Consider the following 133599-nt stretch of genomic DNA (forward strand, 5'->3'; position numbering starts at 1 on the left):
AGTGTTGTGGACCAATATCAGCTAATTTTTTAAAGTGAATACATGTAATGCCAGACTTCACTTATATGTGCATGTTAAATTTATAACAAAAATTGATGTTTAAAAAAAATACTTGCTTCAAAGAATTGTTGTTTTACATATTTAATTCACCTATCTGTGTATTATTGTGTCTGCTCTGCCATTTAAACTTACTGCTATTTGAAAGAAAAATAAAACTTGGAGGGAAAGCCTAAAATTACCCATGGTTTTTAACTATAGAATTGAGCACATACATTCAGATTCCAAATCTTATGTCACTTTCCTAGTACCAGGTGTTTCATTGAACTGGTAGCAAGAACTCTATTGAGGTTGCGCTTTTTCTTGTATTTTCTAATTGCATTAAAACACAGATTGATTTCATCATTGTATCAAAGTTTGTTTTGTTACTTCTATCATTTTTGTTCTGACTTCATTTACATAAATTATTTTATTAAACCCTCTCTTTGATTAATTGCCATGTCATTCTTCCCATGGCATTCTTTAAATTAAAAAAAAAAATGTTTTGGGGGTTTTCCCAATCTATTTGTTAACATTATTTAAACAAAATTATATACATATTTAAAAGCAATTTACTGTTAGAGCAGCTAAAATATGTGGAGTTCATTAGACTAAGTGGTTTAAGTGCCTTAATTTATTATGTTGTGACTTTTATTTCCAATGTATAGGGTTCAACCTAAATTCTGCTTTCTCTGATATTTCATATGATTAGTTTCTGTTTTCTCTGCTTTTAATCTGTGCAATAATTCTATGAAAATGTTTTCTCCTGGTATTGACAATTCTTCTAGGTAATCCTGACTTTGTCTTTCCCAAAAGATTGTTAGTATGTGCTTTATTCTATATTTCTAATACAAATGGTTCCCTTTCTCACTGATGGGCTCATGTTAATATATTAAAACTGGAGCTTCACTTGAATTATTAATTAAAATAATGTACAAAACATTTTAGCAGATTATGTGCCCTTAAAACTGACTCAAATTTTATATGGGTGGATATAAAAATTAACTAAATGATTATGATAACTAATTTGAATAAAATGTATCCTCCAACTAGTGTTATATTATGGGCTAATAATGAAACTTTCAATTCAGATTCTGGGTTCTGGTATCACTTTTATTCATAATTTAAATAACCGTTGGGCCATGCAGGAAAGATTTTTTTTATAACTTATGATTTATTGCTGTTTATTTACTCTTAAATATTAAGCTTTTTATGTGCAATGATTATATCTTGCTGTTGTTATATTTTTAATTACTGAGTTTTATGAGCTTAATTGCTACTTTTACCTGATTGTTATTTCACTGAATCCAAAATCAACAATATATAATGAATCAGGTGTAACAATCTGAAAGAAAAATTATAGCTCTTATAGTTTCTTATTCTCTCTCTTTTACTATAGAATTTAAAGAGTTTGGTAAAACATATATTATCAAGAACTTAGAGTCCCAAAAATAACACAAATGACCAAATATTTGCCAAAAAAGGAACAATATGATGTTGAACATCTGAAAATCAAATTGAATGAAACACAAACTATCATGCTATTTTATATTAAATTATAATCCATGTTCTTAAAAAATCTTGGTTATTTTTATTTAATAACCTAATAAATTTAGAAAATTTTTAGAGAGATTAACTCATAAAATATTATAATTCATTAAGCTGTTAGTGTGTCAAACACACCTAATTCAACACATTCTATATTTTAAAGTTATTTTAAATATTTAAGTTTACTAATATGTTTACCCTTCAAAATTTATTTTTTCTTGAGATGAAATTTTATGTCATAATTATATAGGAAAATGGTTTTCAGCTATTTACTTGTGTTTTAATGTTACTTAGTAAGAAAACGATTAATATAATTGATTGGTAAATTAACCATTTGATTCAAGGTTTTGTAAATAACATGAGTTGAGCTTGTGTGTTAAAACCCAAATTGTTTGATTCTGTAGGGAGTGGCATCAACCTTTGACCCTTGACCATGATCTGGTCCCTGAACTGCAGCTGAGGAATTATTCATTGAAAAGAAATAATTATGAAGACCTAGATCACTTTGAGTCACATTATTGCTCATTTGGTCAGAGCAATATCAATTATAAATTTTTGAATATCTTCCAATTTGTTTCATGAAGGTCAACATGAAGAATGTCACTGGAGTTACTACATTTGTACTGAAGGGCTTCACAGAGAATCTTGAGCTGCAAATTTTCTTATTCTTCCTGTTCCTAGCAATTTACCTGTTTACTCTGATGGGAAATTTAGGGCTGGTTGTATTGGTCATTGGGGATTCCCGGCTTCACAACCCCATGTACTATTTTCTGAGTGTGTTATCATCTGTAGATGCCTGCTTTTCCTCAGTAATTACTCCAAATATGTTAGGAGATTTTCTGTCAAAGAATAAAGTCATTTCATTCATTGGATGTGCATCACAGATGTTTCTTGCTGTTACTTTTGGGACCACGGAATGCTTCCTCTTGACTGCAATGGCATACGATCGCTATGTGGCAATCTATAACCCTCTCCTCTATGCACTTAGCATGTCGCCCAGAGTCTATGTGCCACTCATCATTGCTTCCTATGTTGGAGGCATCTTGCATGCTTCTATACACACAGTGGCCACATTTAGCCTGTCTTTCTGTGCCTCCAATGAAATTAGACATGTCTTCTGTGACATCCCTCCTCTCCTTGCTATTTCCTGTTCGGACACTCACACTAACCAGCTTCTGCTCTTCTACTTCGTGGGCTCCATTGAGATGGCCACTATCCTGATTGTCCTGGTCTCCTACGGCTTCATTCTGCTGGCCATTCTGAGGATGCGTTCCAGGGAGGGGAGGAGAAAAGTCTTCTCCACATGTGGCTCTCACCTAACTGGAGTGTCAGTTTATCATGGAACCATCCTCTTCATGTATGTGAGACCAACTTCCAGCTATGCTTTGGACCATGACATGATAGTGTGGATATTTTACAGCATCGTGATTCCCATGCTGAATCCCATCAGCTACAGTTTGAGGAACAAAGATGTGAAAGAGGCAACGAAAATGGTGTTTGGGAAAAACGTGTGCATGAATAAAGTACATTTTCACCCTAACCATTAAATTTAAATAAATTAACAGTGGTATTTGTTGTCTTTATATCAAAAATTATAATAAAAATGTTTTAAATAGTGTATTAATGTGTCCCTATTCTTCTTAGACCTTTTTATGTAAAGAACAGAGTCATACCTCCCCCTGTGCAGTTTCCCTCACATGCAGGAAAACTTAATTCATTTTCAGATACACACACCCAGACAGAAATATATATTTACATACATGCTGATAGTGATTTATCAGTCTTTCAGGACTGTTATAACAAAGTGAAATGGAGTAGTTGGCGGCTTATACAACAAAAATTTATTTTTCAGTGTTCTATAATTCATTTCAGCCCTGGCTGGTTTGGCTCAGTGGATTGAGCGTCGGCCTGCGAGCTAAGTGTCGCTGGTTCGATCTTCCAGTCAGGGCACATCAGAGAAGGAAAACTCTGACTCCAAAAAACCTCCGCTGCCTTGCGGCATACCTCTTCAGGGGAAAGGCTAGAGGAGTAAACCCCGACAGAAAATCTGGAGCCGGAGTCCCTAAGGCGGTTTGACGTTGTAGTCAACACCGGCAACTCCTGCGGCGCACCTGAAGCCAAGCTGTATTGACTCCGTCTTTCCCTTGGACCCTTCAGCTACGAAGAGAGGGGGGTCTGCTGCATGGGCAACAGCAGACCCTCCATATCACCCTGCCCAGGCTCTGTAGCTTCAGCTTCACTGGAGAGGACACTCCAGCGTCATCGCAAGATGTCGATTCAACACGGGAGGAGACAGATACCGTGTCACTCCCGAGTCGGACTGCACAGCCATTCTCGACGGTGCAGATAGACTCTTAAGAAGCTACACCATCGTCTCTCGAGACAGACGGCTGCCGCCGCCGCCGACGATAATTCATTTCTCAGTCTGAGATCAAGTTAATGGCAGGGCTGGTTTCTTCTGCTGCCCCTCTTCTTGGCTTGTAGATAGCCATCATCCCCCTGTGTCCTCAACCTGTTCTGTTCTCTCTGTGTGTCTGTGTCCTAATGTCCTCATCTTATAAAGGTACCAGTCACATTGGATGAGGGGCCGCCCCAAAGACCTCATTTTAACTTAGTAACCTTCACGAAGGCCTCATTGCCAAACACATGCAGTCACATTCTACAGTACACATGTTAGGATTTCAATATATGAATACTGATATGTGTGTGTGTGTGTACATATATATGTATACATAGTCACACATACATGTAATCTTTTCTTTAAAATGAATAATATCCACTTTCATGTCAATATGACTCAAACAGAAATCCAGATTCCAATTATAAGTAACTTTATGATTACATCTGACAAGCTTGAGCAAAGATCCCCTAGTTGATACCAGAACTATAGCTCACCTATTCTTATACCACTGTCCATGGAATCATTGGTATCTGACTCCAGATCAAAGCACTCTGCTCCTTCCTTAGGTCTATACATTGACAGCAGTCTAAGTACGGCCTGAGGCTTGGAGACCACAGATACTGTTTGAGAATTCCTGGTGTCATTACCATGCTGTGTGTGAGGGTGCATTTCATTCCCTTTTATTATTTCATTCAGAAAACAATATGAAATTCATTCTTTCGCTTCACACAATAGACAAAGGTGGGCAGGCACATTTATAAAGATCATATTTAAACATTAGTATGACAAAGGACGAGCACAATTTGGAGAGTAAGACACACCTGGCTTGCAGTCAGAACTCTTCAGCTGGGCCCCAGCACATCTTTATGTGTTTCCCTGGAGGCCTGGTCTTGACCCAGGTTTGTTTGGTCTTGTTTTACTTTGATCCCTCTCACCCTGGGATGCCCGTGCAGATACAACCACACCTCAGTCCCCAGGCCCAAGAACCAAGATACAGAAAAGCATCCCTTCTCTGCTCATGGTTAGCCCTGCTTCCAACAGACCTCATTTTCATTGCCAGTGAATGTGTTTTTCAACAATAAGTTTAAGTGGTTGTGGTCCTTCCTTCTTCTGTTTTTTCCTTCCTTTTTCCTTCCTTCAATTATTATTAATTTACTTTTATTTTGCGAAAACATTTTTATTTCCAACCAAAAAAACCTCCTGAGAACATAAAGTACTAAGAATATTTCTTAAAAGTGGGATTATAAAATCTGAATAACACCTCAACAGTATAAACACAGAATATCTCTTATCACAACATATTCCCCCCAACAATTTTTCTGCAACTCTTACTCATATTTAGAATTCTCTGAACATGCTATTCACCCAATTCCCTCCTTTAAATGTCTCTTCTTAATGAGGTCTCACATGCTAATTATAATTTTTCTCCTCACTTGCTTTTTAAAAAAATTTTTTATTTTTCGATTACGGTTTACATTCCATATTATTTTTCAGTAGTTTCAGATGTACAGTAAAGTGTTTCGCTGCTTCAAGTGCCTGCCTAGCGCATACATGTTTATCACAATATTATCGACTTTATTCCCTGTGCTATAATCAACACCTTGTTACTGTTCTGTAACAACCCATTTGTACTTTTCAATCTGTTCACCTTTTTCACCGAGCTTTCAACCGCCTTCCCCTCTAAAAACTCTCCATCTGGTCTATTTATCTATGAGTCTATATCTACCACAATTCTTTGTTGAATTTAAGCAACGCATTTCATGAAATCTCATTTTTACACATACTCTTGTTCATATTTTCTATATCCTATATATGTGTTACCGATACATGTAGACTTTTATTAGTGTGTGCGTCCTTGTGTTTGCTTATGATGTATTTTCCTGATATGTTTTTATTACCAATAAATATTTAAAACACACTTTATCTTTTCACATAATATTTTTGAATAGGGAGTACTTCTTTGGAGCCCTCTTCTCTCCTTCATATTTAAATGAAGTAAATATAAATACACTGGGCAGTATTTTTTTCATGGGGGGGTGAGAGTTGTTCCAGTGCATCTTTCTTAGCTTTACACCTCGAGGTCTTCACGCTCTGTGGTCAATAAAATTTGTGTTGCTGGTGCTGATTTTGTTGTTGTCTTTGTACATTTTTAAGGCCATTCTTTCATCAAATGCACATGCACTGAAATAGTTTCTGGCCAGCAGACTTGTAGGAAACAGGGGTCCAAACAAAACAAATAAATAATACCAAAAATAGAAAAATTAAGATAAATACAGCAAGCGTTGAAGCTTTCATTTTAATTGCTTTAATAAAAGACTCTGGTAAAATTATGCTGATACATTACAGGTTCAAACCGTACATAAAAGTAGACTTTATGACAAACGTAGCACAAAGTATAAGAGGGAAGAATTTGGTCTTTACTGTTATAAGTTTCTTGCATTAAAATTTATGATGTATATTATTTTCAGTTGACAATGTTATATTAAACGTGAATATTATAATTTCTATGGTTAGCACGGAATAGAGAAAATACACATTACAGATATTAAGAATGAAAAAAAGGAAATCACTTGGTCCCACAAACAGTAGAGGATAATAATAGAATATTATAAACAACTTTTTAATACAAATTTTGGCAATGAAATGAAATATGCAATTGTTTAAAAATGCCCACTTCAGAGAAACATGGATCGCCTGAATAGTCCTTTATCTCGTAAATAAATTAATTTATTTCTTAAAAGCCATACAAAAAGTCTTTCCCCAGTGTATGCACAAAAATTTGAAAACTGTTTTTCCAATGTGAACATGACACCTTTGTCTCAGAATGAAATGCGCACAGTACTGAAGGAACCCTATTCAATGATGCAGAACAGGACAACATCTGGGAGACAGCAAGCCAAAACCAGAGAGGAAGCCTAGTTTCCGGAATGACTTCGTGGAAAAGAGTCGTCTGCAAACCCCAGTCAGCTAAGCTCTGCAAGGTTATAACCAAGGACGCTTTTTCCCTTGGGGAGCTACTCTGTCCGTGAATCCCTTTGTACCACCAGGGTAACCTGTACCCTGACTAATACAGACTCCCTTTTCGACACCATCCCATCATCACTGCTTTTTCTTTTACAGAATTGCTCTTTCTGTAAGTAAGACTGTACCTGTGTGCTTGAGGAGACTGAGCTCATATTGCCCAGGTCACACTGTCTTCTATCAGCAGCTCGGAGAATGTTTACCAGCAACATACACCTTTCAACGGTCCCTGGTGTTTTATTTATGCTTTCTGTAATATAATAATCAGTTCTGATTTTTTCACCTCTGATAATAGTGGTATTCTTATCATGGAGTGGTGATGAAGAACGTAAACTCTCAAGTCAGACTGTCTGGGTTCAGATACGAGCTAGTTCTTCAGTGGAGTGACTATGAACCAGGTGTTTTCTCCCTCGTTCTTCATTTCATCATCTGTAAAATTTGGCTTTTCGAGACATCCACTGAGGCATCGCTCTAAGCGATGGCCATTCAACATTGAATAAAGTAAGAAAAGGCCTGTGCTCACTGAGCTTACGTGGTAGGTGGGGGTGGGGGACCGAGGCAGAACAAAAGGCACAAGCTACATATGTAAAATGTCACATGGAGACAACTGTTATGGAAAACAGATGAAGCATGAACATGTGCAATTTTAAATATGATCATATAGGATGTTCTTATCAAAAGGAGACTTAAGAAAAATATTATGCAGTTATCAATGAGCAGGGAGTTTCAGGATAGAGAAGAGAATAGAAAAATTCCAGGCAGTGACCGGACTCGCGTGTACAGGAAGACATAGGACATCATGTGGCCAAAACAAATAGAGCATGAGGACTAGAATAATAAGGAAGGAGTTTTTGGAGGTAAGGAGTAGGGGCAAGATCATTTTGCACCAGTGGCCTCTTGTAAAGGTTTTGGTTTTTTACTTTTAGTGTAAGATTTGAAGTCTCAAGTCTTCTTGCAGGAGAAAGTGATATGAACCAACTTACTGTTTAACAGTATCACTCTGGCTCTCACACTGAGAATCAACTCAAGGAGGATAAGGCCAGAACACAGGGACAAGCTAGAAGGCTGCAACAATGATCCTAAAACCGAGATGTTTCATCATTGGGGGTGGGGAAGGTTGACAGCAGAGAAAGTGTTGAGAAGTAGTCAGACTCCAAATCCATTTTGTAATTAGAATCAGTGTATAATAATATGCCGATGATTTGGATAGAAGGTGTAGGAGACAAATAGAAAATCCCAGAAACATTCTTAAACCTGCTGGAATAAGTATCGAGATGGCTTTCCTTAGGTGAGATAAATATATGGGTATTGCTAGCACCTAACTGAAAGTTTTCTTGTGGAGATAAACTATGTTAATTTTATATCTAAAAGCTATTAGATATTGTCTGGCACATGGTAGATGCTCAGCAAAATATACCTCCTGCACATGATCCAATGACCAGGGCAACACAAACTATTTTAGTCATAGCCATTGTGTAAAGTAAAGGGTTCACAGTGGCCATGTAGCGGTCATATGCCATCGCTGCCAGCAAGAAGCCCTCAGTGGTAAGGAGTGACATGAATAAAAAGTATTGCACAATGCACGCAAAAAAAGACATTGTCTCCCGTTCAACAAAGAAGTTCATTAGCATTTGGGGTGCAAAGACTGAGGAAAAGCAGGCATCAACAAAGGACAGGCAGCTTAGGAAATAATACATAGGTGTTTGGAGTTTGGGAGTTATGTGGATTAGAAAGAACATTCCTAGATCCCCCCCCCCCCAAACGAATGGTATAGATGAGCAGAAAGAGCACAAAGAGGAACACTTTCAGTTCAGCACGATCTGTCAGCCCCAAAAGGATAAACTCGGTAACCGATGTAAAATTAACATCAACCATGTGTTTGTTTGTTTTCCTTGGAACCTGTTAATGAGAAGAAGATGGGAATGAATGGAGAATAATCATTCTGCACTATTCAGACCACTTATAATCCCTAACTAACTGTGTGGCTTGTGTTATTGACTGCTCTGCTCTGATTGCTTTATCTATAAATTTAGAAAATTTTAACTAGAAAGTCTCTAGATTTTCCAAGCAATATTTATTAATATGTACTTTTACAAGGAAATTCCATGGTGTAAAATGAAAACATTAGCCTTTTAGCTTCAGGGTGCATTCAAAATGCTGGTTTTAATGTGAAGGGGAAAACAATGAGTTCATTTTATTCTAAAATATGTAAAGAAATCCAGTTTAGAAAACATAATAAGGTTGAAATTTTAATCTATGGTACCATGAAACTCTTTTGAACTCCCCATTTTGGATTTTAAAGTACTTGATGTCAAATATATCAGATGTAAGAATAAACTTTACTGTGGCACTTAAAGCAAGATATTCCACTTATGCCTTTCTGTTTTGTTGATACTCCACATTTTTTTTAACTTGGATATTATGAAAGGCAAGGCCCTGACTTCCACAATCTCTGGAGCTATCCTTAGAAAATAGCCAGAGCTACTGGCTTTGGAGAAGATTGCCCACTGGGAACAGGAGAGGGCACTCTGAGCTGGGATATGAAGCATAGTCAATAACAACATTTTATAATTGGTCTTTGATATCCGATAGGAATATCTTACTCTGGAAACCCAGGAAACAGAGTCTAAACTTTTTCTGAGAAAAAACAGAGCAAAGCTATAAAATAAAACAAACCTAAAAAAAAATACAGACATTTCTTCACAATATATATATATATTTTTTGGCTTTTCAATTACAGTTGTCCCATTTTTCCCCCACTCAGCCCACCCCTTCTCCCACAATCATATGCTGCAACACATTTCTTAGAATAGGCAATGTCTTTTCTACTAAATCAATGCAAAATTGTTGATTTTTATTTCACTTTATCTGAAAAATTTAACAATATTTTCACAATTATATTAAAAATAAATATTTAAAACAGTTTAAAGTATGGTAGCTTTAGCTCCAAGGAAAAAAGAATGATATTTTTGGTGGTTTCATCTTTCACTTATGAGACAGAGACATTATATTTTGAGAACAGTACGTAAGACTCAGGAAAGAATGGCATTGCCAGATTACCATAATAAGAAGAAATAAAGAGTTAACTGTGTTAGATCTAGTTGCTGACAGGTAAGTAATCCCCGTGAAAATATGTAGTTATGACGGATTGCAATTAATCCTTTAGGAAAGAATACTTAAAATGGAATTAAAACATTGATTTTTCATAGTTCCGTTAGAGTTGTGTAACAATTTTGATGTTAATGTAGAAAGTGAAATAGTGTAGGATAAAGAGTAGGAATACGTAGCCAAATTGCAAATTGTTCCCACCCCTGTAATTTGAAGTGTTTATCAGATTAAAATCTGAACATCATTTTTTTTCTTTCCCATCCTGATTTGCAGGAGGTATGTATATTCAAATAAGTGAATTTAACTTACCAATGGGAAAAAAAGTATCCAACACCTTAGCTCATGGAGGAACCTCATGACCATTGATCTCCATGGTTTATTTCTCTAAATTACCCACCAAACAAAAACGAAAACAAAATACAAAAATAGTAGTGTTTATAGTCACTCATAAATTAGGTAAATGATAGAAGAGATAGGTAGCAGAATTGAAATTCCAACTTCTTCCTTAATATATAAGAACTAAAGATATAACCTGCAGGGTGTGAAAGCAAGAACAAGATGATCAAAACATAATCATCTCAGAAGATAAATTTGGATAAAACATTCAGTTCTGCGTTTACCTTAGTCTAACGGGAGTCGGGTCCCTGGTGTTAATCTTCTGTGCTTCTTGGGGGATTTAAGAAACTCTTAAGAATATAATGACTCCCTTAAGACATTTACTTTTGAATGTTATGATCCATAGAAGAAACTATGGGACAAGAATAGGTAAAAAAAAAAAAAAGAAAAGAAAAGGAAAGAAAACAGACTATAAGATTTCTGAAAAAAGAATGCAGTAGAATTAGCAGTGATGCCTGCCTGGTGCTTTTGCCAAGGGAAACTTTTCAGAACACACAATGTGGGCCTCATCGTCAAACACACACACATACGTACATGCGTGCGTGCAAAATCAAAACTCAAACATAAGTAGGATTTCAGGTGCTAGAACCTGATAAAAATTCTATTCCTCTATTTCCTTGAATTACGAGAATGGCATAAAAGAAAATTAAAACTATTGTTTCTTCAAAGGCTGCCTTGAAATGGGCCCACCTGCCCATCTCTTGAATGTTTTCTTTTCAGTCTAGCATGTGTTCACTGACAGAACATTTTGGTACTTTTGCCTTTTCCTTAAAATGACATATGAGGGATTCTGGTAGCAATATTTTGCACTGTTCTGTTACATATGGAACTAAATAAGAAATGTTCTTTATTCCTTATTCTAAAAGCAATTAATTTTTTTCTTCGTAAATGCAAATTTCCTAAATCCCTAAGTTAAAAGCTAATAGGGCAGGGGATAGGAGTAGGAATTAGGTGACATTCTAAGCATATATTAGGGCAAATGGAAATTATTATTTTAGAAGGCCTACAGCATTTCAAATATCTGATACATTTTGTTTCTTTTAAAACATATAATTCATTCCCAGTCTATATAAAAAGAATTATATAAGAAATATACAGAATGAATATGAAGAGATTAAATCTCAGACCAATATTAATTTTCTTCTAGAAAATTGTAAATTAAGTACAGTAAGTTGTATAAAAACATTATAAATGTATGTAGAAAAACTGCAAATAATTGCATTCAGAAAGTACCTCTCAGGCTCTTCATCTTCTATAGGGTCTATCATTCATTTGAAGTTACATGCAATACCATGTTTAAAAGCACATATTTATAAAAAATGTACTCATCTCAATCATTAGCTACCCAAATGTATCCCCACTAAGACCTAATGACTTTATTAGCATTGACACTGATATTAAATAAAAATAATATTTAGAATACATATAGTGTTGCAATTATTTTAAAGAATTGACATATATTTGTTAGTATGCACCCCTCACCTTGCAGAATTATTTACAATCGCCAAGATTTGGAAGCAGCTCAGGTGCCCTTCAGTAGATGAGTGGATCAAAAAGCTGTGTTACATTTACACAATGGAATACTACACAGCTGTACGAAAGAAGGAATTCTTACCAGTATTTTGAACTCTGCATCTGATAGATTGCTTATCTCCATTTTGTTTAGTTATTTTTCTGGAGTTTTGATCTGTTCTTTCATTTGGGCTGTGTTTCTTTGTCTCCTCATTTTGGCAGCCTCCCTGTGTTTGTTAGAGGTGCTTTGACTCCATGTCTTGGTAGTGTGGCCTAATGTAGTAGGTGTTCTATAGGGTACATTGGCACAGCCTCCCCTGTCACCCAAGCTGGGTACTCATGGTTTTCCCTTTGTATGGGCTGAATACACCCTCTTCTTGTAGTTGGGCCTTGAGTGCTGTTGGAAGGTCAATGGGCCAGTCAGTGGCAAGGATTGTCTGTGACCACTGACCACCAACCTCTGTCCTCCCTGGATGATCAGCTGTGCAGGGGCAGGGTGATGGTGCCCACTGGGTGCACTGGCATTGGGGTTTTCCAGATGGCACAGGCCAATTTCAGCCTCCACTTGTGTTTTCCTGGGGTCACCCTGCCTGAGCTATAAAGCAATCTGAGATGACTGCTTCTTGTTCTAGGCGAGATTCCCAGGCAAAGCCAAGCAGTGAATCTAGGCTGGCTGCTGTTAGTGTCATGTCTGGGGCCACTTAGCAAGAGGTACAGGGGTTGGGGGCTCACTGCAGCCAGCTGTTACTTATTAGAAAGAATTTAGGAAGTTGTGAAGCATGAGCCATTCATAAGGAAAAGCCATCTTAACAGGTGTAAGTTGGGTGGGATTGTGCCTCAGGCGATCTCCAGGGAGGAGCAAACAGTGTTGGCCAGGGTGATGGAGTCTCAGATATGGCACCTGGCTACCAGCTTTGTTGCTCTATGGCTCTGTTGGGAAGGGTTCAGAAAGGGACAATGTCTTCTCACTGCTTTTCTATCTTGGAGAAAGCTCTCCCCCAGATCTTGTCTTGATGCCAGATTCTTCAGTTCCTCCCTACATGCCACTGATGCCTTTCAAGCTGCTACCCTTGTGCTGGAGCTCTGAGGGAGTGAGTCTGAGTAAGTTTGTGTGTGGGTTCCTTAAGATGAACTGCTTGGGATTCCATCGGTTTCTTCCACTGACTCAATCCCTGCTGATTTTTTCAGCCTGAAGTATGGGGACTTATCTTCCTGGCACTGGAAACCTGGGCTGGGGGGCCTGGTGTGGGGCTGGGACTCCTTTCTCCCAGGATATCCTTCCCAAATTTTTATACACCACACATGGATGTGGGAGCAGCCCATTCCACATCTGATTTCCTCAAATCTGTAGTTGCCAGACTTCCAGTCAACTCAATTTCTAAAGGTTCTGAGTGATGGTTGTTCTATAATTTAGTTGTAATTTTGATGTGGTTGTGCAAAGAGGTGAACCATGTTTACCTATGTCACCATCTTGACCAGAAGCTCCTAGAATCTTTTTTAAAGGGATCCAAGATGGAAGCAGAGTAAGTGAAGGATACACTCACCTCCTCCCAGGACAAATCTGGAATTAAACTAACATATAGAAAAGTCATCGTAATAACCAACTGAAGACTAGCTGAAGAGAATCTTTTTAAAATTAATAATTTACCACACTTAACCCATGGAAAAATTTTCAACAGTTTAATTACTTTTTCTATTATTTATGCCATTTTCATCCTATATTTTGCTTTGCATTAAAATTACCTTAGAATATCACTTCTGGTGTGGCTTTGATCAGTAGATTTGTTAAAATTTATTTTTCATTACATTTGACATACAGTAGTATTACATTAGTGTTAAGTCTACAACATAGTGCTTAGACATTTATATACCACAATGACTAGTACCCACTGAAAACATGTACAGTTTTTATGATATTACTGACTCTATTCACTAATCTGTACTTTATGTCCATGGGTATATTATGACTTAAAGTTTGTACTTTTTTATTTATTGTTTTTCTATTACAGTTGTCCCATTTTTTCCCCTCATTGCTCTCTCCTACCCCACCCACCTACCCTCCCATATTCAGTCCCTATTCTGTTGTCCATGTCTGTGGATCATTCATACTAGTTCCTTGTGAAAGAAGGGGAAGGGTCTAATCAAGTTTGTACTTTTTGATCAGTCAATATTCTTTAACATTTTTGCATATTTACCTTTTGGGTGTTTTTCTTCATTATGTCCTAATTTAATGTTGGGATAATTTTTGTATGCTTAAAACTTGTTTTACTATTTCCTATTATATAGCCTAAAATATTTCTCAGCTTTTGCTTGTTGATACCTTAAAAAATGTCTATTCAGTTGCCTCGCATTTTATAATTTCTCTGAAAAGTTAACCCTGAATCTTACTGTTGTTTCTTTGACTATGAAGTGTCTGTGTGGGGGTTTTCCTGCATTTTTTGGTTTTGGATAATCTGCCCTTCTTGAATATGCCTGTTGAAGACTTTATCAGTTTTGAAAAAAAGATTAGTCCCTTTATCTAATAATATTTATTGTATCTATTCTTTCTTCTTTTTCTAGAATATTAACTACATGTGTGTTTAAGCTTCTATATAATCCAGTTTCTCTTTGAGCCTAAATAACTGCTTACACACAGTTCCACTGTTTTCTCTGTCCCCAAGAGCAGTCACAGGGCACAGGTTCAGAATCAGAATCGGTCCTCCTTTTCGTAGATCAAAATACTTAATATTTGTATTGTTTGGGACACCACCCAAAGTCCCTCCTAATTTCAGAAGTTCTCCATTAAAGTCTGTCCATCTACTATCTATTGTCTATCTATTTATCTTTCTATCTATTGACTATTTATCCATCCACCTATCCACCCCTCTATCTATCACTTATCATCCATTGTTTGCCTGTTCCCATGTCTGTTTATGTGTTTGATCCAGCTGTGCTCAGGCCCAGAATATGGTTAATGCCCTGAAAGGAAATACAGCCATATATGATGAAACCTGCGAAATATCTGCCAAAAGCTCTCCTGGTCTCTGAAGAGCTTGCAGAGCTCTCCATGTGTTGCAGGCCTGCCTTTTCAAGAGTGCCCTTTCACAGTGAGATAGAAGTCAGCCCACTTCTCCATGTCTGTAACTCCCAGGTTCAAAACCACCCCAGTTCTCCTTTTCTATAATAGCTACTTCATTTCATCAACAGATAAAATCTGTATCTTCTCTTGCTTTTCTTGTTATTTTTGCACAAATGTAATTTTAATCACAAGCTACTCCATCCCTCTAGAAGTAAAACTATTCTATCATTTTATAAGCATTTTCCCCCATGTTCCTAACTTTTTATTTGAAACATTTTTACTGTTTATTCTATCACAGTTGCCCCAACTTTTCCTCTTTGCCCCCCCCCCCCACTCAGCCCACCCCTCACTCCCTCAGCCAATCACCACTCTGTTGTCCACGTCCATGGGTCATTCATACATGCTCTTTGACTAATCCCTTCTCATTCCTTTCACCATTCCATCCCCTACCTCCCCTCTTACAGCTGTCCGTCTGTTCCATGTTTCCATGTCTCTGGTTCTATTTTACTTGTTAGTTTATTTTGTTCATTAGATTCCAGTTATAAGTGAGATCATATGGTGTTTGTCTTTCACCAACTGGCTTATTTCACTTAGCATAACAGTTTCATTCCATCTGTGCTATCACAAAACATTTTAAACTTATAGAAGAGATTTAAGAATAATGCAGATTTCAAGAATAAGTAATTATCATTCATGTCTTCTTATATTTCATGTGGATTTCTTGATTGTAGTTCTGTTTTGATCCTATGTCTGTGACATGAATTTAAAGAAATGATCTATTTGCAGGTTAATGCTATGGCTGAAGAAGCCATAGACAAAATGGAGTTGAGTTGGAGTCCTTTTCTACATATTGACCTTTTTGCTGCATCCTTCACATCCTTATTCCTTAGGCTATAAATCAGTGGGTTTAGCATGGGGATCACAAAAGTATAAAACACAGCAGAGACCTTCTCCTGTTCCTGGGAATACTGAGAGCTTGGCTGGATGTAACTAAAGCTTCCAGACCCATAGAATAAGGTCAGAGAAGTCACGTGGGAGACACAAGTGGAGAAGGCTTTGCACCTCCCCTCAGCTGAGTGAATTCTCTGGACGGCAATGATGATGCGGATATAGGAGACCATGATGATAATGGAAGTGAGCACTGCAACGATCCCAGAAAATATCAAAACCAACATCTCATTGTTCTGTGCATCAGAACAAGAGAGCTTCAGAAGAGGGGCGATGTCACAGAAATAATGATTCACAATGTTAGGACCACAGAAGTCTAGTTTGAGCAGACCTATTGTGTGTGTCAGTGAGTTGATGAGCCCACTCAAGTAAGATGCAAGGACCATCTGAATACAAACTTTTTGGGTCATAATGACTGTATACAACAAGGGATTGGCTATTGCTACATAGCGGTCATAAGCCATCATAGACAGGAGGAAGGCTTCTGTGGTTATATAGAACATAAAAAAGAAACTCTGTAGAACACAGCCAGAAAATGTGCTTGACTTGTGCTTTGATAAGAAATTTACCAGCATTTTAGGAGCAAAGACAGTAGAGTAGCAGATATCACAAAAAGAGAGGTTGCTAAGAAAGAAGTACATTGGTGTATGAAGCTGGGTATTTAACCAGATCAAGAAAATCATCCCCCAATTACCTACCAGAGTAATGAAATAAATAAAGGTGAAAATCAAAAAGAGAGGAATCTGCAAATTAGGATTTTCAGTTAAACCTACTAGAAGGAATTCTTTCACACCTGTGTGATTCCAACCTTCCATACCTGCAGGTTTATATAGCTCGTTAGCTGCAGGACAAAATGATGTCACTCAGATGAAAAATAAATGATGATTTCTTCCATGATCCAGTATCCATAATAGTAAGGAGCATTTAGGTTTACCCTGTAGTTAGATGAAGAAGAGAAATTAACTTCAAACAGTGGACCTTATGTGTACTAGATAATCCATCTATAGTGATTCACCCTACTGGAACTAGAGATTATTTTATCCTTGCTTCTCAGTTTGCACAAGATAAAATTGGGATAACGAAATTCTTAGATCATGAAACTATTAATTGTTGAAACTGACATTCATACCTAGATCTGCGTTGTGCCAGTCCTTTGACTCATTGTATGGTATTTTCAAGTCCTCTGATTATATGAACTACAAACTGAATGACATTCTTTTTTTATTGCTGTTGTTATTCTGTGCCTAAATGTCCCTATTTTTCACACCCAGTTTACTCATGAAACAGACTTTCATAGTATTCAACCCACTTCCTTTCCAAATCTCAAGCATCAAAACTTTTTTGCTTCACCTTCTGCTTGGAGGATCAACGACTGTGCTCTCTAAAGAGTTGAGTCAGGAATAGGAGGTAGAAAAACGTTTTCATTTGCTATTTAATATTAAGGCCAATCAAAACATAGCAGTGCGATTTAATTTGAAAACCCTTCCCTTTTGTATTTGTATAATTTCACTCTCACATCTTTGGTTTTCATCAGCATTAAAACAACAAACCCAGAAAACCAATGAAGAGAGGCAAAGCATTGCTATGAGTTACCAAAACTATCTATCATGACATAACTATATCAGATATGTTCTGCTTTCAAAAACATAGGCTTCCACTTAGCTTCACTTGTTTTTTGATGTAATACTAATGCAACAATATTTATGTTAAATATTAATAAATCAATTTATTCATGTATACTTTCATGCATTCAGTCAACATATATTATTTAGTACCGTGTGCCAAGAAATGTTATATTTGCTAGAGATGAAGCAATGAATAAGAAGAATATCATTCTTTCAAGGAGTTTATATTTTATAAAGGAAATAGACAGTGATATATTGTATACAATGATGATAAGTACTGTGAAGAAGAGTAAAGAACGGAGAGTGGACAGTAAGAAATGGTAGGTACTCTACTATAAAGTATATTACTTTCTTATTCCTACTATAACAAGTCAGTTAAAATTAGTGGCTTAAAATAAAAACCATGATTTTTATTCAAGGCACTGTGTTAGGCAGTAGAGATATCAAGAAGGATATATGAGTTGTACTCTTATGGAACTTGAAGTCCACTGAGGTCAGGATTTGGGTAAGCTTGGGATGTAATATTCAGGGTATTTCTAAATCACAACCAAAATCTTTATTCCGTAAGTATACAAGTTCACCCCTCACAAACTGAGACTTTAAATTAGATCCTATTTATATTTTAGATCAGTGAATTTGAGAAGCACAACAAATCCAAATCTAACTGTATCCAATTAAAAGAGGGAATAGTTGGTTGAAAGTGGCAAGAATTTTTTTGTTTTTTAATGAAACATTTTAATGCCACAAAAAAACTTGTTAATAAAACCAGATTATAAAATACAGAATCATAGTTTCATAACTTGGAAATAATCTCAATTTTTAAAAAACAGAGGTCAAGGGACATTTGCGTGTTTCTTAATGGCACACTTTTTCTTCTGCAAGGCCCCTTAGTGTGACAGGAACATCACATCACTGGAGTATGTGAGAACTGAGAAGGATTGAGTTCCCATATAATTCGGCCCTTGACCTGCTGTATATTTTGCCTCTCTACAACAGATCACTTAAAATATGAAGACAACAGAGTTTGTATAATTTTCCCATTGATCTTTCAGAGGAAAACTTGGAGTTCCTGTCAATTTAACTACCATAGATTTCACATAGTAGACGTGAACTGACCTGATATTGATGGACAAGACTCAATAACACCAAGACCCAAGAGAAACAAATGTGACTTAAGAAAGCTGGCAGTCAGATTTCTAGTAACAGCTTTATCTATCAAACTCATAATAGAAAACTATAAACAGCAAAAAGTCTTACCAAGGTTCAAGGTAGAATTTTCTCCTGTGCTGTTGGAATTACAACGAGAACGCAGATCCCTTCTGTCACCGAATGCTGGGCTTTTGCTACCCCTCAGTGTCATCTTCTTGCTAAAAGAAGAGGCAGTTTTAGAATACTAATAATCATGAGAATTCTCTTCAGGAAACAAACACCTGAATAACATTTTAATAATGTAATAGTATGTTCAAATGCAATTTTTCTGAATTTCAGATTAATATCTTGACAAGTCAAGATGAAAAAAAAAGGTGTCTTTTTAAAAACATATGAAATTCCTCCATAGTAATTTATTTTTATTTATGACTCCAAAGAGACATTAGAAAATATATAATAATTGCTGATCAAGGACACAATTACTGATAAAGATGTTGGTGAGAGAAATCATAAAGTTTATTTATCATTGTAGTGAAAAGTGAACACAGCCAAATACTTATAAAAAATGTTAATAATTTTCAAAATAATGATCTTGCCATACTGCAAGTGCATAATTGTTAACCACACCTGAACTCAGTATATGCCCTCATGCAATTTTGCCCACAAAATATAGTTATGTTGACATAATATTGGTTTGGCAAAAAAAGTCCTTTTAGGGTTGTTGTTTTGTTTTTTGTTTTGTAAAATAAAAGACGCATTTTTTTATTTTCATGAATAATTTTATTGATTTGGATATTTTGAGTATTTTGGCTATCTGCCACTATTGGCTTCTAGTGGATAGAGGCCAGAGGTGCTGCTAAACTTCTTCCAATGTATAGACAGCACCACAGCAAAGAATTATTTGGTCAAAATGTCAACAGTACCAAGAAACTTCGTAAACCACTTTTGATGCGTTTGATCAGTCACGGCAGCTTCTCAATATACTGCACACATCTTTTTTGTGTTTCAATTGCAGTTTTACTTTTATTGAAATAATAAAGCATAATACACTGAAAATGTTGGGTATTTTCTTCCATCATCAATATTAAAATGGCTCCACAAAAATTCAATTTTGATAAATTTTTTAAAGGCATGCTGCTATCAGAGCTGTCACAATACAATCTAACAAAATTGTTTTGAATGAAATTAAAGACAACTAAGTGTTACTAAAGCCATCATATGAGAAAAACTAAATGCACTTTTTGACCAATCCAATATTTATAACTGAATTTATTATAGTATATGTTATATATACTTTATTGTTCATAGTATTGCCCATGTTATTTTAGAGTATTATATACAAATAAATATATATATCTGATCAAGTGTTATATGAACTTTGTTATATATATATATATATATATATATAAACTTATACTTTAAAATAATGTGTACTGAATGGTTTATGATTAAAATTGCCTACAAGATGAAAAAACAAATCACACACACACACACACACACACACAGAAAACTTAACAAACAAGAATCACAGTTAAAAATTTAAAACCCACTATCAACAACAACTTTGACATACTGAAAAACCTGAAACTATGTAGCTTAGATAATCTAATTTAAAAGCAAAACATGCTGATTTGAAGACTATTTTCTTCAGGCACACTAGAGTTGTAGTGTGAAGAAGAAGCAGCATGTTGTAGCAAAAAGTCTTGTGCTCAGGGAATCAGTGTCTGTGTGCACACCCAGGTTTGTTACAAGTATGATGTAGTGACAGACTAAGGGGGAATTGAAAATAATTCTTAAAATATCACTAGTGGAATCATAAAATAAAACTAGATCTAAAAGATTTTCAAAAACTATCATTATATAGGATTGGAAAGAAATTAATTTCCCTATAATATAGCTAAAATACATTACAGTTCTCAGATATCCCATTTTCCATAGAATATCTGAAATTTTCCATAAATACACAAGGAGCTTTAGATTTTGTATAAACCAAATATTAAATACCATAAAAATACACACACTCTCTCACACACAAATATTAAATACAGATATTATATAAATATTGCCCTTTTCACAAAATAAGGACATTTGAAAGAAAAATAAACCACAGGTTAGGAAATTTTCTGGCTGTTTGGGAACAGTACTGAAATCATAACAGCGGGTAACAGATTCATTTAGTGGGAAGATAACAGAAAATATCAAAAGCTTAAATAAACCCATGTTATTACTTCCTAAACATACTCACAACCCAGAAAAGTAGAGAGTAAGCAGAGTATTTAGAGAAGACCACATTATCATGATTCTCTAAAGGACTTATTGCTGACAGTAGAGACCTTTTATGTCTGCTTTCTTTTCTTTTGGGGACACAAACTGTGTCTCTTGTGTAGATGGAATCTCAGATGTCCACAGGCTGGATCATGAGCATGTTCTCAGGTGTCTTGGGACTGGGACTAATTGAGTAGCATCTCTCAATAGTTATTCAGTAGATGCTTCTGATTTCACTTTAATAACAGGTACTGTACCCCCTTTATAAATAAAACAATCTTAAAAATGAATATGTTATCTAAAATGGAAACATCTTGGGGTAAAAGCACAATACAGAGAATACATGCCATTGCAAGAACAAAATAAACTAACGAACAAAAAAGAACCACAGGCATGGAAACATACAATAGACTGACAGTGACCAGTGGGGAGGCGAGAGGGGAATAATGGTGGAAAGAAGGGGAAGGCACTAAACAAAGAACAATGTAGGAATGACTCATGGACACAGACAACGGTGTGGAAATTGACTGTGGTAGTCGGGGGTGGGATTGGCAGAGGAGAGCAAAGGGAGAAAAATTAGGACAACTGTAATAAAATAACAATAAAAATGTGAAATAAAAAAAGAACTAAAGAGATGTGTTGGACAACTGTAATAAAATAACAATAAAATGATTTAATAAAAAATATGAAATAAAAAAAGAACTAAAGAGATGTGTTCCATTACATATATGCTACTCAGACAACTGTTGAAATATTCTAATGATGAAAAGAGTGAAGTGTTGTTCTTTGCTTTAAAATGGTAACATTCATACATGCTCTATCTACCTCACTGATTCATTACAAAATTGATATGAATTATGCACGACATCATACTACAAATATTTTAACAATTGTTCATATTAAAGTGTTATGATTACACACACACATAGAATTAATTGAATTGTACGCTCTCCTTTGGGAGAATTTATATAAAATGTATGCTTTCTTTCTGTCTAAAATTCGAGAGGCATCATTGATCTGTGGACAGTGTGAAAATTTTGCATGTATTTCATTAGCTTTTATGTAATTTTATATTTAGCTTTTTATGTAATTTATATTTAGCTCTCTTGAATAATACAAATAATATAAACATTATCTGTGTGTTTGGAAGGAATTGTAGATGGTTTTGTACAGTTATGCTGTTAATTCATTAACATGTCTTAGGTATTTTAGCGTAAAAGTAGAGTAAGTTATAATATGTGCAGATAAATAAAGTAATGAAATCTTGGGTCAATCCAAATATTGCACAAAATTTAAAGGATTATGACATTATTATACAGTTGTGAAGATACTAATAAAACAGCATGTCTTTAGATACAAAATGGAAGATATTACCATATGATAAGAGAAAAAATTTAATTAGAACTAATAGCAAAGCATTAGTTACAAATTATGGTATGACTCTTCCACCATACTTAACAATGTTTGCAACCAAAAGAAAGTTGGGTTCTCAATTAATATTTACTCCCTGTCTTTCTCTTTATGCCATCAATGAGGCAAACATCTCATTTGTGTCAAGAAAATATTTTTATTTCTGAAAAAATATTTATGAATGTATTCCTCTGAAGATAAATATTATTTAAGTATGACCTGAAAATTATTTTGTCTGATCTCACCAGAAAAATTGGCATTATTCAACTCATTCCATAGAACTCATTTGCCCCTATCCTCCAATGCTCAATGTAAATAAAATAAAGATAGAGAGTTAATACATAGACTTTATTTATGACCTGAATTAAATGTACATACTTTTACAAAAGAAATACAAGGTTTAGTATTTTAAGTTTGTGTATTACTTTTATGACTGAAATGTAATATACAGAGTGTCCAAAAAAATGTATATACACTTTAAATAATTAAGTCGCTGTTTATTAAAATACATTTTATTTTCAAAATCTAATAGGATCTACAGATATTATTTACTTGTTTTGTCAACCCCTGTTTTCAAACTGACATCCATTCTGGTCCAGGCACTGCTGACAACGTGAAGCAATGGAATCGCAAACATCACGAAACAGCAAGATAGGCATCCCCCCTCCCCACTACCATCACGATGTTAGATCCTACCTTGATGAGATCTTGCCAAAGAGGTGGATTGGATGAAGGGGGTTCATAGAATACCCTGCGCGTTCACCAGACCTCATACCACTGGACTTTTTTTAAATGGGGGTACATACTTAAAAGACAAAGTCTACGCTCTGAAACCTGCAACAGTCGCTGAATTGAGAGCAGCCATGGAACGAGAATGCACACAAATACCAAACAAAATGTTTCTTGATGTTTGCGACTCCATTGCTTCGCATTGTCAGCAGTGCCTGGACGTCAGTTTGAAAACAGGTGTCGACAAAACAATTAAATAACGTCTGTAGATTCTATAACATTTTGGAAATGAAATGTATTTTAATAAACGCCGACTTTACAATTACATAAAGTGTGTATACATTTTTGGGGGACACCTTGTAGGTTCTGAGATTTCTCTCTCCTTATAGACAGAAGCAGAAAAGTAAGTTTAATTACTTGTAATTGTCACAAGCATCCTACTTTACTCTAATTTCTTCTCAACTGTGGTTTATTTTATAAAACATATATTCAACTTTAATTTTACATATTTTTATTTTTTATTATTTTATTTTATTGTTTTTCAAATAGTTGTCCCAATTTCCCCCATTGCTCTCCCTGCCCCTCCCACTACCACCTCCACTCTCAATTTTCTCTGTTTATGGGTATTATCAGAATAGATCTTAGAAATGAAATGGAATTAGGGAAATAATGCAAAACAAAATTAATAAAAATCACATCTGAGATGTTCTCACCAAATTATTATGCTGAAGTATGTTCAGGCAGTGACTTCACTCTAATGGTGAAGTCATAGACAGTGACTTCACTCTAATGGTGAAGCCATTTCTTTGACCATTTGCTTTATGGTCAAGGAAATAGTCTTGAACAAGTTTAGTGATTGCATCCTAGGGAAAATTTTGCCTCTGAGATGTTTGGCAATGTTTGGACACATTTTGGTTATCATAAATAGGTGGTCTCCTACTAGCATCTACTGAGTAAAGACCCGAGATACTGCTAAACAGCCTACAATGTACAAGGTAGGCTTCTCTTCACCATTACCTGCACTCCCCCCAAAATAAGGATTGACCCAAAATGTTAATAGTGCTGCTATTACAAACTTCAAGCTAGATAAACTCATAGTAATTTATAGTTTACAAATACATCATAGTTTACTTATTTTAAACTAATTTATCTTGGAAAATGAAAAATTACTCTTAGGTTAAATAGGTCCCTATTAAAGTGGCTGATATGCTTCTTCATGCATCCTATGTCCTTTAACATAATGGAAGAATGATTAGAAGTTAGCTCATTTGACATTATTCTTTTCAATGTTTTTTTAAACATAGAGTGCACTAAAATTAAAAGGCTGATTCAGAATAAAACATATACCAGGTGCTATATAGGTATTGATAAATAAACCAAAATATATATTCCTTGCTGCCAAGGAGCTTTAAATATAAGTGAGTTGACAGACAAGTCAGTGTATACATTCAATGCAACATGATAAAGAACAGTATAATAAATCAATGTACAAACTAATTGGAGAGTAAACATTACTATTTATTTTAGTTCAGGAATGTTTCAGAGTAGAATAACTTTAGAGGGAAGATTTCCATAAGAGAGGCCAAAAGTATTTCAAAAGAGTGAGGAGGCAAAGTTATCTTTATTGTTGGAAATAAATTCAAAATAGTTGACACACATGGCATAGTACTGATTGATGATGAGATTGGAAGAGCAGGCTATGCTTTGCATTTTTTCAGTGATTTAAATCCAGTTTTTTTCTAATAGTTTTTTTGAGGGCATTTTTTACATCCTTGTTTCTGAAGCTGTAGATTATTGGGTTAAACATGGGGAAAACAACGGTATAAAACACCGCCACTACTTTATCCGTATTTGGGGAATAGCTAGTGGTGGGACGTAAGTACATAAATAGGAGTGACCCGTAGAATAAGGTGACTGCCATGAGATGGGAAGCACAGGTGGAGAATGTTCTGCTTCTGCCACCTGAGGGCTTCATGCTCAAAATAGTGATGAGGATGCAAATGTAAGAGATAAATATGACCACGAAAGTGCTGGTCTGGATGAAGCCACATAAGACAAAGAGCAGAAGCTCATTGATACGGGTGTCTGCACATGATAAAGCCAGGAGAGGTGGGATATCACAGAAAAAATGGTTGACAACATTGGAGCCACAAAAGGGCAGCATGAATGTGAGGCAGACGTGTACCGCCGAAGTCACACTTCCACTGAAGTATGCCAGCACAATGAAGCAGATACAGACTCTCCTGGACAGAAGTGTAGGATAGCGCAGTGGTTTACAGATGGCCGCGTAGCGGTCATATGCCATCGCCGCCAGGATAAGGCACTCAGCATCAGCAAAGCAACCGAAGAAAAACATCTGTAGTGCACAGCCAGGGGGAGAGATGCTTTTCCTGGATGCTAAGAAATCCACCAGCATTTTAGGAGTGATTGCTGTAGAATAGCTGATGTCTAAGAAAGACAAGTTGCCAAGAAAATAATACATGGGGGTTTGCAGGCTTGAATTGATGTTAACTAGGATTACTAAGCCCATATTTCCTACCACAGTTAGTGTATATATTATGAGAAATAGCAAGAATAAAGTGACTCTGAGAGGTAGGTAATCCGTGAACCCAACAAGTAGGAACTCAGTTGGCATTGTATAATTACTTTCCAGCATCTTCTTTGTTTTCTTGGTTTTCTCATACAAAATAGATGGTGTAAGAATATGTGAGTTCAATTGAGTGACCAATAAACCAAGAATATTTTTATTCTCCCTGCTAAAGAAATAAATAGAAGGATAATAAAACCACAGTCATGGCATTTTCTATGACATATTTGGTTTGCTTTAATTTTCATCATTTTCTTTAAAAGAGGTAATTAGAAATTATCATTGATACCAGAGGATGTTATTCAGAGGTGGTGTTTTGAGACGTGGTAAGTCTTCAAAAGCTGCACACGTTAGGAAGTGGAGTTAGTTCCTTACAAGCTGAAAGGGAATGAATGTAGCTCAGTTAAAAATACCTGCTAGAATTAAGAAAATTGGAAAAATTATTAAAGGCAAACTTCTAGGATTTCAATCCTAAAGTCATATTCTTCCGTGTAAAAGAATGTAGAGTTGAGAAAAATAGTAGAAAAAAGAGCTCACCCATAAACTAGATTAATTCGACAGAAGAATATCTGTGATTTGGGGAGAGAGCTTAACATAACAGTTAAGAGTTCAGTAGTTATGGAAGAGTTCACTGGTTCAAATCTTAGCTTTGCTGCTTACTGGTTATGTGAGCTTTATAAAGTTATTTAACAATCCTTTGATGACCAGAGGAACAAATGAGCAGAGAATTGTAAAACATTTATGTAACTGGTACATAATAAACACTAATGTGAATATTTGTTAAATAAAATTTATTTAAACAAATAAATTGACTTTGTGTTTCTTTTTAATTATTTATCCAATAGCTTGACATATTAATATTTTTGTCTCAAAATTTGTCTAACCTTTGGCATTGTGGATACCCAATCTGACTCTCTTACAAAGAAAACCCACTGTGGTTTTGCTTGTGTGCTGTGTCCAAGTGCATTGTTTAGCAGCAATATATTTTTTAAACATACTTTGTATTTCCTCTTCTCTGTAGTTTATGTCTCTTTCTTATCTCCAAGATATGACAATGTCTAGTGAGATGTCCCAGAAACATTAAGTATTTTGAAAAACAACTGTATCTGCAGTTGTTAATAAACTGCTAAACTGGATTTATATAGGAAAATATATATTATATAGCCAGAAAGAAAAATAATCAAGAAAAAACATAATGAATGCAAATAAGAAATGTTATGAGGGAATGGAATATTCACCAAATATTCTAAGATTTTTAATGTTAGAAATAATTTAATTGAGAAACACTGTAGTGAATAATAATGCAATGAATGATGGAGCTCTATTCTATTGGCCATGCCTGGTAACCTCAGAATTCCCCCAAAATGACCTGCAGTCTTCTAGATGCATTGAGAAGTCAGTCTTTGAGAACCAGATCTTAACAGAAAGAAGTTGACTTGGAAAAGATGAAAAGTGGATGTCTGAAACTATAGTGAAAGAGGGGGGAAAATTCATGTATCTCTCCCTTGCAAATGTAATTTCCAAGATTTATATAAAATCTCACTTTTGTATCTTTATGTTCTTTTTTTCAGAAACAGTGGTTAAAAATTAATTCAGTGGTTAAAAACCTGTAATTAACTTGCTGTATATGTCGTCGGCAGCCGTCCGTCTCGAGAGACGATGGTGTAGCTTCCCAAGAGTCTATCTGCACCGCCGAGAATGGTTGTGCAGTCCGACTCGGGAGTGACACGGTATCTGTCTCCTCCCGTGTTGAATCGACATCTTGCGATGACGCTGGAGTGTCCTCTCCAGTGAAGCTGAAGCTACAGAGCCTGGGCAGGGTGATATGGAGGGTCTGCTGTTGCCCATGCAGCAGACCCCCCCTCTCTTCGCAGCTGAAGGGTCCAAGGGAAAGACGGAGTCAATACAGCTTGGCTTCAGGTGCGCCGCAGGAGTTGCCGGTGTTGACTACAACGTCAAACCGCCTTAGGGACTCCGGCTCCGGATTTTCTGTCGGGGTTTACTCCCTTAGCCTTTCCCCTGAAGAGGTATGCCGCAAGGCAGCGGAGTTGCTGTATATGTATTCTATATTAAACTTATGTAAGGAATTTTCACATATTTAATGTTTAGAGAATACAACGATTATAAGATTTTCCTCTAAGAATCAGTAAATAACAAAAACAGGCCAAATTTAGGAGATTCTATATGGTTGGTTCCCAAAGATTTGATCTAAGAAGGTATTGCTATCATCATTGGCTTTTGATTGCAAGAGGAACAACACTTGACACTGAGACCTCCAGGTCACCCGATTTGCCTGCTTGTGAGGCTTGATTTGGTATCGCTGGTACAGAAGAGACCATAGCAAGCAAGAATATGAACCAAGTAAGTAAGTGTCTGGAGACCTGGGCTCTAATTCTGCTTCTACTATTAAAAATCATGCCATCACATCCACATTTCCACCATCAGACCTACTCTATTTATTGTGTGGAGCCATCTATTGTGGGCAAATGAGACTGTGCATATTCAAGAGCTCCATAGTTGTTTAGTAAAGTTTTATATTTCTTTGTTGGAAACAACAAACTAAATAGACCTAAAAACTTAAAACTACACAAACTCTCACCAAAAAGAAATGAATTATAACCATCAGCACTATCACAACAAAGACAAACTATGCTTTTTTCTTTGAATAGTTTTCACTCAAGGTTTCTATAAACTAAAGCCCTTTTATGTTCTGCTATAATACCTAGTTATCTGAATTGTGGATGATGATGATGATGATGATGATGATGATGATGATGATGATGAAAGCAATCAATAATAGCTAACATTATGGTGAGTGGGCCACTATATTTTCTAAGCACCCAAAGTGCATCATTTTGTTTAATCCTCATATTGTACCATGAGATGAGTATTATTATTTCTGTCCTCACAAATGATAAAACTGAAGTACAGAGATATAATTAAGTTGCCCAGGTATATATAAACAAAATCCAGGTTTCACTTCAAAACCAAAATAGTATGGTGCCTGTGATGTTGAAATATTTTCTACTGTTACAAAAATGTTATCAGATGTGACTTGAAAATACAATGTTAATGCTAGAAAGGACCTCAGCAATTATCTCACCCACACCCTTATTTTTTAGATTGAGTGACTACGTCTCCTTCACAAGATTAGCCAAGTGACATATTTGTCAACCAGTGATGTTAATCAGCATTATCTTATATCTATAAGTGGGTTATGGGATCAGAGTCTGACTTTCCTTCCTTGAGTACCCAAGAACCTAAAAACTGTGTAGAGGGTTTGTTGAGTAAAAGAATGAAATCCCAGGACTACTTCACTTCTTTTGAAGGATTCATGTCACAGTACTTTGAGCTGAGATCAGAATAATCTCCTAAAATAAGTTGAGCCCCACGGATTTCCAGGGAAATCTCATCTAACAAAGCTGTCATTGGTACCCATGAGTGGATTTTTATTTGCTACTCTATTAGACGTATGAATGTGGAATGTGGTCTCTTTCTCTCCTTTTCCAATGGCATTGTGCTATAGCAGTTAGACACACTGGATTTAGAAATAGGAAAAATTGAGTTAACCTCAGATGCCACATCTAATGTTCTACAAGTCATTGAACTTCTGTATACCTTAATTTCTTTGTTTTGTTTAACTGGCCTGTTGATATACCATGAGGTTGAAACCAGGATTAAACTAGATAACATAACACTATTTACAGAGCTCATTACATTATAGATTCATAAAATATATTGAATATCATCTATTATTACTATTAATGCCATTATGATTATCGATAAGTTAAATCTGATTTCAAAATCACAAGTTCTCTGAGTTGACAGTTATAGAAATGTTGTGTATTGGTTTGTGTTGATTTCAAATACACTTGTTCATAACTTAAGTAAAGTCATTTTGACCTACTTGTTTATGGCTTAAGTGACACCATTTTGATCTACAGTAAGTCCTCACTTAAGATAGGTTCTTGAAACTTTGGGGCAGTGATGTCTAACAGAACTAGTTTTACCCTAGACTAATTGATATAAACAAGGTTAAGTTCCTACAGCATCACATCAAAACTATGATGAAATGGCACTGAACAAAATGGAATTATTAGACCTGCCATACCTGGTTATGGCTTAAGTGAGGTTTTCCGATCTAAAGGTGAATTTGTTTACTTTGGGGAAGCCATCTCAGGCCTCAAAATTTTTAAACCTCAAAACCTCAAATACCAAGAATTTATGAGGACTTATTGAGACTGTTTGGTCTGGGCAAGGCTAATTTTTATTGATCTAAGTAGATTTTCACATACCTTGGGACATTAGCTCCTGTCATTTGAAGGCTAGTCTTTGCTGAAAGTAGAGAAAACCATGCATCAGTCTCATGAAGGAGGTCATCTGGGACATTAGCTCCTGTCATTTGAAGGCTAGTCTTTGCTGAAAGTAGAGAAAACCATGCATCAGTCTCATGAAGGAGGTCATCTTGCTGCCGACATCAGTCTCTGTTCTCATAATTCTCTACCAACAAGGGACTTGAAATTAACGCTGGCAACTGGACATCAGCTCTTGTTTGGCTAAGCAGACCCTTCCAAGAGCCAATTCACACAAAGGTACACCTCAGCAAAAGTAGGACTTTATTTCTTTCATCTCCCTTCTGCCTGGAACAATAGCATAATGAATCTATCATTAGTTTGGAGTAAGTTATTTTGTTGTTGACTCATTAAGAGATGATATCCTATATGCTATTGGCTTGTGAAATATCTTTGTTATAAATTACAATTCCTGTGATTAACCTGTGTTAAATAAATTATTGGCAAAAACAATCTCAATCTCTGAGATTGCCTCATATAAAACATGGAACAAACATAAAATAAGCCCACTCTATGTGACTATGTGTATATGCCCATAACAACTGAGGTCTGTCTTACTGATGAGGCTTAATTTACTTGTTCAATTTAATTAGACCATTGGACTTTCCCAAATTCCAAAATAGATACAGTCATCTTCCCCCTCATAGCAATAAGGAACACAGTGAATCAGACAGTGATTTTTGGAAACTGTCATGGTTAAGGTAAGGTTGGAATCATGCCTCCACCATCTCCTACCCACTCCTCCAGCCCAGAGAGAGTCAGTAAAGAGGCATGATATCTAAGGCAACATTATCGTTGTGATATTCACACAAGACATTTGGTTGATGTTTTAGAGAATCAGTCACTTACCTCACCAGCATCTAGAATTTTGAGTTACAGAAGGTGTTTTGTATGAGACACTGACAACATTTCTCCCCAGTTTTTACAAATAGATCTTACAAGGAATGGGTATTTATTGTGTAGTCTGTGACAAGTGGGACATTACCTCAAGGTAATCCCCAACCCCAGGAGGACTTTGAATAAACAATTACTTCTGTTCCAGGGATGTGGCTTGAATGCTTTATTTTAAATAAGAAAAATGAAAAAGCAACATAATCGACTATAATATAGCCAATGACAATATAACATATGTCTCCTTCACTGGGAGATGTTTGATTAAAACAATAAATCCTTAAATTATACCAAAAATGTTATTTATCTTGCTGATCTAACTAGCTCTCCAAATACCTTGGGACATTAGCTCCTATCAAGATAATTGTTTATCTTGACCTCTATCAGATACTCAAAGACACTTTAAAGTATTTATTTATGTAAGAAAATCTTAAAGCACAAGTTCAACACCATTAAGAATCCCAGGCACCCGAATTTTATTTTTGTTTCTCAATTATCTGAGGGACTGAAATAAGCTATGTCTTGAATGATGAGATACCAAAGTAAGAGCTTATGATTCAGGCAACCTGGATTTGAATGTTATTTTTGTCACTTCGTAACTATGAGCTACTTTTTTATTCTTTTTTTTTCTTTGTTCGTTTTCCTATTACAGTTGTCCCACTTTTTTCCCTTTTGCTTCCCCACACCCTGCCCACTCCCCTCCCACAGTCAGTCCCCACCCAGTTGTCCATGTCCATGGTTCATTTATACCTGTTCTTTGACTAGATTCTTTATATTACCTTTTTATTCCCCCACTAAAAAATTTTGTTTCTTTCTCTATTAGAGTTTTTTCCCTATTTCTTCCCCGCCAGCTGTCCACCCCTTCTCCCAGTCAGTCCCCACCCAGTTGTCCATGTTCATGGGTCATTTATACATGTTCTTTGACTAGACCCTTCCACTTCTTACCCCCTTCTCTCCATCCCCCCTACCCCTCCCCCCTTGTCACTGTTAGTCTACTCCTTGTTAACATACCTCTGATTCAATTTTTCTCATTTCTTTGTGTTGTTCATTAGTCTCCTGTATTAGGTGATATCATATGGTATTTTTCTCTCACCGCTTGGCATAATTCTCTCTAGTTCCATCCATGTTGTTGCAAATGGTAGAAGTTCCTTCTTTCTTTCTGCTGCATAGTACTCCATTGTGTAAATGTACCACAGTTTTTTGATCCACTCATCTACAGATGGGCACTTAGGCTGTTTCCAGCACTTGGCTATTGTAAATAGTGCTGCTATGAACATAAGGGTGCATAGGTTCTTTTGAATTGGTGTTTCAAGATTCTTTGGATGTATTCCTAGCAACGGAATTGCTGGCTCAAAAGGCAGCTCCATTTTTAGTTTTCTGAGGAAATTCCAAACTGTTTTCCATAGTGGCTGCACCAGTCTGCATTCCCACCAGCAATGCACCAGGGTTCCCGTTTCTCCACATCCTCACCAACACTTGTTGTTTGTTGATTTGTTGATGATGGCCATTCTGACTGGTGTGAGGTGGTATCTCATTGTGGTTTCTATTTGCATCTCTCTGATGGCTAGTGATGTTGAGCGTTCTTTCATGTGTCTATGAACCCTCTGTATGTCCTCCTTGGAGAACTGTTTATTCAGGACCTTCGCCCATTTTTTAAATTGGGTTCTCTGTCTTCTTGGTGTTGAGTCATATAAGTTCTTTATATATTTTGGTGTATATATACTTTTTTATTCTTACTTTTACTAATTTGTAAATTGTGAATAATAATTGTCCACCTCACCAGTTTCTTGTGAGGATTGATATAACAAATGTAAATACTTTGCCCTTGTTCAGGAGATTTTACTCACTTGATGACTTGTAGCTTTCTTTTGCAATTACAGCAATGTAATATACACATGCATCATTGCTTTAAACTGAAAACCCACTGAATGGCCATCAGTTGCTGATACATCTATTGATGGGCTACTAGTTAATAATAAAAGGAAAAACTGATAAAAGTAACCCCATAGTGGATCTCAAAATATTGTAATGAGGGACAGAAGCCAGACTCACAAGGCTACACACTCTATGATTCCACACATGGTGGTCACATCCTGGAAAGGGAAAAAGCATGACAGAAGTCACACCAATGTTATCTCAGTGGTTATCAGAGGCCAGGAGGTTGTGTGGAGCTGTCTAATAGGGCATGATGGAATTTGTTAGGTTGGATGAAATATTATGTCTTGATGGTGGTGGTGGTTACAAGACAGTAGGTGTTTGTCAAAAAACTATACACCTAAAAACAGTAATAATTTACTGTAAAACACCAATGGCACAATAAACCTGACTAAAAAACTGAGGTTCCACCTCATTATGTAACCATTTTTTTAAACTGAAATATTTTTTATTTATTATTTTTTTCTGCTTCTTCCTGAAAGAAACCTTTTTCAAGATTTTTAATTATAATATCTTGTTCAGTAAGTTAAATCTCCTTTTTTGGTTTTTGCTTTATTTAAGGTTTAATAATATTAATCTCTTCTTTCTTTATAACAGTCACTGATTCCCCTGATATGATACTCAGCATGCTGATTCTCTTTCCATTTTTCTTCATTCACATTTCTGGTAGCTCAGTTATAAATATTTTTAAGGACTTTCATATTTTAAATTGTTAAATTCCATACTTTAGTAAATAAATGCTATGTATTTGATAGAAGTCAATAAATGGCAGTTTTAAGGCTTGCTGTTGGGAACTTTATGAATCAAGTTCTTAAGCAGCATCGAACACTATGTCAGATTTTTCTTTAGATGCAGAGATACCCTAACTGCTTTGAAGTCTGGAAGATTGTATTTATTAGAAGATATACATACACAAATATATGTATCATATGTACATATATGTGCCTGTGTATAACCTAAGTAATTAAGATAAATGTTACATAAAACTTGACAGAGAAATTAAGTAGCTCGGTATTCATTCTTTTGTATAAGATTGGGTTCAGGTTTACTCTCCCACTTCTTAACTGTTTGCTCATTGGAAAATCATTTAATACATTTATGTCTTGTTTTCCACATCTACAAAATATGTAAAACAATAATGCCAATCTCAAAGACTGGTGTAGAGGCTAATTGCTAATTCAAATGGATAATTGTGATATAGTACCTCATAATTGCATTGTGAGTTCTCTTCATAATTGCATTGTGAGTTCTCTGTGCAAATAAACGCTCCATGCATCTGGGTAAGTGATGTGCTTTATTTCATTTTGTTTTGCTTGTGAATTGGGATCTAAAAAAACTGTAATTTCACTCTCTTGTAGGATAAGAATTTAAGGTAATAATTGAGAAAAACACGATTTTAAAATTATAAAAAAAGAAATTCAGTTTTTATTCAATGTCCTATTTGCTCAGGAAATAGTTTTGCTTTAAATGTTGTACAATGGATATTAGTTTTCTTTTATCATTAATTTCACTCCAGAAGAGAGTTGGATTAGAGGTAAAATTACCAAGAAAAATGGAGGGTCACATACAGACACACACACACACCACATACACTGAAAAGAAAAATAATTTGGTGGTGAGCTATGCCCATTTGGAATAAGCTAAAAATACAAAAAGAGAGGCAATGTAATTGGCAATTAAATTTTTTTCTACTTTGGAGAAGACTTTAGGTAAAATAGTTATCAGGAACCACTTCATAATGTAATGTTTGATTCCATATATATGCATGTGATTATATTTTCTTTTCTTTTGAGACAAAGTTTCTGCCTCTGGAGGTTTGACTCTACAAATAAATGCTATAATATAGTCCCTGTGGTTACCCAATTTTCTTTTAGGAAAGCAAAATAAAAGTGGAGCAACATATATTTACTCAGAAGGTGCCTCAGATTTTTACATATAGGTAATGCAAGTTTTCACTGCATTTAAAAATAAAACTTTTCTTTTTTAAATCTTTTAGTTACAACTCAGAACTGCTGATAAACAAAGAAAATGATAAACTACACTGGTGAGACATTGGGGAGAAAGCTATAAGGATTTGGAGCTGTTATTCACTGAAGTGAACAGGTAACATCTGCTACAACAAGGCATTAATTTGATAGAGTACATTGTAACTAAAACAATAGTTTGATGAAACATGAAAAACGCATTCTTCAGGATATGATGGATGTCAAAATATTGGTCATTTGAAATGGTCACTATTTTTGCTGCAAGGGTACACGAGAGTTATTTTCAGAAGGCAAGGAATGAACTTGGGAGTTGAAGAATAAACAGAGTGATCTTGAGGAGAAAAATTATTTAAGTAAACACTACACACCTGTTTAGAAAACTGGAGATAATTCGGCAAGGATGTTTTTATCTTTCATATTTTGGATGTGGGCTGGTAGAGAAAATGTAGAACAATGTGTGTTGGTTGGGTTTGCAGAAACTTAAGTGGACTATGTACTCTTGACCTGCAAGGTGAGAGGCCCAAACCCAGGTTCAGTACAGACAATTGCTTAATAAAGTCAAATACTTGTCCCTTAGTCCACTAATTTTCCTCTAACTTGAGTAACTATTTATTAGGCCATATTGTCCAAGGTTTACTTCCATTTGTAAATGTCTTCATTACCATTTCTATTTTTCTTGGCAAATTTTGAAAAAGGAAAGTTAACTTAATGCAAGTTTAAACAAATTACCTTTGTAATACATGACCAGAACAAATTATACTTTGGTGACTGAGTTCATCCTGCTGGGATTAGCAGACACAGTGGAGCTACAGATTATCCTCTTCTTGCTCTTTTTTATGATTTACACACTGACAGTTTGGGGGAATGTTGGGATGATCCTCCTAATAAGGACTGATTCTCGACTTCACACACCCATGTATTTCTTCCTGGCTAACCTTTCCTTTGTGGACATTTGTTATTCATCCACCATCACCCCAAAGATGCTGGTGGACTTATTGTCAGAAGAGAAAACCATCTCCTTTGCTGGCTGCTTTCTGCAGATGTACTTCTTCATTGCTTTGGCCACAACAGAATGCATCCTCTTTGGATTGATGGCCTATGACCGTTATGTGGCCATATGCAACCCTCTCCTTTACCCCTTGGTCATGTCCAGGGCAGTCTGCCTGAAAATGGCAGCAGGGGCTTTCACAGCAGGACTGTTGAATTCCATGGTGAACACAAGCTATATGAGCAGCCTGCCATTCTGCAGTTCCAATGTCATCCACCACTTCTTCTGTGACAGCCCTCCACTTTTTAAGCTCTCGTGTTCTGACACACACCTGTATGAAAGCATCATATCCACTTTTGCTGGAGTGAATATGGTCGGAACTCTGCTGATCATCCTCGCATCCTACTCCTACATTCTCCTCTCCGTCTTCCGTATGCATTCAGGGGAGGGGAAGCACAGAGCTTTCTCAACCTGTGCCTCTCACCTGACAGCTATAATTCTGTTCTATTCCACCGCTATCTATACTTATCTGAGACCTACTTCCAGCTACTCCCTGGGTCAGGACAAAGTGGCTTCTGTGTTCTACACAGTAGTGATCCCTATGTTAAATCCTCTGATCTACAGCCTCCGGAATAAGGACGTAAAGAAGGCTTTGCGGAATGTAATTTATACGAGGAAGAGGATGCTTTCATTTATGTGATTGATAGGTTAATTTTCTGAACCTAGCACAGTATTTAACAAACTTTCAAAGGCTGGGTCAAGGGTGAGTACTTTATTAGAATATTTTTAAGTAATCACTTTCTGTAATGGTGAAGTATATATATTGCATGAGGAAAATTACCTTAAATTTACCTAAGTATAAGGTAAATTACCAAACTTATATAAGACCATGGATCCTCCTCTAACAATTCTGTGTGTTCAGTGCATCCCCCCAAATAAGGTCTGTATGTAATAATACCTTCATTAAGAAAAGAAAGGTATAGATTGTTTAGCAACACAAGTTGCAATATCACATGATACTAGCCACAGAAAATATTTGTAATTCCATATCAGTTTTTCCCATATGCATTATTATACACCATTTATGATTTGTGTGAATTGTGACATACTACATATCAAATTTAAATTGTAAAACCATTGTGACTTTAAATTATTAGACTGGTAGAGGTTTTATCATGGTTTCCTTTCTTTAGATGTTGAGAATATTTATTAAACTCTCTCTTGTTAATGTAAAATGTTTTTGCCTTTTTGGTATGCTCTCTATTGCTTTTTCTTTTTCTAATTCTTCCAATACATTTTTTTATTTGAATGAGTAATGTTACCACATTCCCTAAATATACAGATATCAATCAATGTTTTGCTTTATTTAATGTTTTTTGAGTAATTTATTTTATTAAAATTAGTGAAAAATTTGAAATGTATGCCTTTACAATGCATTTTGGTCAATATTTTCATTAGTGGTTAAGAAATACTAAATAGAGTCTAACTTTAAAACCTGTAAATCTCACAAAGTGGGAACAGTCAGCCAACAAGATGAAAGGAATAAAAAAAATCTATATTCAAGAATTGCAGACAATATCAGGGGCATTCAGGGGGAAAGTAGGGACAACGGTAATAGATAGAGCAACAATTTAAAAAATGGAAAAAATAAAATTAAAAAGAGATGAGGCATTTAAAAAAAAAGAATTGCATATATACAAATAAACAACTCATATAATATGATATTATGAATAGCTGGAGTCATGCATTAAATATTTGCATATACTGGCACTGGGCAAGAAAGGGTTTCCTCAATCAGCCTGGTCTGCACAAACTCTGCATTTTCCAAAGGACTTCAGGACTAGACCTTGCCTGGCTCCTGAGAGAAAACCTCTGAAATCGTGGCATGTCCTACTTGATACGAGCACCTTTGGATCCTGGGCCCACACCTAACAGTTTATGCTAATAATGTGACTCATAGTGAATGTCTGGGGCTTTTGGCTAGGCTGCATCTCTTTGAAGTCAGGCTAGGGCACTTGGAGACTAAGTAACCATGGACATTTATGTGATACCTCCATGTCTATGTACTGACCCTGGACTCCAAATCTTGGTGAGCATTTCTGGTTGGTGATACCTTATCCAAGTTGTCAGACAACACGGCTGGGAACATTAAGTGCTGCCATGAGGTGACACATGGAAGTTCATGTCTGGTTTTTCCTAGACACTGCCCTGAATATCTTTTCCCTGGGATAATTTTAATCTATTTCTTTAGCTGTAATAAACCATTGTTACTGCAGATTTAGTGAGAAAAACCACTCAGAGACAATGGATAGGGAAAGCAAAAGGTTTATTGCTGGCGGCCGGGCCGACACTGTGTCTCCAAGATGGCACCGACTCCGAAAGGGGCTTAGGGCAGGGTTTATATAACAGAATTTCAGATGGGGAGCAGGGTGCAGGGTCTGCTATAATCAGGTTACACATCTGCAGGCTGCTAACGGTTACAGGAACTGGGGTTGAGCTTGGATGGAGCATAACTGCCATGAGATGTTAGGCTGCAGGTGCCAGAAGCCCTGCAAAGAGAAGTCTCAAAAAAGCAATTCCTTAATGCTAGCAGCAGATATTGGCAAATATCTTTGCAGGCCTCAGGCAGTGAGGTTCTAGGTGATTGCAACTTTTTACAGGGAATGTATATATAAAAGCTCTTCTGAGGTTTGTTTGTCTTAGTCAATCATTGAGCCTGATAGTGGTGTTGGGAACCTCGGAAACAAGTGTTCAAATCAAAAACTTTACTCAAGGGTTTTTGTTTGTTTATTTTAAGTCTCTATTATTATATTGTGTAATATATAAAATTTCAGTTTGTTCTAAAAATGAAAATGGATATGTAAATTAGGAAACAAAGTAAACGAGCACACATAAACTCACCTCTTACAATAAATAAAATATTAAAAACCAAAAGTTCTCTATAATCACTCCCATTCCCTGCTTCCTTGACAGTGATTTTTCTGAAGGCCTGTTATATTATTAATATTAACCTTTAAAGGCTTGAAATCTAAACATTTTCTGAGTGATGAAGAAATGTAACCATTTTCAGATTAAATATTCATCTTATTATATTTAGCCACCCAGACAAGCTATTTTATTAATTGTCATAAACTTTAATTTCACTTGTGTTCATGAGTTTATTCCTTATACTTTAAATTTTTATTTTTTTCTGTTTTCCTTTGCTCTGCTAGCTGCATCCTCCAAATAATTTTTACGTAATATTGGCAACATTAGACATCATTGCTTTTTACATATCTTAAAGTAAACATCAATAACCCTTTTCAAACTTAAATAGTAATTGGAATTACCTGTGATCCTCCAAATGCAATTTTTCTGCTTTACCCTGCACCATCATCGACACAGAGAAATACAGGAAATAATAACATTTGCAATGATAAATATTTGGAATACAAATTCAAGTAACTTGGCCATAAACCTTAACTATTAACTTGCAAAAGACCTAACTTTGAAGGTGACTGTTCACAATTTTTATTTTACTTTTTCATCCACAAATTTGTAATGCTAAAGCTACCATTTTATGAGACCGGCAGTCCATTGAAAGTGAATACCCAATGAGCTTTATCATTAAAAATCTTTGGTGAACTTTTTTAACTTAAATCAAAAGAGAATACAGAGCAATAATTACTGAAAGGATAAATACCATAAATAATGATTATCTTGAAAGAAAGACAAAATTGATTAATGTGTGACAAAGATATGAGGATTCCTCCCCATATTAGTGAAGCAATTTTCAACTGGTGTGCCACAAGAATTTTTAAAACATGCAGTGCCTGGCTATCTATTCAGGAATGCTGACTTATTTTCCTTTATATTGTCAAATAAAAAAATGACAACAGCCAACACAACAATAGTCACCTGGTAAAAATAAATCTCTATTATACCTATTTTTTATCATATTAACAACAACTAAAATGTATTTTTCGGTGTGCCACAATATTGTAGTAATTCGCTATGTGTCCCATGCAATGAAAAAGCTTGGAAATAGCTGTTTTAGTGTAACAAATCCCTTTGAAGACTGCAAATTCTTATTTTTTTTTCAGATTTAATGTGTTTTATTGATTAAAATATTACATTTGTGCCAATTTCCCTTCCCTCTGCTCCCCTCCACCCGGTGGCCCCCCTCACTCCAGTTGTTCCCCCCTTTTAGATTATGTCCATTAGTTGTGCATACAGTTCCTCCCAACCTCTCTCCGTCTATTCCATTCCCTCCTACCATGATCCCCAATTCCTATATCATCTCCCTCCCTCTCCCCATTTCCCCTCCCTGTTGACCTCCCCCCAATATGCTTCCCGTACCCACAGTTCCTTTTCCACTCTCGTTGCCTATTTAGTTTGCCTTTGTTTCATCTCCCTAGCTTCTGTTTTTTAAACCAGTCCCTTTAACATCTCATATAACAGTGGTTTGGATCTAATGAACTCTTTCAGTTTTATTTTGTCCTGGAAACACTTTCTCTGTCCTTCTATTCTGAATGACAATTTCGCTGGATAGAGTATTCGTGGTTGTAGGTTTTGGATTTTCATTACTTTGAATATTTCTTGCCAGTCTCTTCTTGCCTGTAGGGTCTCCCTTGAGAAGTCAGCTGATAGTCTAATTGGGACCCCTTTGTACATAATTCTTTTCTTCTCTCTTGCTGCTTTTAAGATTCTCTCTTTATCTTTAATTTTTGACATTTTGATTATAATGTGTCTTGGAGTGGTTCTCCCTGGGTCCAGTCTCTTGGGAACTCTCCTTGCTTCCTGGACCTGCAAGTCTATTCCCTTCCCCAAGTCTGGGAAGTTCTCCTTTATTATATTTTCACTCAATTTTTCAAGTTCTAGTTCATCTTCCTCATTCTCTGGCAAACCAATGATTCTTATGTTGGGCCTTTTATAGCTGTCCCAGAGGTTTCTGATCCTCTCATTGTTGCTTCCCATTTCCTCTCGCTACATTGGTTGACTGCTTGTTCCTTCTCCATATTCCAGTTTGTTGAAATGAACTCTGGATTTTTTTTTCTCACCATCTATCTCGTATGTGGTTTTGTTCCTTTCGTTATGAAAGTTTTTCGCTTCTTTCTTATCTTTTTCCTGCTCTTTTGTGAATTCTGTAAGCCACCTGATAACAATGGCCCAGAACTGAGCCTCTGACAGGTTTCTTATCTGTTCATCTGTCAGGTTCTCTATCTGCTGCCTGGTGAGTTGTGTCACCGGGATTTCTATAGTTGTCTGCCTCATTTTGACAGATGCGTTTTGTTTTCTTGGGCCGGCTGTCCGGGGCAGTGCCTGTGTACGCGTCACAATTCAGCGACCGGCGCCTGTCTGAGACCTATTTCGCAGCCCTGTGGTGCTTTCTTTGGGGGCGGGGGTCCAAGATGGATTCACACAGTTATTCAGCTAGGAGACCGGGATCCGTCCTCCCGCCCCCCTGGGCCTCACTGTTCAAGGCGATGCGGCGGCCGCTCTCCCCAGCGCCGGAGTCGCGCACCGCCAGAGGCTTGACCGCAGCCGGGATTCCTCACTGCCCTGCCGCTGTCCAGGTGCGACCGCAAACAGCACTGCCCTCTTTAACTCTTACCTGCCCAAATGGCACCGCTGGTTTATAACTTCATATGTTGGACTTCCGTGTAGTTTTATTTTCTGGAATTTCTAGTTATCCTTTGTTTTGAAGTAGTTGTATTCCTCTCTAGTTGTAGAGGGAGACCTAGCGTGTCCGTCTAAGCCTCCATCTTGGCCGGAAGTCCCTGCAAATTCTTATTTTTATGTTGAGGAATATACAGGACTCAGCATCACATCAGAATATTTCTTAATTATGTTATTTCTTATTGAATCTCAAGAGAAATCAACAGACATTATAACTATTTGATTAATCAACATATTTTTTATTCTTTAGTATAAAAAAGCAACCCATATGTGCATTTTAGCATAATAAATAATAAAATAAAGGAATTACATATCCTACATTCTTATTTACAATTTCTTATGTGCATTTGCTTTATTCACTGGCATAAAATTATTAGAGTAAAATATAAACATGCTGAGGTCAATCCTTAAATGAATGATATACAAAAAAAATTCATAATCTAAGAAGCAATGACTCATAAGGCATTTAAAACTGACAAAGATTTTTATACTTACATTTTAAAATGTAATTGAAAATAAAAATAAAACATATTGGTTTATTCATTTACTTACACACATATATTTATTAAATGCTTACAATATGGCAGGCACTGTTCTATCAATTTGGTCAATATTTGTAAAAGTTTGTGCTCTGAGAGTTTTATTAGTTTATTTTAAAAGGAACAAATACAGGAGGGGACTTCCGGCCAAGATGGAGGCTTAGACGGACACGCTAGGTCTCCCTCTACAACTAGAGAGGAATACAACTACTTCAAAACAAAGGATAACTAGAAATTCCAGAAAATAAAACTACACGGAAGTCCAACATATGAAGTTATAAACCAGCGGTGCCATTTGGGCAGGTAAGAGTTAAAGAGGGCAGTGCTGTTTGCGGTCACACCTGGGACAGCGGCGGGGCGGCGAAAAATCCCGGCTGCAGTCAAGCCCCTGGCAGTCCGCGACCCCAGCGCTGGGGAGAGCGGCCGCCGCATCGCCTTGAACAGTGAGGCCCAGGGGGGCGGGAGGACGGATCCCGGTCTCCTAGCTGAATAACTGTGTGAATCCATCTTGGACCCCCGCCCCCAAAGAAAGCACCACAGGGCTGCGAAATAGGTCTCAGACAGGCGCCGGTCGCTGAATTGTGACGCGTACACAGGCACTGCCCCGGACAGCCGGCCCAAGAAAACAAAACGCATCTGTCAAAATGAGGCAGACAACTACAGAAATCCCGGTGGCACAGCTCACCAGGCAGCAGATAGAGAACCTGACAGATGAACAGATAAGAAACCTGTCAGAGGCTCAGTTCTGGGCCATTGTTATCAGGTGGCTTACAGAATTCACAAAAGAGCAGGAAAAAGATAAGAAAGAAGCGAAAAACTTTCATAACGAAAGGAACAAAACCACATACGAGACAGATGGTGAGGAAAAAAAATCCAGAGTTCATTTCAACAAACTGGAATATGGAGAAGGAACAAGCAGTCAACCAATGTAGCGAGAGGAAATGGGAAGCAACAATGAGAGGATCAGAAACCTCTGGGACAGCTATAAAAGGCCCAACATAAGAATCATTGGTTTGCCAGAGAATGAGGAAGATGAACTAGAACTTGAAAAATTGAGTGAAAATATAATAAAGGAGAACTTCCCAGACTTGGGGAAGGGAATAGACTTGCAGGTCCAGGAAGCAAGGAGAGTTCCCAAGAGACTGGACCCAGGGAGAACCACTCCAAGACACATTATAATCAAAATGTCAAAAATTAAAGATAAAGAGAGAATCTTAAAAGCAGCAAGAGAGAAGAAAAGAATTATGTACAAAGGGGTCCCAATTAGACTATCAGCTGACTTCTCAAGGGAGACCCTACAGGCAAGAAGAGACTGGCAAGAAATATTCAAAGTAATGAAAATCCAAAACCTACAACCACGAATACTCTATCCAGCGAAATTGTCATTCAGAATAGAAGGACAGAGAAAATGTTTCCAGGACAAAATAAAACTGAAAGAGTTCATTAGATCCAAACCACTGTTATATGAGATGTTAAAGGGACTGGTTTAAAAAACAGAAGCTAGGGAGATGAAACAAAGGCAAACTAAATAGGCAACGAGAGTGGAAAAGGAACTGTGGGTATGGGAAGCATATTGGGGGGAGGTCAACAGGGAGGGGAAATGGGGAGAGGGAGGGAGATGATATAGGAATTGGGGATCATGGTAGGAGGGAATGGAATAGACGGAGAGAGGTTGGAAGGAACTGTATGCACAACTAATGGACATAATCTAAAAGGGGGGGACAACTGGAGTGAGGGGGGCCACCGGGTGGAGGGGAGCAGAGGGAAGGGAAATTGGCACAAATGTAATATTTTAAACAATAAAACACATTAAATCTGAAAAAAATAAAATAAAATAAAAGGAACAAATACAAATAAGTAATAAAATGACAAGTTCGTAATATGTCTTATTAATTCTATTGAGTGGATATTTATAATTACATGTTTCATTCTACACTTCGTGTTGTAGTCTTTTAAAAATTTTTTAATTACAGAGTATGCAACAATGTTACCTAATAAAAATCAAGACATGTGGAAATCTGAATCAACAAATGCATGAGTATCTATGTCAGATAAGTCTATTAAGAAATATATTTAGCTCATTTAAAGTTATGCTTTCTAACTCCATTTTACATGGAGTTTCTTTTGGTAATAGTGCAGTAAGTGACATGCAAAAATAGGGAACATCCTCTACATATCATAAACTGTAAAGTCTCTTTGATCAATGCCATATTTATACCCAGTCAAGAGACTATAATTGTCAGAACACTACAGTTTATCTCTTATGCACCTTCTGTGAAAGTCAATATCTGTAATACTTCATAAGTAATCAAAAGAAAATCACAATAAATAAATAAATAAAATAGAAAGAAGTTTGCACAGATATCAGTCAGTGGGTAGTTTTCATTGGCATGATGGCAGCATCTTTACATCAAATTTTAATTGAATTAATTGGGGTGATATTGGTTAATAAATCATATAGGTTTCAGGTGCACAAGTCAATAATAACATCACATGAATATTGTAGTTTGTGTTCACCACACCAAGGCTCCTTCTATCACTGTTTATCCCCCCACCCTCCTCTAACTCCTCCCACCCACCCCAAAAATACCGTTCATGATATTACAGATCTTTTTTCAGGAGCACAAAAGCTCTCCCTGCTCTGATGATTGGAAGATTGGATTTACAAGAAGATACACACATATATGGGTATATGTGCATGTGTATATGTATATATATATGTGTATTATATACATTATATACATAAAATCTTCTAAGGAATTGAGATAAAATTAAACTAGACAGGAAAATTTGGTAGATTGTGGTTAATGCTTTTTGTTAAAATCTGCTCAAGTCAATTCTTCCACTTCCTCAGAATTTGCCCATTGGAAAGTCCTTTATAGCTTGAATTCTTCTTTTATTCAACTGCAAAATATGTAAAATAATAATGCCTCCCTCAAGATTGGTGTAGAAAACTAATTGAGAATTTTAGTGGAAAAGCATAATACAAAACTCGATGCATTATGAGTTCTTTGCAAATAGACTCTGTGCATATGGACACCCAATGTGATTTATTTAACCTTGTTTTACTTGCCTACTTAGGCCTTGAAAATCAGTGCTATCATCCTCTTGTAGCACAAGAATCACAGACAATCATTGCAAGAAGCCAGCACAATTCCATAATCACAAAAACGTTCAATTTCCTTATTCATTGTCCTATTTGATGAAGAATTAATTTCTTAAAAACACTATACAAGGTATTTAGTTAGCTCATCCTTCTCATTAATTTTACATGAGGTCAGAGCTGCATTGAAGTTTACAGTGACTCAGGCAAAGGAGGAAACTATCCTCCCAAAACCAGCCCTACACACATATACACACACATACTTGGATGAAGAGAAGCATGAGAATCTGGTAGTGGGCTATTACCCATTAAAAATAGACTGAAAATACAAAGAGAGAGACGATGTAAACAGCCAATTAATTTTTTCGTTGGCCAAAGTGCTTAGGTAACACAGAAATCAGGAACCACTGTGTGATGCAACGTTTGCCTCCATACAACTGCATGTGATTATATTTTATTTTATTTTGAGACTGGGAGTTTCTGCCCTTAGAGGATTGACTCAACAATTAAACTTTATAGTCTAATCCCCCCAGTTGCTCAATTCTCTTGCAGGAAAACATAATAAAATAGCAACACCTGTATTTATACAGGAGGAGTCTCAAGTTTTTACCAATAGATAATTCAAATATTCATTGTATTGCATTGCATTTATAAAGTGATTTTTTTTTTATTTTTAGGCTCCAACTAAAACCACTAATAAAAAAATGACTGTCTACATGAGTAAGACACTGGGAAGGAAGCACACGAAGATTTGATGCTATTACTTATTGCAGTGAACAGGTATTGTGTGTGTGTGTGTTACCACATAAAATTAATTTGATAGTGTACTATGTATCAAGAACAATTATTTGGTTCTTGTTTAAACACTACAACATAATTCTATAAGATAAGATAAATGTCAAAATATTGATTATTTGAAATGTTTGCTATTTTTGCTGCTTGGGATACATGAGAAATTTCTGGGAGACAATGTATGAATTTGAAGTTGCAGTATAAACAGCAAGGTCTTGAGAAGTAGACAATGGATCTGTGTTAAATTCCCATACCTTTCAGAGACTGCGAAAGACTACAACTAGAATATTTGTATCCTTTGCGTTTTGGGTGTGAGCTGGTAGAGAACAACATATATTGCATTTGCAGAAACTTAAGCGAAGCAGGTGGATTAAGATAAGCAAATTGAGGTGTGTACAACCAGATTTAACAAAGTCAGTTGCTTCATAAATTCAAAGAATTCTCCATTCATCCACTAATACCCCTCTCTCTTCAGCCACTCTATATAAACTATGAAGTGTTAACCTAAGGAGTTTTTTTTTCCCCATGTGTGAATAATCTCATTAACATTCCTACTTTTTTCTGTATCTTTTGGAGAGGCAAATATCTACACCTACTCAAGTTTAAGAAAATTATATTTGTAATAAATGACCAGAACAAATTATACTTTGGTGACTGAGTTCATCCTGCTGGGATTAGCAGACACAGTGGAGCTACAGATTATGCTCTTCCTGCTCTTTTTTATGATTTATACACTGACAGTTTGGGGGAATGTTGGGATGATCCTCCTAATCAGGACTGATTCTCGACTTCACACACCCATGTATTTCTTCCTGGCTAACCTGTCCTTTGTGGACATTTGTTATTCATCCACCGTCACCCCAAAGATGCTGGTGGACTTATTGTCAGAAGAGAAAACCATCTCCTTTGCTGGCTGCTTTCTGCAGATGTACTTCGTCATCACCTTGGGCACAACGGAATCCATTCTCTTTGGGTTGATGGCCTATGACCGTTATGTGGCCATATGCAACCCTCTCCTTTACCCCTTGGTCATGTCCAGGGCAGTCTGCCTGAAAATGGCAGCAGGGGCTTTCACAACTGGACTGTTGAATTCCATGGTGAACACAAGCTATATGAGCAGCCTGCCATTCTGCAGTTCCAATGTCATCCACCACTTCTTCTGTGACATCCCTCCACTTTTTAAGCTCTCGTGTTCTGACACACACCTGTATGAAAGCATCATATCCACTTTTGCAGGAGTGAACACGGTTGGGGCTCTGCTGGTCATCCTCTCGTCCTACTCCTACATTCTCCTCTCCGTCTTCCGTATGCATTCAGGGGAGGGGAAGCACAGAGCTTTCTCAACCTGTGCCTCTCACCTGACAGCTATAATTCTGTTCTATTCCACCGCTATCTATACTTATCTGAGACCTACTTCCAGCTACTCCCTGGGTCAGGACAAAGTGGCTTCTGTGTTCTACACAGTGGTGATCCCCATGTTAAATCCTCTGATCTACAGCCTCCGGAATAAGGACGTAAAGAAGGCTTTGCGGAATGTAATTACTACGAGGAAAAGGATCCTCGTGATTGATTTCTGTGATTGATTGGTTAATTTTCTGAACCTAGTAGAGTATTTAATAAACTTTCAAAGGCTGGTTCAAGGGTACACTACTTTATAGAATATTTTTAAGTAATCATTTTCTGTAATGGTGAAGTATATATATTGTATAAGGAAAATTACCAAACTTGTATAAGACCATGGACCCTCCTCTAACAATTCGGTGTGTTCAGTGCACCCCCCCAAATAAGGTCTGTATGTAATAATACCTTGCTTAAGAAAAGAATGGTATAGAGTGTTTGGCAACAAAAGTCGCAATATCACATGAAACTAGCCATAGAAAATATTTGTAATTACCTATAAGCTTTTCCCATATGCATTATTATTCACCATTTATGATTTGTTTGGATTGTGACATATGACATATCAAATTTAAATTGTAAAACCATTGAGACTTTTAATTATTAGATTGGTAAAGGTTTTATCATGCTTTTCTTTCTTTAGATGTTGAGAATATTTATTAAACCCTCTACTGTGAAGGTAAAATTTTTTTGCCGTTTTGGTATACTCTATTGCTTTTTCTTTTTCTAATTCTTCCAATACATTATTTTACTTGAATGAGTAATGTTAATACATTCCCTAAATATACAGATATCAATCAGTGTCTTGCTTTATTCAATGTTTTTGAGTAATTTATTTTATTAAAATTAGTGAAAGAAATTTAAAATGTATGCCTTTACAATGCATTTTGGTCAATATTTTCATTAGTGGTTAAGAAATACCAAATAGAATCTAACTTTAAAACCTGTAAATGTCACAAAGTGGGAACAGTCAGCCAACAAGATGAAAGGAATAAAAAAAATCTATATTTAAGAATTGCAGACAATATCAGGGGCATTCAGGGGGAATGAAGGGACAACTGTAATAGAGCAACAGTTTAAAAAATGGAAAAAATAAAAATAAAAAGAGATGAGACATTTAAAAAAAAAGAATTGCATAGATACAAATAAACAACTCATACAATATGATATTATGAGTAGCTGGAGTCCTGCATTAAATATTTGCATATACTGGCAATGGAAAAGAAAGGGTTCCCTCAATCAGCCTGGTCTGCACAAACTCTGTATTTTCCAAAGGACTTCAGGACTAGACCTTGCCTGGCTCCTGAGAGAAAACCTCTGAAACCTTGGCATGTCTTACCTGATAGGAGCAACTTTGGATCCTGGGCCCACACCTAACAGTTTATGCTAATAATGTGACTCATAGTGAATGTCTGGGGCTTTTGGCTAGGCTGCATCTCTTTGAAGTCAGGCTAGGGCACTTGGAGACTAAGTAACCATGGACATTTATGTGAGCCCTCCATGTCTGTGTACTGACCATCAGTGAAAGCCTGGACACCAAAAGTTGGTGAGCATTTCTGGTTGGTGATACCTCATCCAAGCTGTCAGACGACACGGCTGGGAACATTAAGTGCTGCCTGTGTGATTCTACCGTGAGGTGACACGTGGAAGCTCGTGCCTGGTTTCTCCTGGACACTGCCCTGAATATCTTTTTCCTGGGATAATTTTAATCTATTGCTTTAGCTGTAATAGACCATAACCATAAGTACAATATAAAAGCTCTTCTGAGTTTGGTGAGTCTTAGTCAATCATTGAACCTGACAGTTGTCTTGGCAACCTCGGAAACAAGTTTTCAATTCAAAAACTTTACTCAAAAGTTTTTGTTTGTTTATTTTAAGTCTCTAGTATTATATTGTGTGAAACATAAAATTTGCGTTTGTTCTAAAAATGAAAATGGATATGTAAATTAAGAAACAAAGTAAATGAGCACACATAAACTCATCTCTTACAATAAATAAAATATTAAAAATCAAAACTTCCCTGTAATCACTCCCATTCCCTGCTTCCTTGACAGTAATTTTCCTGAAGACCTGTTATATGATTAATATTATTAACCTTTAAAGACTTGAATCCTAAATATTTTCTGTTGTGATGAGGAAATGTAACCATTTTCAGATTAAATATTCATCCTATTATATTTAGCCACCCAGACAAACTATTTTATTAATTCTCATAATCTTTCATTTCACTTGTGTACATGAGTTTATTCCTTATACTTTAAATTTTTATTTTGTTTCTGTTTTCCTTTGCTCTGCTAGCTGCATTCTCCAATTAATTTTTACCCACAACTGGCAACATTAGACATCATTGCCTTTTACATATCTTAAAGTAAACATCAATAACCTTTTTCAAACTTAAATAGTAATTGGAATTACCTATGAGCCTCCAAATGCAATTTCTCTGCTTTACCCTGCACCATCATCGACACAGGGAAAGATAGGAAAGAAATAACATTTGCCATGATAAATATTTGGAATACAAATTCAAGCAACTTGGCCATAAACCTTAACTATTAACTTGCAAAAGACCTAACTTTGAAGGTGACTGTTCATTATTTTTTATTTTACTTCTTCATCCACAAATTTGTAATGCTAACGCTACCATTTTATGAGACAGACAGTCCATTGAAAGTGAATACCCAAAGAGCCTTGTTATCAAAAATCTTTGGTGAATTTTTTTTCTTGCAAATAGTTTATTCAAAGCTTATTTGTAACCAAATTACAAACCATGACAATAGGAATATCAATGAGGTCAACATAAGAAAATTTTAAAATAAACTCAACCTTTATGTTCTAATTTGGAACCATGTACAAGATATATTAAGCAAAAGAACATGATGGAACAGTATGTAATTTGCTACTATTTTCCTTAAAAGAGGGGAAAGAATATATGTGCGTTATCTACATTGATAATTATGTATACTCTACACATGTGCATATGCATATATTATATACATGGGCTTATATAATCCTATGCTATTTTTGGAAAGATACAGATGATACTGGTATAATTGGCTTGCCTCTGAGGAGGGGCAGGGGGAATGGGTGGCTGTAGGATAGGAATAAGAAGCAGACTTTTCACAACATAATTCTTAATGCTTTTTAACTTTGAATTATATGCAATTATTATCTATTAAAAATAAATTTTAAAATAAAATTCTAAAATAATCAGCAATAAAACACACATTAAGTTCATCACCATCCAGGGCACATTAGGAAATGTCCATGTGGTATAGGTCACTTACACTGTCATATAATTTAAAAAAAACTTAGGAGTTCCTCTTAATCTCAATTCCCAAACCTCAAATACACATTTCAGAAAGAAACAAAGAAAAGCCAAAGCTAGATGGTCTCTTTAAGTGAAGCCCCAAAGAACCGCTAGGGTCTAACAGTCATCCAGGCAGAGTTTAGCAGCAAAGAGTGATGTGATGAGGTCATCCTCAATTGTCAGAGCTAGGTCACGGGCTGTCTGGCCACTAGTATTCTTCTTTTGGATGCTTGCATTGCATCCCAGTAAAGCAGCGATGCAGTCCCTTCCTGCCAGGCCAAGTAGAGCTGCTTCATGAAGAGCTGTATTTTGGAGGAGTCCCCACTGCTGGTCGATGTCTACTCCTCTTTGCACAAGAACTGGGATTGCCTCATGGTGCTTATTGATCACAGCCACGATAATAGCAGGTCAGTCTTCACTATCACTGCAGTTTGGATCTGCTCCTTCATCAAGCAACTGTTCAATTACAGAGGTTCTTCCTTCCCCTGTGGGTCCCACTTCCTTCAGCAAGAGTCTATTTTCGGTGTAAGCTGCTGCTTCTTTTCTTGAAACATTTTAGTCTTAAAAGTCTTTGTCCTCTTGACTTTTTCAGTGGTATCTGAGGTGCTCTGGTTGCAGTCACTCTCCAAGCTGGACCTGCTGCCGAATAGCGCATTACCACCCTCAGTGACATTGCTCAGAAAGTGGTCGCTGAAATTCACCACATTACTCGGGTAAAGGTTCTTGTTTGAGACTTGAATATAATTCAGACTGATACTAACTTCATAGCCGTCTTCATGGACAGTAGCAGAGATAAGCTTTCCCATCCTGGGTTCTGCAATCAAGGCCTGAAATTCAGGATTGTTCTGGGCATAAGACCTGAGGTGAGCAGAGATGTGATCCAACTGTTTTCTCCAGTATCCTCTTCCTGGGCTGACAGCTGTGAGGAAAGGTTTATGGTCACTCAATTTCTCTTGCCTCTGTTTATAAGCCATTTCCAGTTCATTTTTTGCTAGTAGCTTGCCAGATGAGTAGAAGAGGCCAGTGGTCTGTGTACCTACATCCTTCTTAGTCCCAACATCAGCTTTGGGTAAAGGAACATTTAGGGACTGCCAGGCAGATTGGGGCTCAGCACAAGGGCCAAGTACTCCAGCAGCTAGAGCCAGGCTGTTGTCCACACTAAGTTTTGCCAAGGACTTCAGGCCAATACCACAGGAGCCACAGAATTGGGCAGATGGATGATTGCTGGTCCCGCATTTAGGGCAAACAGAGTAGCAGACAGGAATGCCAGGCTCTTGTGATGAAGGCAGGACCCTCTGACAGGTGACACAGTATCTCAGGTGAGCAGGAGTCCCTGTGCCACAGGTGCGGCAGATTACTTTCTCCTTCCAGTGGTTGCTGTGGCCTGTGGTAGCAGCTGTGGAGCAAAAGAAGCCTCACACACTACACAGATGGGAGTGTTCATGGGCACCATGCTTCTACATTCTGCACACAAGCCCATCTGAGCTCCTTCTGGGGGTGGGAGATGACAACCAAATATCGGTGGGACAGGAAAGCCACATTCTTGACAGAAGCGAGCAAAAGGATCAGATGGGCAGGGGGAAAGACACTGGGCACACTTGAGAAAGTCTGTCTCCCTTTGAATTCTTGTGATCTCTGTGCTTGTCAAACTCTTATGGTCACTTATGTGTGCAAAACCAGAGAACTGAGACTGGTGGGTGGGTGGTCTGGCACTTGATTCTTCATGGTAAGCTGGGACTTCCAGGCGACTGTCTAGAAACTTTCTAAGGTTAATATGCCAACCCAGTTTATTTTCAGCATTCTTAGATTTCTTCCTTAGTTTTGATCCAAAAAACTCACTTTTCAATTCCTTCTTTGAAGAATCTTCAAGAACATTTTCAACACTGTCTTCTGAAGAGCCTGTATTTGGTGGTTCATAGTGCACCCGAAACACCTTTGTTACAATGCCACTCTGCCTGCAGTCTTTAGAAACTGCAATAGCTTTAACTTGTATTTTTCCATCAGGCAGAGTAATAGGCTTCATATACTTAAATGTATTTTTTTCACTATAACCAATTCTCTTTAGAAATTCAGGTTTGCTGCCATCCAAGGTATAATATATGTTGACATCTGGGGTATCTGATTTCATTTCCAAGAGTGTATTGTTATCAATTTCATGGTTGGCTTTTCTAGGCTGAGGCACTCGCAGTGGTATGATCTGAGGGACACACACTGAACCACCAGTCATTTTTTCCCTGCTTACACTGTCTGGACGAGCACCACTTGTTTATAACTTCATACTCTAGACTTTCATGTAGCTTTATGTTCTGGAACTTCTGGTTACTTCTGGTTTTGCAGTACTTGTATTCCTTCTTAGCTGTGGAGGGAGACAGAGTGTGTCAGTCTAGGCCTCCATCTTGGCTCACACTAGCCTCCGGATTTCTCTGGTGAATTTTTTTAACTTAAATCAAAAGAGAATACAGAGCAATAATTACTGAAAGGATAAATACCATAAATAACGATTATCTTGAAAGAAAGACAAAATTGATTAAAGTATGACAAAGATATGAGGATTCCTCCCCATATTAGGGAAGCAATTTTCAACTGGTATGCCACAAGAATTTTTAAGACATGTAGTACCTGACTATCTATTCAGGGATGCTGACTTATTTTCCTTTATATTGTCAAATAAAAAAATGACAGCAGGCAACTCAACAATAGTCACCTGGTAAAAATAAATCTCTATTAGACCTATTTTTTGTCATATTAACAACAACTAAAATGTATTTTTTGGTGTGCAACAATATTGTAGTAATTAACTTATGTGTCCCATGCAATGAAAAAACTTGGAAATAGCTGTTTTAATGTAACAAATCTCTTTGAAGACTGCAAATTCTTATTTTTATGTTGGGGAATATACAGGACTCACTATCACATCAGAATATTTCTTAATTATGCTATTTCTTATTGAATCTCAAGAGAAATCAACAAATATTATAGCTATATGGTTAATCAACATTTTTTTTATTCTTTAGTATAAAAAGCAACCCATATGTGCATTTTAGCATAATAAATAATAAAATAAAGGAATTACATATCCTGCATTCTTATTTACAATTTCTTATGTGCATTTGCTTTATTCACTGGCATAAAATTATTAGAGTAAAATATAAACATGCTGAGGTCAATCCTTAAATGAATGCTATACCAAAAAATTCATAATCTTAGAAGCAATGACTCATAAGTCATTTAAAACTGACAAAGATTTTTATACTTACATTTTAAAATGTAATTGAAAATAAAAATAAAACATATTGGTTTATTCATTTGCTTACACACATATATTTATTAAATGCTTACAATATGACAGGCACTGTTCTATCAATTTGGTCAATATTTGTAAAAGTTTGTGCTCTGAAAATTTTATTAGTTTATTTTAAAAGAAAAAATACAAATAAGTAATAAAATGACAAGTTCGTAATATGTCTTATTAATTCTATTGAGTGGATATTTATAATTACACGTTTCATTCTACACTTCGTGTTGTAGTCTTTTAAAAGTTTTTTAATTACAGAGTATGCAACAATGTTACCTAATAAAAATCAAGACATGTGGAAATCTGAATCAACAAATGCATGAGTATCTATGTCAGATAAGTCTATTAAGAAATATACTTAGCTCATTTAAAATTATGCTTTCTAACTCCATTTTACATGGAGTTTCTTTTGGTAATAGTGGAGTAAGTGACATGCAAAAATAGGGAACTTCCTCTACATATCATAAACTGTAAAGTCTCTTTGATCAATGCCATATTTATACCCAGTCAAGAGACTATAATTGTCAGAACACTACAGTTTATCTCTTATGCACCTTCTGTGAAAGTCAATATCTGTAATACCTCATAAGATAATCAAAAGAAAATTACAATAAATAAATAAATAAATAAAAATAGAAAGAAGTTTGCACAGATATCAATCAGTGGGTAGTTTTCATTGGCATGATGGCAGCATCTTTACATAAAAATCTTTAATTGAATTAATTGGGGTGATATTGGTTAATAAATCATATAGTTTTCAGGTACACAAGTCAATAATAACATCACCTGAATATTGTAGTGTGTGTTCACCACACCAAGGCTCCTTCCATCACTGTTTATCCCCCCACCCTCTTCTAACTCCTCCCACCCACCCCGAATATTCCGTTCATGATATTACAGATCTTTTTTCAGGAGCACAAAAGCTCTCCCTGCTCTGATGATTGGAAGATTAGATTTACAAGAAGATACACACATATATGGGTATATGTGCATGTGTATATGTATATGCATGTATTATATACATTATATACATAAAATCTTCTAAGGAATTGAGATAAAATTAAACTAGACAGGAAAATTTGGTAGATTGTGGTTAATGCTTTTTGTTAAAATCTGCTCAAGTCAATTCTTCCACTTCCTCAGAATTTGCCCATTGGAAAGTCATTTATAGCTTGAATTCTTTCTTTATTCAAGTGCAAAATATGTAAAATAATAATGCCTCCCTCAAAGACTAGTGTAGAAAACTAATTGAGAATTTAAGTGGAAAGGCATAATACAAAACTCAATGCATTATGAGTTCTCTGCAGATAGACTCTGTGCATATGGACACCCAATGTGATTTATTTAACCTTGTTTTACTTGCCTATTTAGGCCTTGAAAATCAGTGCTATCATCCTCTTGTAGCACAAGAATCACTGACAATAATTGCAAAAAGCCAACACAATTCCATAATCATAAAACGTTCAATTTCCTTATTTATTGTCCTATTTGGTGAGGAATTAATTTTTTAAAAACACTATACAAGGTATTTAGTTAGCTCATCCTTCTCATTAATTTTACACAAGGACAGAGCTGCATTGAAGTTTACAGTGACTCAGACAAAGGAGGAAACTATCCTCCCAAGACCACCCCCACACACATACACACACATACTTGGATGAAGAGAAGCATAATAATCTGGTAGTAGGCTATTACCGATTAAAAGTAGGCAAAAATAAAAAGAGAGAGACGATGTAAACAGTCAATTAATTTTTTCATTGGCAAAAGTGCTTAAGGTAACACAGAAATCAGGAACCACTGTGCGATGCAACGTTTGCCTCCATATAACTGCATGTGATTATATTTTATTTTGAGACTGGGAGTTTCTGCCCTTAGAGGATTGACTCAACAATTAAACTTCATAATCTAGTCCCCCCGGTTACTCAATTCTCTTCCAGGAAAACATAATAAAAGAGTTAACAGCGGTATTTAAACAGGAGGAGTTTCAAGTTTTTACCAAAGATAATTCAAATATTCATTGCATTGCATTACATTTATAAAGTGATTTTTTTATATATTATTAGGCTCCAACTGAAAACCACTAATAAAAAAATGACTGTCTACATGAGTAAGACACTGGGAAGGAAGAACACAAAGATTTGATGCTATTACTTACTGCCGTGAACAGGTATTGTGTGTGTTACCACATGACATTAATTTGATAGTGTACTATGTATCAAGAACAATTATTTCGTTCTTGTTTAAACTCCACAACATAATTCTATAAGATAAGATAAATGTCAAAATATTGATTATTTGAAATGCTTGCTATTTTTTTGCTGCTTGGGATACATGAGAAATTTCTGGGAGACAATGCATGAATTTGGAGTTGCAGTATAAACAGCAAGGTCTTGAGAAGTAAACAATGGATCTGTGTTAAATTCCCATACCTTTCGGAGACTGGGAAAGACTACAACAAAAATATTTGTATCCTTTGCGTTTTGGGTGTGAGCTGATAGAGAACAACATATATTGCATTTGCACAGAAACTTAAGCGAAGCATGTGGATTAAGATAAGCAAATTGAGGGGTGTACAACCAGATTTAACAAAGTCAGTTGCTTCATAAATTCAAAGACTTCTCCTTTTGTCCACTAATGCTCCTCTCTCTTCAACCACTCTATATACTATGATGTATTAACCTAAGGAGTTTTTTTTCCCCACGTTTGATAAACCTCATTAACATTCCTACTGTTTCCTGTATCTTTTGGAGAGGCAAATATTTACACCTACTCAAGTTTAAGAAAACTATATTAGTAATAAATGACCAGAACAAATTATACTTTGGTGACTGAGTTCATCCTGCTGGGATTAGCAGACACAGTGGAGCTACAGATTATGCTCTTCCTGCTCTTTTTTATGATTTACACACTGACAGTTTGGGGGAATGTTGGGATGATCCTCCTAATCAGGATTGATTCCCGACTTCACACACCCATGTATTTTTTCCTGGCTAACCTGTCCTTGGCGGACATTTGTTATTCATCCACCGTCACTCCAAAGATGTTGGTGGACTTATTGTCAGAAGAGAAAACCATCTCCTTTGTTGGCTGCTTTCTGCAGATGTACTTCTTCATTGCCTTGGCCACAACAGAATGCATCCTCTTTGGGTTGATGGCCTATGACCGTTATGTGGCCATATGCAACCCTCTCCTTTACCCCTTGGTCATGTCCAGGGCAGTCTGCCTGAAAATGGCAGCAGGGGCTTTCGCAACTGGACTGTTGAACTCCATCGTGCACACAAGCTATATAAGCAGCCTCCCGTTCTGCAGTTCCAACGTCATCCACCACTTCTTCTGTGACTGCTCTCCACTTTTTAAGCTCTCGTGTTCTGACACACATCTGTATGAAAGCATCATTTCAACTTTTGCTGGTGTGAATATGGTCGGAACTTTGCTGGTCATCCTCGCGTCCTACTCCTACATTCTCCTCTCCGTCTTCCGTATGCATTCAGGGGAGGGGAAGCACAGAGCTTTCTCAACCTGTGCCTCTCACCTGACAGCTATAATTCTGTTCTATTCCACCGCTATCTATACTTATCTGAGACCTACTTCCAGCTACTCCCTGGGTCAGGACAAAGTGGCTTCTGTGTTCTACACAGTGGTGATCCCCATGTTAAATCCTCTGATCTACAGCCTCCGGAATAAGGACGTAAAAAAGGCTTTGCGGAATGTAATTTATACGAGGAAAAGGATGCTCGTTATTGATTTCTGTGATTGATTTCTGTGATTGATTGGTTAATTTTCTGAACCTAGCAGAGTATTTAATAAACTTTCAAAGGCTGGGTCAAGGGTATAGTACTTTATTAGAATATTTTTAAGTAATCACTTTCTGTAATGGTGAAGTATATGTATTGTATAAGGAAAATTACCTTAAACTTACCTAAGTATAAAGTAAATTACAAAACTTGTATAAGACCATGGACACTCCTCTAACAATTCGATGTGTTCAGTGCCTCCCCCAAAATAAGGTCTGTATGTAATAATACCTTGCTTAAGGAAAGAAAGTTATAGACTGTTTAGCAACACAAGTGCAATATCACATGAAACTAGCAACAGAAAATATTTGTAATTCCATATCAGTTTTTCCCATATGCATTATTATTTACCATTTATGATTTGTGTGAATTGTGACATACTACATATCAAATTTAAGTTGTAAAACCATTGTGACTTTAAATTATTAGATTGGTAGAGGTTTTATCATGGTTTCCTTTCTTTAGATGTTGAGAATATTTATTAAACTCTCTCTTGTGAATGTAAAATGTTTTTGCCTTTTTGGTATGCTCTCTATTGCTTTTTCTTTTTCTAATTCTTCCAATACATTTTTTTATTCGAATGAGTAATGTTGCCACATTCCCTAAATATACAGATATCAATCAATGTTTTGATTTATTCAATGTTTTTGAGTAATTTATTTTATTAAAATTAATGAAATAGATTTAAAATGTATGCCTGTACAATGCATTTTGGTCAATATTTTAATTAGTGGTTAAGCAATACCAAATAGAGTCTAACTTTAAAACCTGTAAATGTCACAAAGTGGGAACAGTCAGCCAAGAAGATTGAAGGAATAAAAAAAATCTATATTCAAGAATTGCAGACATGATCAGGCGCATTCAAGGAGAAAGAAGGGACAACTGTAATAGATAGAGCAACAGTTTAAAAAATGGAAAAAATAAAAAGAGATGAGACATCTTAAAAAAAGAATTGTAGAGATACAAATAAACAACTCATACAATATGATATTATGAATAGCTGGAGTCCTGCATTAAATATTTGCATATACTGGCAATGGAAAAGAAAGGGTTCCCTCAATCAGCCTGGTCTGCACAAACTCTGCATTTTCCAAAGGTCTTCAGGACTAGACCTTGCCTGGCTCCTGAGAGAAAACCTCTGAAACCTTGGCATGTCCTACATGATAAGAGCACCTTTGGATCCTGGGCCCACACCTAACAGTTTATGCTAATAATGTGACTCATAGTGAATGTCTGGGGCTTTTGGCTAAGCTGCATCTCTTTGAAGTCAGGCTGGGGCACTGGGAGACTAAGTAACCATGGACATTTATGTGATACCTCCATGTCTATGTACTGACCCTCAGTGAAAGCCTGGACATCAAAAGTTGGTGAGCATTTCTGGTTGGTGATACCTCATCCAAGCTGTCAGACAACACGGCTGAGAACATTAAGTGCTGCCATGAGGTGACACATGGAAACTCATGCCTGGTTTTTTCTGGACACTGCCCTGAATATATTTTCCTTGGGCTAATTTTAACCTATTTCTTTAGCTGTAATAAATTATTGTTACTGCAGATTTAGTGAGAAAAACCACTCAGAGACAATGGATAGGGAAAGCAAAAGGTTTATTGCTGGCGGCCGGGCCGACACTGTGTCTCCAAGATGGCACCGACCACGAATGGGGCTTAGGGCAGGGTTTATATAACAGAATTTTGGGTGGGGAGCAGGGTGCACTGTCTGCTGTAATCAGATTACACATCTGCAGGCTGCTAACGGTTCCAGGAGCTGGGGATGTGCTTGGTTGGAGCATAACTGCCATGAGATGTTAGGCTGCAGGTGCCAGAAGCCCTGCAAAGAGAAGTCTCAAAAAAGCAATTACTTAATGCTAGCAGCAGATATTGGCAAATATCTTTGCAGGCCTCAGGCAGTGAGGCTCTAGGTGATTGCAACTTTTTACAGGGAATGTATATATAAAAGCTCTTCTGAGTTTTGTGAGTCTTAGTCAATCATTGAACCTGACAGTGGTCTTGGCAACCTCGGAAACAAGTGTTTAATTCAAAAACTTTACTCAAGTGTTTTTGTTTGTTTAAGTCTCTATTATTATATTGTGTAATATATAAAATTTCAGTTTGTTCTAAAAATGAAAATGGATATGTAAATTAGGAAACAAAGTAAACGAGCACACATAAACTCACCTCTTACAATAAATAAAATACTAAAAACCAAAAGTTCTCTATAATCACTCCCATTCCCTGCTTCCTTGAAAGTGATTTTCCTGACGGCTTGTTATATTATTAATATTAACCTTTAAAGGCTTGAAATCTAAACATTTTCTGAGTGATGAAGAAATGTAACCATTTTCAGATTAAATATTGAACTTAGTATATTTAGCCACCCAGACAAGCTATTTTATTAATTCTCATAAACTTTCATTTTACTTGTGTACATGAGTTTATTCCTTATACTTTAAATTTTTATTTTGTTTCTGTTTTCCTTTGCTAGCTGCATCCTCCAATTAATTTTTAAGTAAAATTGGCAACATTAGACATCATTGCTTTTTACATATCTTAAAGTAAACATCAATAACCTTTTTAAAACTTAAATAGTAATTGGAATTACCTGTAAGCCTCCAAATGCAATTTTTCTGCTTTACCCTGCACCATCATCAACACAGAGAAATACAGGAAATAATAACATTTGCAATGATAAATATTTGGAATACAAATTCAAGCAACTTGGCCATAAACCTTAACTATTAACTTGCAATAGACCTAACTTTGAAGGTGACTGTTCACAATTTTTATTTTACTTTTTCATCCACAAATTTGTAATGCTGATGCTACCATTTTATGAGACCGACATTCCGTTGAAAGTGAATACCCAATGAGCTTCGTTATCAAAAATATTTGGTGAACTTTTTAAACTTAAATCAAAAGAGAATGCAGAGCAATAATTATATCGGCAGCTGTCCGTCTCGAGAGACGATGGTGTAGCTTCTTAAGAGTCTATCTGCACCGCCGAGAATGGTTGTGCAGTCCGACTCGGGAGTGACACGGTATCTGTCTCCTCCCGTGTTGAATCGACATCTTGCGATGACGCTGGAGTGTCCTCTCCAGTGAAGCTGAAGCTACAGAGCCTGGGCAGGGTGATATGGAGGGTCTGCTGTTGCCCATGCAGCAGACCCCCCCTCTCTTCGCAGCTGAAGGATCCAAGGGAAAGACGGAGTCAATACAGCTTGGCTTCAGGTGCGCCGCAGGAGTTGCCGGTGTTGACTACAACGTCAAACCGCCTTAGGGACTCCGGCTCCGGATTTTCTGTCGGGGTTTACTCCCTTAGCCTTTCCCCTGAAGAGGTATGCCGCAAGGCAGCGGAGGTTTTTTGGAGTCAGAGTTTTCCTTCTCTGATGTGCCCTGACTGGAAGATCGAACCAGCGACACTTAGCTCGCAGGCCGACGCTCAATCCACTGAGCCAAACCAGCCAGGGTAGAGCAATAATTACTGAAAGGATAAATACCATAAATAATGATTATCTTGAAGAAAGACAAAATTGATTAATGTGTGACAAAGATATGAGGATTCCTCCCCATATTAGTGAAGCAATTTTCAACTGGTGTGCCACAAGAATTTTTAAAATATGCAGTGCCTGGCTATCTATTCAGGAATGCTTGACTTATTTTCCTTTATATTGTCAAATAAAAAAATGACAACAGCCAACACAACAATAGTCACCTGGTAAAAATAAATCTCTATTATACCTATTTTTTTGTCATATTAACAGCAACTAAAATGTATTTTTTGGTGTGCAACAATATTGTAGTAATTCGCTATGTGTCCCATGCAATGAAAAAGCTTGGAAATAGCTGTTTCAGTGTAACAAATCCCTTTGAAGACTGCAAATTCTTATTTTTATGTTGGGGAATTTACAGGACTCAGTATCACATCAGAATACTTCTTAATTATGTTATTTCTTATTGAATCTCAAGAGAAATCAACAGACATTATAGCTATTTGATTAATCAACATATTTTTTATTCTTTAGTATAAAAAAGCAACCCATATGTGCATTTTAGCATAATAAATAAAAAAATAAAGGAATTACATATCCTGCATTCTTATTTACAATTTCTTATGTGCATTTGCTTTATTCACTGGCATAAAATTATTAGAGTAAAATATAAACATGCTGAGGTCAATCCTTAAATGAATGCTATACCAAAAAATTCATAATCTTAGAAGCAATGACTCATAAGTCATTTAAAACTGACAAAGATTTTTATACTTACATTTTAAAATGTAATTGAAAATAAAAATAAAACATTGGTTTATTCATTTACTTACACACATATATTTATTAAATGCTTACAATATGACAGGCACTGTTCTATCAATTTGGTCCATATTTGTAAAAGTTTGTGCTCTGAAAATTTTATTAGTTTATTTTAAAAGAAAAAATACAAATAAGTAATAAAATGAAAAGTTCGTAATATATCTTATTAATTCTATTGAGTAGATATTTATAATTACATGTTTCATTCTATACTTCGTGTTGTAGTCTTTTTAAAGTTTTTTAATTACAGAGTATGCAACAATGTTAGCTAATAAAAATCAAGACATGTGGAAATCTGAATCAACAAATGCATGAGTATCTATGTCGGATAAGTCTATTAAGAAATATATTTAGCTCATTTAAAATTATGCTTTCTAACTCCATTTTACATGGAGTTTCTTTTGGTAATAGTGAAGTAAATGACATGCAAAAATAGGGAGTTTCCTTTACATATCATAAACTGTAAAGTCCCTTTGATCAATACCATATTTATACCCAGTCAAGAGACTATAATTGTCAGAACACTACAGTTTATCTCTTATGCACCTCCTGTGAAAGTCAATATCTGTAATACCTCATAAGATAATCAAAAGAAAATTACAATAAATAAATAAATAAATAAATAAAAATAGAAAGAAGTTTGCACAGATATCAATCAGTGGGTAGTTTTCATTGGCATGATGGCAGCATCTTTACATAAAAATTTTTAATTGAATTAATTGGGGTGATATTGGTTAATAAGTCATATAGGTTTCAGGTGCACAAGTCATTAATAACATCACATGAATATTGTTGTGTGTGTTCACCACACCAAGGCTCCTTCCATCACTGTTTATCCCCCCACCCTCTTCTACGTCCTCCCACCCACCCCGGAAATACCGCTCATGATATTACAGATCTTTTTTCAGGAGCACAAAAGCTCTCCCTGCTCTGATGATTGGAAGATTAGATTTACAAGAAGATACACACATATATGGGTATATGTGCATGTGTATATGTATATATATGTATTATATACATTATATACATAAAATCTTCTAAGGAATTGAGATAAAATTAAACTAGACAGGAAAATTTGGTAGATTGTGGTTAATGCTTTTTGTTAAAATCTGCTCAAGTCAATTCTTCCACTTCCTCAGAATTTGCCCATTGGAAAGTCATTTATAGCTTGAATTCTTTCTTTATTCAAGTGCAAAATATGTAAAATAATAATGCCTCCCTCAAAGACTAGTGTAGAAAACTAATTGAGAATTTAAGTGGAAAGGCATAATACAAAACTCAATGCATTTTGAGTTCTCTGCAGATAGACTCTGTGCATATGGACACCCAATGTGATTTATTTAACCTTGTTTTACTTGCCTATTTAGGCCTTGAAAATCAGTGCTATCATCCTCTTGTAGCACAAGAATCACAGACAATAATTGCAAGAAGCCAGCACAATTCCATAATCACAAAAACGTTCAATTTTCTTATTCATTGTCCTATTTGATGAAAAATTAATTTCTTAAAAATACTATACAAGGTATTTAGTTAGCTCATCCTTCTCATTAATTTTACATGAGGTCAGAGCTGCATTGAAGTTTACAGTGACTCAGACAAAGGAGGAAACTATCCTCCCAAGACCATCCCCCACACACATACACACACATACTTGGATGAAGAGAAGCATGATAATCTGGTAGTGGGCTATTACGCATTGAAAGTAGGCTAAAAATACATAGAGACAGACGATGTAAAAAGCCAATTAATTTTTTCATTGGCAACAGTGCTTAAGGTAACACAGAAATCAGGAACCACTGTGTGATGCAACGTTTGCCTCCATATAACTGCATGTGATTATATTTTATTTTATTTTGAGACTGGGAGTTTCTGCCCTTAGAGGATTGACTCAACAATTAAACTTCATAATCTAGTCCCCCCGGTTACTCAATTCTCTTCCAGGAAAACATAATAAAAGTGCAACAGCAGTATTTAAACAGGAGGAGTCTCAAGTTTTTACCAATAGATAATTCAAATATTCATTGCATTGCATTGCATTTATAAAGTGATTTTTTTATTTTTATTTTTAGGATCCAACTAAAACCACTAATAAAAAAATGACTGTCTACATGAGTAAGACACTGGGAAGGAAGCACACGAACATTTGATTCTATTACTTGCTGCAGTGAACAGGTATTGTGTGTGTTACCACATGACATTAATTTGATAGTGTACTATGTATCAAGAACAATTATTTGGTTCTTGTTTAAACTCCACAACATAATTCTATAAGATAAGATAAATGTCAAAATATTGATTATTTGAAATGTTTGCTATTTTTGCTGCTTGGGATACATGAGAAATTTCTGGGAGACAATGCATGACTTTGGAGTTGCAGTATAAACAGCAAGGTCTTGAGAAGTAGACAATGGATCTGTCTTTAATACACATACCTTTTAGAGATTGCGAAAGACTACAGCTAGAATATTTGTATCTTTTGCGTTTTAGATGTGAACTGGTAGAGAACAACATATATTGCATTTGCAGAAACTTAAGCGAAGCATGTGAATTAAGATAAGTAAATTGAGGGGCGTACAACCAGATTTTAAAATGTCAGTTGCTTCATAAATTCAAAGACTTCTCCATTCGTCCACTAATACTCCTCTCTCTGCAATCCCTCTATAAACTATGATGTATTAACCTAACGAGATTTTTTTCCCCGATGTGTGAATAACCTCATTAACATTCCTACTATTTCCTGTATCTTTTGGCGAGGCAAATATCTACACCTACTCATTTAAAAAAAACTATATTTATAATAAATGACCAGAACAAATTATACTTTGGTGACTGAGTTCATCCTGCTGGGATTAGCAGACACGAAGGAGCTACAGATTATCCTCTTCTTGCTCTTTTTTATGATTTACACACTGACAGTTTGGGGGAATGTTGGGATGATCCTCCTAATCAGGATTGATTCCCGACTTCACACACCCATGTATTTCTTCCTGGCTAACCTTTCCTTTGTGGACATTTGTTATTCATCCACCATCACCCCAAAGATGCTAGTGGACTTATTGTCAGAAGAGAAAACCATCTCCTTTGTTGGCTGCTTTCTGCAGATGTACTTCTTCATCGCCTTGGGCACAACAGAATGCATCCTTTTTGGGTTGATGGCCTATGACCGTTATGTGGCCATATGCAACCCTCTCCTTTACCCCTTGGTCATGTCCAGGGCAGTCTGCCTGAAAATGGCAGCAGGGGCTTTCACAACTGGACTGTTGAATTCCATGGTGAACACAAGCTATATGAGCAGCCTGCCGTTCTGCAGTTCCAACGTCATCCACCACTTCTTCTGCGACAGCCCTCCACTTTTTAAGCTCTCGTGTTCTGACACACACCTGTATGAAAGCATCATATCCACTTTTGCTGGAGTGAATATGGTTGGGGCTCTGCTGATCATCCTCGCATCCTACTCCTACATTCTCTTCTCCATCTTCCGTATGCATTCAGGGGAGGGGAAGCACAGAGCTTTCTCAACCTGTGCCTCTCACCTGACAGCTATAATTCTGTTCTATTCCACCGGTACCTATACTTATCTAAGACCTACTTCCAGCTACTCCCTGGGTCAAGACAAAGTGGCTTCTGTGTTCTACACAGCGGTGATCCCTATGTTAAATCCTCTGATCTACAGCCTCCGGAATAAGGATGTAAAGAAGGCTTTGCGGAATGTAATTACTACGAGGAAAAGAATCCTTTCATTTCTGTGATTAATTGGTTAATTTTCTGAACCTAGCAGCGTATTTAATAAACTTTCAAAGCCTGATCAAGCCTACAGGTTTTCATTAGAATATTTTTTAAGTAATTATGTTCTGTAATATTCAAGTATATTACCAACTTACTTAGGACCATGAATTTAACCATTCTGTATCTTCACTGGGTCCTAAAAGTTAAGGCTTATTAGTAATGACATCTTACCTAGTGAAAGAAAGGTATTGACTCTTTAGAGAAAAACGTCACACTATCACCTAAAACTAACTATAGTATGTATTTTTAAATTATGCGTTTATATTTTCTTCATGTATTTTTTACCATTTTAATTTCTAAGAGATTACTATATATCACATTTCAAAATGCATTAAATTTAAAATAAACATCCGTTTTTAAATGTTGAATTATCTCCGTAAAAAATATTTAAATTTCCAGACTATAGTTTTAATTGCCAGTGTAAACTTTCCAGCTTTTATTTTCCTTATTATCTCTATGCACATACATATTCTAATAAATGAGAATAATAAAAATAAAGAAAGAAATTTTAAAAATCTCAATCCAGCACCCAGATTTTAGTCTCTGGTATCATTTTTCATTTATAGAAATAGGAAAAATCAGAAAGGTTCTGGAAAATTTTGTTGTTTTCCAGAAGCAAAGATAATTTCAAGTATGTTTGCGCTGAAAGGACTATTCATCAAGTTATGACAATTTGAGCATAAAGAATGCAAATAATTATCATTGTAATTATTTGGAATAAATTAAATACATGGAATCCTGTATGTTCCTAATGATACTCAAAAGAGAAACATTAACAAAAAAGAATGCAAAAAGTGGCTGTAATACAAAAGAAGAATGGATGCAATTAAAGATATCTAATTTTTATTTTTATTTATTTATCTTTTTATTCAATTTATTGAGGTGACATTGATTAATAAAATTATATATTGTATTATGTGTTCACCAAAAAACTAAGTGTGATTTCTACAAAAATGTGATATCAAGAATATCATGGTCCAATTAGATTGTACCAGTTACGACCATTCTATTTCCTTCCCTTCTCCTCAAAAATCTCAAGTTTCCTTGATTTCTCTTGACCAGACTGACACACACTCAGAAATCCTCATGCATACACATGTAGCTGCTGCAGAGAATTTAATGCATGAAGACTTCAGTGGAAGAAATGGACAAATATTATTTACCAGTGACTCATGGCTTTTTTGCATGTAGAAATTCTTTAGGAATCATCAATAAAAATCTATTAAAATTAATCTTAATATTAAATCGAAGCATTATTAATATGGAGGTAGACAGGGAGTTGACTTAATAGAACCCTGGAGGAAACTGAGTGCTGGCCACGGTTTGCTAAGGAGACAGCAACGTTTACAGTTCTTGGAGGGAAATTTCCCACAATATTTCCCTTACCCTTGTTGTTTAAGCTGCACTTGATAGATGTTGTGATGAACATGTCATCTGGGATGTGGCATAGTAGAAGTTATGGTTTGTCACAAAGTGGTCATCCAACTTGACCATTCATAATTCCCTCATTGGTCCACGAGGTGACCTTAGCCAGACAAATGTTCATGAAGGTATTGGTGTTGTCTGTGCACCTGTGGGTCATGCTCTCACCCCACAGGTATATATTTGTTACCTGACCCTGGAGGCCCTGCAGCAGAACTACCAGGCTGTTCTCAAATGTGGTTCCCTCTCTCCTTAGTAGCTTGCCTACTTTTTCTGTACCAACTGGTAGTTCATTGGCTAGATTTTTGTGCTCCTCTTACCTTGTTTTTTTAATGGAATTATATATGGGATCAAGATATTTGACAAATAGAAACTAATATATATTCTCCATTAAATGCTTTAATTTCCAGTAAAACACAAATAGAAACAATGTTTGGGAAATGAATCCAGTTTTTCTAAGATTTGGGATTTTAGACCTATCATGCTTTAAGACATGTTCTCTACTCTCCAGTTCAGCTCTCCTACGTTTAATTAATCTCATTTTAAAGGTCTACAAATATTTTCAACTTTGGGAGCTATTATCATTAATGATGTTTATTACTTTTTAATTCATTGAATATCAGCTTCTTATGCAAATTTTGATTGTTTCTTAAATTCATTAATATTTGCAAAAATATTTTATCATATTTTCTTGCTTAATGTTCAATGCATTTCCATGAAAAAGTTGCAAATATTTTTACTCTTTAACTTAAAAAAGTTAAATTATAAGAGCATTAAAATACTTCTAATTTTTATGTTGAGTGTGATTTTTTCATTCCCTTCTTTCTTCAGAACCTGACAATATTTATTAAAAACCTCCCCATAAAGGTAATATTCCTTTTACCTCTTTGCTATGCTCTCTCCATTGCTTTCTGTTTTTTTTCTAATATTCCCAGTCTTCTATTTTATTTTAATGTTTACTGTTAGTACATTTCCCAAATATACACACATCAATCAGTGTGTAGCCTTATTCAATAATTTTTTAGAAATTTATTTATTAAAATTAATAAGGTTGGGGGGAATGGGACAACTATAACAGAACAACTATTAAAAAAATAATAAAGTTTGAAGTGTATGTCTTTAAGCTATGTTTTGGTCAATATTTTCATCAGTGACTAGATGAGGCCAGATAGAGAACAGCTCACAAAACTCATGGCAAAATTGGAAAAGTAAGCAAACAAGTTGGAAGGAGTAAAAGAGTCAATATTCAAGAATCACAAATTTCAAATAAACAACTAAAAATAATCGTTAGTAGATAGAGCCCTGCATTTAGACAGGAAAAAATGTGTACAGTTTGATGTTATTATATAAAAATAGTTTTGGATTTAGTTTGTTAAATGTAAAGTAATATGGGCAATGTAACTATCATTGGTTTATTAAAAATGGGAGGACATATACATTGTAAGCAAAAATTAAGTAAAAGTTGGTGCTGGGGTTAAGTGAGGTAATAATTCCATTTAACTTCACAGTGGTCAAATAAAATTGAAGATAGTGTGTTCACAATGGAATGCTATGCAGCAGAAAGAAAGGAGGAACTCCTACCACTTGTGACAACATGGATGGAACTGGAGATTGTTATGCTTAGTGAAATAAGCCAGGCAGTTAAGACAAATACCATATGATATCACCAAACACACAACCATATGATATCACCAAACACAAGACACTAATGAACAACACAAACAAATGAGCAAAATAGAACCAGAAGCAAGTAAACAAGGAGCAGGCTGACAATGACCAGGGGGCAGGGGGGAGGGGACAAGGGAGGAAAGAAGGGGAAGGGTTTAGTCAAGAAACTAGTATAAATAACCCATGAACATGGGCAACAGGGTAACGGTGTAGGGATAGGCTGCGGGAGAAGGGATGGGCAGGGTGGGAGGGAGCAATGGTGGGAAAAGTGGGACAACTGTAATAGAAAAAACAATAAATTTTAAAAAATAGTGTGTTCATTCATAGTCAGCAAATTTCAATGGACAGAAATGAATGATATTATACCCAGGAGATAATATCCAAGTGGTGGAGTGTAGGGAAAATAAAATCAAATACAAAGTAGTTGAATTGATGTGAGAATATGTAATTTGTAGAAGAGGAATGTGCAAAAAACTATATATTTATGGAAAATACATAGTTTTATTGAAACATATAGCTTTATGGAAAAATGTATGACATGCATGTCAAATAGAATATGTGGCATCAGGAGGCATAAATGTGAACACTGGTTGATAATTTTAGATATAATTTATTGCTTTAGCTGAAAAATTGAAATTATTATCTTTAATGTTCTCTTAAAACTTTTGTGACCTTAATTCTGTTGTTAAAACATTGCATATTTCCATGAACTATCTCAATCTCAGAAAAGTCCTTAGCATATTTCAGTCACTAAAAAATACTGATTGCCTCAAGAACTGAAGAAAGAGGTGATGAATATCAACAAAGTTATTTTGAGTTTTTGCAAACAGAAGATCAACCTGATGAAGATGCATGTTAAAAACTCTGAGTTTCTGAATTGGGCTCCAAATCCTCAACCTACTGAAATTTTATGATTATATTTACCATGCATTGTTAGACAAACAAATTAATAAAATATAATTTATTAGCTAAGTTGGTGTTGAGGATGTGTGAGGTCCAACTGTAGACAATCATTTAGGCACACGTGGCTTTGACATTTCCACTGGTGACTTGCATGTTTGTAGTAGTCACTCTGGGCCAATCAGCCAAAATGAGAAGTAAAAGTCTAAGAAATGTCTTCTTACACAAGTGAGTGAATCTGTACACATTGTTTTCTCCCCTATTTTATTGCCAAGAACTAAGTCACATGGTCACTCAAGCTGTAGAAGAGACTGGAAAGATATCCTGGCTACTATGAAAATTTTAAAAATAAAATAAAATAAATGAAGACTGAATTTGGTAGACACACATCAGTCTCTAGCATAGTGCACAATACAATCACAAGAACCAAAGAGAGACCATGAAGAAAATTAAGGGAAAAATTGCCATGATTGAGTTAAGAAGTAAAAGATTAATGAAAGCAAGATAGTACTGAAAATAAAGAATAATATTTAAGTATTTCAACTAAGAAAGTCCCATGGAAATAGGAAGAAATAAGTGGAATTAAAAGATAGTTAGAAGACAGAGTTAACATTATTTTGGTGACTCACTAGACATTGACTAAAAGAGATGGAAAATAATAAATATGTCATATTTTCTAATGTGGCTAATTTTATGTATGACAAAATTGAGAATCAAAACAGAAGACAACATTTGAGCATACTACCTGTGTAAATCCTGTGTCCACTTCTTACAATATGTACACTACTGTGAGCCTGATCCTGGCCACTATCATCTCCCACATAGATTATCGCAATCAGCTCCTAACTCATCTCCCCGCTTCTGCTCTCGTCCTCACTAATGTATATTGTGTTCTTATTTCATACCACCTTTCAGACATTTTGCTCACTTCCTAAAATGTAAATAAATGCAATATATATCATTAATGATTTTGAAAGATTAAATGACATTGAGTGTAAATCATTGAGTCTCTAAAAAACCCAAGTGCCCTATGAAGTTGGCTTCATTCTTGGAGTTGGTTGTGCATCAGTAAGTAAATAAGACAAATAGTTTGGAATCAAGGAGCTTATGAGAGGAAAATAAATCAAATTATAAAATTAAAATTAAAATGTAATATAATAAAAGTCCAAAATAGCATTACATTAACAATATTTAACTTTGCCTGAAAAAATAATGAGTTATTTTTCATAGATGTGGCATAACAGCTCAGTCTGAAAGATAAACAGAATTTTGCAGTCAGACATGTGATCAGTCTACAGGTCATAAAGTTTTCTGTGCCTCCTGAAGGTTATAGCACAGTATTTTATATAGTTGCATATTTATTAAATGCTTCAGTAAATAGAGAAAAGCTGATGTGTGTACTGATTGTTATATAGATTACTAAATATTTATAGCTATCTTCTCTCTCCTATTAGTTTTAAAGACCTCGTAATGTCGTTTTCCCATCCACACTTTCTGACACAGGAAATTTGAGACAGTACACTATATCTTCTTGTCCAAATTCATTTTTTTCTTATGGAAATATCTGTAACTAAAGATAAATTCTATCCATGACATGAACAGAGAGCCTTAACACATGAGCAACCTAGATAATGCATGAACTCTAGATAATTTCCACATTACATCCTTTGAGGTTAAGAAATGGTGTTTAACAATTTCAAATCTAGTATCCTCAGATTTCATATGTAGATACAGACAAACTTCAAGACTATGATGGTCTTGGTGTGGTCCTCTTTGAGTTCAACTTGTTTGGGACTCTCTGTGCTTCCTGGATTCGTATGTCTATCTCTTTCACCAAATTAGGGAAGTTTTCTTTCATAATTTTTTCAAATAACTTTTCAATTTCTTGCTCTTCCTCTTCCTCTTATGGCACCCCTATGACTTGGATGTTGATACATTTGGAGATATCCCAAAGGCTCCTATTCTCTTCTCATTTTTTAAATTCTTTTTTCTTCTTGCTGTTCTGATAAATGCTTTTTTCCCCTTCTTTATGTTCCAAATCATTGATTTGAATCTCGGCTTCATCCCCTCCACTGTTGATTCCCTGTGGATTTCTCTTTATTTTATAATGCAACTTTCATTTTTGCCTTGGCCTTTTTTATGCTGTTTCAGTACCCAGTGATTTCTTTGAGCATCCTGATAACCAGCGTTTTGAACTCTGCATCTTATAGGTTGCTTATCTTCATTTCATTTAGTTCTCTTTCTGAAGTGTTGTTCTGTTCTTTCGTTTGGGCCATATTTCTTTGTTTCCTCAATTTGGCAGCTTCCCTGCATTTGTTTCTATGAAATGTTATAGGGAACTATATAAGAAAAAGAAGATAAAAACTATGAACATTAAAACAGCAACAAATGCACAACTATCAACAACTGAATCTATAAAACAAACTAAGCAAACAAGCAGAACAGGAACAGAATCATAGATATGGAGATCATTTGGAGCATTATCAGCTGGGAGGGGGAAGGAAGAGAATAGGGGAAAAGGTGCAGGGGTTAAGAAGTACAAACTGGTAGGTACAAAACAGACAGGGGGATGTTAAGAACTTTATAGGAAATGGAGTAGCCAAAGAACTTATATGCATGACACATGGACATGAACTAAGGGGGGGAATTGCTGGAGGGAATGGGGGTACCAGGTAGAATGGAACAAAGGGGGAAAAATTGGGACAACTGTAATAGCAAAATCAATAAAATATATATTTTTTTAATTTAAAAAGATTATGACTGTCTTAATACAGCCTTTCCCAATGGGGAATTGCCTCCACTCTCTAAATCTGAAGAGGATGGCAGAAGGTAAAGAGGAGTGCCAGGAGGCTAGTGCTCCACAGACCATACTCCACGGAGAGCGTCTTGACTGAAGCACTAATCCAACCAGAGACAGCCTTGGGGCAGCCTTGGTTGTGTTGTGGGTTACCACTTGATAAACAGATTGCCGAGTTAAATATGCAACATGTTCTGGAAAGAAGATGCCTTCACAACAAATAAGAGGCTATTTCTTACCCAAGGTACACTGATATATTTAAAAGTAAAATATGAGCTTCAGGAAAAATAAGAATGGCTGAATTTGTTACTTGAATAGTTTAAACCAAAAATTTACATTACATAAATCATATCTTTATAAAAGAAGCAACACACAGGGATTTCTCCATAATATAAACAGGTAAGCAGTACGTATTTTACCTTGCTTATTTTACGGTAGTACATTGTTCTTTGAATATTTTATTTATTTATTTTTAGCCAGAGGGTAAGAGAAGGAGGAAGAGGAGGGAAACATGCAGTGCAAGATAAACATCTATATGTGAGAGAAACATTGATCGGTTGTCTTTCACACACCCCCAACTGGAGAACTGGCCCGCAGTCCAGGCATATGCCCTGCCTGGGAATCCAACCAGTTGGTTTGCAGTAAAACACCCAACCCACTAAGCCACACCAGTCAGGGCTTATAGTATATGATTTTTAATCTCAAATATTAAAAGTCACCAAAGAAAATACTTTCTTTCAATCAGATTAATTTATGAGATCAATCTCCTAAAGTTAAAATATACAGATTGTACCTATAAGGAATCAATTGAGTCTTTCATTTCTATAACAGTAAGTGAAATTAAAAAACAGACATAAAATTACCTTGCTGCTATGAAGCTTTATGTTTTTGCATTTTATTGATATTATTCAGGATATTAAATTAAAAATAATATTTCTTATTGAATGTCTTATGAAGCCCATTGAAATTTGATGAAGACTATAACCCTTCAATATGATGGGAATGTGTAACCAGGCCAGTGATGCTGCTGCTGAGGGCAGGAGGTTGCCTGAGCAACCATGGCCCTTGAACCAGAGTTGTGTCTCTCAGATGCAGGCACACACTGGCCAGGTGAGGGGCCTCTTTGTGGGAGGCAGAGCTTCTGTAGAACATGCTCAAGAAGGAAAAGCAAAATTGTTCAAATGAAGCAGATCTAATGTAAAATTGTAACTTGAGCAACATGGGTTTGAACTCTGTGGATCCACTTATACATAAATTTTTTCCATAAATCTATTAGTGAAAAAGAATATAAACTCTGGCATTACACTGTCAAGTTTGACATCAAGTAGCTCACACCAGCTTTTTGATATTGAGCAAGTTGTATAATTTCTCTATACTTCTGGCTCCATACAAAATGTAAATAATAATAATAATACTTCATTCATAATGTTGTAAATGAGATAATGCATGTAAAGTATTAATGATGCTGTTAGTACCTAATAAATGTTCAAAAATTATCAACATTAAAAAACAGTTTCAAGTAATCAGACATCTTTAGTCTCTCCATGGCTATGTTAGTTCCTGCTAAAATAGGAAATTGGCAAAGGAAGACCTGGAGTTCCTGTATTACAACTGCAAAATACTATCAACTGATAATGGAAAGAATAGATCAATTGCAGAAAAAAATAAGCAAGTTTACCTCTGGGGATGCTTTCATATATTAAATAAGATTTGAGTTAGACTTTGCAATTTGATTTTGCTTATCTTTCTATAGTCTACTTCTCCTCTGTGCTCCAAGTACAGGAAACTAGCAAACATAAGAGAAAACAGAAGCCCAGGAAATTAGAGTGGCTTTTTGCCAGGTATTGCTGCTGGTTTGTACCCACACAGCACAAGATAGTCTACCAACTTTTTAATTTAATCTTTATTGTATTTTTCCCATTACCATTTAGTCCCCTTACACCCCCCTCCAACCAGCAATTACCACACTGATGTCCATGCCCATGAGTCCTTTTTCCTTTTTGCTCCATCCCTTCACCCTCTAACCTCCCCTGGCCCCAGCTGTCGTCCTACTGTCCGTCTACCAATTTTAAGTTCTGTATTCCTGCCCAAACACAATCCTGAACATCTTCTCTTCTCAATCAAGAAAAGGCTATTCCAGGGCAGGACAAAAGATGAGAAAAGTTTGAGAAGAAAGAAAAATTATACATTACATTAATAATGATAAATACAATAACTGTGATAATAAGTATAATAATAATGCCTAATAGAACCAAGGTGCCTATTTTAAAGCAGGCAATTAAGATGGGTTATATCACTTACTCTTCAAAACAATCCTTGAGTTACATATTATTATTACTGTGTATATTTCCAAGCAAGGAAAATAAAACTTTGATCATTTAAATAAGGACATATTACCAGAATACATCTAATTTTCATTTTAAATCAATCAATGCCATGTTCTTTGGTCACTGAATCTTGGATCCAATTAAATTTTCCTAACAAAAATATTTATAAACCACTCATCCATATAAGCACTTGACTAGTTATTGGATACAATAATAATAATGATATGAGGACATTTTTTCTAGAAAATGTTTTATTCTCTTTTCTTTTTCTTTTTATTCTCTTCTCTTAAATGAAAAAACAATAACAAAATGATTCTGTGATACTGTAAGAGCTGACAAAGCTCAGAGTAAATGTTACTTCCTTAAGAAATTGTCTGCTGTTCCCTTAACACCTTGTGTTTCTCTCTACATAGGCGCTGCACATTCTGGGGTGATCACAGACTGATCTGTCTAACTTCACCACTAGTCTGTAAGCTTTGTAAAGACAGGAACTGGGTTCCTGTTATTTACCATTAGCAGCCTCAGTGTTCAACACATTTTGTGTTTAATACACACTTAGCATTTATTCATAACAAATTACAATATATACCACAAAATATATATTGATTGACTTCCCGATACATTTATCAAACATATCTGGTCGCTGAAAATTCAGTTCTGTTCTTGTTGCAGTTGTTTTATTGTAAGGTATGACTTCTGAGGAAAAACACATATAGGTGAGGTGATATAAAATCTCAGAAGCTGGAGAAGATAAAAAATAGAAAAATAACTACCAAAATGTGAAAAGAGAAGGGAAGAGAGGGAGAGAGATCAGAAAACAAAGAGATGGAAAGGGAAAACTTGGGGGCATGCACTCACTTTCAGTTTATAGAGCATATTATTTGAATCCGAAAAGTCCCAGGTCCTTGATTCCTCCTCTTGAAATTTCTGAGCCCTGGCAGAGGAGAGCTGGAAGGGAGCTTTTATCAGGGTATGCTGTGAAATTTTAACATTAATGTCAGAATAGAGAACTCACTGAACTAAGAGGGAAGAGCTTAGGATGAGTGAGGAGGAAGTAACGAAGAGTAGGAATTCAAGTTGTTTCAGTAGTTCAGGATTTGTGAAAGGGGTGAGGAGCTGAAGGGTCTTAAAAGAAGAAAGGAAGGTTGTATTCTGTAGAAAAAGAAGATGAATTTGGAGTCTGGGAAATGGAGGAGAAACCAAAATTCATGACAATGTCGATTTTGGAGTATGTCAATATGTGAAAAAGGTCACAGTTTAGCATTAATGATGGCTGGATGAAAATCACAAAAGTGATGTCTAGGATCCAGTACAGTGGAGGAGAGACTGACCTTTTTTGGTCTAAAATGTTTAATTATTTAAGGAGTTAGTTGGGTGAAACCTACACTGCATTGAACATTGTGTTTTATAATGGTTATTGAAATATAGATATTTTAAATATGCACTATGATTAACATATCATAATATATATGAATTATATATTCAAGTATATACACATATTTAGAGGTAGAAAAATGTGTACAAAGGCAGATTTTATATTTTGTCTGGTTGTAGGTGTGAACCTTATTCTCAAGTTCTACACATTTTATTTTCACTTTTCCTTGTGTAATTTCCCCATAAAGGCCTAAATTTATCTAATTACTTCTAAATTATGCCTCAAATTCAGAATATAAATAAAACTGGTAAGATGTTGGGGCGCCATGGAAGAGCTAAGGATATATTCAAACAAAATCTTATATCTTTATTTTATATTCTAAAATTCAAATGAACATATGACTTGCTATGATATATTACCAATATAAATTTCTATGATATAGTAAATGGAATCTTTTTTATGATGAAGCAAGGCTATAGTCCTTATTTTCCTGACCAGTGCCTCAGTCTCTTTTCCAGATAGGAAGGGGCCCAGGCTGGCCTGAAGTGGCTCTACAGTGGAGTCTTCCTGATGACCTTGCCCTTTGGTTCTCCAACGATGACGTTCACAGGGGAAGCATAAAGCCAAACATGAAAAAAATCATCTAAACGGGTTGTAAACTAGAAGGTGCTAGACAGAAGAAATACAAATAAAAAGCATATAGAGAACAGATAGCAGATTGGTCAGGAGAGAGTAAAATTGCTCTTTAGGGAATGTTACACATTACCTAGAGCAGTTCTTACCCTGAGACTACACTACCTGGCATGCTTTGCTCTTATTTGACTGCTGTCTGTTTTTTCTGTGCTATTGATTTGTCCATATTGTTAGTATGAACAGGAGAAATTCAGTTTAAGATTGTTTTCTGTTTTGATACAGTAGAATTTTAGGATATTGGATTTGAAATATACTACCAAAAATACAAAAACAGCAAACAAAAAACTGGATTATCTATCTCGTGTCAGTGAATTGAAGTCACTTCTAAGTCTGAAATCATTTTGTTTGTATATGGAAACCACAGGACAAAATCTCCCGCAGGGAAACCACACATTGATGGGTTTTATCCTGCTCAGCTTTTCTGATGTTCCTGACCTTCAAGGATTTCTTTTTGGAGTGTTTTTGATAACCTATGTGATTATTCTGATGGGAAATAGCCTCATTAATATAATAATCAAGGTTGATCCTTCCCTTCGGAGCCCCATGTATTTTTTCCTTGGGAACTTTTCTTCCTTGGAAATGTGTTATGTGTCAGTCATTGTCCCCAGAATGTTAATAGATCTTTGTAGACAAAATAGAAATATTTCCTTTCTGGCCTGTGCTACTCAAATGTATTTCTTTCTGGGCTTGGAAGCCACTGAGTGCTTTTTGCTGACTGTAATGGCTTATGACAGGTATGTGGCCATTTGCAACCCATTACTCTACCCTCTCATCATGAACAACAGGATGTGCACCCAGCTGGCAGCTGGCTGTTGGTTGACTGGAATCCTAGTCCACGTAGGGTTCACCTACCAGATTTTCTCTCTACCCTTCTGTGGGTCTCACCAGCTGAACCACTTTTTCTGTGACATACCTCCAGTACTTCAGCTTGCCTGTGGGGATACTTTTATGACAGAGATGATGATTTATGTGGCTGCTGGCCTCATTGTCACTGTTCCTTTTATGTTGATTCTCGGCTCTTATGTGAAAATAATCTCCACCATCCTGAAGCTGCCATCAACAATAGGGCGAGCCAAGGCTTTCTCCACCTGCTCTTCCCATCTCATGGTTGTGGCTTTATTCTTTGGGTCAGGCATGATTTCATATTTGAGACCAAAATCCAGTCATTCAACAGGGATGGACAGATTCCTTTCTCTTTTTTACACCATTGTGACACCATTGTTTAACCCCATGATATATTGTCTGAGAAACAAAGATGTTATGGTGGCAATGAGAAAATTCTTGTTGAAATGGATTGTTCTGACATGACAACATAACTTCTTAAAATTTGGTTCTTATTTATTATGATTTCCAGACAATAATTTTGATTCTTCTCCAATATTGCTAGGAATCTTAACTATTCTGGATGAGTTATATCATATTGTACCTCACATGAAATAAACTCCACCATTATTTTTAAATAGCATCTTAATAACAAACTCAATCTAAGGTATTAAAATATCTGAAATAACACATTGGAGTAATTAAAGGTTGTTGTTGCTGTTGTTATTTTTTTAAGACTCCAGAATATTACCTACATTTTCTTTTTCACAACAAGATGATTCATCTTTGTATTTCCAGAGGCCAACATAACAAGTATCTAATTAACTTTGTTAAATTGAAAAAAATGAAAAATAGCAAAGGTGTTACCATTGATGTTTTATCTGCTCATGATTAATAACTATTATAATCAGGCAAGCTCATGAAAAGCAAGGAAGGATTAGAATCCAATAACAATGAACTGATGATGTATTAAAGAAAATCAACATTCTACCTGTTTTTGATGGTGGTTCATGAGCTGATCCCCCAAAGATAAATTTACATATGAAACAAGTGGGCATACTTAGTTCCAGAATTCAATTTTCATCTGGAATACTAATAGCCATTACTTTATTATATTAATTAGAAGACTTGATTGTAATTTTGTTGCATAGGTTTCAAGTGCATAGGGGGAAAAAAAGGAATACAAGTTTTGGATGGAAGAAAAGTAAAGGTATTTGAGTAACCGAACCAAGGATTTTTATATAAAAATATTAAAATAGTACTCTGAGATGTGAGAGAGTCACTTTTCTTACTTCTAGCTCTCTTTCCTTTCTTCTTTCTTTAAATAAACTTTATAGGGCCTAATGAAAAAGGAATAACAGTGTAAGAAGATAAGGCAAGTTTGAATGTTAAAGCAGCAAAATTAGATAAAACCCATATTAGTCATCTTTGTCTCTCTACATCTCTTTTGCTCCGCATAATCCTGCATTCTGTAAAACTCCTGGTACCAACCTTTCCAGGCTTAGAGATTCCTCACCACGTTCTCTATTATGTTCCTTTCAAAATACAGATACTTTCACTCACCTCCACCTTCTCTGTCCCTCCTTATCACACCCACCATCAGAGCTCGTTAGAAGGTAACAAGAAAGTGCATATAACACAATTTCTGTACGATTCCTTCCTGACATTAAAACCTCAACTTAAAGAGAAGATATGAAAAAAAAACTTTAAGAAACAATTATCCAGGTCTTAATAGTATACAATTATAAGAAAACATATTTTTGTCCTTTTGTCTCTATAAAAGAGACTATCAAACATCATAAGTAAATAGATCTTAGAGATGTTCTTAAATACTGTGTGAAAGAGCTATCACAAATATTTGGGGGTTGCTTTTTAACATTTCCAGCTGTGTTCTCCCCAATAAAAACAGACTATTATGTATGGAATACTGAAACTGAAAGATCTCTGAAGCAGCGGAAGACAGGGTGGTATTGGGGTACACTATGTTTGCATTCTAAGTTATATGTTCAGTCAACACATAAACATCACAATTCCATTTTGTTTTAAAATGTATAACCTCAGAGTTTTATGTCAAACATTACATATTGGAAATCCAGTTGGAGGAATATGAAAGAGATAAAAATAGTCATTATAGACGAGCCATAAAAGTGGTCCAGGGGATCGTCCTTGTCATGTTAATGCAATGGAGGATGGTCTTCTTAGAGTCAGCTTGTCTTCTTGGATAAGAAGTACAGGTATGGTACAGGTAGGTCCCCTATGAAGATGAACACTTGAGCTGCAAAACACTACATAGTTTTTAGAGACATAAAATGTTAACTCATTGACAATTTTACCTCTGTTGACTCCAAAGAACAATAGGAAGAAGCAGTAATAATTTGCCATACTAGATTAAGAAAGCCTTTCTAAATTTTCCCAGCAGAAGGGGTCAAGGTGGGTCAGGAAGTTGTACTTATTTACCTTTAGAAGAAAGGTTTCTAGAGTACATAAAGTGGTACATAATTAACTTAGAAGGTTTAGTTTAAAAATGTATAAGCTAAAATGTGTAACCACTATAAAGCCAATAGATAAAGTAAAACAAAACTTTAAAAAATCTAAATAATCTCAGAGTATAGGAAAGAGAAAATAAAGAATCAATGAACAGAGGAGACAAGTCAATAACCAGTTTTTTAAAAAAAGGATACAGCTAATTCCAAACACATCAAAGTCCATTGAATGTTAATTAACTAAACCCTACAATTAAAAGGCAAAGAAGAGATTACAAAGCCAGACTCAAATATGTGCTATCTACATGAAACACACTTTAAAGTTAGAATATATAAATTAAAAATAAGTAAATAGGAAAACTTTACCATGCAAATAGTATTAGAAAACTTGAGTAGCTATTGCATTATAAAGATAAACATGTATATTACATTAACATGAAAAGGTTAATTTATTAGGAAGACATGAATATCATAAATTAGTAATGTACCTAAAAACAGAATGTCAAAATACAAGGACTAACACTAAAAATAATTGTTTGACAATTCTACAATCATAGCAGGAAATCACATTTATGTTTCATTCACTGGTAAGGGAATAAGCAATCTGAACAATGTTACATACAAAATGCATAATATGCACGCTCTCAAGAGAACTTGTTGGGTTTACAAAGATAGTCCATATGCTGACTCACAGAGCAGTGCTTTCAAGTTTTAAAGGTTTGGGATATTTTCTCTGAATACAGTAGAATCAATGAGGAAGCAATAAAAAGAAGGTACTTTTTTTCTGGTCGCGATGGACTATGACCATTACATGGCCATTTGTCACCCTCTGCCCTACCCTCTAGTTATGAACTACAAGGTGTGCCTCCAGCTGGTGGCTGGCTCCTGGATCAGTGGCATTCCAGTCCAAATAGGGCAGACACTCCGGATTTTCTCTCTACCCTTTTGTGGTTGTAACCTTACCAGCTACTTCTTCTGTGACATCCCCTCAATACTCAAGCTGGCCTGTGGGAACACCTTTGTAGATGAAATGATGGTCTACATTGTTGCTGTGCTGTTCATCACAGGTCCATTTCTGTTGATACTTGTCTCCTATGGCAAAATCATCTCTACAATTCTTAAGCTGCCATCAGCCACAAGTCAGGCCCAAACCTTCTCCACCTGCTCATCTCATCTTATAGTTGTGGCACTATTCTTTGGATCAGTTATTATCACATATTTAAGACCCAAGACTCAGCAGGAACTGACAAAGTGCTTTCTCTTTTCTACACTATCATGACTCTCTTATTTAACTCCATGATATACAGTCTAAGAAACAAGGATGTCATAATAGCACTGAAAAAACTGCTACGTAAATAATCTGCTTCATTTATTAAAAATGAGACTATTTACAGGAATTGATGTCATAAATTTTTAATTTAATTTTAATAGCTATTTATCTTAAATGCAGTTTATCTATTTTCAAATTAAAAGTTACTTAAAACACAGGAAACTGAAGAGCAACACAAACAAACGAACTAAATAGGCAAAGACTAGAATAGTTGTCAGCAGGGGGGAGGGGGGAGGGAGGGAAGGGGGATAAGTAAGGGAAGGGTCTAGTCAAGGCACGTATATGAATGACTCATGGACGTGGACAACGGGGAGGGATATGATTGTGGGAGAAGGGATGGGCTGGGAGGGGGGAGCAATGGGGGAAAACTGGGACAACTGTAATTGAATAACCAAAAAATAAAATTTAAAAAAAAAGTTACTTAAAACATTGAGAAACTTTTCTGTATTCAGCTGTACAGTTATGTACATGTCCACAAATAGCAAATCACTCTTTGATGAGTTGTATAATTTTATTGTGAAATGTTCCTTCTCAATAAGAACTTTTGACAAGGATCAATGTGATAGACTCAGTTGCAATATAGTTTCTATTATGTCACATATTGGAAACTATATCACTCATTTTCATAATTTGTCACAGCATTTTTAAAACCAGGTTGGTAATACAACATTAATTAAAGTTTTATATATATTTAGGTCTAACAATGACTCGACAGAGAAATTATTTTTTTAGAGAAGAAAAACACCTTTCATTAGGAATGTAGTTTTATACAATAAATGATGTTGCTACAATGATGCTAGTGCATATTAGGCATGAGTTACGTGTATATCAAATTAAATACTTTATCTAATATAATCCACTGATATGATAGAGCAACTATTATTATTAAAGTATTTGTATATAATAATAAGAGGTTGGAGTAGTCATGGGAATGTTCACAAGTTATTGTTTTTAAGTATATTTTCCTAGAGATGATAGATGGAATAAGAGAACTAGGGAAAAGGGAATAACTGTTGATAAAAGTCAGCATCTACTACAATAACATCGGTATTATGCACATACTTGGTATACCACATAAAAACACACATTAGAAATGATCAATAAAAATATAATTATCATTGTTAATTATGGAAATCTTAGGGTAAATCATTTTATTATTGTTTTCTTTACTGAAATTTTGCCGTGTATTAAAATAAACCTGTGGTATTTATGTACTCATACAAAACAAACAACAAATTTGTATTCATTGTGAATAAGTAAAATCATAATGTTTTGTGTGCTACTTCTCTATTTATATTATTTTCAAACTTACATGCTTATCTAATGAATCCTTGATATGGACAGGACCAGGACCTGTCACCAACACTCAAAGTTAAAAAGAATGTGGTGAAGCTTGCAAAGTTCTTAAAGTTCTTTTCCCATTAAAAAAATGTCAATGTTGTTTACATTTATATGGGCAGGACTCAGTCCACGTAGGTAAACAAGAATAGTATTACTTTCTCCCTGGAAGAAAACAGCCAAACGATGTTTGAACGACCCTGATAATAAACCTAAGAAAAAAAATCAATCCTGGCTGAGACCAAAGCAAGCAATGAATGAATCACCAAGATTCTAAGAAAATGCAGCTACCAGAAGCTATAAAAATCTAATGGAAATGAGTGCACATAGGGGAAGAATAAAAGAAAGAAAAATTCAATAACAACAAAAAATTTCCAAGAAAATTTCCAGGCAGAAATTGCATAACCCTGAAGCTATCCTAGGAGGAAAGGACAGAGAGAAATGAAAAAGTCCTTTCTTTATCATTGTCCTCCCTGCATAATATAGAAAAAATGTTTGAGAGAGAAGAGATAACTAACAAAAGGAGAAACATTTTAAAATATTAATATCTCTAATAGATATTAATGAATCTATTTCTTTTTATATAGAAGGACAAATAAGAGCTATGTTCTTGAAACACTATGATTTTTTTGTACATAATGAAGTTTCACATGGTAAAAATCAGCGAACAATTTCAAAAATTATTTTCTCACTAAACTAGGCAATTAACAAAAAGCAGTCACTGCATTCAGTGGTAATAATGTGGTTAAAATGTATAAGCATCACTCGTTTTTTAAACATAATATATATGTACAGCTACTTTCTTTTTTTGACATTCAATATTATATTAGTGGCAGGTGTACAGCATAGTGGTTAAACATTTGTATAATTTATAAAGTGGTCCCCTCAGTAAGTCTAGTACCATCCTGGCACCAAGCATACTTATCACAATATTATTGACTATATTTTCTATACAGTGCTTGACATCTCCATGACTATTTTGTAGCTACTAATCTATACTTCTTCATTGCTTCCTGTTATACTGTGCAATTACTTTCAATGCTTTGTAAATTATAAGTATCTTTATTAGAAAGATAATCTCCTGTTTCTCATTATTTTGAATTGCACATCTCCCAAAACAGTGCACTTACAGTGCTAAGAAACTGACTTTTCTCCTTTAGAAACACAACATTTATTTACATGGAGACTCATGATTGTATGTGCATGTGTGTCTGCATGTGTGCATGTGTGTGCGTGCATGTTCTGCAGGAGAAGAATATTGCTCTCCTGGATTAAATTCAATTGATAATGAGGATGGAGGTGGTCAGTTCTCTGTGTGAAATTTTTACAATACCACTAGCTTGATTTTGGGAAAGCAAAAAATACTTTTACTTTTGTAGCTATGGATTCTTCACTGAAAGGAATATGTAAGGTATAATGAAAGTCAATCTTCTCTCACCTCTTTTCTTTTTTAAATTACATATGTATTTCTGTTGTTGCTTTTGCTTGCTAATTGCTTTTTGGAACCTTAGGTTCAGTTTGACCCTCAAATGTACTACTCCACTTGGACAAAAGGAATAATGTAGAGAGAGTATCAAAGAACAAAAGAAGAGGTGACATCAAGGGCAGACCCCATAAAGAGAATAAAGAGAATGGCTCATCAAATATGAAGAGATGAAAACGGAAGACAACATTTCCACAGTGATGCAATTTATAGTCCTGGGATTCTCTGACCTTCTAAACCTCCCAGGGTTACTATTTGGGGTATCCTCCATCATTTAAATGATTATCTTAATCATAAATAGCCGCAGGATAATAATAATCAGACTTGACACTGCACTACAGAAACTCATGTATTTTTTTCCTGGCAATTTTTTTCAGGTTGGTAATCTGTTACGTGTCCATCACTCTCCCTAGGATTCTGGTGAACCTTTGGATTCAGGAGAGAAGCATTTCTGTGCTGGACTGTGCAACCCGAATGTGCTTCTTTCTTGTGCTGGGAGGTACTGGATATTTCCTTCTGGCTGTGATGGCGCATGGCCACTACATGGTCATTTGGAAGCCTCTGCACTAGCCTCTTGTCATGAACGAAAGACGTGCATCCAGCCAGCTGTTGGCTCCTGGGTCAGTGAAATTCCAGTCCAGATAGGGCAAACATGCCAAATTTTCTGTCTACATTTCTGCAATTCTTCTGTGACGTAACCCCCATCCTCAGGCTAGCCTGTGGGGATCCTTCTGTACATGAGATAGTCTATGCAACAGCTGTGTGGTTTGTTGCAGTCCCTTCTATGTTGATACTTGCCTCTTATAGCAAAACCATATCCACCATTCTGAGGTTGCTAACAGCCAGAGGGTGGGACAAAACCTTCTTCACATGTTCTTCCCATGCTGTGGTTTTATTCTTTGGAGCTGCTACCATTCCTACAACCATTTGGATGGAACAGACTCAATGCTTTCTCTTTTCTACATCATAGTGATGCCCATGTTCAATCGCATGACATACAGCCCTAGATATTGCAGTACTGAGAAAATTATTACCTAAAAAATCATGTGATGAATTGAATTGTAAATTTATTTATTGTTGCCACTATTAGAGATGTGTTTTAACTACTCACCATACAGCTATCAGAGAAACATTTCAAATCTCTACATTCCCCCTTTAAGCTGATATCCACTTCCAGTTGCACTTTTAGATACTTTAAAATACTACTCTACAACTCACTATGCTTAGACATATACTAGACAAATTAATCTATAATATCTTCAGTGCTCTTTGCTTAAAGAATAATCCTTGGCCTGCGAGCCAAGTGTCGCTGGTTCGATTCTCAGTCAGGACACATGACTAGGTCGCATGTCAGGTCCCGAGTTGGGGGCGTGAGTGAGAGGCAACCACACAGTGATGTTTCTATTCCTCTCTTTCTCCTTTCCCCTCGCTCTAAAAATAAAATGAATAAACAAACAAAACAAATAAATAAATAAATTATTTTTTTTTAAAAAAAAGAATAATCCTGCCTCATGAATAAAATAGTAATATGCATCACATATTCCATATAAAACTAAAACCAGAATTCAATCTGTTAGAATTTTTGGCTCAAGTATACTAAAAAGTATACAAGATTATTTAACTGAATAATTTCTTAAATCTCCGTACTTGTGTTTGTTGGTGTTCTTTGATTCTATCGTACAGAGACAGGCCAATAGGAGTTGAGTAATGAATGTTTGAATGAGTGATTAAATGAGTGAAATGGTAAGTAAGTATTGCTATGCCCTACCTCAGGCTTCTGGCAAAATCTAGAGGTTTTAGAGCATCAGTAAACATTGGAAGCATATTTTTTTAACCTACCTTGCACCCGTATAAAATCACTCCAATCATAACACCAAAAGAAAGGCTTACATGCACTTAGTTCTTTTCCTAACAAGTTCCTGTCAAAGCCCATGATTTAACACTATTTTTTGGTGACAATTAAATCAGTTATATGTAAAGAGTTTAGAATATTGCATTGTAAGTAATGATCATTATATAAACGGTCATAAGTGAAGGAGAAGAGAGTAGTGGGGCAATTGAAACTAATATTTACTCTTTACCTACAATGTGTCAGTCTCTCTAAAGTGTACATATATGATAGATAAATAGATAGATAGATAGATAGATATGTAATTTTCCTAATTTAACCCATACAGCAACCTTGTGAGATATCTGTTGTCATTCTTACAGTACAGATTAAGACACATGTCTTATATTGGGCAAGGTCACCAAGCTTCTTTGCAGCCAAAGGGAGATTCTACCAAATCCTTACTAACTGTATAGTAAGATCTTATATTTTCTAAATATCTTTATTACTTTGAAAACAAGCAAAATAAGAATAAATTAGCCACTAATATAGCATTAGTAGTGGGGACATTTCCCCCATTACTAAAGTAGTGTTACACCTCATTCACCCTCTGAGGCTACAACATAAGACAGCACATTAACCCTTCTCTTCTCTTAGGCGTCTCTGTACCTATGTCATGGGGTAGTTTTAATGATTAGATGATATAAACAAATAAAGTTCTGAGCATTGTCACTATGGTAACATTTTTTACATAAATGAGAGAATGATCCCAAATCGCCTTGTTGCCTTCCTGCCCACCGTAACAACAGTAAGATAACTCATTAGATGCTTTTGTTTTGTTTTATGTGTTTACAAGCCCATCCTTCAAGGTAAAGATAAAATTTCTTATACTTCCAAGTCAGGTTTAAATCCCTCTTACTCCCGGAAAAATTCTGAGACCTCAGAAACAAGAATTCACAGAATTCGTTGACTCAACACTGTGAATTATACTAGCATAAAAATCAATAGGAACTAACTATTTTGGTTTGCTCGTAACATGTAATCAATGGGGAGGCCATATAGAGTTACTTTATTTAATTGGAAGTCAACTTATTCCTAAGTTTTGGCCCACTTTACTAAGTTAACTAATAGTCATTGAGTATTTACTAAGAGCCAAGAATTAAAATAAATGCAAAGGTAGAAAACAATCAATGTAATCAACTTGATTTAACATCTTGACACAATTTATAAAATTTCTTAAAGTTTTTTCTATCAATAATATACCCATAGCCGATGTGTACTCAAATTGTTTTCATTTCATTGAGATCATTTTTACTTTACATTTTAAGAAAATAAACAATTAATTGGCACATGTTTCATTATATCACTCCATCTGTTCTGTCATGATTACAGCACAACATTATCTACTAAATCCTGAACAGAAAGACCAAATTGTTCTATAATTATCATTTCAGGGCACATTCTACACGTGAATTTATCTTTAATTATATGTATATTTTTTCATATCATTATCAGTCCATTAATCAATTCATTACTTTCTTTAATCTTCTGGACCAACATTGTGCTACATTTGGGTTACAAAAGGTAGATAGAATCTGGTGCAATCCCTGCTTGCAGGGAGCCATCTATCCAATAGAAGAAATAGTCACTAATCAAATAAATAAAATAAAATTAGCAACCTTAAAACCTGATAGCTACTAATTTCCTAACTATATTTCTCAGAGTTTGTATTTGAAAGGAAGTGGGGGCTGGGATACTTTATTTTATTACTTGTTTATGTGTTTTTTGAAACAATGAAACAACCTTATGATTATATCCATTTTTTCTTTCCATCAATATGGCATTTTAGGGTGTTAGAATTCTCATTTAAAAAAAAAAAACAAGACGGAATATGGAATCTATAACTGGTAACTACACCATGATGACTCGGCTTATTCTATTCAGGTTTCCATCTCACTCTGAACTGTAGATTGTCTTATTCTTTATGATTCTGACATTGTATGATTTTAATGGGGGTGATTGATGACATTAATCAGGCTTAATCCATGCCTTCAAACCCCCGTGTAATTTTTCCTTAGCAACCCATCCTTTGTAGACCTTTGTTACTCCTCAGGCATTGTTCCCGAAATGCTGGCCAATTTCCTTTCAGAGAACAAACTTATTTCTGATTATGGCTGTGCCTTGCAGTTTTATTTTTCTGTGCTTTTCCAGACACAGAATCCTTTACCTTGGCTGCTATGGCATACGATTGTCACCATCTGTAACCCTTTACTGTATATAGTTGTGATGTGTTGGGGAATCTGTGTATGTTTGGTTGTCATTGGAGGCAATGTGAGTTCCTTGGTTCATATATCCTTTGCATTTATTCTAAAGCACTGTGATAAAAATGTTATTAATCATTTTTTTCTGTGATTTCCTCCCTTGCTTAAGCTAGTCAGCACAGACACATCAATTAATGAGGGGCTTCACTCCACGGAGGGCAGCTCAATGGAAATTATGTTTCATGACATCATCATCTCCTACTTTTTCATTCTTTTCTCATTATTAAAGATCTGCTTTCCAGTGGGAGCAGGAAAGCCTTCTCTGTATGTGCCTCTCACCTAACTTCTGTGGCCATCTGTCAGGGGCCTCTTCTCCTAATACTAATAAATTTATCTTAGTTGTACACCAAGATCATCCTCATGCTGAGCCCATTGATTTACAGTTTGAGAAACATGTATGTAAATGACACTACTAAGAAAGCCACAGGAATGAAGGCAGACTCATTGTGAGATATAACCTTCCAAGATTCATCTAATTCCCTAATTATAAGATCTAACTGGGAACCTGCAACCCCCTTACCAGCACACACACAACTTCTATCAATTTAATCAAACACTCGTTTTTCATGTAGTCAAAAGCAGTTTATAGCCCCAACATATAATAAGACATTTAAAAGTTTTAAAATTACTGCTTAAAGTTAATGCAACAATGGATGGTAGCTGGTTGTCTTAAAGGATATAATAAATACTTTAGAAAAGTGTGTGTGTACATGTGTGCATGTGTGCATTAACATATAGAATATCAAGGGTAGATTACTGGATGAGAGAAGAAGCCAGATTCCTTTGATTCATATGCCTGCTCGGTACCCAGTTACTGAGCAGCATTTTGAACAAGTGGCAGGAGTAAAACTCAACTAAAGCCCAAGCAAAGATGGGTGTCAACCCCAACAGTATAAAGATAGCATCTAGTTAGCACATCACTCTCCCATAAGACAAGCGAAATGTATTTAAAATCAGGTTTCATATGCTTTTCAAATATATATAGTATGATTGTTCGTTGGAATACTACATAGCAAAGAGAATGAATAAACTATTATCACATGTAACAACTTGGAGGAATCTCAAATACGTAATATTGAATGAAAGAATACAGACATAATAGGATAAAAACAGAAGGATTTTAATTTTGTATACTTTATAAAAATATAGAAAACGATTTACCATTTAGGCATCACTTGTGATAGGGTTCACAAACAGCCTCTGAAAGGCTTGTTTTCTGATTTTTGTCCAGGGTTTGAATGCAGGGATATTTTAATTTTCAAAAATTTCCCTTTTAAAAAAATATACACATGCAAAACTTTAAAAGGTTTTCTAAAAACAAAGACTATGTACCATCAGACTGTAAGCAACTGCAGGATTTCATTATTAATTTTTAAATCTCTAACAGTTTTTTAGGCACACATGTTTTCAAAATATTATTATAAAATTAACAAAGCATACAACTTTCATGGATTATTTCATTAAATGATTGTCTTTTGTTACCAGAAAATACTACCTTGCTTATATCTCAGAGGATGTTTCAGCAACTCAGTCACTACTTCTCTTGTTTCCTGCAACAGGAAGCCTGGTGTCCCTTGGTAACATTGTCATGCACTGAATTTATGCGATAATGACCCCTGCTTCAGGGCCAGAAAACCACTATCTGGAAAAAAGAGATTATAAGTAGATGATTACCTATGCAGTATTATGTTTAGGGACACCTGTGATATCAAGAAAGCCTTAAAGATATAGCTTTCTTATCTCTTGTTTGTCTCTGAAGTCTTAACTTCTATTGTAAATCTTTCTCCTCAACTGCAGTTAAAGAAAGCCATTCTATTCCAATATAAAACCTTTGGGAATAAATTTAAATTACCTAATTTTCATCAATGTATTGCTATCCATACTCTGGATTTAACGGGAGTTAGACTATAGGCGCTTCCATGTCTATGAAGATAACCTTTGGATCCTGCCTAAAGGCGGGTAGCCTGAGGAAATTGGCATCCCTGGAGACAGGAAGCACCCGAGGGGAAAATGAGTATGGAAGGGAATCAGAAGGAAGGTGACCAAGGATGGCTCCACCTCCACCAAATACACACTGGAAAAGCAGAGAATGGTAGGGAACTTCTTAGGTCCCACAGATGTAGCACTTTTTTGCATTTACCTGGTGGAAAACTACTTAGTTGGTTTGAGATTTGCCTTAACAATATGTCCCACAGTAGTACACTGGGTGTTTTAGTATTGGAACCATCATACAAAGCGCTGTACATTATGAAAATATATTAAAACTGGCCACTTAAATCACTTTTCCAAAAATTAGAAATATATTAATTTTACTGAATTTGGCCTGAAGAGTATTCTACTTCTATAGGAAGCAGGAAAACTGTAACAGCACACAGGAAAAACAAGTAAGCAAAACAACAGCAAACCTATGTGTACTCCAGGTGACGTTTCCAAAGAAACACGAAACTTCCTGAACCATTGGAATGCACAAACTCTACCTGCCTTACACATCTGATCTTTCTCATTATTTACACAAATTTTGCATTGATAGGTTTTATGCAATTAAATTAACCGCATTAAGACTCAAAATCTAGAGCTAAGACACATGATTTTTGTACCTTTTTTAGAACACGAATCAACTATGGACATTTAAAGGCTACACAGCAACCTGTGTTTTATAAGTGCACTACAATGATTCACTCTTATGATAAAATATTGCTCAATAAATGGACAGTATAAAGATTACCCCCTCCCAAACTGCCAGGTTACACACATCAAGGGACACCAGTTTCTTTATTTTCCATTGCTTCCTGGAACTGTGCAAAGCAGCTTCTTTCCATATTACTCCTCCTCACACCAGCATTATTTATATTCAATTGCCCAGCTAATAGAAATAAAACAGATAACTTCCTGATGTGGCAACTCAGTGCTGGAGTATTGCCTTGGTTTAGATGTGGGAATTGAAAGGCCTCAGTCCTCTCAGTAATCTAGGAGTCTCGGGTCATTAATCTTGTGCACTTTCCAATGTCACTTTAATGTAAACACCCAATAACGTGCTATGAGAGTATTTGAGAGTATTTAACTGTTATCTATTAAGATAAATTTGTTTCATTGCACTGTATTCAGGAACCTATTTTGAGCAACTTTTTACATTTTTATTATTTACTTATTTATTTTCCTTTGTGTTGAATTTATTGGGGTGACACTGGTGAACAAAATGATAGATAGTTCAGGTCACAATTCTACAGCACGTCATCTGTACACTGTGTTGTGTATTTGCCACCCAAAGTCAAGTCTCCATCCCTCACCATTCATCCTCCATATACCCACCTCCACCGCCCTCCATCCTTCCTCCCCTCGGCAATCACCACACTGTTGTCCCCATGAGTTTTTTCTTTCCTTTTTTTTTTTTTTTGCTCAATCCCTCTACTACCTGTGCAGCCTGGTCTCTATCTATGAGTCTAGTAATTTTTTATTTGTTAATTCATTTTGTTTATTAGATTCCACAATGAGTGAAATAATATGGTATGTGTCTTTCTCTGACTGGCTTATTTCACTTAGTATAATGTTCTCCAGGTACATCCATGTTGTCACAAAAGGTGAAATTTTCTTCTTTTTCATGACCAAGTAGTACTCCATTGTGTAAATGTACCACAGCTTTTTTAGCCACTCCTCTACTGATGGACACCTAGGTTGCTTCCAAACTTTGGTGATTGTATAAAAAATGCTGCAATGAACATAGGGGTGCATAAGTTCTTTTGAATTAGTGTTTCAGGTTACTTTGAATAAATTCCCAGAAGTGGAATTGCTGGGTCACGAGGCAGTTCCATTTTTAATTTTCTGAGTTAACTCCACACCGCTTCCCACAGTGGCCGCACCAGTCTGCGCTCCCACCGACAGTGCACCAGTGTGTTCCCTTTTCTCCAAACCAAAGAAATACAAAAGATTGTAAGAAAATATTACAAACAACTAAGTGCCAAAATATTGGACAATCAAGACGAAATGCATAGATTCCTAGAAACATACAACACTCCAAAACTGAACCCGGAAGAGTCAGAGAATTTGAATAGACATATTACAACTAGTGAAACTGAAGCAGTAATCAAAACACTCCCAACACACAACAGTCCTGGACAAGATGGCTTCACAGTTGAGTTTTACCAAACATTCACAGAACACCTATTTTGAGCATGTTTATGAATTTAATGAAAATGTCTAAAAGACTCTAGTTTACTTATTACCTCTAGGTTTCAATTTCAGTATTGTGAGTTTACTGGAAACAACTCAGGATGTGTGTATCCTAAAATATATGATAATGTATGGTGATTATTATATAATGTAAAGCATCTCACTCTGGTAAAAAGGCCAAAATTGAATTTATTTATAGTCAAACTTATAGGCTTGTAAAGTCTATTTTTTAGAATTTATTTTAAAGAAAAACCAAGCTATGATAAATTATGTATGTATAATTTTAATCATACCAAATTTTATGGTATGATGATTGTACATAAATCTACATGCTATTAGCAAAGGATGAATGAATAAATTAATGTAGAAAAGGTTGCACTGACATATTTCATAATAATTACTTGGATAGAAGTTATATTTATTGTTATAACTTTTGTTTAAAAATTAAAAATTACATAATAGACAGCAAAATTTAGTTTTCCCTAAGCACTATGAATACAGTCAGTTTTTTCTGTATTTACAAAAAAAATTATTTTGTGAACATGTTTAATATGAGAGTGTTTGTGTCTGTGTGTCTTTGTGTGTGACTTGAGTGGTTATTTGTTTTGTAAATTATGTGATCAAAACAAAATGCTTGTGTAAGGACTGGTGAACTAGAAATATAATATTAAGCAATAAGGTAGAGAGGGACAAAAGTAACATTTTTAAAAAGGTCCATGTTTCTTTCTCAATCACCCAGTCTGTAGGAAATAACCTACGATAAAACATATTATTATATCTGTCACTTATTCCTGAGAGACCAGCAGGCAGGCCCAGGCGTAGATGTGGTGATATAAATCAGGTCATTGAGGAGACGGAGCTGAACCCTCTGCCAGAGAGACTGCAGGCAACAAAGAAGTCAGTTTTCTGGAACAGATACAGTTATTTCCTATTGTTTTCTAATTTCTCTTTTAGATTTCTTTAGGTTTCTTTTTATTTTTTGTCTTTGACAGAAAGCATGTTATAAAACCAATGAAGGGTATGAAATATCATGCAAACTTTTAGTTACTTTTATCAATCTCAATATTCTAAAGCTATTCACAAATGGCAAGGATTACAATAAAATGTAAGTACCGATTGTGAAGGTGGTTGGACTATTTTTTTGTTTTTAATTTCTTACCTCTACTTTTAGATATTTTAAAAATATTTTCATTTTGAAGTGAAATTTTTTTTTAAATGTCTCTACAAACACAGGTAATTAGATGAGTTCAGACCAGGTAGTTTGGGCATCTGCATGTGGATCTCTACATGATTATTCAGATGTCATTCTTTATCTGCTCTTCATTCAACTCCATTTTCTTCATATTCTCACAGAAAAGAGGAGATAATGTATTATATACGATATAATACATTTGTGTAAAATGTAACAGTAAAACATAGAATGCAACTGGCCTTCCAAGGACCAATTCTTTTTAACCAAAAGAAAGCAGATTTCAGAGATACTCAAGAGAAGGGGTATTTTTAAAAATAATAGAGCAAAATTACAATTTCTAAGGAACTGGGAGTTCAAATATAAATCTCTCTGAGGTTATGGGGATGGACACATGAGGACATTTACCTCGCATGTTGAACATTTGATCTGTTGGTGAATAGATTCGGTGGATTCTAGCAGATTAGAGCAGACAGTCTCACACAGTAATCCATACTTGCCTCTCAGTCACCTGTGCTACCAGGATGCCTACAATTGGGTCCCAAAATTTCTCCCCATGAGCAATGCTGTCAGAGGGAGCATGGTTAGCCCTAGCACATTTCAGGTTGTGTACTCTTAACGTGTCATTCATGAAGAACTCCCAACTTCTTGGGCAAGCCTTCCCTGCTCTGGGAGTCCTGGATCACAGACTATCTCCGTCCCTTGTTTACTGAGGTTGAATAGGATGAGGGGATAATGGGGAAGTAGGGACATGCTACATCAAGAAACAAGCCATAGGTCTGCCTGCTTTCCAATGTTGGATGATGGGGGAAAAACAAAGAAATATTTTTCCTTACCTGCATGTCTCACCTCACTGTGCTTCTTTATTACAGAATGTAACAATACCTGTACTACATTGAGAACAGAAACAACCTTGTAATAAGATGCGGGTTATCTGGACCAAATAATTGTAAGAACAACTTGCTTGACTCTGAGGGCATCAATTTCTTAATCTATAAGATAGGGAAATACTACACAGGTTGGTATGGAAATAAAAGGCTTTAATTTGGATCAAAGTGTTCTACAAACTCTATCGAGCGCCATACAAATTTAAGCTGTATTATTTTCATTTTATCAAGTCATATTAAATTGGAAATATTCCAGAAAGTTGGTTTACTTAAAGGATGTACATTATCTCTTTTTTAATTACTGAAAAATAGAAAAGACCAGCAGTTTGACTGTTAAGATAGTAAGATGATTTTGCCCTCCAGTTGCATTTTCTTCCTCCACAACCAGGGATTTGCAGACCTGAGTGATGGCTGCTGAGAACTGCACTGTGTTCACAGACTTCGTATTCTTAGGACTCTCGGGCAGACAGGACGTGCAGCAGGGGCTCTTTGTGCTCTTCCTGCTGGTTTACGGCATCACTGTGTTCGCCAATCTAGGGATGGTCCTGCTGATCAACGGGGATCCCCGACTGCACACGCCCATGTATTATTTCCTGAGCAATCTGTCTTTCTGTGACGTCTGTTACTCCTCCACTGTCTCTCCCAAGATGCTGGCTGATTTCTTATCTGATCAGAAAAGGATTCCGTTTAATTTATGTGTGGTTCAGATGTTTTTTTTTGGTACCTTTGCAGCTGTGGAATGTGTCATGCTGTCTGTCATGGCGTATGACCGTTACGTAGCCATTTGTAATCCACTTCTTTATACAGTTACCATGTCCAGGAAAGTGTGCATCCAGCTCGTGGCCATTGCGTACATGGCAGGTTTTATAGACATGGCAGTCTTCGCCTCTTGCACTTTTCCATTATCATTCTGCAGTTCCAATATCATCAATCACTTTTTCTGTGACATCCCGCCCTTGTTAGCCCTCTCCTCCTCGGACACAACCATCAGTGAGATAGCGCTGACCGTTTCCTGTAGCTGCGTTGTGGGGTCCAGCGTCGTCACTGTCCTCCTCTCCTACAGCTACATCATCACTACCATCCTCAGAATGAAGTCGGCCGAGGGCAGACGCAAAGCCTTCTCTACCTGTGCCTCGCACTTAACCGCTGTGGCTATATTTTTTGGGACGCTCCTGTTCATGTATTTCCGACCCAGCTCGAGTTACTCCATGGACACGGACAAAGTGGCCTCTGTTTTCTACACAGTTGTCATCCCCATGTTAAACCCACTGATCTACAGTCTAAGGAATAAAGATGTGAAAGGGGCCCTGAGAAAAGCAGTTGGCACTAACTTATGTTCTGGGTGAAAGTGTGTTCACTCACAAAGTTTTTCTTTAGAGATGTTGAGAGCTAAAATTTATGTACTTTGACACAGTTTTCTGTAGTCTCACCAATACATTCTGGATATTTCTTTATCTACCTTTGTGCCTAAATTGAATGTAGGGAATAGTCATTACTGACCTTTATCTCTTCAAACTGAAGAAGAGGAGTAATAGGTTTATTCTATTGTTTTGCAAAGAGGGTCTTTATATACTACTATGCTCTCTTCATGGGTATATATCCCAGAGAGATATGGGCATAGTAACATCTCCCTCCATGTTTAAAGCTCCATTTTTTTAAACAGTGGTTTTAATAAACTTGCTTAGCCAGAGGGAGTTTTAGTGGTTTAAGTTCGCTTTTTTTTTTTTTTTTGTCTTTTTCTTATGTACAAGGGTCATCTTATAAATTTTCCACAATAGCACTTAGAAGTAAAAAGTAGTAAATAAATTAATAAGAATAAGTAAAATTCTCCTGCGCTAGTGCAAAGTTCCATAAATGCAAGGTTTTTGACTATTTTCTTCTACTTTTCTATTTACAATGTTCATTTTCAGGATGCCATTCAAATTTATTTATTGAATGAGTGAAGGGGTGTCCCCTATAAGATAGATGTAAACAGCAACCTTTGTGAATGAAAAAGGGAAACTTTTTCTTTGTTTTATTTTATTCTAGTAAGTTCATTTTACACAACACCCACCTGTACTTCTTCTTTTGATTGATGCTGAGTAAGTATCAGGGACAGGGATGATTTGATGTAGAGAACTTCTGAGATTCTCTATTTCTGGTCATTCTATCCCAAGTATCAACAGGATGAGCAGTTCTAGATTTATACAGCACATCATAGTCTTCACATCAGACTTTGGATTTCCCCTCTTGCCACCACTCTGCAGAGCAGGTACATGCTCTTGACGGCTGTACAGAAACTGTATGAATAGCACTTGGGGGAATAGGACCTTGACCTCCTCTAATAGTCACTAGAAAAGAAAACTTTGTCACCCTTTATATGTTCATACCATTATATTAATTATTTTTTAAAAGCTGAAATGCCCAATTGATGCAGTTTAAGTTGAAGAGTTATTAACAAAAATTTATGTTCAATGAAGAAAAAACAATCAAGTAGTATTTACACTAGTATTCCAGTTGTAATTACTTAAATCGGTCTTCTGTAAATCTGTGAAATAAACTGAAACTGTATTCTAAACACAATTTTAATAGTAGTCTTTGCTTAGTGGTTGGATGTTAAGTAATGCTAAAATCTATCTCAATAACTTAACGTAATTTTACCTGATGTTTGCACTATTCTCAAATAATTATTAATAGTTAGAAAGAACATTATATAATTCCAGGTTCTGAGAGTATTCACCTAATTTTTAGGTTGCCATTCTGTGCAAAACCTGGAGGCTCTCTCTTCTTCTTCCTGGAGGACAGAATAATAGATTACAGAAAGCTTTTCTATTTAGGTCCTCTTCTCTTTATACACACACACACATACATACACACACACACACAAACATCTATCTCTTTAATGTATAAAGTGTGCTTAATGCATGTACTTCAAACATCATAAGAGTGAAACAACACACATCTCAGCTCTGGCTAAATGTTCCATTTTTAAATCACAGACCACTATCTCCTTTAAGCATTGTACTAATATCACTCTGTTATTATCTCTCCATCTCCCATATGAGATTATGAGCATTCTTAGCTCAAGGATTGAGCATTCCATGTCTATTATCCAAAGTGCCTGCATGGTGTCAGTGACACAAAATGACAAAACTGACAGAAATATACTAAAGTGAAATATTAGATAACATTATAGCTCTTATCAGACATCACTAAAACAACGGATCTCAGGGTCTGAGGCTTGGCAATGCCTATTTCCTCACTCCTCAGAAAGTGCATAGGTGGTTGTGGACACTAAGACAATGGACCTGTGAAGACCTACATATGAATTACACTCTGAGTAAAGAACAGTCATCTCTGAACGTTATCAAAATTTGTCTATTTGTTTATCTCTGCTCCAGTTCCCACCTGAACTGTATTACAAGCAACAGTATGGGAGAAAACATTGTATATTTTAAAACATTATCCAAAAAAAACATATTTTTTTATAAAAGATCATCCTCACAGGGTGGGTGGGGATGGACGAGGATATAAAGGTAATAAATGGTAATGAAAAAATACAATAAAAAATAAACTATTAAAAAATCATCCTCACACATATGAACTGAATCAGCAGAATCAGCTTTCAATGAGTGTTTATTTCTACACTTTGTTAACTATCCACCAGTCTAACAACAAAAAATATTTAAAATATGCATATACTGAGTCATTACTCATGTAAATTGTATGTTAAGGAATGTGAGAATATAAAAAACATATCTATACCTATAGAGATTAGATAGATACATAAATGAGAGATAGATAGATTTAAAATACATATATATGTAAAATACAAAATTTGTCTCCTAGAGGAAGTCAATGTTATACAGTTAAAGAAGACAATATACTACCCCAAAGATGCTACTTGGCATATTGGTTATTTTGAAATACAGTTACCTAAGAAAGCTGATGTAAGAAGAACATTCTGAAACGCCTTTGTCCTCCTAAGAGCAGGAAATAAATCTCACAAGAGTAAGTTACTCTCCCATGTGAAAGTTACCAGAAGGCAGAAGGCATCTTGAATTTAGGGTTGAAAAATCTGTATAAACTAAACTTGTTACTTCTCCACTAACTCACTACCTGTAGCTCAAACCTCTCTGTCACGTCAATTCTTCACAAATCTAAACTGTGTAAAACTTGCCTGCTTTGGTCACTTCTTTAAGTCTCACATTTTTGAAGGGTTCCTGTATGTGCAGAATCAAATTTATTTTTCTCCTGTTAATCTGTCTTATGTCAATTTAACTATTGGAGCAACCAAAGAACCTAGAATAGGATAACGGGAAAGTTTTCTTCACCTACACAGACCAAAAAAGAAAAAAAAAATCATTTCAGTGAGAATAGCTGACATATACTTGGAGAGGAAATTGGACATGGCTAATGAAAAGAGCACCTACCCTTCTCAAACTATTCCAAAAAACCCAAGAGGATGGAGGACTTCCAAGCTCATTTTATGATGCCAGCATTATTTTACTTCCAAAACCAGGTAAAGACACTGCAAAGAAAGAAAATTATAAGTCAAAATCCCTGATGAACACAGATGCTAAAATCCTCAACAAAATATTAACAAACCAGATCCAGCAATACATTAAGAAGATCATACACCATGATTACCTGGGACTTATTCCAAGAACGTTAGTTTGGTACAATATTTACAAATTAATAAATATGGTACATTACATAAACAAAATGAAGAACTAAAAGCACCTGATTATATCAATAGATGGGAAAAAAGCACTTGATAAAACCCAGCACCCCTTTATGATCAAAAAAACTCTTCAGCAAAATGAGAATAGAGGGGTCATACCTCAACAATATAAAAGCTATATATGACAAACCCCAGGAAACATCATACTCAAAGGGAAAAAACTACAAGTGTTTTCCTTAGGACCAGGATCAAGACAGGAATGTTCATTTTTACCATTCTTAACATAGTACTGAAAGTACTAGCTGTAGCAATCAGAAAAGAAGAAATAAAAGGCATTAAGTAGAAAGGAGGAAATAAAACTGTCACTATTTGCAGATGACATGACATTGTATATAGAAAACCCTAAAGACTCCATCCAAAAACTGCTAGATCTAATAAATGAATTTGGTAAAGCAGCAGGATACAAAATTAATACTCAGAAATTGGTGGCATTTTTATACACCAATAACAAACTATCAGAAAGAGAAGTTAAAAAAAAATCCCATTTACTATTGCAACAAAAAAATGGATACTAGCAATAAACTTAAACAAAGAGATAAAAGACCCATACTAAGAAAATTATAAGACACTGAAGAAAGAAACTGAGAAATATACAAATATGTGGGAGCATACAACATGTTCATGGATAGAAAGAATTAAAATCATTAAAATGTTCATACTACCTAAAGGAATCTACAGATTCAACACAATTCCCATTACAATACCAATGGCATATCTCACAGATTTAGAACAAATATTCCAAAAATTTATATGGAACCACAAAAGACCTCAAACAGCCTCAGCAATCTTCAGAAAGAAGAACAAAGTTGGGGGTATCACAATACCTGATATCAAACTAAACTACAAGACCATAGTAATCAAAACAGCATGGTATTGGCACAAGAATAGGCATATAGCTCAATGGAACAGAATGAAGAGCACAGAAATAAACTCATGCCTTTACAGTTAGTTAATATTTCACAAAGGAGCTGAAAACATTCAATAAATGATGTTGGAAAAATTGAACAGATACATGCAAAAAAATGAAATGAGACCATACGCAAGAAAGAACTCAAAGTAGATTAAAGACTTAAATGTAAGTTGCGAAATCATAAAAATCCTAGAAGAAAGCATTGAAAGTAAAATCTCAGACATTTCTCATAGAAATATTTTTGCCAATATATCTTCTTGGGCAAGGGAAACAAGGAAATATAAACAAATGGAACTACTTCAAACTAAAAAGTGTTTGCACAGAAAAAGAAGCCATCAACAATATGAAAAAGGGAACCCACTGAATAGAGAACATATTTACCAATGCAACATCTGATAAGGGGTTAATTTCCAAAATAAAGAAGTTATAAAACTCAACAACAAGAAAACAAACAACCCAATTTAAAAATAGGCAAAGGATCTGAACAGACACTTCTCCAAAGAGGACCTACACATGGCCAATAGACATGAAAAGATGCTCAATATCACTAATTATCAGAGAGATGAAAATTAAAACCACAATGAGATATTCACCTCATATCTGTCAAAATGATTATCATCCACAAATCAACAAACAATACATGCTGGCAAAGATGTGGAGAAAAGAGAACCCTAGTGCACTGTTGGTGGGAATGAAGACTGGTGCAGCCACTATGGAAAGCAGAATGAAGTTTCACCAAAAAAATAAAAATGGAACTGCCTTTTGACCCAACAATTTCACTTCTGGGAATATACCCAAAGAAACCTGAAACACTAATTTGAAAAAATATATATGCACCCCCATGTTCATTGTAGGATTTTTTACAATAGCTAAATCTGGAAACAGCCCATGCTCATCAGAGGATGAGTGGTTAAAAATGCTGTGGTAGATTTACACAATAGAATACCACTCAGCTATGAACAAAGACCTTTTGCAACAGCATGGATGGACCTGGAGATTATTAGCCTAAGTGAAATAAACCACTCAGAGAAAGACAAGTACCATATGATCTTACTTACACGTGGAATCTAGTGAACAAAATAATTTAATAAACAAAATAAGTTAATAAACAAAATAGAAACAGAAGCATAGATACAAGGAACAGACTGACAAAGAGAAGGGGGTTGGGGAACTGGATGAAAAAAAGGTGACGGGATTAAGCAAAATATATATAAACACACATAGACAAAGAAAACGGTATGGTGAGAGCCAAGAAGTGAAGGTGGGGGGTGGGGGAGGTGGAAGTGGGCAGAGGGGGAATAAATAGGTTGGGAAGAGACTTTACTTCGGGCAACGAGCACACTATGCAGTGTTCAGATGATGTTTGACTGAGATGTACACTTGAAGCCTGTATGATCTTATGACCCAAAGTCAACCCAGTAAATTCATAAAAAATTAAATGAATATATAAAATTATTTTTGCGTGTTTGAAAAAAAGAAAAGATAAGACAAAGAACAAAGTAGTATTCATGTTAGTTTCCAGTTTGCAATTATTTATATTCTCTCATCACCAGAGAGAGGGAATTTAGAGCCCCAGTGGCAGTATATGCAAAAGTTGTTGTTTCACTGTTCTAATCCCAGACCCCTTCGTCTTGTTCGTTCTTCAATTCTTTACACGTTTACTGTTTTCTTGTCTAAAAGTTATATAAGCTACCTCCTTCCATCACTTCTTTTAGTGATGGGGTTCCCATATGTGCAAAATTAAATTTGTTTGTTTGGTTGTTCTTCTTTTACTGTGTCAATTTAATAATTAGGACAGTCAAAGAAAAGAGAAGAGAAACAGGGAAAAGTTTCCCACCCCTGCATAGTCAAAGAATTATTGCAGCAGGGTGACTGACATCTACATGAGAGAAAGGAATCAGACAATGACTAATGAAGAAAGTAATATGTGAGATTAGCATATTCCAACTGAGAAGTGAAGGAGATGTTTCAGAAATGGGAGAAACAGGATCAGTAGATGAGTGAATAAAAAAAGCTGTGGTACATTTACACAATGGAATGCTACATGGTCATAAAGAAGAAGGAACTCTTACCTTTTGTGACAGCACAGATTGATCTGAAGATTATAATGCTAAGTGAAATAAGCCAGAGAAAAACAAATACCATATAATCTCACATATATGTGGCATCTAATGAAGAATATAAACTGACAAACAAAATAGAAACAGAGGCATTGATACATGAAACAACCTGACAGATCTCAGAGTGGAGGGGGATTTGGTGGGGGCAGGGGGTGTTACTGGATGATATAAATTGAAGGGATTCGCCAAAAAATTATATACGTAACCGATAGACAACAGTGTGATGATTGCCAGAGTGAAGGGTGCGGGGCTGGGTGGAAGTGAGCAATAGGAAAGGGAGAATGGGGACATATGTAATAGTGTCAACAGTAAAAATAAAGTAAAAAAAAAGGGGGGGACATTAACTAGATGATCTATTTAAATTACATCAGACATCTGGTTCCACTGGGGGATGGTGTAGATTCATGGTAGCTATGAAGCATAGCATTAAAATAAATTCTGGTAAATTTGTGAGATAGATTAGTGTAGTAAAAAGAGTGAAGACTTAAAGTTCAGCTTTTGCTAAAGTTGTTGAAGCATTCACTGGGGAAAATACAGAGCCAGAATCTAATTAATCATGTTCTAATAACACAGAAGAGTGAAGGCAGAGGCTTTAGAGATTTTAGTCCCCACAGTCACAAGGTAGAAATAAAATGCCTACTGTTGATGCACCAGAGGTAAGGACAGAGAGATTTGCTTGTTACAGGTAGGTGTCTAAATGCTTAATTGAAAGAATATAGGGGAAGGAAAACCTTACTTTTGAAAAACAAAAAATCAAGAATCGAGATTTTTGTTAATGAATCATTTTATATCTGCTTACTCAGCTAAATAAGAATTTCAGTCTAATGGCCAAACAATGATACTTCTTTGTTAGACCAGTGTCATTTTGTCTGATCTAATTTGTTATTAGTATGAGAAAATTAAATATCTTATTTATATTTTAATCGAGCTTCATAAGTAAACCACTATTTTTATCACTGTGCTAGGGATATCACTGTACATGTAAAGTTAAGGTTTGCTCTTGTGTTTTTCAAATAATAGAGATAGCACATTAAAAAATATCAATATATGTTAATCCATACCATAGTTTTTAATTGCAGAAAAAATAAAAATTAGACCACTGCTCACATTCAAATTTTGCTATATCAGCAAGTACACATAAACATAATGCAAACATAGCAACAACACAGAATCCTATATATCTCAAGAATATTTATTTTTTCTCTATCTATACTCATTTAAATGGAAAGACAACTTAAAATAAAAATAAACTTACACATAATATTTTGTTTTCACTTCTTTTAATCATTTCTCTTTGGTTTGGAAAGGGATTTGTCCTTTGGCAAAAGTCAGCCATACAAATGGGTTATAAATGCTGCCACAAACCAGTGAAGATGAGTGATAGAATTGTTTTGTAAAAGGTGTGTCAGGTTTCAGTAAACACTAAGATGCGATACAGTAAAAGAGTATAACTTTTTTCACTTATTAACTTATATGCAGTAGCATTGTCAATGAACAGAATCAAGTTTTTTTCTTAAGTGAAAACATAAGAAACTATCATATTGGACATCCGTTAGTGTTAAAGCTCAAAGACTGTCTCTGAAATGCTTCTGTTCTTTTTCTTGATGTTCAGGGTTTAGTGAAGAGACGTCTTCATTCTGAAAATTCACTGTGTTTTTAAAAAATGATTTAAAAAATAAGTATATGACTTCAAAAGGTATATATAACTTAAAATCTTTTACAAAAACAAGAATTATTTACTCTCAGATTGTAGGAAACTGCATGATTTCATTATTAAATTTTAAATCTTTAGCAGTTTATTTTATATAATATGTTTTCGAGACGTGCTTGTGAAATTACTGAAGCATAAAACATTCATAGAATATTTAGTTAAATGACAATCCTTTATTCTGCTGAACTACTGTCTTGCTTATAGAACACAGGTACATTTAGCAACCCCTAGTCCCTTCTTTTCGTGTTTCATGCAACAGGAAGACTTAACCGAACCTGATACTCCTTGGTAGCATGGTCATGTACTTGTATGATAATGACCTATATCTCAGGATACAAGCATTTTCTGGAAAAAAGAGTTTATAAGTAGACAATTGTTCACTTAATATTATGCTTAGGGACACCAGTGATACCAGGAAAGCCATGTAGATACAGGTGTTTTTTATTTATTTAATTAAAATTCATAAACATAGATAGCAAGAAATACAATAAAATGGAAGCTTGGATTGGGCAGGTGGTAGAACCTTTTTTATTATTTTGAAATTCTATCCTGCACTTTGGTATATTTTATGAAACATATCCATTTTTACACGGAAAACATTTTTGATGATGCAGCTACAGGAGTTCAAGCTAAGAGTTTCAATACCTGCACATTGATCATTAAATTATTACTTATATATCGTCTTTCATCTACCCTCAACTCCACTTTCCTTATATTCCCACAGAACCAAGGAGGTCATATATGATACTATACACAACATAATTGATTGGGTAAAATACAACAGCAGGGCGTACAATTCCATTGACCTCCCAAAGACCACCAACACTATCACTTCATCAATTTATTCTAAATTGGATATATTTCAAGGAGAGTCATTTTACCTAAAGCAGACTTCCTACGCTTATTTCTTTTTCTAATTACTGAAAAATAGAAAGAACCAGCTGTTTAAAATTAAAATACTGCTGTGAGGTCAACCCCACATGCATTTTCTTCCTCCACAACCAGGGATTTGCAGACCTGAGCGATGGCAGCTGAGAACTGCACTGTGTTCACAGACTTCGTGTTCTTAGGACTCTCCGGCAGACAGGACGTGCAGCAGGGACTCTTTGTGCTCTTCCTGCTGGTTTACGGCGTCACTGTGATCGCCAATCTAGGGATGGTCCTGCTGATCAACGTGGATCCCCGACTGCACACGCCCATGTATTATTTCCTGAGCAACCTGTCTTTCTGTGACATCTGCTACTCCTCCACGGTCTCTCCCAAGATGCTGGCTGATTTCTTATCTGATCAGAAAAGGATTCCGTTTAATTTATGTGCCATTCAGATGTATTTTTTTGGTACTTTTGCAGATGTTGAATGTCTTATGTTGGCTGTCATGGCGTATGACCGTTACGTAGCTATTTGTAATCCACTTCTTTATACAGTTACCATGTCCAGGAGCATCTGTTCCCAGCTCATGACTGTTGCCTACATCGCTGGCTTGGTGGACTCGGCAATCCACACCTGCAGCGCATTTCGATTGTCATTCTGCAATTCCAATATCATCAATCACTTTTTCTGTGACGTCCCGCCCTTACTAGCCCTCTCCTCCTCAGACACAACCATCAATGAGATAATGATGTTCATTTTCACTGGCTGCGTTGTGGGGTCCAGCGTCGTCACTGTCCTCCTCTCCTACAGCTACATCATCACTACCATCCTCAGAATGAAGTCGGCCGAAGGCAGACGCAAAGCCTTCTCTACCTGCGCCTCGCACTTAACCGCTGTGGCTATATTTTTTGGGACGCTCCTGTTCATGTATTTCCGACCCAGCTCGAGTTACTCCATGGACACGGACAAAGTGGCCTCTGTTTTCTACACAGTTGTCATCCCCATGTTAAACCCACTGATCTACAGCCTAAGGAATAAAGATGTGAAAGGGGCCCTGAAAAAAGCAGTTGGCACTAACTTATGTTCTGGGTGAAATTGTGTTCACTCACAAAGTTTTTCTTTAGAGATGTTGAGAGCTAAAATTTATGTACTTTGACACAGTTTTCTGTAGTCTCACCAATACATTCTTGATATTTCTTTATCTACCTTTATGCCTAAATTGAATGTAGGGAATAGTCATTACTGACCTTTATCTCTTCAAACTGAAGAAGAGGAGTAATAGGTTTATTCTATTGTTTTGCCAAGAGGGTCTTTATATACTACTATGCTCTCTTCATGGGTATATATCCCAGAGAGATATGGGCATAGTAACATCTCCCTCCATGTTTAAAGCTCCATTTTTTAAACAGTGGTTTTAATAAACTTGCTTAGCCAGAGGGAGTTTTAGTGGTTTAAGTTCGCTTTTTTTTTTTTTTTGTCTTTTTCTTATGTACAAGGGTCATCTTATAAATTTTCCACAATAGCACTTAGAAGTAAAAAGTAGTAAATAAATTAATAAGAATAAGTAAAATTCTCCTGCGTTAGTGCAAAGTTCCATAAATGCAAGGTTCTTGACTATTTTCTTCTACTTTTCTATTTACAATGTTCATTTTCAGGATGCCATTCAAAATTATTTATTGAATGAGTGAAGGGGTGTCCCCTGTAAGATAGATGTAAACAGCAACCTTTGTGAATGAAAAAGGGAAACTTTTTATTTTATTCTAGTAAGTTCATTTTACACAACACCCACCTGTACTTCTTCTTTTGATTGATGCTGAGTAAGTATCAGGGACAGGGATGATTTGATGTAGAGAACTTCTGAGATTCTCCATTTCTGGTCATTCTACCCCAAGTATCAACAGGATGAGCAGTTCTAGATTTATACAGCACATCATAGTCTTCACATCAGACTTTGGATTTCCCCTCTTGCCACCACTCTGCAAAGCAGGCACATGCTCTTGACGGCTGTACAGAAACTGTATGAATAGCACTTGGGGGAATAGGACCTTGACCTCCTCTAATAGTCACTAGAAAAGAAAACTTTGTCACCCTTTATATGTTCATACCATTATATTGATTATTTTTTTAAAAGCTGAAATGCCCAATTGATGCAGTTTAAGTTGAAGAGTTATTAACAAAAATTTATGTTCAATGAAGAAAAAACAATCAAGTAGTATTTACACTAGTATTCCAGTTGTAATTACTTAAATTGGTCTTCTGTAAATCTGTGAAATAAACTGAAACTGTGTTCTAAACACAATTTTAATAGTAGTCTTTGCTTAGTGGTTGGATGTTAAGTAATGCTAAAATCTATCTCAATAACTTAACGTAATTTTACCTGATGTTTGCACTATTCTCAAATAATTATTAATAGTTAGAAAGAACATTATATAATTCCAGGTTCTGAGAGTATTCACCTAATTTTTAGGTTCCCATTCTGTGCAAAACCTGGAGGCTCTCTCTTCTTCTTCCTGGAGGACGGAATAATAGATTACAGAAAGCTTTTCTATTTAGGTCCTCTTCTCTTTATACACACACACACATACATACACACACACACACACACACACACACACACAAATATCTATCTCTTTAATGTATAAAGTGTCCTTAATGCATGTACTTCAAACATCATAAGAGTGAAACAACACACTTCTCAGCTCTGGCTAAATGTTCCATTTTTAAATCACAGACCACTATCTCCTTTAAGCATTGTACTAATATCACTCTGTTATTATCTCTCCATCTCCCATATGAGGTTATGAGCATTCTTAGCTCAAGGATTGAGCATTCCATGTCTATTATCCAAAGTGCCTGCATGGTGTCAGTGACACAAAATGACAAAACTGACAGAAATATACTAAAGTGAAATATTAGATAACATTATAGCTCTTATCAGACATCACTAAAACAACAGATCTCAGGGTCTGAGGCTTGGCAATGCCTATTTCCTCACTCCTCAGAAAGTGCATAGGTGGTTGTGGACACGAAGACAATGGACCTGTGAAGACCTACATATGAATTACACTCTGAGTAAAGAACAGTCATCTCTGAACGTTATCAAAATTTGTCTATTTGTTTATCTCTGCTCCAGTTCCCACCTGAACTGTATTACAAGCAACAGTATGGGAGAAAACATTGTATATTTTAAAACATTATCCAAAAAAAACATATTTTTTTATAAAAGATCATCCTCACAGGGTGGGTGGGGATGGACGAGGATATAAAGGTAATAAATGGTAATGAAAAAATACAATAAAAAATAAACTATTAAAAAATCATCCTCACACATATGAACTGAATCAGCAGAATCAGCTTTCAATGAGTGTTTATTTCTACACTTTGTTAACTATCCACCAGTCTAACAACAAAAAATATTTAAAATATGCATATACTGAGTCATTACTCATGTAAATTGTATGTTAAGGAATGTGAGAATATAAAAAACATATCTATACCTATAGAGATTAGATAGATACATAAATGAGAGATAGATAGATTTAAAATACATATATATGTAAAATACAAAATTTGTCTCCTAGAGGAAGTCAATGTTATACAGTTAAAGAAGACAATATACTACCCCAAAGATGCTACTTGGCATATTGGTTATTTTGAAATACAGTTACCTAAGAAAGCTGATGTAAGAAGAACATTCTGAAACGCCTTTGTCCTCCTAAGAGCAGGAAATAAATCTCACAAGAGTAAGTTACTCTCCCATGTGAAAGTTACCAGAAGGCAGAAGGCATCTTGAATTTAGGGTTGAAAAATCTGTATAAACTAAACTTGTTACTTCTCCACTAACTCACTACCTGTAGCTCAAACCTCTCTGTCACGTCAATTCTTCACAAATCTAAACTGTGTAAAACTTGCCTGCTTTGGTCACTTCTTTAAGTCTCACATTTTTGAAGGGTTCCTGTATGTGCAGAATCAAATTTATTTTTCTCCTGTTAATCTGTCTTATGTCAATTTAACTATTGGAGCAACCAAAGAACCTAGAATAGAATAACGGGAAAGTTTTCTTCACCTACACAGACCAAAAAAGAAAAAAAAAAATCATTTCAGTGAGAATAGCTGACATGTACTTAGAGAGGAAATTGGACATGGCTAATGAAAAGAGCACCTACCCTTCTCAAACTATTCCAAAAAACCCAAGAGGATGGAGGACTTCCAAGCTCATTTTATGATGCCAGCATTATTTTACTTCCAAAACCAGGTAAAGACACTGCAAAGAAAGAAAATTATAAGTCAAAATCCCTGATGAACACAGGTGCTAAAATCCTCAACAAAATATTAGCAAACCAGATCCAGCAATACATTAAGAAGATCATACACCATGATTACCTGGGACTTATTCCAAGAACGTTAGTTTGGTACAATATTTACAAATTAATAAATATGGTACATTACATAAACAAAATGAAGAACTAAAAGCACCTGATTATATCAATAGATGGGGAAAAAGCACTTGATAAAACCCAGCACCCCTTTATGATCAAAAAAACTCTTCAGCAAAATGAGAATAGAGGGGTCATACCTCAACAATATAAAAGCTATATATGACAAACCCCAGCAAACATCATACTCAAAGGGAAAAAACTACAAGTGTTTTCCTTAGGATCAGGATCAAGACGGGAATGTTCATTTTTACCATTCTTAACATAGTACTGAAAGTACTAGCTGTAGCAATCAGAAAAGAAGAAATAAAAGGCATTAAGTAGAAAGGAGGAAATAAAACTGTCACTATTTGCAGACGACATGACATTGTATATAGAAAACCCTAAAGACTCCATCCAAAAACTGCTAGATCTAATAAATGAATTTGGTAAAGCAGCAGGATACAAAATTAATACTCAGAAATTGGTGGCATTTTTATACACCAATAACAAACTATCAGAAAGAGAAGTTAAAAAAAAATCCCATTTACTATTGCAACAAAAAAATGGATACTAGCAATAAACTTAAACAAAGAGATAAAAGACCCATACTAAGAAAATTATAAGACACTGAAGAAAGAAACTGAGAAATATACAAATATGTGGGAGCATACAACATGTTCATGGATAGAAAGAATTAAAATCATTAAAATGTTCATACTACCTAAAGGAATCTACAGATTCAACACAATTCCCATTACAATACCAATGGCATATCTCACAGATTTAGAACAAATATTCCAAAAATTTATATGGAACCACAAAAGACCTCAAACAGCCTCAGCAATCTTCAGAAAGAAGAACAAAGTTGGGGGTATCACAATACCTGATATCAAACTAAACTACAAGACCATAGTAATCAAAACAGCATGGTATTGGCACAAGAATAGGCATATAGCTCAATGGAACAGAATGAAGAGCACAGAAATAAACTCATGCCTTTACAGTTAGTTAATATTTCACAAAGGAGCTGAAAACATTCAATAAATGATGTTGGAAAAATTGAACAGATACATGCAAAAAAATGAAATGAGACCATACGCAAGAAAGAACTCAAAGTAGATTAAAGACTTAAATGTAAGTTGCGAAATCATAAAAATCCTAGAAGAAAGCATTGAAAGTAAAATCTCAGACATTTCTCATAGAAATATTTTTGCCAATATATCTTCTTGGGCAAGGGAAACAAGGAAATATAAACAAATGGAACTACTTCAAACTAAAAAGTGTTTGCACAGAAAAAGAAGCCATCAACAATATGAAAAAGGGAACCCACTGAATAGAGAACATATTTACCAATGCAACATCTGATAAGGGGTTAATTTCCAAAATGAAGAAGTTATAAAACTCAACACCAAGAAAACAAACAACCCAATTTAAAAATAGGCAAAGGATCTGAACAGACACTTCTCCAAAGAGGACCTACACATAGCCAATAGACATGAAAAGATGCTCAATATCACTAATTATCAGAGAGATGAAAATTAAAACCACAATGAGATATTCACCTCATATCTGTCAAAATGATTATCATCCACAAATCAACAAACAATACATGCTGGCAAAGATGTGGAGAAAAGAGAACCCTAGTGCACTGTTGATGGGAATGAAGACTGGTGCACCCACTATGGAAAGCAGAATGAAGTTTCACCAAAAAAATAAAAATGGAACTGCCTTTTGACCCAACAATTCCACTTCTGGGAATATACCCAAAGAAACCTGAAACACTAATTTGAAAAAATATATATGCACCCCTGTGTTCATTGTAGGATTTTTTACAATAGCTAAATCTGGAAACAGCCCATGCTCATCAGAGGATGAGTGGTTAAAAATGCTGTGGTAGATTTACACAATAGAATACCACTCAGCTATGAACAAAGACCTTTTGCAACAGCATGGATGGACCTGGAGATTATTAGCCTAAGTGAAATAAACCACTCAGAGAAAGACAAGTACCATATGATCTTACTTACACGTGGAATCTAGTGAACAAAATAATTTAATAAACAAAATAAGTTAATAAACAAAATAGAAACAGAAGCATAGATACAAGGAACAGACTGACAAAGAGAAGGGGGTTGGGGAACTGGATGAAAAAAAGGTGACGGGATTAAGCAAAATATATATAAACACACATAGACAAAGAAAACGGTATGGTGAGAGCCAAGAAGTGAAGGTGGGGGGTGGGGGAGGTGGAAGTGGGCAGAGGGGGAATAAATAGGTTGGGAAGAGACTTTACTTCGGGCAACGAGCACACTATGCAGTGTTCAGATGATGTTTGACTGAGATGTACACTTGAAGCCTGTATGATCTTATGACCCAAAGTCAACCCAGTAAATTCATAAAAAATTAAATGAATATATAAAATTATTTTTCGTGTTTGAAAAAAAGAAAAGATAAGACAAAGAACAAAGTAGTATTCACGTTAGTTTCCAGCTTGCAATTATTTATATTCTCTCATCACCAGAGAGAGGGAATTTAGAGCCCCAGTGGCAGTATATGCAAAAGTTGTTGTTTCACTGTTCTAATCCCAGACCCCTTCGTCTTGTTCGTTCTTCAATTCTTTACACGTTTACTGTTTTCTTGTCTAAAAGTTATATAAGCTACCTCCTTCCATCACTTCTTTTAGTGATGGGGTTCCCATATGTGCAAAATTAAATTTGTTTGTTTGGTTGTTCTTTTTTTACTGTGTCAATTTAATAATTAGGACAGTCAAAGAAAAGAGAAGAGAAACAGGGAAAAGTTTCCCACCCCTGCATAGTCAAAGAATTATTGCAGCAGGGTGACTGACATCTACATGAGAGAAAGGAATCAGACAATGACTAATGAAGAAAGTAATATGTGAGATTAGCATATTCCAACTGAGAAGTGAAGGAGATGTTTCAGAAATGGGAGAAACAGGATCAGTAGATGAGTGAATAAAAAAAGCTGTGGTACATTTACACAATGGAATGCTACATGGTCATAAAGAAGAAGGAACTCTTACCTTTTGTGACAGCACAGATTGATCTGAAGATTATAATGCTAAGTGAAATAAGCCAGAGAAAAACAAATACCATATAATCTCACATATATGTGGCATCTAATGAAGAATATAAACTGACAAACAAAATAGAAACAGAGGCATTGATACATGAAACAACCTGACAGATCTCAGAGTGGAGGGGGATTTGGTGGGGGCAGGGGGTGTTACTGGATGATATAAATTGAAGGGATTCGCCAAAAAATTATATACGTAACCGATAGACAACAGTGTGATGATTGCCAGAGTGAAGGGTGCGGGGCTGGGTGGAAGTGAGCAATAGGAAAGGGAGAATGGGGACATATGTAATAGTGTCAACAGTAAAAATAAAGTAAAAAAAAAGGGGGGGACATTAACTAGATGATCTATTTAAATTACATCAGACATCTGGTTCCACTGGGGGATGGTGTAGATTCATGGTAGCTATGAAGCATAGCATTAAAATAAATTCTGGTAAATTTCTGAGATAGATTAGTGTAGTAAAAAGAGTGAAGACTTAAAGTTCAGCTTTTGCTAAAGTTGTTGAAGCATTCACTGGGGAAAATACAGAGCCAGAATCTAATTAATCATGTTCTAATAACACAGAAGAGTGAAGGCAGAGGCTTTAGAGATTTTAGTCCCCACAGTCACGAGGTAGAAATAAAATGCCTACTGTTGATGCACCAGAGATAAGGACAAAGAGATTTTCTTGTTACAGGTAGGTGTCTAAATGCTTAATTGAAAGATTATAGGGGAAGGAAAACCTTACTTTTGAAAAACAAAAAATCAAGAATCGAGATTTTTGTTAATGAATCATTTTATATCTGCTTACTCAGCTAAATAAAAATTTCAGTCTAATGGCCAAACAATGATACTTCTTTGTTAGACCAGTGTCATTTTGTCTGATCTAATTTGTTATTAGTATGAGAAAATTAAATATCTTATTTATATTTTAATCGAGCTTCATAAGTAAACCACTATTTTTATCATTGTGCAAGAGATATCACTGTACATGTAAAGTTAAGGTTTGCTCTTGTGTTTTTCAAATAATAGAGATAGCATATTAAAAAATATCAATAAATGTTAATCCATACCATAGTTTTTAATTGCAGAAAAAATAAAAATTAGACCACTGCTCACATTCAAATTTTGCTATATCAGCAAGTACACATAAACATAATGCAAACATAGCAACAACACAGAATCCTATATATCTCAAGAACATTTATTTTTTCTCTATCTATACTCATTTAAATGGAAAGACAACTTAAAATAAAAATAAACTTACACATAATATTTTGTTTTCACTTCTTTTAATCATTTCTCTTTTGGTTTGGAAAGGGATTTGTCCTTTGGCAAAAGTCAGCCATACAAATGGGTTATAAATGCTGCCACAAACCAGTGAAGATGAGTGATAGAATTGTTTTGTAAAATGTGTGTCAGGTTTCAGTAAACACTAAGATGCCATACAGTAAAAGAGTATAACTTTTTTCACTTATTAACTTATATGCAGTAGCATTGTCAATGAACAGAATCAGGTTTTTTTCTTAAGTGAAAACATAAGAAACTATCATATTGGACATCCGTTAGTGTTAAAGCTCAAAGACTGTCTCTGAAATGCTTCTGTTCTTTTTGTTGATGTTCAGGGTTTAGTGAAGAGACATCTTCATTCTGAAAATTCACTGTGTTTTTAAAAAATGATTTAAAAAATAAGTATATGACTTCAAAAGGTATATATAACTTAAAATCTTTTACAAAAACAAGAATTATTTACTCTCAGATTGTAGGCAACTGCATGATTTCATTATTAAATTTTAAATCTTTAGCAGTTTATTTTATATAATATGTTTTCGAGACGTGCTTGTGAAATTACTAAAGCATAAAACATTCATAGAATATTTAGTTAAATGACAATCCTTTATTCTGCTGAACTACTGTCTTGCTTATAGAACACAGGTACATTTAGCAACCCCTAGTCCCTTCTTTTCATGTTTCATGCAACAGGAAGACTTAACCGAACCTGATACTCCTTGGTAGCATGGTCATGTACTTGTATGATAATGACCTATATCTCAGGATACAAGCATTTTCTGGAAAAAAGAGTTTATAAGTAGACAATTGTTCACTTAATATTATGCTTAGGGACACCAGTGATACCAGGAAAGCCATGTAGATACAGGTGTTTTTTATTTATTTAATTAAAATTCATAAACATAGATAGTAAGAAATACAATAAAATGGAAGCTTGGATTGGGAAGGTGGTAGAACCTTTTTTATTATTTTGAAATTCTATCCTGCACTTTGGTATATTTTATGAAACATATCCATTTTTACACGGAAAACATTTTTGATGATGCAGCTACAGGAGTTCAAGCTAAGAGTTTCAATACCTGCACATTGATCATTAAATTATTACTTATATATCGTCTTTCATCTACCCTCAACTCCACTTTCCTTATATTCCCACAGAACCAAGGAGGTCATATATGATACTATATACAACATAATTGATTGGGTAAAATACAACAGCAGGGCGTACAATTCCATTGACCTCCCAAAGACCACCAACACTATCACTTCATCAATTTATTCTAAATTGGATATATTTCAAGGAGAGTCATTTTACCTAAAGCAGACTTCCTACGCTTATTTCTTTTTCTAATTACTGAAAAATAGAAAGAACCAGCTGTTTAAAATTAAAATACTGCTGTGAGGTCAACCCCACATGCATTTTCTTCCTCCACAACCAGGGATTTGCAGACCTGAGCGATGGCAGCTGAGAACTGCACTGTGTTCACAGACTTCGTGTTCTTAGGACTCTCCGGCAGACAGGACGTGCAGCAGGGGCTCTTTGTGCTCTTCCTGCTGGTTTACGGCGTCACTGTGATCGCCAATCTAGGGATGGTCCTGCTGATCAACGGGGATCCCCAACTGCACACGCCCATGTATTATTTCCTGAGCAACCTGTCTTTCTGTGACATCTGCTACTCCTCCACGGCCTCTCCCAAGATGCTGGCTGATTTCTTATCTGATCAGAAAAGGATTCCGTTTAATTTATGTGCCATTCAGATGTATTTTTTTGGTACTTTTGCAGATGTTGAATGTCTTATGTTGGCTGTCATGGCGTATGACCGTTACATAGCTGTTTGTAATCCACTTCTTTATACAACCGCCATGTCCAGGAGCATCTGTTCCCAGCTCATGACTGTTGCCTACATCGCGGGCTTGGTGGACTCGGCAATCCACACCTGCAGCGCATTTCGATTGTCATTCTGCAATTCCAATATCATCAATCACTTTTTCTGTGACATCCCGCCCTTACTAGCCCTCTCCTCCTCAGACACAACCATCAATGAGATAGTGATGTTCATTTTCACTGGCTGTGGTGTGGGGTCCAGCGTCGTCACTGTCCTCCTCTCCTACAGCTACATCATCACTACCATCCTCAGAATGAAGTCGGCCGAGGGCAGACACAAAGCCTTCTCTACCTGCGCCTCGCACTTAACCGCTGTGGCTATATTTTATGGGACGCTCCTGTTCATGTATTTCCGACCCAGCTCGAGTTACTCCATGGACACGGACAAAGTGGCCTCTGTTTTCTACACAGTTGTCATCCCCATGTTAAACCCACTGATCTACAGCCTAAGGAATAAAGATGTGAAAGGGGCCCTGAAAAAAGCAGTTGGCACTAACTTATGTTCTGGGTGAAAGTGTGTTCAACCAGAGATATTTGTTGAAAGATTCTGAGCGCTAATGTTCAAGTGCTGTGACCTAAGTTCCTATCATCTCACCGGTACAAACTGCTGGATATTTCCCGTTTCTTGCCTTTGTGCTTAAATTGAGTGTAAGGAGCATTGATTATTGAACTCAGGTTTGTTTTTTTTAATTCAAACTAAGATCAAGTAATAAATAGGTTCACTTTGCTGTTTTGCAGACGGACTTTTTGTACCTTCCTTGTCTGTTCACGAGTATGTCCTAGTGAGATATCATGGAAATAGCAACCACGCCCTTCATGTCAATTCAACAGACCCTCCTTAAGATTCGTGTACAAATATGGGGTTAATAAACTTGCTCAGTCAGAACAGAGGTTAATGGATTAAAATAGGTTTGTTTTTCTCCTTCTTGTGTTGTAGTATTACCCTATAAATGTTCTTGCCTAATGCATAGAAGGATATAAATAGTAAATAAAGAAACACAAATAAATCAGGAATGTCCTGCCCTCTACTCAAAGTTTCATAAAACCACAACTCTTGCACACCTTGTTCTCCAACATTTCTCCTTTGCTCTGAACAATACTCAGCTCCAGGATATGATTCAAGATATTTGTTCAATAAATTAATGATGTAGGCTAAAATAGGATGCAAAAAGGAATTCTCTTGTTCAATTTTATTCTGGTAACTTTAACTTAGATGAAATCTACACTGCCTTCTTTTGGTGTTGGCACTGGTAAAAATCGGGGAAAAGAATTATTTGATGTAAAAATCTTGGATTCTCTGTTTCTCATCGTTCTAATCTGTTATACCAGCGACATTCTCAGGGTCAGCAGCTCTAGATTTATCTTGCACCTCACAGTCCTCGCACTAGCCTGTGGATTTTCCTTCTTGCCCTCACTCTGGAGAACAGACCTGGTGCTATTGACAACTGTAAAAGAACCATAAAAATAAAAGTTGAGGGATAAAGGACCTAGGCCTTTTCCAAAGACCAATGGAAAAGAGGACTTTACTTCTCTTTCTGTGTTCATAGCATTATACGAGTCGGACTGCACAGCCATTCTCGGCGGTGCAGATAGACTCTCAGGAAGCTACGCCATCGTCTCTCGAGACGGACGGCTGCCGCCGCCGCCGACGACGACGACCAATTAAAATAAATTTAAGTATTTAAAATGCCCAGTTGTTACAGGTTAAGTTAAAAGAAAGGTGTATTAGTTTAATGTTTTTAATAGTGTAAAAATAAATAACAAGATAGCATTTCTATTAGTATTTCATTTGTAATTATTTATATTCACTCTCTGTGTATCCATGAAATAAAATGGTACTGTATTTCAGACAAAATTTTAATAGTGGTCATTGCTGAATAAATGATTATTAGGTAATCTTATAACCTATTTCAAAAACTAAATTAATTGCATACATTTTTTGCACTGTAATCAATTAAGAGTTTATCCAGTTAGGAAGAACAATACAGTTTCAGGTTCTCAAATATAGTCACTTTATTTTAGGTTGTTGTCAAGAAAGCAACATGGAGACACTCTTTTCTGGTTTCAGGGGGACCAAGTAATTTAAGTCATCTTCCCTAATTGTATATATTTCTGTATTGTATAAAATGAGCTAATATGTACTTCAAAACATCGTGAGAATAAAACAACACATTAAAAACATGAATTTTCAGCAAGTTACTGGTCTTGCATTATTGTTTGAATAGAGATCTAAGATAAATAAAAAACACTTCATTGTCTTTCTTTCCATTTTAAAAATTTTATTGTTTTTCAATTACAGTTGTCCCAATTTTTCCCCCATTGCTCTCCCCTGCTCTGCCCACTCCCCTCCCACAGTCAGTCCCCACCCTGTTGTCCACGTCCCTGGGTTCTTCATATTAGTTCCTTGACTAGAGCTTTCCACTTCTTTCCCCTGTTAATCCCCCTCCCTCTCTCCTCTGGTCTCATCAAGGAACAAGTACAAAGGACCCATGAACATTGACAGCAGGAGATTGACTGTGAAGCGGGGACGGGCGGGAGGGGAGTGCTGGGGAGGGCAGGGTTAAGAAACATCCTAAGTGTCCATCAGTAGATGAGTGGATAAAAAAGTTGCAGTACATTTATACAATGGAATTACTATGCAGGAGTGAAAAAAGAAGGAATTCTTACCTTTTGTGACAGCATGGATGGAACTGGAGACTCTTCTTACACTAAGTGAAATAAGCCAGTCAGAAAAAACAAATACCTATGATCTCACTTATATGTGGAACCTAATGAGCACAATAACTAATAAGAAAAATAAAATTAGAGGCATAGAAACATGAAAAAGACTGACAGCTAAAAGAGGGGAAGGGAGAGGTAGACACAGGTTGAAAGGAGGGTGAAGGAATTAACCAAAAAACATACATGCATGACCCATGGACATGGATGGTGGTGTGGAGATTGCATGAAGAAGGGGGACTGTGTGTGAAGGAAGACAAAGGGGGAAAATTCAGACAACTGTAATAGTGTAAACAATAAAACAGTTATAAATTAAAAAATAAAGTAGCAAAAAGTAATAAAATAATAAAGTATAATTGGCAACATAGCAACTCTGAGTCAATCCAGACATCTATTTTATTTTATCTGGAATCTGAGCTATGGAATACAACTAGAGAAATTCCCATGCTTACAAATCTACTAAATTCATTCCAGACAATTTGAAAATAATATCCAGAAATGTGTCCATGCCCTCTGTAGCAAAAAATTATAAAAGGTGTTGAAAAGTCTCTTCTGTCTACCTCTCTGAGTTATCTCTGCCTCTCTTACCTTTGCTGAAATTTATAAATCTGTAAGTTGTAGATAACTGATAACAATTCAAGTAATACTTGACCATACACATGCACATTTGCCCAGGGTAGACAACTGACTTCCCTCCCCTCCTGTGAAAAAAGCCAGTTTGTATCTACTTGTATATTTATTTGTGAATTCTGGATCTACAATTCTTTGAATTATCTTTTATACCAATAACAGCTTAGTTAATGAATCAATTAAGTAAAATCTTTGATACATGTTCATTTTATACTTGCATAAAATTCACAATAGTAAGGTACATATAGGTATGTGTCTATATGATTTATATTGAAAACCTTAATATTTCTCTGTAGGTTTCATTCTGCTACCTTCTGCTCACTGCCAGAAAATGATTTCTATTTTTGTGGAGAAAAACATAGGATAGCAAACAAGTATATCCTCAACTTGCTCATCTTGTCATTGTAGAAACATTTGAATTCATCAGTGATTCCTTCTCCCCCTCGTTCCCTTTTCTGGGAAAAATGTGTCTCTCCTCTCTGAAGTTAATCTCTTGAACTGTGCACCACTGAACTCTGACTATTTGCATCAATTAAGGTGCTATTATTACTATTAATTTTTACTATTACCACTATTAAGAATCTTTCATCCATAAACTTTCAGCACATATCAACATTTAAGTGAATTTCATCTTCAAAAACACTGCCCTGTGCCAGCTTTCATTCATTTTCCTTCATTTCATTGTAATGTTTCCTTATAGGCAGCCACACTGGCTTCTGCTTCCTCACTTTGGCTTGCTGAGTGAGACAGGATTTTTGTCCCAACAATGTCAAATTCTCTTTTCTCCACACCCCAAACTACACCTTAGACGTTAAATCTGAGATTTTTCTGTGTGTAATGAGCTTTATTTCTGTCTTCCACATGACAGCTTGGGTGTCTCCTTTTTTCTTAAAACCCCCTCCAATAACCCTGAGGATTGTCTTAAAAGTGTCACTTGTTAAACATGCAATTTTTTTTGTTGTCGTTCTTCTGTTGTTTTTGTCGGAAATACCTTGAGGATTTAAAAGCTGTGCTATTCTAGCCATTGTTTTCTCAAAACATCAGTTTCCTATGTGTGAAATGAGTGGCTGTAAGAAGATAAGCATTAAAATCCTATCCAACTCAAATATCCTAGGATTAAGGGAAGAACATTTTCCAGGTCATTACCCTTTCTACTCACCTTCTTACCACACTGTTGTATTGGTTCACTTTTTACTGAAAAAATTAATTTTGAGACTTAAAGTTTAAAATACTGGCCATTGCCAAAGTGTTATAATCCACTCGGTTAGGCCTGTGCTCAAAGAAGCAAGCTATGCCTCCCTTATGAAGGCTGCGCTTCCCTGGGATATTGCAAGTCCTCTTACATTTTGCTTTGAGGCTTTGAGATTAGTTTCCTGATCTCACATCGTATCTCAGGAACTCACACTCTGATATCCAAAACCCAATGGAAAAATTTAGATGAGCAATCAGAGTTCTTCTGAGGAGTTGATTAAACCAAAATGGAATGATGAAATGTGTTTTTGTACATCTTGAGACTGTCTAAAAAAATTTTTTTTGGCTCTCAAATAATATATTATTATATATAAAATTGGACTGTGATAATCACTATCTAATTTGATTTAGCCAGTTTAAAGCAATTTATGAAACAACAGAATATTCTATATGATAAGATAGTGGGATAAATTGAAAAGAAACAAAAAGATATCTATCAAGTTGTTGAAAATTAGAGATGTTGAAAGTCAACATGTGGATTGAAAACCAATTATAAACAAAGTTAATGACTCTGATATGTGCTATATGTGCATCGTGTAGAAACAGAAGGCCAAGGCCAAAAAAGACCCAATAATCTTCATTCAATAAATACACTTACTCTGTGGATGTGTTGCGCCAGGCAGTGTTCTACAGAGAAAAGGAGGATAATTTCAATTAAACATTAAGAATTTTGACTAGTACCCAACAGTGAATGAGAGACATTAGAAGAAGCAACATAAGCAATTATATGGAGATTGAAAAGTTCATTACATGGCTGGAGACTTGAAAATGAGCTCTAGAGAGAATATGTTGCATCCTGAAGAAAGGCAAGACTGGAGAGGAAAAGAAAAAACATATATGTATATATGCAAAGAGGTATGAACAGTTTTGAGATTCTATCTGACCAGAAGATTAATCTCAGCAGAAGGAAACGTTTCTCCCCCCAATAATTCCACCAAAATCCCATACTTAAACCCCTAGACACCACTCAGAAACCAACCACTGGATCTTTGGTGACTAGCCATGAACACTTTGCCAAATCCCACTGGTGCAAAAACAAATACTCGCCAGGAATAGGAGATGCAGTTAGTAAAAGGATGAGAAATACATATCAACCCCCGTAGTTTTCAAGTAACGGAGTAACCAGATTATATATGTAAAATAAAACCACTCAAAGAAATACAGAAGAAGCTAGTATGTGCTTGCTTTACAGGCATGTCTGAGAAGCACTCTGAGTTCTGTTCCTCAATCAGTCCCAGACAGCAGTGAGTGCTTCTCATGAAGCAATATTGGGGGGAAATAGAAATATAGCATTCATAGTTTTTGTGAAGCTGAATATAATGTGACTTTCTTTTTTTAATAAAACAAAACAATCAGCTTTTAGGTACAAAATGTTTGTTTACATCTCAGTAGCATATGGATACTGATAGTTATCCATCCACAACAAATATTTGTTGTTTTTCTATTAAAGTTGTCCCACTTTTTCCCCCATTTCTCCCTCCACAAAGCCCACCCCTTCACCTGATGATATTTTTTCAATTATTATTGATTTTTAGAGAAAAAAGGGGGAGAGAGAGAGAGAGAAAGAGAGAGAGAGAGAGATCGATGTGAGAACATCAGTCTATGGCTTTTCATAAGCATCACAACCAGGGATTGAACCTCCAGTCTAAGTCTGTGTCCTAACCAGCATTTGAACCTTCAACCTTTCAATGTACGAGAAGACTCTCAAACCAACTCAGTCATCCAGCCAAGTTATTTTGTTCTGGGTTTTTTGTTGTTGTTGTTGTTTCGTTTTTTTTACCTTTTCTTTCTTTAGAAGTATGTTGCTTAATTTTGAAGTTCTGTCTATGTTCTAATTACAAATCCTTTATCAGACATTTGCTTACTTTTTTCCCTTTAGATCAGTTGTTCTAAAGTAGAGTTAATTTAGAACCTACTTCCACCAATCACTGCCTGCCCGTCCCAAAACGGACACACATGGGACACGCGACAATGCATGAAAATGTTTGATTATCACAACTACAAGGTGGTGTGGGGGACATCTAGTGTGCAGACCCCATGGGTACTGCTGAACAACCTACAATGCACAGGATAGTACCTCACAAATGCAAGCCTAGAGTTTTCTAACATTATTGTAGATATAAGGAGAGAAGTTTCACTGAAAGAGTAAACATAATGTAGAAGTTGACAGAAACACAATGAAAGCACAAATAGATGATCGATGTTGCATATAAATCTGGATTGAATGAAGAAATATGATTTAGATATATGGTGGAAGGATGAAAAAGCTTATTTCATCAAGAGCAAACACACAAAAAAGAACAGAGACAGAGGCTAGAAGTCCACCAAAAAGTTACAGTAAGCATTTGACCTACATATGGTAAAATAGGCATGGTGATAAGAAATAAAAGGTAAAATGATAAAAATGGTCAAAGTCAGAAATGCTGATGCTCATGACAATGGTTATTAAATGTAGGTTTATAGTTATATACATATATACACACATGCATACAGAGACAGAGACAGAGCAACCCAGAGACAGAAACAGAGCTAATTAAGTGTCTAGAATTTTCTGAAGCTCTTTATACATGACAATGTCACATAATTTCCCTAAGATTACAGTACATTATTATTATTAGATATTCATAAACAAACTTCCAAAACATTAGGCCCTGCAATGACAACAACAAGTATATTAAAGGAAGCCAGAAATGAACAACAAAGACAATATACATATATCAGAATTTCATTCTGTGCATAAACTGGCAAAGGCATGTTCCCTGTTGTAAATTAAGAGGAATTCAATTTTGGAATAAATCATAGTTTTCATAATGGGTCAGAAAGTATGATTCTTGAGAGTTTTTTTATTAATCTTATGAAGATTTTAAGCAATCTGAATGTTTGCCTTAGAAGTCCATTGCCCCTATGAATTTAAAGCCATTTAGATTGAATAAAAGCAAGAAGTAGCCTCCCAATTTGAAAATGCGCTCAACCCCACTGGTCAATGGAAGAGGCAAAAATATAAGTGAATCAAAATGACTCACTCACAAAATCTTACTCTCTGGCTGTTCTCTCCACTCCAACACTTCAGCCCATGCTTCATCCTTCTTTCAGCCTCCACTTTGCAATATTCTCGAGGAAAATACTTTGGAGCCCACCACCCTTCTGAGAGCTTCTTTCACATCTTTGTTCCTTAGACTATAGATCAAGGGGTTCAGCATGGGGATCACTACAGTGTAGAACACCGAAGCCACCTTGTCAGTATCCACACTGTTGCCAGAACTCGGCCGACAGTAAGTGAAAAGGATTGTCCCGTGGAAGACAACGATGGCTGTGAGGTGGGAGGCGCACGTGGAAAAGGCTTTGTGCCTTCCCTCCGCAGAGCGCATCCTCAGGATGGTGACAAGAATAAATGAGTAGGAGGTGAGGATGATCACAATGGTGATGATCTCATTAAAGGAGGCCCCAATGTACATAAACAATTCATTCAGAGTGACATCAGAGCAAGCAAGAGATAAGAGAGGGGGCAGATCACAAAAGAAATGGTTAATCACATTTGATCTGTAGGATGGGATCTCAAGAGCTAAACACAAGTGAGTCAGAGAACACACCGTCCCACCGAGGTAGCAGCAAGACACCAGCTCCACACAGAGACTCCGGGACATGGTGACCATGTAGAGCAGTGGGTTACAGATGGCCACAAAGCGGTCATAGGCCATCACGGCCAGCAGCAAGACCTCAGTGATTGCATAGACACAAAATAAATAAAACTGCACCATGCATCCCAGAAAGGAGATGACTTTGTCTTCATTTATAATATTAGCTAGCATCTTTGGCACAATGATCGTGGAGTAGCAATAATCCACAAAGGACAGGTGGCTGAGGAAAAAGTACATGGGAGTGTGAAGCCGAGAGCTGACCTGAATCAGTGTGATCATGCCCAGGTTGCCCAAAACTGTGACTCCATAAATCAGTAGGAACACCATGAAAAGAAAGACTCTCAGCTCAGGGGCATCTGATAATCCGAGGAGAATGAACTCAGTCACAGTGGTGCAGTTCTCTTCCCCCATTTCTGCCAGGTTGGGAAATTAAATGATAAGTGTTGAGTTTCTTCTAGAAAGAGAATAAAAAAGGAAAACAACACGTAAATATTTACAGAATAATATAATGTTGACATCTATCAAATAGTGTAAAACTGAGATATGACAGAAATAAATTTCATATATTTTGAAATATTAATTGTCTCAGTGGGCCCCACTGATCAAAATTGACTTAAACATCACCAGAAACGTTAAATGATTCCAAACTTTATCACAATAAATTGATTAATCAACTAAAGTTCAGTGGTTTGATGGGTTTCAAACTGACTCAATGATGTTTCACAGAACTCTAAGAAAATGTAAATTCTGGCCACTAGGGTAACATCACTGTGGTTCTAAAAAATACATACTTTTTATAGTTGAATCCTTCAAGGACATAAATTCGAAGCAGTTCATCGCAAGTCATTTTTTAGGTGACAAATTTTTGAGATTAGTGGATCATAAAAAGCCCTTAAATTTGGAATTATGGAAAAAGAAAATTAAAATATACACTTAAAATGACAATTTTCAAATCAAACCACTATTAAGTTTGATTCTAATGACCTATGCTAATAAAATCTCAAGAAGATGGAATGTTCCTATAAATTTTTCTAGAAAACTAACTAGGTCACATATGTTATAAGATTTAACCCTGAAAACAACAAAAGCTACTTTATATTTAATGAGAATTTTTAGTAAGATATATTAATTACATTCACAAAATTGCAAAAAACTATATTGCAGCATTATTTATAATATTAACAACAGGAAATTTTAATTGTCAGAAAGCAATTGTTACACTCTGGTGCATCGTATCTAGGGTGAAAGCTATCATGCTATTTGAAGTTATGTTTTGGAGATGGTTAATTTTCTTAAAGAAAGATACATAAAAAAACACTTGGTGTATACAAGTAGATGGAAATGAAGATGTACATGTAGAGGTATATATACATATGATAGTAATTTTATATGTTATCACTGTAATTTGGCTATAATCAAAACATTAATCCTTTACCCACATTAAAAAAGGGGGGTAAGTAAAAACTTAACCAGGTTCTCTGAAGTACTTGGTTGGGAATCTGGTTACATTATACTCATATATTCTGCATATATTAGATCTACCATTCACACCTGACCTTAAAGAAAAGGCAAAAGGAATTTAAAAGTTTTATTCTCTGCCCTCTTTCCTAGAGCAGTATACCCTCATACATGTACATGCAGTGTAAATTTGGTGAAGAAGCTCTGCACTGAAAATATAACCTGGTATTTTCTCCATAGCTTGAGCTAATTTTGAAGTGGAATCAAATCGCCTTCCTGAAGTCATAGTTTCCTTTTTACTTAGCAAAAAAACTGACCAAAATCCTGAACTATTTGTCCACTTGAGAGTTAAACCAAAAAAAAAAAAAAAAAAAAACCAACAACTTGGAAAAATTTCTTCCTACGTTCTAGGCTGATAATAAGAAACCAGTTTATGGTAAACCCAAAACAAATCTAAGACTTCATTTACTGAACAGAGATAGTCCTTAGGCCCTCTCTCCATGGTCAATTCTCAGGCTCACACAATAAATGCAGCCCTCAGAATTAGGGTGACAGCAGAATGGTCATTACAAGAGGGAAGGAGAATAGCGAGCAGGTGGTAAAGGGGAAAGAGGGTCAAATATATGGTGATGGAAGAAGGTCTGACTCTGGGTGGTGGGCACACAGGACAATATGCAGATGAAGATCATAGAAATGTACACTTGAAACCTGTGTAATCTTATCAACCAATGTCACCTCAACAAATTTAAAATATGATAATAATAACTGTATTAACATAAAAAAAATTAGGAGTTCCTTCCTGGTCATCAATTGTACATTTAATGACATAAATTGATGAGAAATAAAACAGAAAGAGATGAGAGATGGAGAGAGAAGAGAGAGAGAGAGAGAAAGAGAGACAGAGAGAGAGAGAGAGGGAGAGAGGGAGAGAATACCATTTGTTTACTCTGTGCTCTCTCCTACACGTCAATGCTGGTGTCCCAGAGGAATTGTTCTGATTTTGCTGCCAACTGTCTCTCAGTACTAAAAGACAAAAACATTTGACACAGTAAGTGCACAGGAAGATAGTCTGTTAAGTCATTCTCTAGTGGGAAGACAAATCAGATAGGTACAGCTTTAGAATAATTCTTTGCTGGGAAAATAATGCATTTTAATTTTCAAGTAATCAGAGCCCAGCATTAGTTAACAAACCTGAGTGACAGACATTTTCTCCCTGGTGCTGACCATGTTAGAATGAGTAGGGTACACAGGAAGTTATATTGTAAGTTAAGCTCCTGGGGAATGGCTCCCTCAAGTTGCAAATCAATTAATAATTTCTATGGTGCAACAAAATAGATATAAATTAAAATTAAACAATGTCTGATATAACACAGATAATAATTAATCTCTATGGACTATCATCAGAAAATTCATTTTAAATATTAACCCCATTTGGGAAAAAAATGTTCAGAACAAAACATGCCTCCTAGATATTATGGTACTCCATGATATGGCACCTCGGTATTATATATGTGGGCACAGTTTATTATTGCCATAGTAACATGCACATTTCTTATAAATTCTCCCTCTCTTACAATATTAAAATCTCCTAAATTCCTATAGGGCGCAATGACTAAAGCTACCTCCGTTTTTTTTAATGCCATAAAAGTAATGAGCCTACTGGTCAGAAACTATCTAATAGTTCACAAGTGTTGGGCACTTTTGTGTTAGAACCTATATAAATACTATGTAATATTAACACACTTAATCATCAGGATGACCAATCAAGATGATAATCCTGTTTCTAGGCGTGTCTCACCAAGGAGATGATGGAGACACAAACACTGAGTTGTAACTTGGATAAAGTCAAAATAAATTGTGAGGAAAGGCCCCAGGCTGCTCTGTGATTTTTCCCACCCTTGTGACTGCAGGGGGACAAGGACACACCCCCAGCCAGTGCCAAGGCTGCATTTCTGTAATGCATGTCCAAAGCCAGAAGCCTTCGACTGGGACCTCTTCAGTGATCGGGTCTAGGTGCGCTCTGCTCCCCAGTGTCTAACGCCAATCCACGTAGGCCACAGCGTTCTAGTAATCTATGTGTATCCCTGAGTGTACAGTAAAGCTCACAGGTTATATGTGGCCAAAATGACTGACAGACCTCAGAGGGGAGGACTGGACGAGATTAGGCAAAGGACGTAAGTGAGTGTAGGCACAGCCATGGGCACAAACAACAATGTGGTGAAGTCCCGGGGGGGGGGAGGTGCAGGGGCCGGGGAGAGGAGGGCCATGGGGGCAAACTAACGAGGGGCATCTGTAATGGTTTCAGCACTAAGAAATAAGAATAATTAAATTAAATTAAAAAGTACTTTCAAGTGAAAAATTTTTGTACTCTCAACTATTGTATTAGATGTTCCAAAAATTGATGTGCCGGAGACAGCACCCAGGGCTGATTACACATTCTGGTCCTCCACGTCCACATCACCTTTCGCAATTAACAAAACAAAACAAAAGCTCTTATCAATCCATAATTGATTAATTACCCCCATTAGTGGAAATCTGTGAGCCAGAACATATTCTAGGTATGAATATTGTAATATTGAGGCTATTTTTAATTTTTCAATTCCTCAGTTAAGGCATCTTATACTCATAGCATTGTTCTTTGCCCCTACATATGATAATATTTATTTTAGATTATATTATCTTTGGTGAAATGCCTACTCAAATACTTTGCCTGTTGTAAAAATGGCAAATGGCTTTCCATACTGTAGTTGTTAATGTTTGTTGCATTTTATTGACACAAATACTTCAGCAAATATATAACATGTATTCTTTGGGCTTAAATTTTAGGTCAATGATCCATTTTGAGTTACGGTCTATGTTGATGTGAAGCAAAAGTTGAAATCCATCGTTCTTGTATGTGAATATCCAATTAGTCATCCCATTAACTGAAAGAGCTATTTTTCCAGGTGACTTACTGTGACATGTTTTCAAAACATTCAACCATATGCATGGGTGGGTTTTTTTTTTTTACCCTCAATTCTACTACACTAATATCTGAAGTCTGTCCAGACTATCATGTAATAAGAAAAATTGAGACATTTCTTGAAGAAAATATAAGATAGAAGAAACATTGTACATAGGACAACGAAGCCTCAGTCCCCTTCAGAGTAGGCACCTTGGGGCCTCACACAGTTCCCCCAGTCGCTACCAGCTGCTCCGTCGTAGTTTCCTGAATCTCATTGAAGGTCTGAAATCTCTTCCCTTTCAAAGGAGATTTTAGTTTCTGGAAAAACCAGGACTTGCAGGGCACCAAACCTGGGCTGTGGGGAGGCTGAGGCACCTGGGTAATTTGATGTTTCATCAGAAAACTGCACGAGACGTGGTTCATGAGCAGGCGCGTTGTCCTGATGAAGCTGCCACTCACCAGCTGCCTGTAGCTGCAGCCTTCGGAGTCATCCCAATAGTTTCTGCAGAGGGATGTTCAAGCTTAACGCAAAATCTGATGCAGATTCATTGCTCTCTTTGCTCAGTTATTTTGACTGTGACAGCCACACAGTACACATGCTCACTCAACAGTGTCTGCCGCCCCCACTGACTAGTCGATGAAGTCGCTATTGTTCACGCATGTGCATTCCAGTCCACTCTCCTTGGCTGCCAGGTTACACTGATGTTACACAAACTGTTCTCATTATATTAATGTTTGGACTTTTTCTAGACAGATCTCATATATATGCCTATTTTATAGTACTAGCACCAAGTACAATATTTTGTAATTTTCAGTTTTTAAGCACAGATAGTTCCCTTCTTACAATAGTTTGACTTCCAATTTTTCTAGCTCCTTATTGTATATATTTTAGCATCAGCTTGTCAATTTAAAAAATCCTGGGAGATTTTTAGTGGAATTTTATTGTATCTATTGATCAACTCAAGGAGTCATTGTATCTTAACCATATATAGTCATTCAACCAACACGTTTAGGATTGTTATATACAATGATGAACTGATGATTCCTTCTTCATTTGCTATAGCTCTTTATCCTTTGTAATATTTCCTGTTCTAAAGTCTTAGTTTTATTTTAATATGTTCACATAAAATATTCTCTATCCTCTTATACTTAACTTCTGCTTCCATAGTTAAGGTGTTTCATCAGATAACACAGAATTCTATTTTGCTTTATGTCCAATATGACATCTCTGTCTTTTAAATGTTGTGTCCAGACTACTTATACTTAGTGTAATTATTGATATAATTCAATTAAATATCTTACTATAATACCTTATTCTACTTGTTTCACCTATTTTTGTTTCTTTCATACCATTTTCTGTCACCCTTTGAAATGAGATTTTTTAATTCTTATTGACATTATTTCTTCTTCTTTATAAAATTGTTATGGTTTTCAGGAGTTAACAATAAACTTACTTAATAAATTATGGGTTTTCTATGGATCATGAAACAGTAGAGTCCTAGGTACTGTCTTATTCTTTACACTATTATTTTACTACATTTATTTTTATAGAATGCTAATTTTTTTGCTATTGTTTTTATATCTTCAGGACTTGATTATATTATTACATTCTCCTCTAGTTTGCAAGGGTATTTTAAAAAAAATTAAAAATTTTAAAAATACATTTCAAAATTACATCTAACATGCAATTACCAGTGCTTTTTATTCAAGATGAACTTCATTTTCTGTGTGATATGATTTTCCCTCTACCTGGATAACGTATTTTAGTATTTCTGTTTGTACATGTATGCTGCTAATAAATTACCTTGGTTTTTACAAGTTTGAAAATAGTTTTGTCATTCACTTTTGAAAGATATTTTATCATCTAAACCGCTCTATGGTGAGCGTTTTGTTATTGTTTTTCCTCTTTAACACTTTTATTTTTCAATCTTTTATTTTTTTCACTTTCAGTTTTAGGCAAAAAGTCTGTTCTAATGTTTATCTGTCTTTAGATCACTTGTTCAAAAGTGAAGATGGTACTGTACTCCCCCATACAGACACATTATAAGGGACATTTAGCAATGAATTATAGATTATTTCTGACTGTCCTACCTATAAGGGGGTGCTGCTGGCTAGTGTGCAGAGACCATGGATGTGCTTACCATCCCACAATGCCACTGAGAGCACCCCACAAGGAAATATTCAGTGTTAAGACATTCAGTATTTACTGTTTCACTGTTATCCTTCTGTGTTGTGGGTGTGCTCATTCTGTTTGGTATTATCTGAAATGCTTGGACTTGTGATTTGGAATCTTTTGTTAATTTTAGAAAACTCTTAGTTATTATCCCTACACATATTTCCTCTGCATTGAGCTTTAATTTTTTTTCTGAGTTTCAAATATAGTGATTCTGACTATTTGATATTGTCATACAGCTTATATAGTTTTCCTTGTTTCTTCACTTTCTTTTCCTGTGTGTCATTTTGTGTATTTTCCAAATCTGTCTGTACATTCACTAATGCTTTTCTAGAGTATGTTGAGACTACCGCTGTGCCCATACAGACATGCTTTGTCTCTGTTTTCTCATTATTATTTCTAGAAAACTTATATTTTCAAATTAATTTCCATGACTTTGTTGAAATTTCCCACGTGTTCACATATGTTGGTACCTTTCCCACTAATGCCCATAGAGTTATAGCTATTTTAGGTAGCCTGTCTGATATCTCTCACATTATCAAAACCTGAGTCTGATAATGTCTCTGTTTCCCAGTTACCAGTCATTTTCTCCCAATTATCTGTGCTATACCTACGTTTTTTTAATGCATATTATTTGAAAGTCAATAGAGATTCAAGTAAATGGCATATTGCCTGAAAATAATTCATATATTTTGCTTCACATTAAGTGTAGTGCTTTAAGCTAGGCTTCAGCTTTGTTGACAACGTGATTACCTCTGTGCTCCACAAAGTTCAAATTCATCTCTTATCATCTTATTTTATGGTGGGAGTTGTTTTGCCAGATATTCCCAATATCTAATCCATCCTAAACTTTAGGTCTTCTCTTTGCATATGGCCTCCTCTCTAGATTCTATCCCTTCCCTTGGCAATGGAATTCTGTTACTTGGAATGCTATGCTTGTGTTCGTTGGCTGACCAGTGACCTCTGCTAACTGATGCGTTCCAGAAAAGTTTTGAGCTTCCAGAGTACCTAACTTTTAGTATTGTAATACCAGAAGCAAATCTCTTTCTAGTTTGCCATCTCATACGCTTAACCAAAATCCGATTACATTGGTTTTAACAAGAATCAACTATTATGGCAATATGTTCCTTAGGCTGTCATTTAATTAATAATACTAAAGACTTTAAAACTTCACTAAATATGTGAAAGTAAATTTCACTAAGGACTGCATAAGAATTCCATTTTTAAGTAAATGTATTACCAGATGTGTTTTTAACAAAAATAACATGAATATATTTATTAAATTGTTAAAAAGAACACTGATGAAAGGGGCTCATGAAAATTGACAATACATTGCACCTATCAAGCAGTCTACCACCAATATGTCCTCAAATATAGTAATCTGATAATAGGACACAATAAATATTAGTCATACTCTGTTATAATTCAAGCTGTATTGGAAAGGACATCTTTCAGTGAAAATTATTTCTTAATGTTTCCACAGCCAGATCATTCTGCCACTGCCCCATACCTATGATAAAATATGAATGTGCCTCAACATAATAAAGGCCATATATGACAAGCCTATGGTTAACATCGTCCTCAGTGATGGACTTAAGCATTTTCTGTAAGATCAGGAACAAAATAGGATCCATGCTAGCCACTGCTATTCAGCATAGGACTGGAAGTCCTAGACACAGCAAGGACAATAAAAAGAAAAATAAATGCAAGTCATTTAAATACAATTCAGTAGAGTATGTAGAATTAAATGTGACTCAAGGACAAAAGAAATAATGTGAATCTGATTATTCATAAATTTTGAATTAATCATGATGAACATAAAAGCTATGATATACACTGAAAATATAGATTTTTTTCAAGTTAAATGCATGATGAATTATTTTAGAAGTCAGTTAAAATACTAATATATAGGTTCCTAAAAATAATTCATTGAAGAGGCACAAGAGTAAAAAAAAGACACAACACTAATATACATCATGCTCTGCATAGCAGCTGTAAGAGGTGCCAAAGATTATTTGAAATCAAATGTGACAGAATGGACAAATGTCAAATGTTACAGCAGTGTTTTGAAGAGTATAGTGCCTCTGAGGTTGAAATCTCAATGTATTATCTTCATTTTATCACTCACTGATTTTAATACACTGGTCAGGGTACTTAAACAATGTACTTTCATTTCTGCAGAATAAAATTAAGGTTTATATTTCTAACTTCACAGAAATGTAATCATCCTATACCAAGATAGAGAAAAATAATGAAGACTTTAAACACAAACTGTTCCAATCAAAGGCAATATAAAATTGTTGCTAATTTTTCACAATTGTTTCAGTTAAGTTAAAAATTAAGTTAGTTTCAATATACAAAGGAAGGTAGTTTACTTGTATATGTATAAAATATTTTGGTTACATTACATAACCAAATATTTGGAAATATTATTTTAATTTACCATCATAAGTTTAAAATCATATAACCATACCAAGTCATTTCATGAACCAGTACAAGATTGTGTCCAATTTTCTTTTTACTCTCACAAAAAGAAATAGAATCTTCCCACCAAATAAGTTTCTGGACAATTTGGAATTTTATTCTAATACAAGGAGTACATGACAAAAGAAGAATATATAAGCAATTCAAGCAAAATTGATGATAGATTTTTTAAAAGATAAATAAAATATTACAAATATTTTAAAATGAAGTAATTGTGCCTTTGAGGACATCTTTTAATAAGTATTACTACTATTAGAGAAAAATAAATCCTCCCTAATACACATAATAACCTAGATTTATAATTTCTTTGTGTAGATTATCATTGATATTGAGAGTTAATTTAAAACAA

At 35.7% G+C, this 133599-nt stretch overlaps 13 protein-coding genes and 2 pseudogenes across 13 annotated transcripts; 11 read left to right on the plus strand and 4 right to left on the minus strand.

The window, feature by feature from the left end:
• The first annotated feature begins 2174 nt into the window (after positions 1-2174).
• On the plus strand, positions 2175-3131 carry LOC150017823 (olfactory receptor 5T2-like). Its single transcript, XM_090267248.1, has one exon. The coding sequence runs from the start codon at positions 2175-2177 to the stop codon at positions 3129-3131; it is 957 nt and encodes a 318-aa protein (XP_090123374.1).
• A 12725-nt stretch (positions 3132-15856) lies between these two features.
• On the minus strand, positions 15857-16843 carry LOC150017824 (olfactory receptor 5J3-like). Its single transcript, XM_090267548.1, has one exon. The coding sequence runs from the start codon at positions 16841-16843 to the stop codon at positions 15857-15859; it is 987 nt and encodes a 328-aa protein (XP_090123674.1).
• An 8077-nt stretch (positions 16844-24920) lies between these two features.
• Positions 24921-25862, minus strand: LOC150017825 (olfactory receptor 5AS1-like). The gene has a single exon (XM_090267249.1). The coding sequence runs from the start codon at positions 25860-25862 to the stop codon at positions 24921-24923; it is 942 nt and encodes a 313-aa protein (XP_090123375.1).
• Positions 25863-35696: 9834 nt separating this feature from the next.
• Positions 35697-36644, plus strand: LOC150017826 (olfactory receptor 5F1-like). The gene has a single exon (XM_090267549.1). It carries the CDS (start codon positions 35697-35699, stop codon positions 36642-36644), a length of 948 nt encoding a protein of 315 aa, XP_090123675.1.
• Positions 36645-46662: 10018 nt separating this feature from the next.
• On the plus strand, positions 46663-47619 carry LOC150017827 (olfactory receptor 5F1-like). The gene has a single exon (XM_090267250.1). The coding sequence runs from the start codon at positions 46663-46665 to the stop codon at positions 47617-47619; it is 957 nt and encodes a 318-aa protein (XP_090123376.1).
• A 3143-nt stretch (positions 47620-50762) lies between these two features.
• Positions 50763-53099, minus strand: LOC150017828 (double zinc ribbon and ankyrin repeat-containing protein 1 pseudogene; annotated as a pseudogene).
• Positions 53100-56835: 3736 nt separating this feature from the next.
• On the plus strand, positions 56836-57792 carry LOC150017829 (olfactory receptor 5F1-like). The gene has a single exon (XM_090267251.1). The coding sequence runs from the start codon at positions 56836-56838 to the stop codon at positions 57790-57792; it is 957 nt and encodes a 318-aa protein (XP_090123377.1).
• Positions 57793-64936: 7144 nt separating this feature from the next.
• LOC150017830 (olfactory receptor 5F1-like) lies at positions 64937-65884 on the plus strand. Its single transcript, XM_090267550.1, has one exon. It carries the CDS (start codon positions 64937-64939, stop codon positions 65882-65884), a length of 948 nt encoding a protein of 315 aa, XP_090123676.1.
• An 11570-nt stretch (positions 65885-77454) lies between these two features.
• LOC150017831 (olfactory receptor 10AG1-like) lies at positions 77455-78411 on the plus strand. The gene has a single exon (XM_090267252.1). The coding sequence runs from the start codon at positions 77455-77457 to the stop codon at positions 78409-78411; it is 957 nt and encodes a 318-aa protein (XP_090123378.1).
• A 2790-nt stretch (positions 78412-81201) lies between these two features.
• On the plus strand, positions 81202-81767 carry LOC150017832 (olfactory receptor 10AG1-like). The gene is given in 2 exon segments (XM_090267551.1): positions 81202-81637; positions 81640-81767. Coding segments are annotated over 2 exon segments (564 nt in total).
• Positions 81768-84720: 2953 nt separating this feature from the next.
• On the plus strand, positions 84721-85649 carry LOC150017833 (olfactory receptor 10AG1-like; annotated as a pseudogene).
• A 9709-nt stretch (positions 85650-95358) lies between these two features.
• Positions 95359-96297, plus strand: LOC150017834 (olfactory receptor 5AR1-like). The gene has a single exon (XM_090267552.1). It carries the CDS (start codon positions 95359-95361, stop codon positions 96295-96297), a length of 939 nt encoding a protein of 312 aa, XP_090123678.1.
• A 9142-nt stretch (positions 96298-105439) lies between these two features.
• Positions 105440-106378, plus strand: LOC150017835 (olfactory receptor 5W2-like). Its single transcript, XM_090267553.1, has one exon. The coding sequence runs from the start codon at positions 105440-105442 to the stop codon at positions 106376-106378; it is 939 nt and encodes a 312-aa protein (XP_090123679.1).
• A 9149-nt stretch (positions 106379-115527) lies between these two features.
• Positions 115528-116466, plus strand: LOC150017836 (olfactory receptor 5AR1-like). The gene has a single exon (XM_090267554.1). It carries the CDS (start codon positions 115528-115530, stop codon positions 116464-116466), a length of 939 nt encoding a protein of 312 aa, XP_090123680.1.
• Positions 116467-123642: 7176 nt separating this feature from the next.
• Positions 123643-124605, minus strand: LOC150017837 (olfactory receptor 5L1-like). Its single transcript, XM_090267253.1, has one exon. The coding sequence runs from the start codon at positions 124600-124602 to the stop codon at positions 123643-123645; it is 960 nt and encodes a 319-aa protein (XP_090123379.1). The 5' UTR covers positions 124603-124605.
• Between the last annotated feature and the right edge of the window lie 8994 nt (positions 124606-133599).

The sequence above is a fragment of the Furipterus horrens genome, unplaced genomic scaffold, assembly GCF_987537825.1.
Source record: "Furipterus horrens unplaced genomic scaffold, mFurHor1.1.pri manual_scaffold_2, whole genome shotgun sequence".
NCBI lineage: Eukaryota > Metazoa > Chordata > Mammalia > Chiroptera > Furipteridae > Furipterus > Furipterus horrens.

Bases quoted from the DNA above. Each gene is read 5' to 3' on its own strand.
- LOC150017823 (XM_090267248.1), top strand. From the start codon at position 2,175: ATGAAGAATGTCACTGGAGTTACTACATTTGTACTGAAGGGCTTCACA.
- LOC150017836 (XM_090267554.1), top strand. From the start codon at position 115,528: ATGGCAGCTGAGAACTGCACTGTGTTCACAGACTTCGTGTTCTTAGGA.
- LOC150017829 (XM_090267251.1), top strand. From the start codon at position 56,836: ATGACCAGAACAAATTATACTTTGGTGACTGAGTTCATCCTGCTGGGA.
- LOC150017827 (XM_090267250.1), top strand. From the start codon at position 46,663: ATGACCAGAACAAATTATACTTTGGTGACTGAGTTCATCCTGCTGGGA.
- LOC150017825 (XM_090267249.1), bottom strand. From the start codon at position 25,862: ATGCTGGAAAGTAATTATACAATGCCAACTGAGTTCCTACTTGTTGGG.
- LOC150017835 (XM_090267553.1), top strand. From the start codon at position 105,440: ATGGCAGCTGAGAACTGCACTGTGTTCACAGACTTCGTGTTCTTAGGA.
- LOC150017831 (XM_090267252.1), top strand. From the start codon at position 77,455: ATGGAAACCACAGGACAAAATCTCCCGCAGGGAAACCACACATTGATG.
- LOC150017837 (XM_090267253.1), bottom strand. From the start codon at position 124,602: ATGGGGGAAGAGAACTGCACCACTGTGACTGAGTTCATTCTCCTCGGA.
- LOC150017826 (XM_090267549.1), top strand. From the start codon at position 35,697: ATGACCAGAACAAATTATACTTTGGTGACTGAGTTCATCCTGCTGGGA.
- LOC150017830 (XM_090267550.1), top strand. From the start codon at position 64,937: ATGACCAGAACAAATTATACTTTGGTGACTGAGTTCATCCTGCTGGGA.
- LOC150017834 (XM_090267552.1), top strand. From the start codon at position 95,359: ATGGCTGCTGAGAACTGCACTGTGTTCACAGACTTCGTATTCTTAGGA.
- LOC150017824 (XM_090267548.1), bottom strand. From the start codon at position 16,843: ATGGAAGGTTGGAATCACACAGGTGTGAAAGAATTCCTTCTAGTAGGT.